This window comes from Wickerhamomyces ciferrii, contig 00006 (assembly GCF_000313485.1).
Source record: "Wickerhamomyces ciferrii WGS project CAIF00000000 data, strain NRRL Y-1031 F-60-10, contig 00006, whole genome shotgun sequence".
Taxonomy (NCBI): Eukaryota; Fungi; Ascomycota; class Saccharomycetes; order Phaffomycetales; family Wickerhamomycetaceae; genus Hansenula; species Hansenula ciferrii.
The window spans coordinates 1-125,784 of record NW_011887734.1 but is presented as its reverse complement, the minus strand read 5'-3'; the positions used below and the strand labels follow the sequence as shown (position 1 = coordinate 125,784).

At 28.2% G+C, this 125,784-nt stretch overlaps 38 protein-coding genes across 38 annotated transcripts; 19 read left to right on the top strand and 19 right to left on the bottom strand.

Annotated features, from left to right (window-relative positions):
- Positions 1-30,915: 30,915 nt before the first annotated feature.
- BN7_344 (uncharacterized protein) lies at positions 30,916-31,152 on the bottom strand (the record flags this gene model as incomplete). Its single annotated transcript, XM_011279068.1, has 1 exon — positions 30,916-31,152. The coding sequence occupies one exon, from the start codon at positions 31,150-31,152 to the stop codon at positions 30,916-30,918; it is 237 nt and encodes a 78-aa protein (XP_011277370.1).
- Positions 31,153-33,973: 2,821 nt separating this feature from the next.
- Positions 33,974-34,177, top strand: BN7_343 (uncharacterized protein; the record flags this gene model as incomplete). The annotated part of the gene is made up of 1 exon (XM_011279067.1): positions 33,974-34,177. One exon carries the CDS (start codon positions 33,974-33,976, stop codon positions 34,175-34,177), a length of 204 nt encoding a protein of 67 aa, XP_011277369.1.
- A 6,119-nt stretch (positions 34,178-40,296) lies between these two features.
- Positions 40,297-40,545, top strand: BN7_342 (uncharacterized protein; the record flags this gene model as incomplete). Its single annotated transcript, XM_011279066.1, has 1 exon — positions 40,297-40,545. The coding sequence occupies one exon, from the start codon at positions 40,297-40,299 to the stop codon at positions 40,543-40,545; it is 249 nt and encodes an 82-aa protein (XP_011277368.1).
- Positions 40,546-43,713: 3,168 nt separating this feature from the next.
- BN7_341 (pepsin-like aspartic protease) lies at positions 43,714-45,498 on the bottom strand (the record flags this gene model as incomplete). The annotated part of the gene is made up of 1 exon (XM_011279065.1): positions 43,714-45,498. One exon carries the CDS (start codon positions 45,496-45,498, stop codon positions 43,714-43,716), a length of 1,785 nt encoding a protein of 594 aa, XP_011277367.1.
- Positions 45,499-46,508: 1,010 nt separating this feature from the next.
- BN7_340 (pepsin-like aspartic protease) lies at positions 46,509-48,239 on the bottom strand (the record flags this gene model as incomplete). Its single annotated transcript, XM_011279064.1, has 1 exon — positions 46,509-48,239. One exon carries the CDS (start codon positions 48,237-48,239, stop codon positions 46,509-46,511), a length of 1,731 nt encoding a protein of 576 aa, XP_011277366.1.
- Positions 48,240-49,474: 1,235 nt separating this feature from the next.
- On the top strand, positions 49,475-50,086 carry ERV1 (flavin-linked sulfhydryl oxidase; the record flags this gene model as incomplete). Its single annotated transcript, XM_011279063.1, has 2 exons — positions 49,475-49,493; positions 49,578-50,086. The coding sequence occupies 2 exons, from the start codon at positions 49,475-49,477 to the stop codon at positions 50,084-50,086; spliced, it is 528 nt and encodes a 175-aa protein (XP_011277365.1).
- Positions 50,087-50,240: 154 nt separating this feature from the next.
- BN7_338 (WH2 domain-containing protein) lies at positions 50,241-52,358 on the bottom strand (the record flags this gene model as incomplete). Its single annotated transcript, XM_011279062.1, has 1 exon — positions 50,241-52,358. The coding sequence occupies one exon, from the start codon at positions 52,356-52,358 to the stop codon at positions 50,241-50,243; it is 2,118 nt and encodes a 705-aa protein (XP_011277364.1).
- A 2,740-nt stretch (positions 52,359-55,098) lies between these two features.
- Positions 55,099-56,808, top strand: BN7_337 (uncharacterized protein; the record flags this gene model as incomplete). Its single annotated transcript, XM_011279061.1, has 1 exon — positions 55,099-56,808. One exon carries the CDS (start codon positions 55,099-55,101, stop codon positions 56,806-56,808), a length of 1,710 nt encoding a protein of 569 aa, XP_011277363.1.
- A 327-nt stretch (positions 56,809-57,135) lies between these two features.
- PSO2 (DNA cross-link repair protein PSO2) lies at positions 57,136-58,851 on the bottom strand (the record flags this gene model as incomplete). Its single annotated transcript, XM_011279060.1, has 1 exon — positions 57,136-58,851. The coding sequence occupies one exon, from the start codon at positions 58,849-58,851 to the stop codon at positions 57,136-57,138; it is 1,716 nt and encodes a 571-aa protein (XP_011277362.1).
- Positions 58,852-59,270: 419 nt separating this feature from the next.
- ARF5 (ADP-ribosylation factor) lies at positions 59,271-59,669 on the top strand (the record flags this gene model as incomplete). Its single annotated transcript, XM_011279059.1, has 1 exon — positions 59,271-59,669. One exon carries the CDS (start codon positions 59,271-59,273, stop codon positions 59,667-59,669), a length of 399 nt encoding a protein of 132 aa, XP_011277361.1.
- Positions 59,670-60,046: 377 nt separating this feature from the next.
- On the top strand, positions 60,047-61,072 carry MDH2 (malate dehydrogenase; the record flags this gene model as incomplete). The annotated part of the gene is made up of 1 exon (XM_011279058.1): positions 60,047-61,072. The coding sequence occupies one exon, from the start codon at positions 60,047-60,049 to the stop codon at positions 61,070-61,072; it is 1,026 nt and encodes a 341-aa protein (XP_011277360.1).
- Positions 61,073-61,144: 72 nt separating this feature from the next.
- On the bottom strand, positions 61,145-62,437 carry BN7_333 (uncharacterized protein; the record flags this gene model as incomplete). The annotated part of the gene is made up of 1 exon (XM_011279057.1): positions 61,145-62,437. One exon carries the CDS (start codon positions 62,435-62,437, stop codon positions 61,145-61,147), a length of 1,293 nt encoding a protein of 430 aa, XP_011277359.1.
- Positions 62,438-63,591: 1,154 nt separating this feature from the next.
- On the top strand, positions 63,592-64,524 carry RIM11 (serine/threonine protein kinase RIM11; the record flags this gene model as incomplete). The annotated part of the gene is made up of 1 exon (XM_011279056.1): positions 63,592-64,524. One exon carries the CDS (start codon positions 63,592-63,594, stop codon positions 64,522-64,524), a length of 933 nt encoding a protein of 310 aa, XP_011277358.1.
- A 388-nt stretch (positions 64,525-64,912) lies between these two features.
- Positions 64,913-66,739, top strand: TOM70 (protein channel TOM70; the record flags this gene model as incomplete). Its single annotated transcript, XM_011279055.1, has 1 exon — positions 64,913-66,739. One exon carries the CDS (start codon positions 64,913-64,915, stop codon positions 66,737-66,739), a length of 1,827 nt encoding a protein of 608 aa, XP_011277357.1.
- A 619-nt stretch (positions 66,740-67,358) lies between these two features.
- Positions 67,359-68,153, bottom strand: BN7_330 (uncharacterized protein; the record flags this gene model as incomplete). Its single annotated transcript, XM_011279054.1, has 1 exon — positions 67,359-68,153. One exon carries the CDS (start codon positions 68,151-68,153, stop codon positions 67,359-67,361), a length of 795 nt encoding a protein of 264 aa, XP_011277356.1.
- A 2,000-nt stretch (positions 68,154-70,153) lies between these two features.
- On the top strand, positions 70,154-71,350 carry STR3 (cystathionine beta-lyase STR3; the record flags this gene model as incomplete). The annotated part of the gene is made up of 1 exon (XM_011279053.1): positions 70,154-71,350. One exon carries the CDS (start codon positions 70,154-70,156, stop codon positions 71,348-71,350), a length of 1,197 nt encoding a protein of 398 aa, XP_011277355.1.
- A 1,119-nt stretch (positions 71,351-72,469) lies between these two features.
- Positions 72,470-73,789, bottom strand: BN7_328 (Casein kinase I; the record flags this gene model as incomplete). The annotated part of the gene is made up of 1 exon (XM_011279052.1): positions 72,470-73,789. One exon carries the CDS (start codon positions 73,787-73,789, stop codon positions 72,470-72,472), a length of 1,320 nt encoding a protein of 439 aa, XP_011277354.1.
- A 957-nt stretch (positions 73,790-74,746) lies between these two features.
- On the top strand, positions 74,747-75,718 carry EAF3 (Eaf3p; the record flags this gene model as incomplete). Its single annotated transcript, XM_011279051.1, has 1 exon — positions 74,747-75,718. The coding sequence occupies one exon, from the start codon at positions 74,747-74,749 to the stop codon at positions 75,716-75,718; it is 972 nt and encodes a 323-aa protein (XP_011277353.1).
- A 225-nt stretch (positions 75,719-75,943) lies between these two features.
- DSE1 (Dse1p) lies at positions 75,944-77,653 on the bottom strand (the record flags this gene model as incomplete). The annotated part of the gene is made up of 1 exon (XM_011279050.1): positions 75,944-77,653. One exon carries the CDS (start codon positions 77,651-77,653, stop codon positions 75,944-75,946), a length of 1,710 nt encoding a protein of 569 aa, XP_011277352.1.
- A 3,160-nt stretch (positions 77,654-80,813) lies between these two features.
- BN7_325 (F-box protein) lies at positions 80,814-82,943 on the bottom strand (the record flags this gene model as incomplete). The annotated part of the gene is made up of 1 exon (XM_011279049.1): positions 80,814-82,943. One exon carries the CDS (start codon positions 82,941-82,943, stop codon positions 80,814-80,816), a length of 2,130 nt encoding a protein of 709 aa, XP_011277351.1.
- A 459-nt stretch (positions 82,944-83,402) lies between these two features.
- BN7_324 (uncharacterized protein) lies at positions 83,403-85,259 on the bottom strand (the record flags this gene model as incomplete). The annotated part of the gene is made up of 1 exon (XM_011279048.1): positions 83,403-85,259. One exon carries the CDS (start codon positions 85,257-85,259, stop codon positions 83,403-83,405), a length of 1,857 nt encoding a protein of 618 aa, XP_011277350.1.
- Positions 85,260-86,658: 1,399 nt separating this feature from the next.
- BN7_323 (F-box protein) lies at positions 86,659-88,692 on the bottom strand (the record flags this gene model as incomplete). The annotated part of the gene is made up of 1 exon (XM_011279047.1): positions 86,659-88,692. One exon carries the CDS (start codon positions 88,690-88,692, stop codon positions 86,659-86,661), a length of 2,034 nt encoding a protein of 677 aa, XP_011277349.1.
- A 403-nt stretch (positions 88,693-89,095) lies between these two features.
- BN7_322 (Internalin-I) lies at positions 89,096-91,168 on the bottom strand (the record flags this gene model as incomplete). The annotated part of the gene is made up of 1 exon (XM_011279046.1): positions 89,096-91,168. One exon carries the CDS (start codon positions 91,166-91,168, stop codon positions 89,096-89,098), a length of 2,073 nt encoding a protein of 690 aa, XP_011277348.1.
- A 251-nt stretch (positions 91,169-91,419) lies between these two features.
- BN7_321 (uncharacterized protein) lies at positions 91,420-93,450 on the bottom strand (the record flags this gene model as incomplete). Its single annotated transcript, XM_011279045.1, has 1 exon — positions 91,420-93,450. One exon carries the CDS (start codon positions 93,448-93,450, stop codon positions 91,420-91,422), a length of 2,031 nt encoding a protein of 676 aa, XP_011277347.1.
- Positions 93,451-93,945: 495 nt separating this feature from the next.
- On the top strand, positions 93,946-95,271 carry BN7_320 (uncharacterized protein; the record flags this gene model as incomplete). Its single annotated transcript, XM_011279044.1, has 1 exon — positions 93,946-95,271. The coding sequence occupies one exon, from the start codon at positions 93,946-93,948 to the stop codon at positions 95,269-95,271; it is 1,326 nt and encodes a 441-aa protein (XP_011277346.1).
- Positions 95,272-95,633: 362 nt separating this feature from the next.
- BN7_319 (uncharacterized protein) lies at positions 95,634-96,709 on the top strand (the record flags this gene model as incomplete). The annotated part of the gene is made up of 2 exons (XM_011279043.1): positions 95,634-95,888; positions 95,957-96,709. The coding sequence occupies 2 exons, from the start codon at positions 95,634-95,636 to the stop codon at positions 96,707-96,709; spliced, it is 1,008 nt and encodes a 335-aa protein (XP_011277345.1).
- A 445-nt stretch (positions 96,710-97,154) lies between these two features.
- On the top strand, positions 97,155-98,699 carry BN7_318 (uncharacterized protein; the record flags this gene model as incomplete). The annotated part of the gene is made up of 1 exon (XM_011279042.1): positions 97,155-98,699. One exon carries the CDS (start codon positions 97,155-97,157, stop codon positions 98,697-98,699), a length of 1,545 nt encoding a protein of 514 aa, XP_011277344.1.
- Positions 98,700-98,830: 131 nt separating this feature from the next.
- Positions 98,831-100,315, bottom strand: CYS4 (cystathionine beta-synthase CYS4; the record flags this gene model as incomplete). The annotated part of the gene is made up of 1 exon (XM_011279041.1): positions 98,831-100,315. One exon carries the CDS (start codon positions 100,313-100,315, stop codon positions 98,831-98,833), a length of 1,485 nt encoding a protein of 494 aa, XP_011277343.1.
- A 614-nt stretch (positions 100,316-100,929) lies between these two features.
- On the top strand, positions 100,930-101,691 carry BN7_316 (uncharacterized protein; the record flags this gene model as incomplete). Its single annotated transcript, XM_011279040.1, has 1 exon — positions 100,930-101,691. The coding sequence occupies one exon, from the start codon at positions 100,930-100,932 to the stop codon at positions 101,689-101,691; it is 762 nt and encodes a 253-aa protein (XP_011277342.1).
- Positions 101,692-104,084: 2,393 nt separating this feature from the next.
- On the bottom strand, positions 104,085-107,015 carry BN7_315 (uncharacterized protein; the record flags this gene model as incomplete). Its single annotated transcript, XM_011279039.1, has 5 exons — positions 104,085-104,716; positions 104,945-105,445; positions 105,737-105,936; positions 106,120-106,667; positions 106,869-107,015. 5 exons carry the CDS (start codon positions 107,013-107,015, stop codon positions 104,085-104,087), a joined length of 2,028 nt encoding a protein of 675 aa, XP_011277341.1.
- Positions 107,016-107,845: 830 nt separating this feature from the next.
- DST1 (transcription elongation factor DST1) lies at positions 107,846-108,568 on the bottom strand (the record flags this gene model as incomplete). The annotated part of the gene is made up of 1 exon (XM_011279038.1): positions 107,846-108,568. One exon carries the CDS (start codon positions 108,566-108,568, stop codon positions 107,846-107,848), a length of 723 nt encoding a protein of 240 aa, XP_011277340.1.
- A 775-nt stretch (positions 108,569-109,343) lies between these two features.
- On the top strand, positions 109,344-110,030 carry RNA15 (Rna15p; the record flags this gene model as incomplete). Its single annotated transcript, XM_011279037.1, has 1 exon — positions 109,344-110,030. One exon carries the CDS (start codon positions 109,344-109,346, stop codon positions 110,028-110,030), a length of 687 nt encoding a protein of 228 aa, XP_011277339.1.
- Positions 110,031-110,235: 205 nt separating this feature from the next.
- On the top strand, positions 110,236-111,393 carry PTI1 (cleavage polyadenylation factor subunit PTI1; the record flags this gene model as incomplete). Its single annotated transcript, XM_011279036.1, has 1 exon — positions 110,236-111,393. One exon carries the CDS (start codon positions 110,236-110,238, stop codon positions 111,391-111,393), a length of 1,158 nt encoding a protein of 385 aa, XP_011277338.1.
- A 377-nt stretch (positions 111,394-111,770) lies between these two features.
- Positions 111,771-112,757, top strand: BN7_311 (DNA repair protein; the record flags this gene model as incomplete). Its single annotated transcript, XM_011279035.1, has 1 exon — positions 111,771-112,757. The coding sequence occupies one exon, from the start codon at positions 111,771-111,773 to the stop codon at positions 112,755-112,757; it is 987 nt and encodes a 328-aa protein (XP_011277337.1).
- A 228-nt stretch (positions 112,758-112,985) lies between these two features.
- Positions 112,986-114,293, top strand: BN7_310 (uncharacterized protein; the record flags this gene model as incomplete). Its single annotated transcript, XM_011279034.1, has 1 exon — positions 112,986-114,293. The coding sequence occupies one exon, from the start codon at positions 112,986-112,988 to the stop codon at positions 114,291-114,293; it is 1,308 nt and encodes a 435-aa protein (XP_011277336.1).
- A 448-nt stretch (positions 114,294-114,741) lies between these two features.
- On the bottom strand, positions 114,742-117,032 carry BN7_309 (Pumilio-family RNA binding repeat-containing protein; the record flags this gene model as incomplete). The annotated part of the gene is made up of 2 exons (XM_011279033.1): positions 114,742-116,896; positions 116,998-117,032. 2 exons carry the CDS (start codon positions 117,030-117,032, stop codon positions 114,742-114,744), a joined length of 2,190 nt encoding a protein of 729 aa, XP_011277335.1.
- Positions 117,033-118,732: 1,700 nt separating this feature from the next.
- On the bottom strand, positions 118,733-119,441 carry ERP1 (Erp1p; the record flags this gene model as incomplete). Its single annotated transcript, XM_011279032.1, has 2 exons — positions 118,733-119,164; positions 119,232-119,441. 2 exons carry the CDS (start codon positions 119,439-119,441, stop codon positions 118,733-118,735), a joined length of 642 nt encoding a protein of 213 aa, XP_011277334.1.
- Positions 119,442-119,727: 286 nt separating this feature from the next.
- On the top strand, positions 119,728-120,930 carry SWD1 (COMPASS subunit protein SWD1; the record flags this gene model as incomplete). Its single annotated transcript, XM_011279031.1, has 1 exon — positions 119,728-120,930. The coding sequence occupies one exon, from the start codon at positions 119,728-119,730 to the stop codon at positions 120,928-120,930; it is 1,203 nt and encodes a 400-aa protein (XP_011277333.1).
- Positions 120,931-125,784: the final 4,854 nt, after the last annotated feature.

Genomic DNA, 125,784 nt, shown 5'->3' with positions numbered 1-125,784 from the left:
AAAAAAAAAAAGAACGAAAATTTTTGTTAGAGAAAATTTAAAGAGGTGGGAGGATCAGAACTTGAACATCACAAAACAACAACTTAGAGAATATATTTTGAAAAACTAAGTATACCATTAGAATCCTGGAGTCTCAAGCTACTTATATATACGATATCAAGTCGAAGATATGAAATTTGAGAATCTATATCAAGTCCCTAGTGTTTTTTTTGGTATACACAACATTTTTGTGTGGTACAAATCAATTTACCGGAGATTTTTTTGAAAACTAACCTTCTCGTCTTTTGTGATAAAAAGTTCAAAAATGGATCGCACATGATCACACGGTTCTGCAATAAAAAAGGCTACTTCAAACAATCAAGAAACATTTTGATACACCTGAGCTAACATAATGGATTTAATTATTGAAATAAAAAGTAAAGTTTATACAACTAGTTTTATTAAAATGATAAAATTGTTTTTGTTATCAAAATTTTGATCGCTTTGATGAGGTCATGTATTATGTAAACAAAAATTGTCAAACCGCGCGACAAGTCTCAACGTCAATTTAATACTTCCAACTTCCAACTTGTATTTCTTTCACGAAGTACATATTTGATATAATTTTTACCTTTTTTTTCGCTATTCTAAATCAAGAAGTTTATCACCATCTGTATCCACCTGAATGTCTAGTATAGTGTCGTCTCATAAAGTTGAATGTTATTTTATAGAATACATTTTGTCTTAATGTTGATCAAAATAAATGACTTGATTTTTTCAGCTCATGAATGATGAAGCTATCTTATCAGCTTCAAATTACAAATATATTATATGATGAAATGGTATTCTGAATTATTCAAACCAAGGATAAGGTGTGATACTTTTTATTGTGTTTATTAATATACACATCATTTAAGAGACATTAATTTCATACTCACTGGTCTTTTTGTTAAGATAGGTGGTGGTTTTTGTTATCTTGGAAGTTTAGTTTTGAGAAATGACTTATATTTGTAGGTACTATAATGCCTTAAAATGTATTTACAAAAAGCTACAATTGAACAAGCATTTGTAGAATATAATAGCTTATCAAACAAAAAGTTGATCAAAATAACGAATATATAACAGCGCGGCTAATCAATATTTAATGTATCACCGATCTAATATATATAACAATTGTTTCCAAGTATATTTGCATTATTTCTGTAATTATATTGGATATTGATTAATTTGACTATCCTTCGACATTGTACGTTTTTGTACCGCCCTACTTTAATCACCTATAAATAACAACTACAAATTCGTATGATTAAACAATTATCAATAACAAAATCAAAAAATATGATCATAATCATTCAACAGATTCAATATAGTTCTTTGTATTGTCATATGTGTATAATAACTAATAGTGATACTATATAAACTTCAATCAAATCTTAATTAATTAAAAGTTTATTGTAACATTCAGGGCCGATTTCAAACATTAAGAATGACAAAACATATAAAGTATTTTCTATGATGGTAGTAACAGTTAGAAACCCCACAAGTGTCCTGGTTTTGATAAATACTGGGCCAGCCTACTAGCTATGGGTATAATATCAATAATCAATTCAATCAGCACAATACAAAGTATAGCTGTGGATATTCAATTTTTAAATTTTTGCATTTAAAATAAAGCAAAAGGAAAAGAAGCCGGTACTGTTTTTGTGGACTTCAATTGATTTATATATTTGAAAATTAGCCGCTGATCGTACTACAATAAGATTAAACACAATCAAATATGACATCATCTATTTAATTAACAAATAATATCAGAAAGATCAGAATAGTTCTAAAACTATTAATCATTCATGAAATATAAGTATGAAATAGTATGAAAATTAGTAGTTGTATATAAGCTAGAATAATCAGCTATTAAAAAGTCCATAATGACAATACGAAAATATCTCAATAGATCATATCAAAAAAAAGCATTCAAATAAGATATAAGTAAACAAAGTGATCAATACCTGGTATAATAAAATACACTTCCCATATGGTGAGGATGATAGAAGATTCTTTCATGAGTGGTTAATGGAATCCATAGCCTCTGATGGATACAATTGAATTTGAACTCAAATAATCACGGATTCACGGTTGAGTAACAAGTAATTCCAAATTTCAGTACTGTAACCTGTTCCATGAATATTAAGAAGAATAAAATTTTAAATTGAAATCGCGTCAACGCGTCAGCTATATCTGATTATATAATCATTATTAATTAACATGATCAAAGCTGTTCAAAGTTTATATAGATCTAAAAGTCAGTGATTGTTCAAATATAGCTACAATTGTAATTCAATATATTTTATAACAAAAAAATATATGTATTTCAAGAAAACTATAGTTATTAGATGATCAGAATAGTCTTTTGACATGAATCATACATAATATATAGTCTTAAATCATTGTAAAATTCTTTCAACTAATCATCATCACTAATGATCTTATTAGTATATGGAATTATGGAGATCACCAAGGTTATTGCAACTAGACATTCAAACAAGATGGAACAGCACTTTTTTATTCATAAATAGATGCCTCCACTAAGAAAAACCATGTGAAGCAATAAACACAATTTAAATTATATAAAAGTGTAATTAGTTTAGTCTTTTCAGTCTTCACTTATAAAAATTTCAAAAGGAACTGATTACAAGTTTGTTACGTAATCAGTTAAAAAAAAGTCGCGCCGGTATGTGTCGATCTAATTAATAAAAATAAGTAACTGCTTTTCAGTTTGAAATAATTTAAATATATTAAATTATCATTCTCTCAGATGTTCTCAGAACTTTTTTTCGTTTTTTTAGTTCTACTTTTATGAGCGTCTTTTAATTTCGTATCTCAAATTATATTGATAGCTTTGAATAACATGTCAAATTATTTAAATTTATTATTCAAATATTCATGACTGCATCGGTTCAAATTATAAGCTTATTCATGATCATGGGATTTAAATCATATGGGGAATATTAAAGTCCGATCAAATATTGACATCAGATATACCTCCAAAAATTTAAGAGATATATATCATTAATTAGTTTGTCAAGCTTGTGTCAAACTTGTGTCAAACTTGTGTCAAACTTGTTTTGTTATCATTAAATTAATAATATACACATCATTCAAGAAAGATTAATTTCATACTCACTGGTCTTATAGATAGGTGGTGGTTAATTGTTATCTTGAATGTTAAGATTTTTGAATTAATAAAATTGTTTACTTGTAGCTACTACAATATTGTATAGTCTTAGTTGTTAGAAATTTATATACTGCAATAAGTATAAATATAACAACAACTACAATATAGCTGGGCAATCAATGAACAAATCAATAACGAAATCAAAGAATATCATAATAATTGAACAATTTCATTATAATCCTTTGTATTGTTATGTTTACTTATAATTATACTTCTATAAGCTTCAATTAAATCTAAATTATATAAAAACTATAATTAAAAGTTCATTCATGTATATAATTAATCCGATTTGGAAAATTACAACGACATCAAACAAAATAATCATCTTAATCACAATAAAAAGAAGCCGTATAATAAGAGGCCAATATTTGTAACATTAATTTAAACTGCACAATATGTATATAGCAGATTATGAAGGTCATCAAAGAATTAAATCTGATCAGTTTAAATCCAGTGAAACTAATATACTGAAGGAATTAAAGAAGATTTTGTGGATTTCAATTGATTTATATATTTGAAAATTAGCCGCTGAGTACTACAATTGAATTAATCAAAATATGACATCATCTATTAAAACAAATACCAGTTGATCAAAATAACCATTAATCAGATCAGTGTTATTAATCAAACATGAAATATAAGTGAAATAGAAGTTTTGGAAATTTATCAATAATATTGAATATTAATATATGGATAATGAAGTGAACTATTTTAAATAGAATCCTGTCAAACCTTCCAATATAAACAAGACAAAAGAAAAAGAAAACTTGTCAAATTATTAGTTTTGCAAAACAATATCCATGATCAATTTAATATGAACATTTTTCTGCACAGTTAAAAAGGTTTCACAAAGACAGATATGCCAAATCATTAGAGTAATATATGAGCAATGGCAAAAATAGGAAGATAATCAAATAGAACCATTTATACTTAATCAATTATATCAATGACTTATATAAATTCATTAAAATTCATGAATGAATGACTTAAAGGGATAGAAAATTGATTATGAAAAACAAAATTAGTATATATCTGATTATATAATCATTATTAATATTGAGGTACGTGGAACATACATAAAGGTTTTCATAATGATTAAAATTCATTAATGTGTATGATATATCGATAGAAATCAGTTGTTCGTGAAATAAAAGTTACTACAATGGTAAAAGACATAGTTATAATTGGAAAAAAAATACATGTATTTCAAGAAAACAATATTCATTAGATGATCAAAATGGTCAGATCCTTGACATGAATCATACATAATGTATTGCCTTGATTTCTGATAGTACAATGTCTTTATCATCATTATATTGTTTTAATTTGATATTTCCAACTAGAATATGTACATCTTTATTAAAATCAATAATTAATATAATTGAAAACTTGTTAAATATATCATGGTTGAAACCAATTAAATCTAAGCAGTTCAAAGCCGAAATAATTAACTATGATGATTTAATAGAAGCTGCAATCACATAATCTTAAACTTTAGAAGCTCCACAGATATATAAAAGATAAATATGGAGCAAACATCAGATTCACAAATGACCAAAGATCCATTAAAGTATAATTAGAGTAAATGTTTCAAATTTAATATCGAAATACATTTTTATCGCGGTCGACTCTTACGTCAACGTCGTCGACTTTAAATATTTTTTACCCTACTTTAATTGCCTATAAGCAACAGCTACAATTATAAGATATTATAAAAAAATCAATATAACAAAATCAAAGAATATCATAATCATATGTATATAGATCATTAAAGTTCTTTGTATTGTTATTTATATTAATAATAACGTATAAACTTCAATCAAATCATGATAAATTTTGATTATCAAAAGTTCATTGTATCCATATTGTGGAGTATAAAATCATGGAAACAAAAACATTTGTCACCCTATGGCAATAACAATCATCAGATTTAAGCTTACCGGCTTATATTAACGTTATATATTCCACAACAAATATCAATTATAACATTTCATCATGGTTCATATTATTAATCTTATATCATAGTTTGATGAATCTAGTGAAAACGTTCGATACAAAATTAAAAATTTAAAGGAAAAGACGTCTTTGTGGATTTTTATATTTGATCAAATTAGCCGCTGAACTACAATCAAGTGAATTCACAATCAAAATATGACATCATTTATTAAAACAAATATCAGAAGATCGAAATAACCAATACTAGTTATTAATCAAACATGAAATATAAGTATAAATAGAATGATTCAATTGAAAAATTAGTAACGAATTCAATTTTGTATAATGCCACAATTCAATGAATGAATCCAATATTGTTCTATGAACCAAATACAAAAATTAATAAACGTCCAATAATTCTTTAATGTAACCAATTGGTATTGAGACCCGCAATTGGTAACAACTGGTAAGAGTCCATGATAAACAAAAGCATACCTTTTATCACGAACCCTCAAATAATGTTGAAATGTTAAGCAGACCAAAAAAGTTTGTTTAAAAAGAATGTTGGTAAAATCTAACAAAAACTATCAGAAGAATAATTTGTCTATATTTTGTTATTAAATGAGTTGAAAAAATCGTCGTCAATTAAAAAATATAAGACAAATTCGCGAATTGATTATAAGTGTGTTATGTAATCAGTTAAAAAAAAGTTATATATTGTTGAATATTTTCTATTATCTTATTTTTACATCATAATAAATATTGATAAGTTATCTTCTGCTGTCATGTTGGTGCTAATTGATTTTTTTTCATCTCAATCCCTGTACAGTTTTAACACTTGTCAATTGTATATCAATTATATCAATTAAATTTATAAATATAATTGAAATACAGCTTTAGTTTAACACTGGCTTTAACGTCTTGCAATTATATCACTGAAGAAACCTTAAACTTTGGACCAATTGGAAAGATAGATCATCAATGTCAAGCATTCTGAGGTATTTGTCAAAGGCCCCTATGAATTATTTATTAATGAAATTTCAAGTATCATTTTGTTTGTTAATATCATTAGTATAATATATATACATCATTCAAGAAATATTAATCAATACTCACTGGTCTTTTTTTATTGATAGGTGGTGCTTAATAATATCTTGAAAGTTTATTTTTTTGAAAGCTAGATGTTTATATTCGTAGTGATTACAGTTAATCTCATGTGTAATGAAAATATGTATTCAAAGAGAGTTATGTCAAATACTTAGAATGGTCTTAGTTATAATATAGACATCAAATTTATCGAATGATAGGGGTTTTTATACTAATTTGATATCCGACGACGTCGCAGTTACTGAGTAATTGGTTTGTAAGAAATTGTAACTACGTACCATTTTGTTTGTAGAATATAACAGTCTATCAAACAAATATATCAGTTGATCAAAATAGTTATTCACTATTAATCAAACATTAATATATGAATGAATAACATTTTTTTAATAATTGTAAACTAAATATTGGATTGATCAGGGAGCTTGGCCAATGACTATCATTAATATAATTAAAGCAATTTCAATAATTCAAAGTCTAAAAATTATAGCAGAAAAATACAATAGAACATCTAGGTATGCTGCAACACTTAATTAATATATTCATCAAAGACGACCTATAACTCAAAATTACAACAGTTTTTTAATTGCAAATATAGGTCCAGAGCTATATATTAATAGAAGAATTAAAATCAAGGAGCTATTTAAATTTTTAATTGTCGTTCTTAATCACCGTTCTTGGAAAATGCTTGAAAAATATCCAAATTAGGAAATTGAACAGATTTGTAATTTGTATATAACTTAACTTGTAGATTTGATACAAAAGTTAAGTTTTTATAGTACATTCGTGGTTAAGTATACTACAAGCTTTAGCATAATTTGTTTTTGATTAAAATATTCATTTCAAGTAAACTATATATTCTATTAGATGATCAGAATGGTCTTTCGACATGAATCATACATAACAAATTATAATTCTTGATTATTTAGATCATCATCAATTCATTGTTTTATTAGATCCTCAATTCTATGAATCTGTTTATAAAAGCTTCAATTATTGATGAAATTTAATTGTTGAACAGCAGTATATTCATGAGTTTTAAAACTATATTAACATTCACTACTTAGGTGTTCTTCATACAATATTAAGTTCAAAAAACGAACGACATTAAAGACGTTGACGATATTTAAACTTCTAGTGTAAGATTGGTTAGATTGAAATCTTGATCTTCCACAGATATTTTTGTGATGCTTCGTTAACAGGGATTGGTGCAATAATAATTCAAGAACATGGGTTAATCAAAATATTCGCAAAGAGTTTATTAAGTTTTTAATATATAATATAATAATATATTTTAATATTTTTAAGATTACATAATTATTAATTTTTCAGCCATTTTACCCTACCTTATTAGCGTGCACCATGCAAATTCTGGTAATAGTATATTGTCAATTATTAAAATAACGACGTAATTTAACTCAATAAATTTTTTCAACTTTTTTCAATTTATAGCACTGGGGTTGAATTAGTTGTTCATTTTTGTTTTCATAATATCAGGTAGTATTTCTTTACAAATTGATATATACAATATTACTTAGGGAAATGATTAAATTTAAGATCTTTAGTTAGACACGTTATACACATTTTTCATTTTTATAGGCATGATATAATTGTTCTTGACGTAACAGCTTCATTTTGCTCTTATAGCTTGAAAATATAATTGAAATGACAATTAATATTAATTAAATATCATTTTGAGATTTGTTACTGTCATTTTAGTATAATATACATCATTCAAGAGACATTAATCCCAATACTCACTGGTCTTTTTTCATATGGATAGGTGGTTGTTAATGTTAATCTTGGATGTTTATTTTTGAAACAGTTTACTTATTCGTAGTTATATAACTATACAATTTACCTTCTATGTAGTTGAAAACATGTATTTGATTAAGAATTAGTAATATAATATCAGATGATCAGGAAATGCTCAAGAAGTATACATACGTACCAATCCATGATTAATTGAAAAGTTAGTTTACCGCTAAAAGATTTGTAAAGGCGCTACAATCAATTAAATACTTGTAGAATATAATAGCTTAAATCAAACGAATATCAGTTGATCTAAATCAATCAAACATGCAATAATCATTAATCAAAGCTTCATTTATTATTGTAATAATCTATTTGAATTATTGATCAATAATAACAATCAATATATAACAAATACATATAATTTTTCTGCTAAGTTAAGCAATTAGAATATATCAACTATGTTTAATACTGTGATAAAATAACAAACATTAATGGAAAGCTAGTATATTATCAAATAATAACCATTCCAATGCTCTACCCTTTCCTGATCCAATTTTAGAAAATGTTAATAGATCATTAACATAGATTTATTATAAGTATTAAAAGTAAAAACAAGGAAATTCGGATCTTTATATAATTATAGTACAGCGGCTAATTTAATTTTTAAAATCCAATTTAATTCACAGCGCAATTATATTTAATTTGTGTACGTTAGTATATATAATGACTTGTCATCGATCTCAAATAGTAATATGTTTTATAAAGCGTATGTTCTACTAGTATAGATCAATATATAATATAAACTTGTAAACAAATCAATAACAAAATCAAAGAATATCATAATCATTCAACACTAGATTTAAATATAATCCTTTGTATTGTTATGTATATTTATAATACTTATATAAACTTCAATTAAATCATGATAAATTGATTATTAAAAGTTCATTGTATCCATATATATATATATTGAGTATAAAATCATGCACACAAACGCATATATGTCACCTTATAGCAATTTCCATCACTAGATTTATGCTTACTATATTTAACACAACAAATTATACCAATTTATAATTTCATCATTAATATTAATCTGAATCTAGTGAAAACGTTCGATACAAAATTATTAAAATTTCAAAGGAAATTTGACGTCTTTGTGGATTTTTATATTTGAGATCAAATTAGCCGCTGAACTACAAATCAATTAATTCATGAATCAAAATATGACATCATCTATTAAATTAACAAATATCAGAAGATCAAAATAACCAATACTCAGTGTAAGGCCTACGTTCGAGGTTTACCGGTTCAAAATTTCTCAAATCTCAAAGTACCTGGTGCTGGTGCGGTCTCTTGTCATTTTCTAGCACATGGTACATCGGTACGGTACATGGTACAGTCATGTGACTCGAATTAACTACTATAAAACTAAATTTCAATGATTTAATACGTATATTAGCTCTAATGTTTTTTTTTCGAAGGTACATTTTGACCTTTAGGTGGTACATCGATAGTATTTCAAGCTTCATTTGGTGCGCACCGGAGGTACAATTTTTGGTGGATCGTTCGCGGAAATCCCCAAAATTTTCCGTCGAACGTAGGCCAAATCAGTTATTGATCAAACATGGAATATAAGTATAAATAGAATGATAATTATGGATTCAATTATATTGAAGTATCATATTCATATAAATGATCTCAAATCTCAAATATGATTACAACCGATTTATAATGGTGTTAGACCAAGTATCTTCACAACACAATCATTTCGACAATATAGTAGTCAGCCAACAAATTACTAGTATCAAACGAAAGCAGTATAGCCATAATACAAAAAAAGATCAAAAGATCAATTAATTAATGAAAAGTTTTTGATTATAAAATGAATTTTTCCCATATAACAATAATTTATCGCGATCTATTATGTCTGATTATGTAATGCTTGTGTAATCAGATGTATATAGAAAATGTAAACAAACAAACAAAAAAATGTGGGAATCCAGTTTATCCATATCAATAATCAAAGAGTCCATCTTTGTGTCATTGTATATGTCTTTGTGTCAAGAGTCAATACCATCTTTGTACAAAAAATTTTTAAATTAATTACATGCATAAAGTGCGCATACATTATATGATAATTGTGTCATTGTGGGTTTGTGGTTAATGTTCACCAAAAATATAAATTTCCTTGAATTTCCTTCTTTTTTTTTTGTTTATTTTTCAGGTACTATTCATTGGTTTCGTTATGATTGTTGAATAAAGAGTATTGTTATTATGTTTCCCAATTGATTTTGTTTGTTATTTCATTGATATCTCAAATTTCCACCATTCATGAACCCTTTGGTGTCACAGCTCTTTTTTATTTATATGGATTGTTTGTTTTTGTGATTTATCTTTGTCATTTGTTTCATACGGGGTGTTGTTTATCCTTTTATTATCCATATTCTATACGGGGTTGTGTTTGCTTTTACAGATCAGTCATCATTTATATTTCTAGGTTGATGTCTCAGTTTTTTTTTTCAATATGATCTATGGCTATGTGGTATTTGAGAAAGACTTATTCAAATTAGTTACAAGTGAGTATGAAGTGGTCATCTAAATGTCGGCATACATTTAGATTTGATGATTTTTATTTTAAAACTTGGATACTAACTAGTACTACTAACAATCATCTAGGAAGTTACAAAGGATCTCAAATGTTGAATTAAAGGTATGTTACATTTTATCAATCATTATTGGGTGATTTATATTATTACAATGGGGTGGCGCCCAGATAATTAACCTCCTGATTGAACTTCAACCAAATTTATGAACCATTGATACTACTAACATAAATCTAGGAACTTTTCAATATTATATAAAGCAGGACAAAATATTTGAAATCTTTTTTTTAATTTTTTTGGTGGACATGATCCATTCAAAGATGTTTCTGATGCACATGATCCATTCAAAGATGTTTCTGATGCACATCATATTTTGAGAAATCAGGAGCTTCAAATTCAATTATCCATAGAGATATTCCTGCTAATCTTTTGATCCATTCTCTGAGATTTTATATTAAAAAAACAAGAGATGACTTATCAAGTGGTGAAATATTAGTTTGATTTGAAGAGTGAATCAAGTAAAGATTAGAGAAAAAGAAACTATTTCCACTATTGTGTTTTCAATGTTTGATGATATACTCCTTTCATGTTTTCCTAGCTATAGGTAATTGGCCTACAAGTTTTATTCATACTTCAAGTGATACATTTTTGAAAAACTTAAAGCACAAGAAGGTTATTCAATGTGAAGGGAATGTTATTCAACAACTTTCAAACCAAGAGCTCTAGAAGAAGAACGTGATTTATATCAAAATCCAAACTACCATTTCACTTCATCATCCACCTTCAAAAGATGATAATTGCTCTTGAAAGTCAATAGTGAGAAGTATGTTATACTCTTTAGTTTTACAAATGGTTGTTCAACCATAATTTTGACACACTGATACTACTAACATACGTTTAGAGCTTCACATATTTCAAAGGAAGCAAAATAATATGTTTCAATTATTGGTCCCCATGTCATATTTGATCTATCAAATTGTGAAACTCAAGAACTTAGATGGAGAACGGCACTTCTTCCAGATGAAAAATCTTGTTTTGGATCAATTTGATCAACAATGGGTCATATGGAAATTGAAAATAAAGATAAATTCAGTCATACCATACCAAAAAAACCAAAAATTTGGGGTTTCCAGTTTGAAATGATCCATCAAAATCCAGTATCATAGGTTGATACCATATATGGTATTCTTCATGAAAATTATATCCTTATAGGTTTACCAAAAGCTGAAGAAATGCTAAACATTTTGGATATTGTGTCATACAATCACAACTTTATCACAAGAAGTTCAAATATCAAAAAATCACCATCATCCATTTCATATCAAATCATTAGATAATGAAATGAAGTTCAATCTTGATAAAACAATTTTGAACTTTAAGTATGAATGGTATGGGGATACTAGATTATCCCAAAATCACAGGGTGTCTAGAATTGGGTGAGCTGGAAAATATGGTTGGAAACCATTCACCAATTTCACACCATTCCATCTTAATAATGGATCTAAGGTTAGATTTATGATGAATCAGTCATAACTTAGGATCTGATATTCAAAGTTTCTAAAATTGAGCTTTGGGGTTGAGATTGTTCATAACACTGTTTTCATGTGTTCATGGAACCTGGATTCATATATTCTTATTCTAAAGTTCATGGATCATGAAGCGAAAAATTATCGAATAACTAGACTTTATGTTCCACTTAGTGTAAATATGGTCTGATTTGGATCTGTACAATCTTATTGATCTACGTGTTGTCTTTGTGTATATATTATATCTTCAATAATACCTATAAGAGCTTGCATCCTGTACACCATGAATAAAGATTTTGTGGTTTCGATTAGATCTAGCGGTTAAACTACAAATATAGATTTGAAAATCAATAAACAAAATCAAAGAATATCATAATCATATAGCTGATTCATTATAATTCTTTGTACTGTTATGTATATTTGTAATACTTATATAAATTTCAATTAAATCATGATAAATTGATTATTGAAAATTCATTGTATCCATATATTGTGGAGTATAAAATTATGGAAACGAAAACATTTGTCACCCTATGGCAATAACAGTCATCAGATTTAAGCATACTATATTTGACACAACAAAATATTATATCGATATAATTTCATCATTCATATCAGTCTATGGCTTTCACTTGATGAAAACGTTTGATGCAAAATTAAAAATTTAAAGGAAATTTGACGTCTTTGTGGATTTATATATTTGATCAAATTAGCCGCTGAAGTTTGAACTACAAATGAATTAATTCACGAATCAAAATATGACATCATCTATTATTCAAAACAAATATCAGAAGATCAAAATAGAAGGACTATTAATCAAACATGAAATATAAGTATAAATAGAATAATTCTCTTTATTCAAAAGATTATTTTAATTATATAGAATCCAGTCTCATCTTCATAATTAACAAACATATTTCTGAATATTGTTAACCCACGTCAACATTCAAATTAGCTGATGGAACAATTATCAACAATCGATTATAAAGGAACATAACAATATTTGACAAGACGGTTGAAGTACTGTATTCACCCAGACCAAATAACAATACAAACCTGAAGCATACACGAAAGTTAAATCATATTACAATCACATGTCAAAAATTCAAATAGTAAGTGGAAGAAAGTGTAATACGAATTAATTGAAAAAATATTTTCATAATTAGTCATGTGTTATGTAATTGGAAAGAAATACTATGTACTTGAAATTTCAATTTGTAACTTTGCAACATAAGCTCTTTATAAAACTTTACCCAGTAAACACTGGACTTGATCTATTTGGTTTGTATTTATTCAATATTTTGAAGAATGCTACAACGGCTTAATGTTTTGATAGTGATTTTCGCATCTTATAATTTTCTTCAAATTGGTATAGAATAATGGATCATAATTTTGTTGGTGTCTTCATTTTTAAAGTGAACATATGATTCATTTGTTGTACTTTGATACTGAGTTTTGATATATTATAAAAATATGGTATACTGTGGTATTCAAACAAAGATATAACTTTTGATACTTATTATTATATTTAATATACATATCATTCAAGATACTCTAATTTCATACTCACTGGTCTTGTTTCATAGATAGGTGGTTGTTATTGTCAATCTTAAATGTTTATTTCTAAGAGAATTGTTGTTCGTAGATACTTTAATGCATTAAAATGTGTGTATAAGAATATGTATAATTCAAGAAAGTTATATTAATGATATCTAATGGTTTAAAATTTGTAAAGACTACAATCAATTAAATACTTGTAAAATATAATAGCTTGTCAAACAAATATCAGTTGATCAAAACAACAAATCAGTTATCAATCAAACATGAAGTATCTGAATAAATAGCTTCATTTATTATTGTAAATTGAATATTGATATTATTGATCAGGGCGGTAATCATATATATAGTCTAATATCAATATAAAACGACCACATACACCCAATCACAGACAAAGAACAATTGCATAATGAAATACAAAGCTGGAGGTACTTGCAACATGGCACTGTAATAGAAAAACTGAAGAGAAAGCAAAGTAAACTAAATAATGTTTTAAAAGGTCGGTGCTGATTTAACATATAGAAAGTGAAAGGAAAAATTAATTGGAAATTCAAGTCTTTATAAACTTTTCAAATCACAGCGGCTATATTTAATAAATTATAATATTATAATCAACTGCAATTTGTTTTCTCTTATAGTATACGTGATACAATTTTTTAATAGTATGATTCTAGTTATTTATATAGTCGTAGAATCACTAAGAGTTACAAGTTCTGATATATAAATAGTTGAAAATATGTATTTCAAGAAAACTATATTCATTAGATGATCAGAATGGTCAAACTTGACATGAATCATACATAATAAATAGTCTTGATTGTTTTTTTAATATCTGTAATACAAAATGATCAATTCAAAGTATTCTTTTTTAAGATCTCTTTAATTGCACATTAAGTATATAAAGATAAATATCAACTGATCCAAATCAAAATCAATGATACTTCATTTAAAATTTTAGGAAACATAAACAGTGGTAACGGATCAGCTAATACATGGAAAATACTAGAAGAAATGTCAATTTATCAAAACAATCAAAGAGTCTCATTAGACCACTATATCATGGCGTTTAACATCAGATTTTCATAATTCATAGTCAGTTTATCAAATATCATAGATGATTATAATTCTGAGAATGCTAAAGATTAATCTTAAAGAGTACCAACAATAACAATGCTAAAGATTAAAAGATTAATCTTAAAGAGTACCAACAATAACAATGCTAAAAATTAATTTTAAAGAGTACCAACAATATAACAACAGTACGTCCGTTGATATTGTTGATCAAAATTCTACAATATCGCGAAATTACTTGATTGCAAATTTTTTTTCTAGGGGATATTAATGAAAGCTTTGATCAAATAATTTTATGAAATGTTTGCAGTTAATTTTGTTTTCGAACTACTCTATTAATACTAATATTCCATTCAATATTATGACCATTGTTGTGAGTTGTTCAGCTTTGGTAAACTATTCATTTTTGAAATTATATAACTAGTGGAAAAGCGCTTTGTCTTTTTTTAGTCTATCTTAACTGTTGGTTTCCGAAGTAAATTTTGGGAACTCTGAATCAATATTTTCTTGAAGATTACAATTTATCATGAGTGATCGAAACAATTCAATTATTTAGTTTGTTAGTTTATAACTGAAATTTGTTATGATTAGATAACTAATACACATCATTCAAAAGACATTAATCAATCTTCACTGGTCTTTTTATTAAGATAGGTGGTGATTATTGTTATCTTGGATGCTTAAGTTTTAGGTTTTGTTAAATTCGTAGTTTACTACAATATCTAAATCATGTGTAAAAGCTGAAAATATGTATTCAATCAAGACAATATAATATCAGAAGATCAGAATGGTCTTAAGACATGAATCATACATGATTATTATATTCTTGATGTTTATTCTTAGTGTATAATATCTTTAACTCAGAATTCATATAATTATAAATGTCTTTTAACCAACATTATATTTCAATATGATATTAAAATGAATAAAATATATAGTAGATCTAAATCCACTACGTCAAGGAAGAGACACATGACGACCCACTAATAATCAGGGGATATTATAACACAAACACGGAGGTGTACTTCTGCGTCTATCATAAAATCACTAACTTTTGGAAAACGTAGCTCACTAAAAACGTCAGAACTCATTGAATACTTTTGTTTATGATAAATGGACAAAGTTATATATTGATATTTTTGACTACCGCGCGCGTGTCGAGCAGCAGCTGCAGCTTCAATTTTTATTACCCTCCTTTTACCACTAACACAATATAAACAAAAGTCTATAATTAATTATTGATTCGATGACTACTAATAAAGTATATGAGTTGCAAAAAGATATGTATTCTATCATCTATTAAATCAAATATCAGAATTAGATCAAAATAACTATAGTTATTAGTCATTCATGAAATATAAGTAAATAGCATGATTTATTTAATGGATAACTTATTCAACTTTGTATAGTGTCAACAATTGAAGTTTCAAAGATTAAAGTATGATCTTAATAATTTATTTTAGAACCTCTAGGTTACTTCATGATCAGCAGAAAAGTGTTTGAGATCAAAACCCTCTAGTACTCATATATGTAGACAAAATACAAGTTATAAGTCCAAAAATTCTTTAATGTATCCATATGATCATTGGGAAATTTAGTATATAATGGAAATACTGCTTTTTCTCATATTTGAAGCTTGAGAATAAACTTTTTCATTTCATGAATGTCAAAGGAGATCAATTTCCCGCACAACGCCCAACTCCAAGACATTAATTATTAAATCGTGTAAAGTTACATAGTGTACACATTTTAAAATTTTCAAAATAATCAACGTCAATTCCGCGATCAATCTTTGAAACTATAAACATCATACACAAAAGTAAACAACTCTTCGTGGAAACAATCTGCACCAATTACATTAGCCTATGAATATGGCAGCGGTATCTACAGAAGTAATATACAAAGGATGGTTATAAAAGATATGCTCAGTTCTTGAGGTGCCTTTTGTTGGAGATCTGCTTTAGTTTTTTCTTGCCTTATTTTCATCTGATTATCATAAAGGACTTACTTTTGAGTCATTCCTGGTATACAATGTGGGAATTTTGAATTGTCATTGTACTTCAGTTTTGTGTCACAATATCACATTGAAATAATTTTATTAAATTCCATGCATATTGCATAACGAATGTGTTGAGTTTAATCAAATTACACAAAAATAGAAATTTTTGTGCATATCGGGTTTGTGTTTGTGTGTGATTTAGGTTTTGTGTTTTGGAAATTGAAAAAGTATAAGGAGTTCATGATTCCTTTTTTATTTCCACTTTTCTATTTATCCTTTTTTTTCTACTTTTTGATCTTCATTCAATCACTTATTCTTCATTCAATCATTTTGTTCAGGGGTTGAATCTCCGCTAGATCATAGTTGATTTATAGCTCCAGAGATTACCTGCTTATTGTCACATTATATTGGGTTTATCAACTGATTCTGATTGTTTATATTCAAACTTAACATTGATCAATTAGGTGGTGGCGCTTCTTTTTGTGACGTGTGTTTGGTGATGACTCTTCAAATCAGGATGGATCTGGTTGGGAAGGTCATGTGGGATACCAGTTTAACGTTTCATTCAAAGTGAGTTATGTGTTTTGTGAATTTTCCATTGAAATTCAAACTCAGGGTATAATTGATCCGACACCTGTTATACTACTGATATTTATTCATTGTCATATGGATACTACTATTCTACTAACATTTATTTAGGATCACAAATTTAAGGTAAAGCATAAGGACTTGTCAAACTTCAACGTTCAAATTGTGAGTATGAAAATTCAATAATCAAACTTCTGTTGTCATTTTTTTCATAAAGAACTCAGAAAAAAGTACCGGCATCTTTTGGACGGGAAATCTTTATTTGAATGAATTTCAACTATAGTGGGTATAAGATATTTCTAATCCTTGGTACATTTAGGTTTTTTTACAAAAATAATTTCTTTTGAGTTTTTTATAGGGTTTTGTGACCATACATTATATGCTTCTCTGATTCTCATAGAGATACACCACAGATCATAGAAAAATTGCACTACAATGGATATTCTCCTTGAACCAAGTTTTTGATCAAAATAATCACAAGAAATACATTTCCATCATGTTTTCAAATCTAAATGGACAAAGACAGGTTCAATCATGATGAATTTGAAATCCTTTTGGAAAGGTGTATGATACAGATTTATTATACAGAAATACTAGATTATCTAAAAATCAAAGAATATCTAGAATTTATGGGATTTCTGGTTGAATCATATTCACCGATCTCACCCATTCAAGTTTCCATATTTAAAATGGGTCTAAAATCAGAGTTCTGGTAAATCTACAATATCCAGAACCATATGATCCAAAATAACCCTAATGGAAATGTGTCTTCTATAGGAAACTTGGATTCATGATTGAACAATTTCTATTTGAGAAGACACGAACCATACTTGTGTCAATGAAGATCTTCTCCATCATCCATTCATATCAAATCATTAGATAATGAAATGAAGTTCAATCATGATGAAATGATCTTGAACCTTAATATGAATGGTACGGGGAGTCATTATTATGTCTATTGGACAAAAAATACTAGATAATCCCAAAACTCAAATGGGTAACCAGATATGGCTGAAAACATTATGGCTAGAAACTATTCACCAATCACCAATCACACCCATTCCATATTGAAAATGGATTTAATGTTTGATTTATATAAATCAGCTAGAACTCAGGATCTGATACCCAGAGTTTTAAAGCTTAAAAACTTTGAGGTATATAAGCTGTTAAATCAACAGCTTACAATGTGGTAATGTGGTCATGGGAACCTGGATTCATGTATTTTTATGTTAAAGTACATTAATCATGGAGGGATAATTTCTCAAATAACTAAACTCTAGCGTCTACTTGTGTAACTACAATCTGGATCTGTAGAATTCTAATATATAATAGTTGTCTTTGTGTATATTATATCTTTAACAATGTCTATAAAAGCTGGTATTCTGTAGTACACCATGAATAAAGATTTTGTGGCTTCAATTATCTAGCGGTTAAACTAGGGGTTGAACTTCACTTTAATGATCTATAAAACAACACTACAAGTATGAATTTGAAAATCAATAAACAAATCAAAAGAATATCATAATCATATGTATAGATCATCGATATAATTCTTTGTATTGTTATGTATATTTATAACACTGTATACTTCAATCAAATCACAATTAAATAAAATTGTACTCTATGACGTTGTATCCAGGTATTAATTTAGGTAAAGCATCAAAAACATATTATCAATATTATTAGCTGATAGTGATTTCAGTTATTGGCACATTTTTAATTCAGCGCCCTATTTCACAGATATATAATTGATAAAAAAGTGCTTTCGACTTTCGGTACTATAGTTAAATAACGTCGACAAAAATAAATAAGTGGATTTCAAATGATTTAAATAGAATTTGAAAATTAGCCGCTGAACTACAAATGGATATCAAAATAAAAATATGACATCATCTATTAAAACAAATATCAGAACGATCAAAATAACCAATACTAGTTATTAATCAAACATGAAATATAAGTATAAATAGAATGATTCATTTTATTCAAAAGATTATTGTAATCATATAGAATCCAGTCTCATCTTCATAATTAACAAACATACTTCTGAATTTTGTTGACCCACGAAATACAAAATAGCTTATGCAACGCTTATCAAAAAAGAGCTTAAAGGACCATACCAATTCCTGAAGATATAGTTGAAGTGTTATACTCTGATCTAGTCTTTTAATTCTGACCTCTATTTTAAAGAGATTAGAAATAAAGAGAATCTATAAGGGTGATATCTGATTTTGTTGAAAACCTGAAAATTAAGGAAGATTAATGTCACAACTAATATCCATAAAATATAAAGACCAAATCATAAAGTACAAACCAGAAGGATACACTAAAATTCAAACAAGATCATCACATGTCAAAAAATTAAATAGTAAAATGATGAAAGTCATCGAGTGTAATACATTTGAAAAAATCTTTTAATATTTTTGATAATTAGTCATGTGTTATGTAATTAGAAAGAAACTCAGTATATTAATTTAATCTGTTTTAATTAGACATTTGTTTAGTAGTTGGTTCAGGTACGTAACAGTATAGGCTAGGTCTTTATAACACAATATAACTTCTATTAATTCGACTTCATCTGCTTACTCTTCTATAAACCTATATATTGAGTGATATAAAAAGTTTTACTACTTTTTATCATCGACATCAACCAACTGTTAACCGGCAAGGACAACATTAGGGCTTTTGTCTTTTACTGATTTCAACATTCCCCCATAAGTTAGATTCTCTTTCTAACTTACTTATGTAAAAGCTAAAGTCCTTGTAATAACTGGTTTCTGGTGGTTGTTGTATCTAGAACCTAGATCTTTGTCTATAATTTATCAGCCTCAATTTGGTTCCAAGATTGACCTAAACTTTTCTTTAATATGTCTAACCAATTAGTAGGATATATACCAACAATCAGTTTATTAACCTAATGTGTTAGGATATCAATTCTCAACTCTGGTAATACCATTCGTCGTAACTCTCTGACTTGTGAGTTAACGTATAGTTCTTATCCCCTATTGCTCTTAACTCTGGCAATCATTGGTTATAGTTCTTTAAGTAAAGATTATATCTTGTATAATAAAATGTAATGAATAATGTGAATATTTTTCATTGTATTCCTGGAATCAACTTAGCTTTCACGAATCTCAATCATAATGATCGTATTCTTCTTAGTGTATTTCATATCCCAAGGTACAACAAGTACGCTCTGTTAAGTGTTTGAATTTAAAGTACTTATGGTTCAGAAGTATTTGTGGTTTCTGCCAAAGTATTTAACTTTATGTGACATTCTCCCCTCTAAAGTTCAATATCATTCAAAGTGTTTGACTTATTGGACATTGTGATTTCTGCCACAGTATTTAACTTTATGTGACATTCTCCCCTCTAAAGTTCAATATCATTCTCCCCTCTAAACCTCATTTTAGTTTTATCCTAAGATATGAACTGTAATTCTTTTCAATCACCTGTTCTATGAATGACATACTATATTTTACTTAACTTTTATACTCTACCTTCTTTAACGTTCAGATAACAGAATTGATGTGTACTTGATATTAGCGAACGTGGAAAATTCCTGTTCATGCTTTGTGTGTGGGTGCTTCCTGTATACCACTTAATTTGAATGTGATTATTTGATGTAGTTGTGTGATAATATAATAATAGGTGGGCTATATTGCACAAATTGTACATTGTACACTATAATGTATGTAATAATTTATTTGGTTTTGAACAATTTTGTGGGTGTTCAGGTTGTTCTTTAGCTTTTGGTTTATAAACTTCAAAGAAAAACGATAAAGTGATATCGCATGTCTTGCAATATTTTATTGTAGCACGTATCTTGTAATTGTGATAACAATGCTGGTTCAAAGCCTCAATTGATTTTGAGTACTAGTTGAAACGAAACCTAGTTGTATGGATTGTAGATATCTTCAGAATTTTCACTGGTGATCTAGTATACCCATATCAATTTGTTCACTCCATACTTAAAACCATAACAACATATTAGCAGACATTCAATTTCTTCATCCAAGTTATGATATTTCTCGGGCTTTAACAATTACCCCCTATTTCACATAACCAGATCATTTGAATGATTAGATCATAACATAAGGTTATTTGAGAATAAGCGCCTAAATTAGGCTTCAAAGAGTAATATCAACCAAAGCAACCTTTAACCAATGTGTAATAAATTTTCAGCCATACCAACCACTAACCAGTGATTGTTAATAAGTTCAACCAGTTCAGCACATGAACAATACATGGTTTGAACAATACATGGTTCAACAATCAATTATCTCAGCCTATAAATGAAGTTTCAATTGGCTTCAATTAATAACTATAGACTGAACACAACTTAGGATGTCTCATCCTAACATCAGCATACATACATATATGAGCTGGAATTGGTCTTCTCTAGTGACCATTTGGAAGCAATTACTTGAGTTTAAAGATTTTTCACCTATCACTGTGTGATTAGCAACGAGTCAATGAAACAATATTATTGATAATAGCTCTTGTGTCAAATACAAACATTTTGTAATTAACCTTTTTGTAACAACAGCGGTTTGTAACATTAACATTCCCCCTTTTAAATAGAAAATGTGCTTTTGGTAACAAGATTCAATATTCCTTCTATCATGCATAGTGATAGCAACTATTTATGTAATAGTTGTTTATATTAATTCCAATTGAATATTCTTTAAAAAAAAAATTATATTTAAATAATTCAAGTAAAGCAAACCCACGATAAATTTTTGAAGTTAGCTTTTAACTAAAACTAGTACGAATTCTTTTAATAATTCATTAATATCAACATGTTTGAAGCAAATAACATGTAATATGATTTATGTGATATAAATTGCTTTTGACATCCATTTAGACAGTATATTAACTCTATCAGAATTGTATGCAATGGATTTATGATAAATGTTTGTTGAAACCAGCTCTGTGTTTGAATTCAATCTTCAATGTGACAATATGTTTTACAACTTATAGTCAACCTTCCACAGGAAAACATACTGAATGTGAAAATATGTTTCATAACCAGCTCTTTTAATCAACCTTCCATAGGATGACATATTTTACAACCAGCTCTTATAGTCAACCCTCCATGGGAAAATATATTTTACAACCAGCTCTTATAGTCAACCTTCCATAGGATAATATATTTTACGACCTTGTAGTCAACCTTCCATAGGAAAATATATTTTACGACAAGCCTCTTTAGTTAACCTTCAATAGGATAATATATTTTACGACAAGCCTCTTTAGTTAACCTTCCATAGGATAATATGTTTTACGACAAGCTTTTTCAGGTAACCTTCAATAGTATAATATTTCACACTTCACAACTTGATTTGAACTGTCAACTTTCCACCATGCATACTTGATAAAAGAGGACACTTTAAGATTCTAAGATACATGATTATTAATAGCAAATGTATCATCTTATTCTGATGAAGTATAACTCTTCACCAGTTAGCATTCCTTCTTCTGATATATCTGATACTGTTAATCATGATAATAAATTGCACAGTTAGCAATTTTCAAAAGAACCAATCTATTTAAAAATCTGATATATTTTGATTGATATAACATTCTTTAGTTATAAAGCAACTTTCATAAAGTAATCTGGACCTGAAGCCACCAATATAAGCATCGAAATTTTGGCGCTTCTTTAATAACAATAGACTAGCTAATCAAAGCATCTATAAGTACCAGAATTGAATTGATAAGAAATCACTATCAGCGACAGCAACTTAGTGATTTGGATTGTGGGTATAATGGGATATAAATGACTAAATCAATAGCACTTTAAAATTCTGTGTATGGTAAATTAACATGACCATCTAGCAGTAATTGCAATAGTATATTAAAACCTCTTCTTTATTTTGATAATAACTGAAGAAACACATATAGAATTTTCCCACCTTTACCTAACTGTAGACCTTCTCTAGTTTGGACATTCTTTAACCAACATTGTACTGATAACCACCGATTCTTCTTCTCTATGGTTGCCAACGTGTAATCATCTAAAACCAAGTATCATACTCAGTAACACGCGCTTGCAGCATGGATACAAATGACTCTCCAGCTGAGCATGAATGGCCTTTTACATCAGTGCCCCTCCCTTTCATGATCATCTCATGAGCATTTATACGGGATCTTTTTATGTTGATGAGGTTGACTTTCGTCCAATCTAGATTTTTAAAACCTAAGACATAAAAGATTGGAAATCTGTTTTAATTAGACATTTGTTTAGTAGTTGGTTCAGGTACGTAACAGTATAGGCTAGGTCTTTATAACACAATATAACTTCTATTAATTCGACTTCATCTGCTTACTCTTCTATAAACCTATATATTGAGTGATATAAAAAGTTTTACTACTTTTTATCATCGACATCAACCAACTGTTAACCGGCAAGGACAACATTAGGGCTTTTGTCTTTTACTGATTTCAACATAATCAATATAATTTCGATTTAATTTTAACGACTTTGACTTGAAATACTTAATTTCCTTTCCTCTTATTTACAACATTTTAGTAATAACACAACTGTTCCATTTGTTAATGACTCTCTCATTTTGATTGTTCTGTTTAGAATCATAGGTTAATATCGATATAGTTTAACTGAGTTTTGATATATTATATTGAAATGGTATCATGTTATCTAAACAAAGGATAACGTCTTGTGATACTTATAATTAATTATATATCTAATATGCACATCATTCAAGAGACATTAATTCCATACTCACTGGTCTTTTTTGTTGAGATAGGTGGTTGTTATTGTCCATCTTGAATGTTTATTTTTTGATAAAGTTGTTATTCGTAGGTACTATAATGTCTAAATACATGTATGTATAAGAATATGTATTTGAAGAAAGTTATAATATATCTGAAATTATCTATAGAATATTAAATTTCAGGTACTTTCCAGGAAGTATATACAAGCTATTCATGTAGTTTACCGCTATAAAGATTTGTAAAGACTACAAATGAATAAACTTATTTGTAGAATATAATAGCTTATCAAACAAATATCAGTTGATCTAAATCAAACATGAAGATTTGTAAAGACTACAAATGAATAAACTTATTTGTAGAATATAATAGCTTATCAAACAAATATCAGTTGATCTAAATCAAACATGAATATAAGTAATCAAAGCTTCATTTATTATTGTAAATTAAATATTGATATTATTGGTCAGGGCGGTAATTAACTATCAATATAAAACAATTCCGTAGTTCTTGTGCTTTTACACAATCCTATATTCACCATGAAACATCAACTAGCCTGAAGAATCCACTCATTGCAAGTCGGTTATCAAGTAATGGAAATAACTTATCAGTATTCGCTGATTCAAAATACAGAAAGTGAAAGGAAAAAAACAAGGAGATTCAAATCTTTATAAATAAATTTTGATCACAGCGGCTAATTAATTGTAACTAATTTGATATTTTACAATTGTTTTTAGATCTTATAATAATATACGTCATCCAATTCTCCAATAGTATGATTCTAATTGTTTATATATAGTATCATAGTACCGTACAAGTTTACTAAAAGTTACAAGTTCTGATGTATTAATATAGTTGAAAAAATGTATATTCAATCAGTATAATATCAGATGATCAGAATGGTCTAAAGACATGAATCATACATGATAAATTACATTCTTGATTGTAATTTGTAACTTTAGTATATTTCAAAATTCATAATCATCAAATATCTTATGATTATTAGATCTAATAAAGATATAGTACCAACAATACATAAGTATTTCAATGTGTCTAGATGAAATATCCAGTAGGTTATTTGTAGTTATCAATATTCCACGCTCATTTAGTGAAAAAATCAACTTAAACTATATTAATGACCGACAGCTCTAATGAAGTTCTGCACCCAAGCATTCAAAATAAGAACAAAAGATTTTATCAAAATTCTAAATAAATATGGTACTGTTGGCATTAAAACATTTATAAAATTACAAGTGAAATATAAATTTATTACAAAAAATATTATTCACTACGGACCCACCGCGCCTCGAATTTTCATTACCCTCTTTCATTAACATTATTATAACACAATAGTTAATCAGAAATCTATGATTAAATTATTGATCCGATAACTACATATAAAGTATATGACATTCAAAAAGATATGTATTATATCATCTATTAGAAACAAATATCAGAAGATCAAAATAACTATAGTTATTAATCATTCATGAAATATAAGTAAATAGCATGATTTATTTAATGGATAAATTATTCAATAATTATGTATATAGTATCACAATCAAATGAATTCAATACCCAATGTTCTTGCACGTAAAAAAAGTACAAGCTCAAACATCAATGAATTTCTGAAGAAACCGCATGCATCAACATATTGATTATAGATGATAAATGATCACATTGAGATGTCCATAAGCTTCAATATTTTATCATTGAGAAGCACATTAAGAGAATACCTCGGATTGAAATGCAAGAATATATCAAAATTTTCAAATCAATTCTTTTGTTTTTTTTTAACGATCATTCTCTTATCTTAAATACTGAAAAATTGTGTAAAGAATAAATAAATTTTTGATCAAATTTTTTTTAAAAGTAAACAACAATTTCGCGAAATATGCTTTTAAGTGTATTATGTAATCAGATGAAGTTTTCATAATTCAAATCAGGAACTTTTTGAAAACGTACTGTTGAGTTTAAAGTATGTGATTTTGAACTAGTTGAGTTGTAAAGGTTTATTAATTCTTTTTAGTAGGTTGCATGCTTTTATACCCTTTTGCATTCCTCGAGTTGAAATATTCGTATAAGTGATCAAGTGGAAGTCTATAAGTATAAATATTGATCAGACTAAATTTCAATGTGTTAGATCAGATAAATTCAAAATCTAAATTATAATTATTGAACTAGATTTTGTATACAGTTTGAATCATTGATTTCTATTTTGAATTAAGGTGGTTATATTGAACTTCAAGTCAATTTAGATGTGAGCATGGAGTCTCATTAATTAAAATAATAATCTATATCACCAAGGCTTTAATCAATTAGTTTGTTGGACTTTTGTTGTTATTATTAGATTAATACACATCATTCAAGAGATATTAATTTCATACTCACTGGTCTTAAAGATATGTGGTGATTTTTGTCATCTTGAATGTTTCTTTTTTGAAAACAGTTTACTTATAATTCGTAGTTACTACAACGTATATATAGTCTTGATAGTTAAAAATATGTATTCCAAGAAAGAAATAACATCAGATGATCAGAATGGTCCTATGACATGAATCATACATGATTATTATATTCTTGGACTATTGTAAAATTTGATTGAAATCATTAATTATTCAAATTATTATAACTTGGAAAATGTTCATTTGAATGTAATTAATTAAAAGAGAAAGTTCACCAAACAAATTTTTGAATTCATGATCAATCACTAAAAACAGACAGTCCATTGTTCATTTGCACCGATAATATTTCCATTCAAAAGTAACACTTCATTTCAAGACATTATTTGTACAACAGATAATTGATCCGTTACATGGTCTTCCAAGGGTGATAAAAACTGATATGGCTTCAATTTTCCAATGTTGATCAAGATACAGTTGAAAAAAACAAAAAATATTTTTGCTTCTCATCACTGATGCGGTCAATCCATGTTTGAACATATAACATTGGATCAATTGTGCATTTTTCATGGAAAAGCTCGTTCAATTTGGCATAAATTGGACTTGATGAGGAAAGAATAATTATTGATCGATGATGATCATCATCATGATTTGAATGATTTTTACCCTACTTTTTTAAGATCTTAACAACTACAAGTCAAACGAATAATCAAAAGATAGTAGTATAACAAATCCAAAGAATCCAATCATTGTAAATAATTGAGGTATTCTTTTCCATTGTTATCTGTATATTAACACTTCTTAATATCTGATATGTAAATAACAACTTGTATATGATAAAATCTTGTAAATTTTTTGTTCAACATTAACTATACCAGATCAGTACATGTTCTAGCAAACAATCTTATGATCAGAGATGAGAATACAAATTTCATTCAAGCAACGTCTCATTTAAAATAGATTTGAAAAGATGTATTGTACAAAACATAAATTACATTTTGTTTGTTGTAATATGGTTGTAAGTATCAAGGAGTTACGTTTATAAGAATTTTAAATTTCGGGAAATTTTCAGGGGTTTTTATGTGCATGAATTTGTCAAACTTTATCACTAATTTCTTTGAAAACTAGTTGTTTATTCGAAGTTACTATAATGTATAGTCTTATAATAGTTGAAGGTATTCATCAATTCATGGAAACTATAGTCATTAGATGATCATGGAATGGTCTTGAAAGACATGAATCACAATATTCACGTATAGTCTTGTATATAACATATATAATGAACAGCTTGAAGACTACTACAATCAATTTATAAAATATAATAGCTTATCAAACAAATATCAGTTGATCTAAATCAATCAAACGTGAAATATATGAATAAATAGCTTCATTTATTATCATAAATTAAATATTGAATCATATTCTTGATCAGGGCGGTAATCATATAACTAATATCAATATAAAACATAAGCTTCTAGCTAATTTTTGATGAGAATATTAACATAACATGAGGTTCCAAAACTATACTGAAAACACAGCATTAAGCTGAACAGCTAGGTTACAATATGATCAAATTCAAAATTCAACCATGGATATTCTTTAAAATATTAAAAAATGAAAATAAAAATGAAAATTTAAGGAAATTTAAATCTTTATATATGATCGGATTTTGTGCAGGATTTGTGGAGAGGACCGGATCAGATCGAAACAAGATTTGTGTATATGGTTCTAATTTGTAAATGTAAACGAACAAATTCAAAGGTGTTGAACGCTATATTATCAAACAAACAATTGCAAATCAGATCAAACAATGATTAGATCCATTATCCAAAGTAATCAAATGGTATCCAGATATTTCTGAGAAAAAGATGGTTATAAACTATTCACCAATCACACTAATTCCATATTAAGAATGGATCTAAGGTTAGATTTTTGGTAAATCAGCCATATAATTAGGGAAATCTGTTTGCAACATTATGGTGATGTGGATATGTGTTATGAAAACCTGGGAAGTAAACTTTATCTTCTACTTAGTATGTAATTATGATCTGAATTATGATCTGAATTTGGATCTGTACAATTCAATTGATCTACGTGTTGTCTTTGTGTATATTATGTCGCCAATTATTTATATAAAATATGGTATCTTGTATTTTGTAGTACATCAAGAATAAAGAATATGTATTGGATGTTGACTATGTGGCTTCAATTATCTAGTGGTTAAACTACGGGTTAAACTACACTTCAATTAGCCATAAACAACGTACTACAAATATGAATTTAAAAATCAATAAACAAATCAAAAGAATATCATAACCATATAGATTAGATATAATCCTTTGTATTGTTATGTATATTTATGATATTGTATAAACGCTTCAATCAAGTCATAAATTAATACAAAATCATTTGATCTTAGCGATCATGATATATTAAAACAATGATTTTAAACACCTTCTTCAACAGCTAATCCTTTATTAATTATCTTCAACAACAAATCCGTCATCTTAACTAACAATATTAAAATGACCTTATTTTTCCAAATTAATTACAATTATAACAGGTCATGGCTGACATATATATATAACAAGCGCTTAACAAAAGTAAATATTTCAGGATTTCAATTGATTTATATATTTGAAAATTAGCCGCTGAACTACAATTGAATTAATTGAATCAAAATATGACATCATCTATTAAAACAAATATCAGAAAGATCAAAATAGAAGGACTATTAATCATTCATGGAATATAAGTATAAATAGACTGGTTTTGTTTCACCTTTAGTAATCTATCTTCTATCTTTGCAGATGTAAATTAACTCAAGAAAGTTGTTGATTACCAGAGTATTATACAATAACATTGACCATCCAAGGAAGAACAATTCACAATGTATGCCAAAAAAGCATTTGAGATGTCAGTATCATCAAAGAATTAGCAAAATTTAAATCTTTTCATAAACTCTTGTGTATTAATTATCATGAAGAAGATATAAATAATCTCGATTAATATTTGAAAATTTTTATAAAGTGATGATGTGATGTATTATTAAGTAATCAAAAAAATCATATAAAATAAAGTAATTTTCAGTACAATAACTCCCAACTCTTAACTATTTGCCACTAATCATAAAAGAGTTGTTTTTTCTAATTTTTTCACCTGTGAGCTTATATAGCTAGAAGTTTTCTTGAAGACAGCAGCCCGTGTTCATTTTTCATATTTAATGTAACAAAGTATAAGAAAGTAAGTATAGTTTGGTTCAAATGTTTACATGTTCCTATATGATAAATTGGTATTATATTATTCAAACAAAAAGTAAGGTATGATACATGTTCTTATTATATTAAATATACACATCATTCAAGAGATATTAATTTCATAATCACTGGTCTTCTTTTGGATAGGTGGTTGTTAGAATTTTCTTGAATGTTCATTTCTGAAAGAGTTGTTTATTCGTAGTTACTAGTACAATGTCTAATTATATAGCTGGAAATATGTATATTCAATAAGTATAATATCAGATGATCAGAATGGTCTTAAGACATGAATCATACATGATACATTAAATTCAATTGAATTAGATTTATAAGTTATATTGTAAATTGATTGATATTATCATCAAGTATTCACATTATGACTTCAAAAATATGTTTAACAATCATTGCTATTTATTAAACAAAAATCCAATATCTAGATTTCACAACAAATCAGTATCTGATGATCTGATGAAACCGTTTGTCGTGTAGCGTAGCTCTCACATTATGTTAATCAGTGGTCGTGAAAGATCCCAACTTTCAAAAATAGTGATATCATTGGCTTATATCTCAATACAATACAATGTTAACCAAAAGACAAGCTCCAAAGTATTTCGAGTTTTTGATCAATATGCGCGCGCGGCCATGATGATCATCATCATGATTTTAATAATTTTTACCCTACTTTACTTCTACTTATTAAGATCTAAATCTACAAATCAAACATCTAATCAAAAGGTAGTATAACAATTCAAAAGAATCCAATCATTGTTAATAATTGAGATATTCTTTTTCATTGTTATTTGTATATTAACACTTCCTAAACTGATATGTAAAAGATCACAACAACTTAATGATAAAATCTAATTGTAAATATATTGTTATTAACTATATCAGATCAGTGTTGTAATCCCAGTAAACAGAATATAATCTAAACTTTAAACAGCTAATATTGTTTCACGATAATATTAAGAATTACAATGTTCTATATCACATCATCTAATAGCACATAAAATAAGTTTCACTTTGATTGTAGTCGATATGGTTGTAAATAAGGAGTTTATAAGAAATTTAAATTTCGTGAATTTTTCAGGGGCGCTAAACTAATTTTGTAGAAGTTTTAAAACATTTTTATATGGGATTAAAAAGTGAATTTATAGTACAAACAGTACTTATAGGTTCTGAAATGGTTTCCAGTTTACTTCGTGTGCTTTCCAGATTTTGTACAACTGTTCGTCGTATTCAGAAAGTACAAGTAACAAGTGTTCGCTGGAATCTTGATCATTGCCCAATTCAGCACTAATAGCAGGTTTAGCAGCAGATTTTCTCAATGATGTATAACGCTTGGTTAACTTGTCTAACATGGATTGTCTTGAAGCTCTATTGTTTTTACGTGAATGATGAAACATAATTTATAAGATGTTGTAGTTGATGATTTCTGTATTGATAAAAGATGATATCAAATTAACTTGATAATCTTAAACCATTTCAACTTCTGGTAAAACACCAGAAAGAAGCATATATTTATAATAAATCTAAACTAAATCCAATTTCAAATATATCAAGTCTTTATTACTTCATAGCAGCAATTATGGCTATGATTATGATATAATAAAACATCACAATACATATATGTTCCATTACGAAACTATCACAGCCTAAATCATATGATTATATCATTCAAACAACACAATGATATCACAGATATATCATAATACATAATATGATGCGAACAACAAGTATCATATTGTTTAACATAGAAGATCAATTTTATAAGATCTGATAATTTAAACAAAAATTAATGAAGACTAATACTTGGTTAAAAAAACATAATTATTGATATCAATAGTGTTTTTAGAAGCAACCATAAAAGCTTTTCTTGGTTTTGGAATTCTTTTAGTTGGAATAAATTTTTATATATACACCATTCAAGAGACGTTAGTCAATACTCACTGGTCTTTTTAGATAGGTGGTTGCTAATGTTATCTTGAATGTTCATCTTTGAAATATTAGTTGTTTATACTTGTAGTTACTTAAATCTAGTCTATCTTTTGTGTAATTGAAGAATATGTACTTCAAAGAGATTTGTAAAGACTACAATAAATTAATCACTTGTAAAGTATAATAGCTTATCAAACAAATATCAGTTGATCAAAATCAATCAAACATGAAAATATCTGAATGAATAGCTTCATTTATTATTGTAAATTGAATATTGAATCATCTTGATCAGGGCGGTAATCATATATCAATATAAAACACAAGATCTCAAGTTATTGTAAGTATATTAATCAAAGTATGTTACATTTTTTGAATTATAGAAGTTTGACTAGAGTTCTAAATGAACCGGCACCTTTCAAATAATTTACCTTTAAATTGAATTTAGAGAGTGAAAATGAAATCAAAATGAAATCAAAATTTAAGAAAATTTATATGTTTATATATGGTCGGAGTTTGTTAAATATTTAATATTTATTTTGAGAAGGAGACCGAATATATGTCTTTGTGTCTTTGTGTCTTTAGTATTTACGTGCCTTTGTGTCAATAAATTATCACATTTTGAACTAAATTAAATACTTGTTTGATTCTAAATTTAGCTGTTCTTGTTTATGTTACTTTTGTGTCATTATGGGTTTGTGGTTGTTTACAAAAAATATAAAATTCTTTGAATTTCCTTGTTTTTGTTTTTTTTTTGTTTACTTTTTCTTTTCTTTCATATATCTTTATTTACATCATTATATGGATTGTTCACCATGGTCATTGGTTATATGGTTTTGTTTTTGTTTGTTATTCAATTGATTTCTCAAATTTCCACCATTTATGAACCCTTTGGTGTCACAGCTCTTTTATATTTATATGGATTGTTCATTTTTGTCGTTTATGTTTGTCATTTGTTTTATACAAGGTGTTGTTTATGTTCCAATCATCCATATTTCATCATTCTATTCAGGGTTGGCTGTTGGTGTTTGAACAGATCAGTCATATCAATTTTAGATCATCGTATGCTACGTTTATGGAAAATTTCGTTTTTACCATCTGGTTTATGGTTACGTGGGATTAGAAGAAGAAATTAGTTACAAGTGAGTATGAAGTGGTTATCTAAATGTCGGCATACATTTAGAATTGATGTTTTTTATTTTAAGACTTGGATACTAACTAGTACTACTAACAATCATCTAGGAAGTTACAAAGGATCCCAATTGTTGAATTGAAGGTATGTTAAATTTTTTCAATCATTAATGGGTGATTTATATTAATAAAATGGGGTGGCGCCCATCGTACCTTTAGATTGAATTTCAACCTAATTTATGAACCATTGATACTACTAACATGAATCTAGGAACTTTGCAATATTATATAAATCAGGACAAAAGATTTGAATTCTGTTGTTGTTTTATTTTCCAGGTGGGCATGATCCATTTAGTGTTTCTGAAGCACATCATATTTTGAGAAATCAGGAGCTTCAAATTCAATTATTCATAGAGATATTCCTGTTAATCTTTTGATCCATTCACTGAGATTTCATATTGAGAACGAAGAGATGATTTTATCAAGAAGTGAAATATTGGTTTGATTTGGAGAATGAATCAAGTAAAGATTAGAGATAAAGAGGCTATTTCCACTATTGTGTTTTCAATGTTCAATAATATACTCAGTTCCTAGGTATAGGTAATTGGCCTACAAGTTTTATTCATGCTTAAAGGGATGAAGTTTTGGAAAACGTAAAGCACCAGAAGGATATTCAGTGTGAAGGGAATGCTATCCAACAAATTTCAAAGTAAGAGCTCTAGAAGAAGAAAGTGATTTATATCAAAATCCAAACTACTATTTCACTTCATCACCCATCTTTAAAAGATGGTCATTGCTCTTGAAAGTCAATAGTGAAAAGTTTATTATACTTTTTAGTTTTATAAATGGTTCTTAACCAAAATTTTGGCACACTGATACTACTATCATACATTTAGAGCTTCACCTATTTCAAATGAAGCAATTATTGGTCCCCATATCAAAGTTGATCTATCAAATTGTGAAATTCAAGAACTCAGATGGGGAACGGCACTTCTTCCGGATGAGAAATCTTGTTTTAAAATCAATTTGATCAACAATGGGTCATGAAAATTGAAAATAAAGATATTATTCACTTATACCATACCAAGAAAACCAACATTTGGGGTTTTCAGTTTGAAATGATCCATGAAAATCCATCATAGGTTGATATTACGACCATGCATGGTATGCTCTATGAAGATTATAGATCCACCACAAATTGAAGAAATGCTAAACATTGAATATTGTGCTAAGAACCAGAACTATACAAGTTTTGGTCAAAATAGTCACAATAAATCTAGATATCAAGAATCTTCCATCATCCATTCATATCTAAATGAGCAAACCCCATTAGATTATGAGATAAAGTTCAGTCATGATGAATGATTTTGAACTGGGAGTTATTATTATGTCTATTAGACAAAAATCTTAAAATATGCAAAAAATAAAGGGTACCTAGATATGGGAATGGGAATGTTGAAAAACAATCACTAAAATCACCCATTCCCAAGTTCCCAAATTCCCATATTCAAAAATAAGGAATTTAGATTAGAGTTATGGTAAATAAACCAGAGGTCTGGTAAATTAAAAAAAGAAATAAACCATAACTCAAAATCACAAATTTAATTTCGAAAAATATGATTTCGAAATTCAAAATATCTTGATTCAAACATGATGATTGAAGTCAATGTTTCCATTTGAGACCTGGCTTCATAAATCGATCAATTTCATCAGCCTTGAAAGTAATAAGTTATATCATATAACTAAACTTTAGATGCTACTAGGTGTAATGATGATCCGAATGGATCTTTACAATTTTGATCTAGTTAAATTTGGCCTCAATATGATCAAAATCTGGGTAAAAGATGCCAGAACTCAAGGACACATGCAGGATAAGAAATTAAGCTCAGACCTTAAAGTAATTACGTTGAATATGTAGAATTTATAGGTATAATATAAGATCCGTAGTTTCATTATATTCTTTTATGTATTATACCAAGTTTGTTTTCAAAAGTAATCAAAGCTATATAATATCTAGATTATCAATAAGTGGTTATTGGTGTACTTTATACTACGAATGTATGATAAATGATAAAATAATAATAATATCATCCATAAAACAAATATCAGAAGATCAAAATAGAAGAACTATTAATCATTCATGAAATATAGGTAACATAGCATGATTTTTTTTATTCAACATGTGATTAATGTAGTTATATAAGATATACTTTCATATAATTAACAATATCAACTTATGAAGAACTTTTAAATTCAGTCTTCAAAGTGTAGAATATAAGTACTTTTCAAAAATGATTTCAAAAGAATTGAAAATATTGAAACGTATACAAAATCAATAATGAAGGAATTCTTTTAACAAAGAGTTTAATGAGCAACTAGTGGCATGTATAACAGTTTCACAGGATATCAATTTAACGTGATTTGGATTGCTAGTTATATTAACTATTCAATGCCATGTTGTATCTTTTGTTTATTTGAATTTTGAATGAACAACGCCGACGCGGTACAAATTAAAGTGATGATATAATGTGTTATGTAATCAGGAAGGAATTTCGAAATACGTACAAAATTTGAAATTCTTATACACAAAGCACAATTCATAATGTTACAACTCTAGTGTCTTTGTCAGTAATAACAAATCATCAATGTAAACAGCAATTAATCCGTTTTTTTTCAATTAAATTTCTATTTAATGGGTTGTAAGATATCAGCTGGTTCAAATATACACTATTTTATGATCATTTTTTAATATATCAAGAAAATGTCAAAAATTGTTGTTGGATCTCTATGATACTTGTTATTTAAACATATATCTACTAATATATACACCATTCAAGAGACATTAATTTCATACTCACTGGTCTTGTTCTATAGATAGGTGGTGATTATTGTCTATCTTGGATGTTTATTTTTGAAAGAGTTTACTTATTCGTAGATACTATAATGTCTGAATACATATGTATAAGATTAATATGCATTTCAAGAAAGTTGTAACATCTGATATTGATCTATAGAATTTTAGATTTCTGATATACGCTATTCATGATTTGAGCTTAGTTTACCGCTATAAAGATTTGTAAAGACTACAATCGATTAAACATTTGTAAAATATAATAGCTTATCAAACAAATATCAGTTGATCAAGATATTTCATCACTATCAATCAAGCATGAATATAAGTAATCAAAGCATCATTTATTATAATACATTGTACATTAGATATTGATTTTTCGTGATCATCAGGGCGGTAATGAAATCTCCCTTTTAAAAAACAATCAATATATAAAATTAATGGTATTGCAAGAGCTATGTGAAACATTTGAAAAGAATATAACTTCACCAATATGCCTATGAAAGCTAGTATTATGTAGTACACCATAAATTAAGATTTTATACTATATGTTGTCTATGTTTCAATTATCCATAAACAACAACTACAAATATGAAATTGAAAAGCTGCAATAACAAAGCCAAAGAATATCATAATCATAAGTGTAGATGATCAGTATAATAATCCTTTGTATTGCCATATGTGTATATGTGTAACATATATAAACTTCTTGAGTAAACCATGTGAGCTGGTTGATCATAAAATTGTTCATAAAGTTTAAAATCAAAAAACATGGTACCATAGAGATAGATATCTATAATTTGTAATTACATTGATATAATAGCTGTCTTAATAATTTAACAATTTGTAATACAAGGTTGGATAATAAAAGAACTGGTGAGATAAAATTAGTAAATGTGAAAGAAAAACAATTTTCAGGATTTCAATTGATTTATATTATATTTGAAAATTAGCCGCTGAACTACAAATCAATCAATTGAATCAAAATATGACATCATCTATTAAAACAAATATCAGAACGATCAAAATAACCAATTAGTTATTAATCATTCATGGAATATAAGTAAAATAGTACGATTCAATTGAATAATTAGTAACGGACTCAATTTTGTATAATGTCACAATTCAATGAATCAAATTCTCAATATTCTTATATGAACAGAATACAAAAATTGATATACGTCCAATAATTCTTTAATGTTCCCAATTGATATTGAAAACTTATTCACCACAGGTAAAAACTTGCAAAAGGATATTAAAAGCATAAAAGAATTCAGAAGAGCACATATGGCTATATGGCTATAGTATATTACCACAAAAACAGAAGACCTTTGTATGAATCCGAATAGAAGTCAAAAGTAAATATTGTTTTTATTATAAAAGTATATTGTTTCTTGTTTATAAAATGAAATTGAAATTGATTTAAGCATTCGCGAATAATTACAAGTGTGTTATGTAATCAGTTGAAAAAAAAAGCGTACGTCGATTTATTTAAGATACTTCACTTTTTAGATTATAATAATTTACTCGTCGATTCGAATAGTATATTTGTTGTTCTAATAACCTTATGTCGTTTGTTAATTCCACTTTTATTAAAGATTTCATTTTTTTTCTGATTAATAGGAAATAACAAGCAACAAGCAGCTTTCTTGACTTATATTTTCCTCCTCTGTTTGAAAACTATAATTGGGATAAGTTTTTTGAAGTATTGAGTATTGAGTCTTGATCTCAGATTTATCCTAAATATATTAATGAGATTTTAACCATTTGGTTTGTCAAGATTGTTTCAAACTTGTGCTGTTATCATTAGATTAATATACACCATTCAAGAGACATTAATCGATACTCACTGGTCTTTTTAGATAGGTGGTTGTTATTGTCCAATCTTGAATGTTTACTTTTTGAAAGAAAGAGTTGTTTATACTTGTAGCTACTATAATCTATCTTCTATATAATTAAAAATATGTACTTTAAAGAGAGTTGTAATATCAGATGATCAAGATGAGTATATACTATTTATGATTTGAATTTAGTTTACAAAAAGATTTGTATTAAGCTGACTACAATCGAATTAATACATGTAGAATATAATAGCTTATCAAACAAATATCAGTTGATCAAAACAACAAATCAGTTATCAATCAAACATGAATATAAGTAATCAAAGCTTTATCTATTATTGTAAATTAAATATTGAATTATTTTGAATGCAGTAAAGTGCTAATCATATAACTAATATCAATATAAATTAACATAGTTCATTTCAAATTTTAAATCAAAACATGAATAAGGTATGAAATAAAAAGCTATTGTAAAGCAGCTATACCGCTAATGGAAAATTACCAAACGACTTCAAAAACATTTATAAAAAAGCATTTGAAAAATATTTAGAAAAATGGAAATGAAAATGAAAATTTAAGGAAATTTAAATCTTTAAATATGGGTCGGAATTTGTGGGGGTGATCGGATCTGAGAAATGTAAACAAACATAATTAAAGAGGTTGAATACTACTTTATACACACAATTATCAAATAAACCATCTTTCTTTAGATCAAACAATAATTAGATTAATTATCCAATGTACTATGTACACAAACTCAATTCCAAACAGAAAATGTGGGAATCCTGTTTATCCATACAAATATATCCATCTTTGTGTCAATAGTAAATACGTCAATACATAATACATCTTTGTGTTAATAAACATTTTAAATTAAATTACATACATCTGATGCTAAATTTAGCATTTTCCTTAGTGAATTTCACGTATCACTTTTGTGTCATTGTGGGTTTGTGGCTGTTCACAAAAAATATAAATTTCCTTAAATTTCCTTGTTTTTGTTTTTTTTTTAATTTGTTTACTTTTTCTGTTCTTCTCATATCTACATTTACATCATTATGAATTGTTGAGTTCTGAGATTTTGTTATTATGCTTACAAGATTTTGTTTGTTCCATTTATATCTCAAATTTCCACCATTTATGAACCCTTTGGTGTCACAGCTCTTTTATCTTTTTTATATGGATTGTTCATTTTTGTCGTTTATGCTTATCATTTGTTTTATACGGGGTGTTGTTTATGTTCCAATCATTTATTAAGAGATTTTTTATGTCATCATTCTATCCAGGGTTGTTGTTGGTGCTTGTACAGATCAGATCATTTATCATTTGTTTTATACGGGGGTTTTGTTTATGTTCCAATCACCCATATTTCATCATTCTATTCAGGGTTGTTGTTGGTGTTTGAACAGATCAGATCATTTATACTACATTGATATCACACAATTTGTAATATGATCTATGGATATGTGGGATTAGAAGAAAAATTTAGTTACAAGTGAGTATACTACATCACATTGAAGGTTTCACAAAATGTCGGCACACATTTAAAAAATCTTTTCAAGGTTATAATTATGATACTACTAACATTTTCTAGATATTTCCCTTTAAATGAAACTGATTGATTAAAATGAATGATTTTGATAAAATAGATATTGAGCTTGAGAACTTAAATTATAAAGGTATGTGAAATTTTTTTACCGGCACACCTAATTTTGAATTGTTTTCTTTTTTTCATTTTAAAACTTGGATACTAACTAGTACTACTAACAATCATCTAGGAAGTTACAAAGGATTTCAATTGTTGAATTAAAGGTATGTTACATTTTCTCAATCATTAATGGGTGATTTATATTATTACAATGGGGTGGCGCCCAGATAATAATAAACATTCAGATTGAATTTCAACCAAATTATGAACCATTGATACTACTAACATAAATCTAGGAACTTTGCAATATTATATAAAGCAGGACAAAAGATTTGAATTATGTTGTTGTTTTATTTTTTTGGTGGGCAATCAGGACAAAAGATTTGAAATCTTTCTTTTTATTTTTTTGGTGGACATGATATTTTGGGAAATCAGAAGGTTCAATTTCATTATCCATAGAAATATTCCTGTTTTCTTTTGATCCATTCACTAAAATTTTATATTAAAAAACAAGAGATGAAATTATCAAGAAGTGAAGTATCAATTTGATTTGGAGAAGGAATCAAGTGAAGATTAGAGAAAAAGAGGCCATTTCCACTATTGTGCTTTCAATGTTCTATCATATACAGCTGTCGTACAAGTTTTATTCATGATGGAGTTTGGAAAACTTAAAGCACCAAAAGGATATTCAGTGTGAAGGGAATGTTATCCAACAAATTTCAAACTAAGAAGTGATTTAGATCAAAATTCAAACTACTATTTCACTTTTCATCTCCCATATTCAAGAGATGATAATTGCTCTTAAACGTCAATAAAGAAAAGTATGTTATATTCTTTAGTTTAATAAATGGTTGTTTAACCAAAATTTTGGCACATTGATACTACTAACATACGTTTAGAGATTCACATTTTTCAAATGAAGCAGAATAATTAAAGTTTCAATTATTGGTCCCCATATCAAAGTTGATCTATCAAATTGTGAAATTCAAGAACTCAGATGGAGAACGGCACTTCTTTCAGATGAGAAATTTTGTTTTGAATCAATTTGATCAACAATGGGTTATGAAAATTGAAAACTAAGATATAATTCACTTATACAATTCCAAAAAAACCAACATTTGGGGTTTTCAGCTTGAAATAATCCATGAAAATCCATCATAGGCTAATGTACAAGGTTGATATACCATACAAGGTATGCTCTATGAAAATTATAGATCCACCACAAATTGAAGAAATGCTAAAGATTGAATATTGTGCTAAGAACCAGAACTATACAAGTTTTGGTCAAAATAGTCACAATAAATCTAGATATCAAAAATCTTCCATCTTACATTCATATCTAAATGGTCAACCACCATCAGATTATGAAATAAAGTTCAATCATGATGAATGATCTTGAACTGAGAGTTATTATTATGTCTATTAGGCAAGAATCCTTGAATATCCAAAAAACAAAGGGTATCTAAATATGGGAATGGGAATGACATTCACTTAAATCACCCATTCCCAAATTCTCAAATTCCTATATTCAAAAATATGGAATTAAGATTAGAGTTATGGTAAATAAACCAGAGGTCTGGTAAATTTTAAATAAAGAAATAAACCATAACTCAAAATCACAAATTTAATTTCGAAAAATATGATTTCGAAATTCAAAATATCTTGATTCAAAATTGATGATTGAAGTCAATGTGTCCATTTGAGACCTGGCATCATAAAGTGATCAATTTTATCAACCTTGAAAGTAATAAGTTATATCATATAACTAAACTTCAGATGCCAAGAGGTCAGGACTCAAGGATACTTACAGGATAAGAAATTTCACTAAGAGTAACCTTATATCTCACAGTAGTGCGTTAAGTCTGTAGAGTTTATAGATGTATAATATAGAATCTGTAGTTTCATTATATTCTTTTTGAGTATTACACCAAGTTTGTTTTTGAAAGTAAATAAAGATATACAGTGTTTATATCATAAACTTGGTCATTGGTGTAGCTTATACTAGTATCAACATTTAATTCACTACAAATGTACGATAAATCATAAAATAATAATAATAACGTCATCATCTATTAAATTAACAAATATCAGAAGATCCAAATAGAAAAACTATTAATCATTCATAAAATATAAGTCAAATAGCATGATTTTGTTTATTCGGTATACGATTATTGTAAGTATACAGAGTTCAACTGATTCATAATTAACAATAACTTATGAATAATATTTGTTTGATTTAATAATTGTCAAATCTGGCCAATTTATGGGCTTATTTGGATTGAGGGAGCTCCAGACCTCCAGAGCATTATGATCTATCAAAATATGGATGTCTGAGTGTAGAAACAAACCTTTCAAAGAAGCCAATGCATGCTGATAGGCATCAACAATGATCAATACATAAAGCATTTGAATTTCGAAATGAACTACGTCAAAGTCGTTTGTTATGTAATCAGAAAAATATCGAGATCAGATACTACAAATTTAAAATTTAAAATTTTCATATACAAAGTAGTAAGTACAATTCCTACTAGCTGTACTACAATTCTATTTTGTTTAAGTACATCTTGTTAAACATCAGGTGTTGCATATTTTGGTGGCAGCTATACTGTTAAACTCGAAAAGTATAAATTATTGTTTTGAAGTCTTTTTGATCATATATATTTAATTACCAATTTGATCCATATACAATATTTTATGATTTTTTAGTATACATTAAGTAAAGAAAATATCAAAAATTGTTGTTGGATCTCTATGATACCTGTTATTCATACATATATCTAATATACACAATCATTCGAGAGACATTAATCGATACTCACTGGTCTTTTTAGATAGGTGGTTGTTAATGTCCATCTTGAATGTTCATTTTTGAAAGAGTTGTTTATTCGTAGTTACTACAATATCGAAACTTGTATGAAAAACATGTATTCCAAGAAATTGTAATATCAGATGATCAGAATGGTCCTAGGACATGAATCATACATGATAAATACTCTTGAATAATATGATTAAATTATATATATAATTGACCATGTTTTTGAGTTCTCATTTGTCATTTATAATAAAATTAATTGGCCGGTGGGCAAAAGAAACTATCTCAAGCATATAAGGAAAAGATCATAAAAAATGTGTTTATTGCAGCGATCAAAATAAAATACCCATGGGAGATCAAACGCCCAAGTAAAAAGCAACTAATCAAAGAATTAATTAATGATTCTCATGTCAATTGTTTTCAAATTGAATTAACTGAGTTGTGTCCAATTTTCAAATTTTTGAGTTTGTTGTATGTTATGTAATCAAAGGAAGACGTTGAAACTCTCTTAAATATAGTTAACTTAAATTTATAATATACATTAATATAACCTTTAAAAAAAATATTATTAAATTAAATATGGTTAAGAACTTGACATTAATCAAGAGAAATCAGTATATAAAATATGAATGGAAATTCAATGTTGTTGTTAAAAACAGAGATATATTTTTCATCGTTAAATGTATATATTTTATCGCTATAAGTTGATCCTTATATTAGATATCGTAATAGTACTAAAGACTACAATAAAATCACTTGAAAAATATAATAGCTTATTAAACAAATATCAGTTGATCAAAATAACCATCTCAGTTATTAATCAAACATGAAATATAAGTAATTAGCATAATTTATTATTAATGTGAATTTATATAATGATCTATAGTCAATATCAGGGGTAATAATTAATCTCCCCTTTTTAATAAACTATCAACAACAATAAAGACAATATTCATGAATTATAATTTGAGAAACATAGGAAAACACTGCTAACGAATTTTTAATTATATAGCAAAACACAAATCAAAACTAACAAAAAGGCTTTATCTGATATATAATATATCTTGATATATTCAAATTAATATTAGAAAGAAAGTTTAAAATCAAGGAAAAAATTCAAATCTTTAAATATGCAGAAAAATGTCGAAAATGATTATATAATCAGATACTGATATTTTAAATTAAATGTTTAAAATATCAATCAATTGAGTGTTATATCTTTTAAAAAGACCATATATAGTGAGATTGGATATCAAATACTATATCTATACTTTAAAATCACTTAAACCTGCTGTTTAAATTTCCATGAAATTAAAAGATTTCAAATAATATACATCTAATAAATCTTAAATTAACTTCAAAAAACCATTCATCAAATATTTTCAAAATTTCAAACTCAAAAATATAAAGAAATTATTACTCATATGCATAATATAAGCCCAAAAGTGCATACTAACTTGATTTAATCACCCTTTTGTCTACTAAAAAATTGATGTTTTGGTTGTTTTGAAGTTATTTGAGCTCTTTGAATTAAAACCGACTAAGTCCGTGTAGGACGTGTATTCTTAGTAAGCAGTATAAGCAAAAAGTGCTGATAATCAGATCCAAGTTCTACTTTAAGGGTATTTTACAAGATGAATAATTATAAAGCACAAAGAAAAGCATGTATTTTTTATTTTGAATTCATATCTAATGAACTATATATATATATTTGTGTATATTCAACATCTTATCAAAACTTTTAATTATTCATAGACAAATTAAACCAAATGTTAAAACCATGGAAACTGAAACAAAACTCCATAATGAATTCATCAAGATTGAAGCATCACTTGATTTATCAGAATTTGAGCTTGATGATGATCCACTTGAACTTGAACCACTTGAAGAAGTTGAAGTAGATCTTGAATTTGATCCACTAGATCTTGAACTTCTTGGTGAACCACCTGAACTACCAGAAGATGCAATTTGTGAATCATCAGAATTTGTGAAAATATCACCACCAGTACTTAAACTTGCTTGTGATGACCATGATGAACTATATGCAGCAGCTCTTGAAGCACTTGGAACTGAATCAGATACAACTTCAATATCTGAATCATCAGTATATTCAGCTTGTGCTAATGAAATTTCTAAATCATCTAAATTATAAACAACATATGCTGATCTTAAAAATGAATCACCTAATATTATGGAATCATCACCTGAATCAAATAACCCTAGGACACATTGTGAACTTGATGATGAAGTTTGTAAAACAATATCTTGTAATGGAACACGAATTAATTTACCTTGGAAATCATAAACTATATAACCATCATTTGATCCATAACATTTTGTAATATAATAACCCGAGGTTCTTGAATAATCTGCATTTAATTTACTTGCAATTTGACTAATAACAGATGAAGGCATATAAGTTAATGTTGTACCTGAATCTAATAATGCAGGGATTTGAGTTGTTGTAATAGTTTCTTGATTATCATCATTTTCTAAACCAATACCTGAAAGGGTAATTTCTAATTTTAAAATTTCACTAAAACCTCTAGATTCTAATGTATTAATTAATGGAACTGTAATAAGAGTACCTGAATATTTTGAATGATCAACACCACCAAATAATATAGTACCCGAGTCAGCATCACTTGAATCTAAAAATAATGAATAAACTCTCTTGTTAATTAAACCATCTTGAACTAATTTTGAAGGGAAATTTGGATATGTATAAGAATTGCCACTCGAAGCTGAGGAACCTGATGAAGTAGTTTCTAAACCTTCTAAACCAATCCCCAAAACACCCACAGTAGAATTTGTTTCATTAGCAACTGCAAATGATAAGCTTGAAACTTTTGTACCACCAACAGTAACATCATCATGACCCCAAGTACCATAAGCAAATGAACCATCACCATAAACAATATAAAATTCTGTATTATTTGATTTAAAAGTTGAAGAAGATTCAACATCAAATGTACCATATTCTGAACAATCTATTGTTGCTTGTGAAGAATCTACTTGAGTTTGAGAAGCTAAATTTGATGCAGAAGCTGATTGAGTTTGGAATGGTGATCCACCACCTCCATTACCACCTTCACCAATATCTTTTTGAGCTATTGGACGACGATGACCTAAAGTTACATTAACATTTTCATTAAGGAAATCTAAACTTCTAAATTTATTTGAATTTGATGAACCTGATGAACTTGAAGAACTTCCACCACTTGAACAATATGGATTATTTGAACCTGTAACCCAAAGATCTGAAGAACCAGTATCAATAAGTACAGTAACATTTTCAGTATGATCACCAATTAATAAACTAACTGAATAAAATGATTTTTCATTTTCTAATGTAGTCTGTATAGTACCATCTGGAGAATCTCTTTTAACAAATCTTGTTCTCTTATCTTTATGACTTGATAAATAATCATCACCTCTACTTATATCAAAATTGAAACCTTGAACACCTGCAATGTTTTTAGCAATGACATTTGATGCAAGGAAACCTAGTGAAAGTAAAGATAGTAATTTCATTGTTATAATACTCTTTATTCTCTATTCAATCAATAGTCTATAAGCTTTTAAAACCAAGTAAAACTAGTAAAACCAAGTAAAAACCAAGTAAAACCAAAATTAATTATAATATTAGCAAACGCGCAGTAAAAGAGGCGGTGAATACGTGAATAATTAATATCTGAAAACCCACAATTACCAACTAGAAACCACTCAAATCTTTTCCAAAACCGAGTATCTTCTCAATAATCCAATAACCAACAACAACCAAAAAGATGAGAATACCAGATCCTCTATTTCTTTTCTTTGTAATTCACGTTGAGAATGTTTCCAAATGTTTCATTTTTGACCCATTGACAATCAAAATTGAAATTCCATACGCTAAAAATAAAATTAAAAAAAAAAAAAAAATCTTGAAAAAACCGTTTTTTGCGGTGATTATGTAAGTTTTGTACGGGTGATTATATAAGGATTTAATAGGATTTACGTCAATATCTCCATTAAATTTATGAATTTTTACATTTAATTGGTGGAATTGGTAAGGGATTAGTTGTAAATCTGAGAGATATTGTACTGTGCTATATAGAGTATTGTAGATTGTTGTTGTTGGTGAATTGCCGTTTTTATGATTGGTAAAGTAAGGGTCTCGGTCGATCTTATATAGGAAATCAGTATAAACTTCTCAGAAAATGAGAGCTATCAAGATTAGATCTTTAAAGATTTACTTATTTAAGAGATTTCCATGAGTTATTTATGAGATCATTTTATGAGAAGTTTTCACAAAATTTGTCTCATTTGTCCAAAATGTAAAGATCTGTAATATATATGTTAATATGATGATATCTTATCGGATATGTTAAATTGTTTAAATCTTAACGACGTATATCATGATTTATGCAGAATTGAATATATCGTATTAAATATTAAAGTTTAGTTAATGACGACATGATGACATATATTGTTAATTTACTACACGTAGTTCACAAACTCATAAGCATTAAGCATTATACATATCATAAGCAAGAATTAGATTAAATACTAATAACACCAATTGTTAACCCAAAAATCATTAAAATCATTAACCAAGATGAATTTTGTAAATTTGAAGCTGAACTATCTCTATTATTACCAGTATTTGAATTTGAACTTGATCCAATCCCAGAACTACTAGTTGATGATGCTCTAGAACTTGTACTTGATGAACCACTTCTATTATCATTCCCACCACCAGCACTTGTTGAAACTGCTTGACTTTCATCAGAATTTGTGAAAATATTACCATTTGAATCATCAGTTCTTCTACTATCATTTTCTTCCCATGTAGAACTATAATCTGAAGCCCTGGAAGCACTTGGTACAGAATCTGAAATAACTTCAAATTGTGAATCCCCTGAATCATAATTAGCTTGTGCAAGGGAAATTTCTAAATCATCTAAATCATAAACAACATAAGCTGATCTTAAAAATGAATCTCCCAAGATTAATGAATCATCACCAGATTCAAATAACCCAAGGACACATTGAGAATTTGATGTTGAAGTTCTCAAGACAATATCTTGTAATGGGACATGAATCAATTTACCTTGGAAATTATAAACTATATATCCATCATTGGCACCATAACATCTTGTTATATAATAACCTGTACTTCTTGAATAATCTGCATTCAATACACTAGCAATTTGTCTAACCAACTGAGAAGGCATATAAGTTAAAGTAGTCCCCGAATCCAATAATGCAGGATAACGTTGTGTAGTCACTGTTCTTTCAGTACGATCATTTTGTAATCCAACCCCAGAAAGTGTAATTTCTAATCTTATAACATTTTGGAATCCACGAGATTGTAATGTATTAATCATTGGTACTGTTATTAACGTACCTGAATATTTTGAATGATCAACACCACCAAATAATATAGTACCCGAATCTGCATCACTTGAATCCAAGAATAATGAATAAACTCTCTTATTAATTAATTGATCTTGAACTAATTGAGATGGTAAATTTCTATACCTATATGGAGACCCTCTATTTGAAGTTCCAGAATATGTGGTTTCTAACTCCTCAAGGCCAATACCTAACACACCAACAGTGGAATTTGTTTGATTTGCTACAGCAAATGATAAACTTGATACATTTGTTCCACCAACATTAACATTATCATAACCCCATGTTCCACGAGCAAAAGTTCTATCAGCATAAACGATATAAAAATCTGTATTATTGGATTGAAATGATGATGAACCACTTATATCAAATGTTCCATGTTCTGAACAATCTATTGTAGCTTGTGATGAACTTGGTCTTGTTTGAGAACCTTGTGTCCCACCATTATTAGTTGAATCTGGTTTTTTATGAATATTATCTAGATTGGGTATATTCAAATCACTAATTAATCTTCCCTTTGATTGACCTTCACCACCTAGTTCTCTTCTTGAATTTGAACCTGTTGAACAATATGGATTATTTGAACCTGTAACCCAAAGATCTGAAGACCCAGTATCAACAAGCACAGTAACTTCATCTTCATGATCCCCAATTCTTAAATTCACAGAATAAAAAGATATTTCATTTATTAATTCAGTTTCAATAGTTCCCTCGGGGCCATCTCTCTTGATTAAATATGGTTTTTTAGAATTATGTGAAGTGGCGAATGAATCACCTTTTGATATTTGGAAATTTAAACCTTGGATACCTGCAATGTTCTTAGCAATTGCGAATGAAAGCAATCCAGTGATTGATAGTAGTGAAGATAGTTTCATGATGGTTCTTTATAGCCTATAGTCACTAAAATATCACCATTGTTGTTGTTGTTTATTGGAATTTCTGGTGTTGATATATAATAGAATTTACCGGGAATGCATCAAAGCACCAAGACAATTCAAATCGTGGGCTATAAACCAATGATCAAAAACAATTTTCACAGGAAATCAAATAACTTGTGATGATTGTAATAATAAGGACTATTCAAAGCCTTGATAATGAGCTATAAGGTATGTTCAACGGGTAAATAAACCTATACTTCATTCAAATAACCACGGTTTTATCGTATTTGAAATGGTTTTTGATGATCCTCCAAGACTTCACAATTTACACAATATAGGCGCAATTTTAATTACTTACATATACAATATTACTGTTAAATAAGATCAAGTATTACGTAAAGTGATTAGTGGCAGAGTTTTAAAGTAATAGCTGTTTTAAGGGATTTAAGAGTTTTAACAGGGCAGAGTTTTGATGATCATCTTCTAGAAGGGTGCTAATCAAGGGTCTTTTTGATCTCTGAGCTGTGTAGAAGTATAGAAGGGTCTGATTGGAAGGGAGATCTTAATATTAGCAAGGGGAATACTTGGCCTTCTGAAGTATCGATCCTTTGAACCCATCTATTTATACTTATCTGTGAAGTATTCCATCATCAACTACGTCAATAAAAACTTTTTCTATCTCGTATTCTTCTCGTTAATCAAATTTAGATCAGCGAATCCCACTTTTTTTTGCGGGAAAACACGGTATGGGACACACAAATATACAGAGTGTGTCAAACAGCAAAATTAAGAAATCATCAAAGCGCGGTTTTAGCTCAGTCGGGAGAGCGTTAGACTGAAGATCTAAAGGTCCTGTGTTCAATCCACAGAAATCGCAATCTTTGTTTTTTTGCATATATTGAATTTTAAAGAATTTCAATAGATGTGTTAATATTTTTTTAATATCGTTGTTTTGATAAAAATATATAGAGCAGTATGGTGTTTTCTATAAGCCTATAACTTCTTCTGTTCTTTTGTTATAATGAAATAAACCATAAAACTTTTAAAGATTTAATATCCACCCGCGAATTTTCTTTTTTTCCATATACAAGATCTTTACCGAGTATTAAATCTTATCAATTTTATCACCATTTCATTCATAATCAAACTTCCACTCGTTTCCAAGATTTAAATCATGTCAACTGAAAAAGAATCAAAACCAGAATTTGGTCCCTCGGGGAGAAAAATCATTTATGATGAAAATGGGAAACCGTAAGTATATGAATTTAATAATACTCATTGTGTCAATTACTAATTATTAATTAATTAGTTGTCGTTCATGTAATACTTTATTAGATTTTAAATCTGCTAATTTAGGTGTCACTGGTGGATTTGGTAAAATAACACCTCCAAAGACATCAACATCATCATCAAATTCATCCACTGCCACTACAACTGCGGGTACAACAGCTGCTGTTATTGGTGCCACTACAACATCAAAAGAATCAACATATCCAAAAGATTGTCCACCAGATGTTAATGAATTAGGTCGTTCAACATGGACTTTCTTACATTCATTAGCTGCAACATATCCTCCAAAACCTAATGAAACACAACAAAATGATATGTTACAATTTTTAAATATTTTTTCCAAGATTTATCCATGTTGGTGGTGTGCTGAAGGTTTTCAAAGTTTTATGGAAAAACCTGAAACAAAACCAAAAGTCACAACACAAGAAGAATTTGGGAAATGGTTATGTGATGCTCATAATGAAGTTAATGAAAGAGTTGGAAAACCAAAATTTGATTGTAATCTTTGGAAACAAAGATGGAAAGATGGTTGGGAAGATGGTTCTTGTGATTAGAAACACAATACCGTTAGGTATTGTTTAGACTTACCTTCTAAACTAGATATCTACATCTGTATAAATTTTAATCGTTAATATGATTCATGTATATAGTCATTATAAATAAAACAAAATCATGTACAAAAAATAAACACATAGTCCCTCTTTTCCCTCAATTAAATAAACTTAAATTTAATGGAACTGAACTACCTCTCCCAGAAGGATATAATTTTTGTTTCCCTTCAAATACTCTTGGTTTAGGTAAATCATTCTGATTTATAAATTTAAATCTTGAATCATCAATTTTTATCCTTTCATTATTTGATCCTCCATTTATTGTATATAATGAACTATCAATCTTGGTATTTGATGAAATTTCTTGTTGTTGAGATGAAGAAGGTGGTGAAGCTGCTGATTTCCCAAATAATCGTTGTTTAAATGATCCTCCTGGTATATGATGATGATGTTGCTGCTGTTGATTTTGAGACTCATGTTGTTGTGGAGCTTGTGATGGAGGTGGAGGAGGAGCAGATTTACCAAATGATGAAGTTGTAGATACTCTCGATGGTGAAGCTGGTGGTGGAGGTGCTTGTGATGGAGGAGCAGGTTGAGGTGGTGGAGGTGGAGCAGATGTTTTTGGTAATGATGGAGCAGATGGAACAGGAGCAGGTGGCGGAGGTGGAGCAGAAGCTCTAGGTAATGATGGAGCAGATGATTGTGGAGGAGGAGGAGGTGGACCTGATGGGTTTGGTGTGGAATTTCCTGAAGATGTTTCATCAACAACAAATCTATCATCTCTTTTATTTTGAATTTCTGCTAAAAATGGTAAACCACCTCCTAAATTAGTTGGAGGAGCTGATGGAGCCGGTGATGTATTTGATGTTGATGGTATAGATGGTGGTGGTGGAGCCATTGGAGGTGGAGGAGGAGCAGAAGGTAATGAAGGAGCAGATGTAACAGGGGCAGGTGGTGGAGGAGTAGGTGGTGCATTTGATGGAGTTGATGGTTTTGATATGGATGGAATTGGTGGTGCAATTGGAGTTGGAGCTTGTGATTTATTTTTATTTCCAACTTTTGCTGCTATAATTTCTGCAAGATTTCCTCCTCCTGTATTTGATGATTGTGGTTTTGGTGGACTTGGAACTGGTGGACTTGGAGCGCTTGAAGCACTTGGTGTTTGTTCTGAAGCTGAGAATCCTGATGGTATGGAATCAACAACATACGAATCATCTCTTTTTTTATTAATTTCAGCCAAGAATGGTAAACCACCTCCTATATTTGGTGTTGGAGCTGGTGTTGATGATTTCTTTGAAGATGGAGCTGGGATAGATGGTGGTGGTGGTGGGCCAGGAGCTGGAGGAGCTGGAGGAGCATTTGTTGATGGTAATGGAGGAGGTGGTGGAGGTCCACTAGATGGTAATGAAGGAGCAGGTGGTGCCATTGGTGGTGGTGGAGGAGCTGCAGGGGCTGAAGGAGCTGTTGGTATAGATGTTGATGAACGATTTGGTCTTGATGAAGGAATACTTGGAGCTGAAGATCCTGGTAGTGGAGGTGGACCTGGTGGTGGAGGTGGTGCAGCATTTGATGGAGCTTGTTTTGTTGGTCTTGATGTTGGGATTGATGGTGCTGAACCTGAAGGTAATGGAGGTGGACCACCATTATTTGAATTTGAACTTGATATTGAATTTATTGAACTTGTAGATTTTTGACGAACATGATCACTTTTTTTAGGTATTCTTGGTGGAACTTTTAAATTATTCTGACCTGGGATTGGCGGTGCTCCTACATTTGGAACTGGAGGTGGTGGTGGAGCTGATGATGGAGTTGAATTTGTATCTTTGGAAGGTCTTGATTTGGGTAGACTTGGAATTGATGGAGCACTTGGTGTATTGGAACTATGATCATTTGTAACAACATGTTTCTTTAGTTTAGGGATACCATTAGCAAATAATCCACCAATTTGTGGAACAGCAGGAGCAGATGGAGCACCAGCACTTGAATCTGAATTATTACCTGGTCTTGATGATGGAATTGATGGTGGGATCCCCATTGGAGTTGGTGCACTTGATGAGGAAGAATCAGTTGGACCCCCACCAACTTTAGGAGCACTTCTATCATTAGTTTGAGCTTTTTTCAATTTTGTACCACTTCTAATATCACCTAATAAAGCATCTCTTCCAGCCATTGGATTTGATGGAGGTTTTGAACTTTTCCCACCCATTGAAGGAGGAGGACCTGGAGGAGGAGGACCACCCATTGGAGGAGGCGGTGGAGGAGGTGGAGGAGGCATCTTTGCAAACACTGAGCTATCAATTGACCGGTTTGTTTGGATCCTTTTGACTTGATCTTTTGATCCAATTGTTGTCGTTTGATTTGATTTAACAAGTTTCAATTGATCTTGTTTTGCCCTAATCGAATTGTCAAAATTTACCCGGATTATTCTTTGGTTTCGCGGTAAAATTTCGATGGTGAAGATTTGAAAAATTCGACAATTTTGACAACTTTTACAAATATTTTGACAACAAAGAAAGGTATGAGATTGGAATTGTGATGAATGGATGGGTGATTTGGAGTATAATATGGTGTTGGTGCTAGTGAGAAGGTGAGGATAGCCCTTTTTTGTGTGTGTTTATGATGATTTTTACTCATTGTAAGGTGATAATGATGGTTTATTTATTTCAACAATGGATATTTTTGATGACAACCATGATAAGGTTATACAATTGTTCATCTTTTATATCCTAATTGTGATCATTTCATCTGTGGTTTCTCCTTTCTTTTGATTTATATTTTGAATTTTCCCTTAATTTCTTCCATATCATTTATTCAATATCCAAACTTCTCAATATCCTTGACCTCTTCGAAGCTCCTTATACCTTTACACCGTGGTATAATGAGTCAAAGCGAGGCCTAGATCAATGTTATTTTTCCCACTACTTTGTTCTGTTTAGAGATATTTTTTACCAAAAAACAGTGTTGATATTCAATCAGATTTACTTGATTGTTTATTCATAAGTATGGTACATTCATTATTATATAACTATAATACACATGTCTTTTGACATTGAATCATATAGAATATTCATTTTTATAGAATTGTACTTATTTGAACACTCTTTTAATCAATTTTTTTTACAATCATGCCATAAATTTCATAAAATCCTTCAAGAAAACGACACTGGGTATAAAACAAATGGTACTCTTCCCCATAAACCATAACCCACCATATCAATCGAGAATAACCTACCATGCTATTCTTCTCTAATTCAAATACCTGCACTCCATTGGATCTCAGATCTCGAATAAATTAGTGCACTTTCGTGCTTCCCAATCGGGCAGATCTACCTACTTTTTGAGACTCTTTAAAGGCCTTTTTTTTCATGAGAAAATAATAACGAGGTAATTTGAACAATGCTGAATGAACTCAACAAGTCAAGGTGATGAATAAGGTTTATGTCTGGTGGTTCATGGATGCTTAGTTAACGAAGGAAGTTATTATTTCATTTCGAAGTTTTGTTGGTGGTTTGTTTGCTTAGGTTTTCAATGTTTTATACTCGTTTTCCACTTTGGTAAAGATGCTTTAATTATGCACAGCTAGAAGAAGAGAGATAAGGTAGGCAAAGTGCAGACTTGATAGAGTACATTAAGTCTCAGACAAATCTCTCAATGTAATTGATTGTTTCGTTGTTGATCAAATTTCACGGTTAAAAGAGGAATCCATTCTTTATGGTAAAATATTCTCAAAACTTGCATTAATCTACACAGAGAATCTGGACATAATTTTATATTGTATTTGATAAGATCAAGATTAACTATAAAGAATAATTAATCCCATATCAAGAGTGCCCCATGATCAAGAGAATATAGCTGAGGGCCATAATTTTCGAAATTGATATGCAGCAAGTTTAATCGAAACTTGTCAAACAAGTTTAAGTATGAGGCTTAAATAACATTTAAAGTTATTCTTCTTTCTTTGGTTAAAAAGATTGCTCTTTGTTCTCAAAATCATCATCAAATGCAACAAGTGCTTTAATCACTGAAGGTTGATCTTTTTTTTTTTCAACATCTAACATTTATTTACATTGGCATTTTACTGAAGGTTACATATCATGGTATGAATTATTGGACATGTCAAGATGTGTAAATTTCTGTTGATCATGATTACTTCTGGAAATGAAATTTCTCCAATTTAGTCGAATCTGGACTTTTGTTTTTTTACAATCCAATATGGAAATTATACATGATAATATAGTTGATCTTAATATGTTTATCATAATATTCAAAAGATCAGATATTATTTATAAATATTGTTCTCATATGATAAAGTTAAGCAAGATTGAGTTAATTGTATCTAATCAAGATTCTAGATATTTAATTCAAGATATATCATCATCTTGTTTCATTTGAAATTTGGTTCTTCTTATATGTTTTGAGTTTTTGTCTCTTTTTCAACTCATTCCGGGACATTTATTACCTTATTCGGTAAAATCTTTTGATCTAGTTTGGAAAGTTTAATTATAAAGTTGGAAAGGTTATAAAAAAGGACAAAAGGTATATTATTACATCAATTTATTATAGCTATAGTCTATTGAGTGATTATGATGACTTTTCAACAGAGCAGACCTGGTACAAGCTCACAAAGGTATGTATATAAATCAACTTCTTTTTTGGACTCTATTCGATATCGGATTTGGTTCAATATGTTTTGATGTGTTTCTATATGTTGATTGAATTAAAATTTTATGTATTTCAAAGCACATTTTATCATAATGCTGCACAGTTTTGAATTTTATTATTATTGAAAAGATTGGACAAATATTTTTAAGAAAAACTTATGATCTGGTTTTAACTTGATTAAACTTGATCAAAAATTTTTCCATAAACGTCTTGGTTTCTCTCTTAAAAAGAATTAAAATTTTTTATACACACAATTTTATATTTTACATGATAATATATGATTCATATCAATAATCATACTTTGATTTAAATTCAATCAAATATATATATATGGTACCTAAATGGAACTAACAATGTCACATTATAGACTTCCCTCATTTAATGAGTTAACGTCAAATTTTTCAAATAATTTACAAATTGAAAGTTCAAATCAAAGTAATAAAACTTCACCAGCTCCAAATAGTGGAATTCAAACACCAAATCAAGTTAGAAATCAACATGAATTAGTTTCAGTTTCAAATGCTGCTCAACAAGTTTCAAATTCAACATCATCAGCAGCAATAGCAGCAGCTACTCATGCTTCAAGTTCTGTTCCACCTCCATCATTTATTCCTCATCAACAACATCAACAACAAACAATTTATCAACAAGTTCCAATTTATCAACATTCACAACATCCAAGTCAATCTGTTCCACCACCTCCAATATCACATATACAACCACCACCACCACCACCACCACCACAACAACAACAACAACATCCACATCATCCACACCCTCAACATCCATTTCATCCTCCACCTCAACAATATCAACCTCCTCAGCAACAACAATTTGGTAGACCTTTAATGCCACAAAGATATCCAAGTGAATTAACAAGATATCAATTCCCTAAACAAGAACCAAATTATGTTACAGCAAATGTATCAAATGATACATTATCAGCACCAAATTCTTCAATCCCACCAAATCAACAACAATTCCCTTCATTATCAACCATGAATTTTAATCATGATAGAAGATTATCAATGCAATATCCTCCATATCCTTCAAAACATGTTAAAAAGGATTCATATGATTCACAAACTTCCCTTAGTACATTAGCTGATATTGCAAGTTCAAATGAAGTTGAAGATGAAGAGTATAAAATTTTTTTACATTCAATGGAAAATTTAATTGATAAATTTAAAAGAATTACAAATACTTTTAATGATGTTAATTATGATTTTTTAATTCATTTAGAAAAATCAATGAATGAATCTAAGGAAACTGATGAAAAAATTAAATTAAATTTTGAATATAAAACAAATGATGGGAAATTGATGAATGAAATTTCTCCAAAGTTTTTAAAAGAATTTGTATCAAATATTCCTATGGTCCCTTTAAAACATACAATTCAAGATATTGATTATGTTCAATCAGTTTTACAAAAATGGTTAAATTTAAAGAAAAAACAAGATGATGAAGATGAACAACAAGAATTACAACCAGAAGTTATGGAATCAATTCCATCAATCCCCAAGACTCCTAAAACCATAAGAAATCAAAGATTGAAAAATAACCATTCAAGAACAAATTCAAGAAATTTTAAAATTCATCAATCAATTTCTGGAGCATCTAGTGGAGGAGGTATAAAGAAGAAACAAGATCATGAACCTTTTTATAAAACAAGAAGATCAAATTCTTCAACAAAATTACCATCATTATCAACAACATCAACAACATCTTCCACGAATGGTTCTTCATCAAATTCTAAAAATGATTCAATTTCATTAGTTGTAAACCCACCAAAACCCGTTATTGATTTAAATGATCAAGAACCTCCAAAGGGTAATATTAACCAGGATTTATCAATAAAAGTAAATTTAAAATGTTTCCAATGTGGTTCTGATGAAACTCCTGAATGGAGAAGAGGTCCATATGGTTCAAGATCTTTATGTAATGCATGTGGTTTATTTTTTGGTAAATTAACAAAAAAATTTGATGAAGGTGAAGCTACAAGAATTATGATGAAGAGGAAAAATCAAGGTAATGGAGATGATAGAAGAATTCCTATTGATTAGGTACAACTATTACGAACAATTACTATTATAACGTTTATTTTCAATTCTTTGTATATCTTTTTTTTAATGTTTTTATAAATATTTCTATACCGCTATTTTACTTCTTTTATATAATTTTAAATTGTTTATATATATTTCAATTCTTTGTGTATTCACTGTAATATTATATGAGGCCACTAGGAATTAAGTTTGAAACAGAATATTCAAAGATGAAATTAAATCTTTTCCTAAAAATGTCTTGCATTTGAATGTCCCTACATTTTTAAGAAATCATGCATAATATAACAAAAGACAACAAGACAAATCTTGATCATTGATCACTGATCACTAGGTAGTTTTATAATAATCATTTATATAACCTTCATCAATTTTTTTATCCTTCCAAAGATTAAACCATTCTTGAAAAGTTGGATTAGTAGTATTAACAGTTGGTATTATTTCACCCCATTTTAAAAAACAACCCAAGATTGATAATTCTTTAAAACTTGAATGTTCAGAATATGGAACTGATAAAGAACTTGAATTTTGAAATTGTTTTAATAATTGGGTTTTATAATCTGTTGATGGTGTTGTTGGTGTTAGAACCTGATTTAAGATTTCCTGAGGGGTTTTGTTTTTTATTGATGCAGTTAAGGTCTTGAATGTATTGAATGACCAGCCTGTTGGTTTTATTTTGATGATTTTTTTGGATGAGAATTGGGATAGGAATTTATTATCTGATAATTTTTGTATTGAAATGATTTGAATTTTGGCACTGGGGTCCTTGGGGTCAGTTGTAAATATATCCAAGTTGAAATTTTCAATACATGATAGGAATTTATATCTTTCTTTTGTTATTAAGATTTTGGAATTAATGGTTTTTGCTAATTGAATATATAATTTTTCTTTACCAATTGAATAAGAACCAATTAAAATTAAATAATCTTGATTTTGGGTAAAATAATTTAATATTGAATTTTTGGTTATGGTATTGTTTATAATACTTTCCAAAAATTCACAAGTTTGTTTAATAACTAAAGATTGTAACATGAATGTATAAACAGGATTCATATAAGTTGTATCAAGATAAATTTCATCCAAAAACATATCTTTAAATAAATCTAAATGTTGTTTGGAAACTCTAAAATCTCCAGTATGTAAAATTCTTTTAATAATTTCACCTTTTGGATTATATTCTTCAAAAAGGAAAATAGCACCACCAGGACAATGATTTGCATCAAATAATGTAACTTTTATTTGTTCAGTTAAATCATGAGGTATACCAAATTCCAATCCAATTATTCTTTCACTGGGTATCTTCATTATGGATTGTAATAAATTCGAAGTTGTCTTTGAGGTATATATGATTCCCTGGGACCATTTTTTACTTAGACCAATATAATGATCTGAATGATAATGACTTAGGAAATATTTATCTATACTGGGGTGATCTTGGAATTGGAATCCATCAACGTTTAATTTATAATTGTTATTGAATGTTAGGATTTTGAAATCTGGTATTGGTTTTGATTGTCTGGGGACCCTTGGTTTACCTCCCTTTGGCTTTGACTTTGTTGTCTTTGTTGTCTTTGATGGTGATTTTGGTTTTGTCTTTATTACCTTTGGTGTTGATTTTGGTATTGAAATACATGCTTCAACATGAGATTCACGATTTGATATTGATAAATTTTCAATATTTAATGAACAAATTGGACAACTGAGATCTTGTTTCATAGTTTTTAAGATGTTATATTGTTGAGATATTAGATCTGGATCATTTAGATTGATATCAGTGGCGATATCAGTGGCAATTTCAATATCAGCATCACCAAGATCACCTAGATCATCAGCAACTTTATTTTGACCATCATCCTTGAGCTCTTCATCTTTAATACCATCATCATCACCTTGACCTTCTTTTTTAGTGTTTTTTATACCTTCTTCTTTTATACCTTCATCACCATCAATCTCATCACTAGTTAAATCAATAACTTCATTAATTTGAACCTCATTTTTTACATGATTCAACTTTCTTTTCTTGAATAGATCTAAAATATCAACCATTACTTAATACTCATTGTTAACTTGAATGATTGTGGTCTTGGTGATGTTGTTGTTGGTGAAGTTTTGATGGTTTTGATAGTTTTGATGGTTTTCTTGCTTTTCTATACACGAAAAAAATAATCCCATAGTAAAACAAATACTAACAAATACTAACAAAATACTAACAAAACTAATATCAATACACCAATACAACTATATAAACTATAGATCATATAACCAATAATACCATGGGACTACTAAGCATAATCAAGAAACAAAAATTAAAAGACAAAGAATCACGTATTCTAATGCTGTATGTAACCAACAATTGATCTCATTGAACCCAATACTAATAGTTATACAGAGGACTTGATAATGCTGGTAAATCTACAATAATATCATCATTATTAAACCAAGACACAACAAAAATAAAACCAACAATGGGATTTGAAATAAATACATTAGAATTTAATCAAAATCAATTAAATATTTGGGATATTGGAGGACAAAAAACTCTAAGATCATTTTGGTTTAATTATTTTGATAAATTAGATTCAATGATTTGGGTTATTGATTTATCAAATTGGTCTAGAATACAAGAGAATTTCAAGGAGTTTAATGATATTATATCGAATGAGAAATTGATGGGATTGAAAGTTTTGATTTATTTAAATAAATTAGATTTGATACCACAGAGTAATATTGATGAATTGAAAACCAGAGTTATTGATTTATTACAATTAAATCAATTGGATCAGGAGAGATGGAAAGTTCAAGAGTGTAGTGCTTATGATTTGAAGAGTTTACACAAAGGATTGGAGTGGTTGATATCATCATAGTTAATAGATACTTAATACTATAATACCTTTAATACTCATTAATACATAATTAATACCCATATTACTCATCTATAACCCCGGAGAATTAGAATTAGAAGTAGAACTAAACAAGATCAACAATTACATAACTAATAAACTAAACTAAACTAATAACAATTGAATTAACCATAAATAAATAAATAAATTGTAATTCGCTTGTTTATTCTTATTTAAATAATTCCATTTACCCTTTATTTCATTAATATTTCAAGTATCCGATTCTCGGAGGTTTTAGGAATTGAAAATTTTATAAAAGCAATTGAATTCCCCAGAAAATAATGAAAACTTTACCAATTGACAACTAGATCAACAATCTATTAATTACAAGAAATACCAATATGAAAGTCACAGTCTTAGGAGCAGCAGGAGGTATCGGTCAACCTTTATCCCTTTTATTAAAACTCTCTTCACAAATTGATGAATTATCATTATACGATATTCGTTTATCAAAAGGTGTTGCAACTGATCTAAGTCATATTAATACAAATGTTAAAGTTACAGGGTTTGAACCATCATCAAAAGAAGATCAATCAGCTATTAAGCAAGCATTGACTGGTACTGATGTTGTTATTATCCCAGCTGGTGTTCCAAGAAAACCGGGTATGACTAGAGATGATTTATTTAATATTAATGCAAGTATTATTCAATCTTTAGCCTCTGCTATTGCTGAAACTGCTCCTCAAGCTTATGTTCTTGTTATTTCAAATCCTGTTAATTCAACTGTTCCAATTGTGGTGGAAACTTTTAAGCAAAAAGGTGTTTTCAACCCTAAGAGAATATTTGGTGTTACTACATTAGATATTGTTCGTGCAAATTCATTTATTAAAGAATATGATACCCATGGGGAATTAGATGTCTCCAAGGTTAATATTAATGTTATTGGTGGTCATTCAGGTGAAACTATTGTCCCAATCTATTCTCAATCCAATGCATCAAAAATTTATAAAAAATTATCATCAAGTCAAAGAGATGCCTTGGTTAATCGTGTTCAATTTGGTGGTGATGAAGTTGTTAAAGCTAAAAATGGTGGTGGTAGTGCTACATTATCAATGGCTTATTCAGGTTATAAATTTGCAGAAAGTTTAATCCGTGCTTTAAAGGGTGAATCTGGTATAATTGAAGATTCATTTATTTATTTAGATGATGGTATCAAAGGTGCTAGGGAAGTTAAGAATAAGACTAAATTAAATTATGTTTCTTTACCAATTAGATTAGGCCCTCATGGGGTTGAAGAAGTTGAAGGTGGTATCTTGGGTGAATTAGATGATAATGAAACTAAATTGTTTGGTGTTGCTGTTAATACTTTAAGTAAAAATATTGTCAAAGGTGAATTATTTGTTAATAAAGTGAAGAGTAAATTATAAAATGACTGCGATAGCAGGTATTTTATGTATTTCATTAGGTATTTAAGTGTATATTGATTTAATTAGAATTTATTAGCTATTATGACAACCCTTATTCAACAATATCATAAACATATCATAATTAACCAACTCTTCACTTCCAAATATTACATCCTGAGTAAATTGATGACTTATTTCAGGTTTACAATCTCTTGGACCTGTAATTAATATGGAAGATCTAAAATCACTTGTCTTTACATAACTTGGATTACCAAAAATTTTAATTAAATTTTGTAAAAAATCATTAGTATCTTCTTTTGTTTTAAATTCTCGTTTTGTTATATCAACACATAATTGTGAATTAAATGTTATATTTTGACGAGTTTTTGGATTTGATCTATTATAAATTGGCCGTGTTGATTTCAATCTCATTAATTTTTCCCAATATCGAAAATGATTACAATGGTCTAAATGAGTTCTATTTTGGATATGAAATAATGATCTTCTTAATTCAGTAGGATAATTATTTATGGAAGTTAAATAAATAGTTAATAATTCTTTAAAATAGACATTTTGGGGAAAGATATTAAATATTTTAGATTTTTTGGGATCAGTATATGTCCTAGCTGAGAATTCTTTAAATTTCTCATATGATTCAAAAGAATCATTCCATCTATTTCTTTGGAAAGTATCATCAATAGGTATAACTTTAGTTCTATTATTAGCTGAACTTGAAGCACTAATAATATCTTTGTTTTGAGTTTTGGTAACTAATTCACGGATTAAATTAGAACCTTCTGTTTGAATACCAAAAAGTTCTTTAAATCCATCTAAAATACAGATATCAATAATAACTTCTTTTATAAAGCATCTCATTTTAGAATTTGGATTATGAATGATTGCTTCAATAATATGAATAATTTTAGAAAAACTTCGAACTTCTGTTGGGGTTTTAGTTCTTGGGTGTTCATGATCTAAATCATCATAAAGTTTATCATTAAGTATTTGATCTGGAATAATTTCAGTATCTAAAAATTCATAATCAAATTTTTTACTATTCTTATTTCTTTCATATATAGAATATGAATCACATGGTATATTCAATAAATCAGGACCATATTTTAAAAAATTTGTATCATTAAGTTTCATTTTGGTAAGTTTACTTAGAACTATTGTTAAATGTAAAGATTTATAAAGTTTTGATGAAAATGTTATGAAAAATGTCTTATTGATCATTAACATGGTTGAGGCTTTTAAATCACCATAGTTTACAATTAATTCCAAAATTTCCATGGGGAATATATTATTCACTGAAATGTTTAAAACTTGAATATTTTGAGATACTTTTATAACAGTTTTAGTATCAAATTTAAACCATATAACCATGATTTAAAATTATCAAACGTCACTAATGTTAAAAAATGTAATATAATTGATGAATAATACACAATTGGGAATATAAACAATCTTTTAAACATCCATATGCTCCTTGTAATAAACACATCATAATAATCAGTAACAAGATATGTCCTTGCTGCATACCATCCAAACCATAAAGTAATTAATTTGAATTTAATAGATGTAGTTTCTAGATTTAAAATAAGTATGGTTCTATATATTTTATCTTTAATAGATAAATTACCAAAATCATAATAAAATCCTGATGCATAAAACCCAAACCAAGTGGTTAGTAATTTTGTTTTTAAATCAATTTTTTCATTATATTAGAATGTTTATGGTTCTATAGAATTTATCTTTGATTGATAAATTGTTTTCCATTTTGATGTTTCCTTTTGAAATACTTTAAAGAATGTAAAAACTTTCAGAATTACAAGTTGAATTATTGACCATTGACCACCATATATATATATATAGTCGTAAACTGATTCTCACTTAAACAACTCATTTTTTGATATAGCTGTGATGAGCAGACCTCAAATGACTGAAAACAATCAGAAAGAAATTGGTGGGGAGCTACTGTTACTTCTGAACAACAGTAATTAGAGTAAATTGGCTATTATCTATCTATAATATCATCAATTAACTATTATCTCTTGAATATTACGTTAATGGCTATATAAATTACTAATCACTTACATAATCCAAGTCCCACACAGTCCTAGTCCCAATATACCCACGTCTAGTCTTCAATGCTCACCCTAGTCCCTCCATTTCTCCACTCCACAAAAATAAATATTACGTCACATGTCATGACTTGGTGGTACTTAAATTAAGAGACTAGTCTCATGATCAGTGTTTTTTTTGGTGGTTCAATTTTCAATTTCAATTAAAAAAAACAAAATTGACGATTTGAAAGAAAACAAAGAAAACAAAGAAAAGGAAGACAATTAAAGTCAATTACAATCAAAAGAGATAATAGATAATAAGATAATAGACAATTCATTTATTATTTTGATAATTGATAATTTGAGATATTGCAATAACCTTTCAATTCCAGTTTTTCTTAGTTCCTAATCATTCTTCGTTGTTATTTTGTTAAATCCCCTGGGGTATAAAGTCAATATTATAATAATATCAAAATGCCACTTTTACAAGTTCAAACTATTAAAGATGAAATAATTGAAATTAATTATGAAAATCCAATTGATATAGGTCATGGTTCATTTGGTTCAGTTTCAAAATGTTCATTAATATCTCCAAACATAGAAACAATTGCTATTAAGAGAGTATTACAAGACAAGAGATTCAAAAATAGAGAATTACAAATTATGAAATCTTTGGATAATGAAAATATTACCAAGCTACATTATTATAATTATGAAAATGAAGATAATGATCAGAATTCAAATAATTTATATTTAAATTTATTTATGGAATTTTTACCAACAACTTTATACAAGAGAAATCAATTTTTCACTATAAAGAAGCAAAATATGCCATTGCAAGAGGTTAAATCATACATGTTTAATATCCTTAAAGGTCTAGAATACTTACATTCATTCCAAATATGTCATCGTGATATTAAACCACAAAATATCCTTGTTGATCCCCATAGACAAATTGCTAAAATTTGTGATTTTGGTTCCGCCAAAATTCTTTCACCATCTGAACAAAATGTTAGTTATATATGTTCACGTTATTATAGAGCACCAGAATTAATCTTTGGAGCAACAAATTATACAACCAAAATAGATGTTTGGTCAACAGGTTGTGTATTTGCAGAATTATTAATTGGACAACCTTTATTCCCTGGTGAATCAGGTATAGATCAATTAGTTGAAATTATTAAAATCTTGGGGACTCCAACTCATGAAGATATTATATCAATGAATAATAATTATACTGATCATAAATTTCCTATAATTAAAAAGATTCCATTAGTTAAGATTTTTAAAAATTTAAATAATCCTAATGATTTAATTGTTTTGGGGTTTTTGGAACAGTTTTTATTGTTTAATCCAAATAAGAGGATTAGTGCTAGAAAAGCGGCGTTGAATGAGTGGTTTGACTAGACTGAAACGAGACGAAGTCGAGTACTAGATTGAAACGAAACGAAACTTGACTTTAATAGTATAATAATAATACTATAATTAAATTAGATTAATTAGCTTGAAATGAATGTATGATAATTGCATAAATGAATGAAAAGTAATTTAAATAAAACCAAAAGTAGTAATAAATTAAAATAAATTTGGTTATACTGATTACATAATCCACAGATCAAATTTTACCCGGCTTTGTTTTTTTTTTCTCGGATTTTCCAATTTTCAATGGCAAAAAAAAACAATTTGGAAATTGAATTGATACTCATTGAAATATTACTTGAAATATTACTTGAAATAACTTGTAATATACTTGATTTAAAGGTATTTTCAAAGGTAACAAAGTTCAATTCATACAATGTCTGAATCTGGATTATCTTCATTCATTCAAAAGAATAAAATAGCCATTTTGGCTACTTTAGGTGTTACTGCTTCTGCTTTATCTGCTTATTATATCTTACAATCTCAATCAAATACAACTAGTCCATCAACTGAAGAACCAAAAAAGACTAAAAAAAAATCTAAAAAGAAGAGTGGTAATGGTAATAAAGAAAACAAGGAACATAAGGAAACCACTGTTGCTAAAATTTATCCAATTGATTCAAATGGTGAACCAAAATTAACAAAAGAATTGATTGATTCTCTATCATCAGAAGATAAAGATAAATATTCATTAGCTTTAAAAGAAGATGGTAATGAATTTTTTAAAAATAAAGATTTCACCAAGGCTATAAAATTTTATTCAGCTGCTTTAGACTTGGTTAAAGATCCTGTTTTCTATTCAAATAGATCTGCTTGTTATGTTGGTTTAGAAGATTATGAAAAAGTTGTTGAAGATACAACAGCTGCCCTTGAGTTAAAACCTGATTATACTAAATGTTTATTGAGAAGATCAAATGCTTATGAACAATTGGAAAAATATGAAGATTCAATGTATGATTTAACTGCATTATCATTATTTGGTGGATTTAATAATAAATCTGTTGAATCTGTTTTGGATCGTGTTTTGAAGAAACATTCCTTAAAGATTGTTCAATCAAATATTTCAAAACATCAAAGTGAATTACCTTCTGCTTCTTCAATAAGTTCATTTTTTGGTGCTTTTGAAATTGAATCTAAAATTGATGGTATAAATGAAGATTTAGATTCTTTGAAGAAAGATTCTGGTGATTATTTCTTAATTAAAGGTCTTGGTTCATTAAACAATAAAACTAGAGAATCTTTTATTAATGCAGATTCTGAATTTTCTCAAGCTATTAATGCATATGAATTAGAATCTAAAATCAACACCTCCCCAGAATTCAAAAATAAATATTCAATCGCCCTTGAATATTCAGGTGCTTTTAAATTTTTAAAAAATGAACCATTAAATGCAATCTTAGATTTCCAAAAATCTTTAGAATTACATCCAAGATCAAGAACTTATATTTATAATGCATTAATTGCTGCTGATAAACAAGATTTCACCGCAGCTCATGATTCTTTCTCCAAGGCTATTGAATTATCTCCAGAATCTTCAGAAATTTATTATCACCAAGGACAAATGTATTATTTAACTGCTGAATTAACCAAGGCAAAAGAATGTTTTGAAAAAGCTAAACAATTTAATCCGGAAAATGTTTATTCTTATATTCAATTAGCTTGTATTGAATATAGGGATGGAAACCATTCAAAAGCTGATGAATTATTCACCCAGGCTAAAAAACATTTCCCAACAAATCCTGATATCCCAAATTATTATGGTGAAATCTTGGCTGATAAAGGTGATTTAACAAATGCTTTAAAACAATTTGAAATTTCATTTAAATTACAAGAAGCATTACCACAAATCACAATTGGTGTTTTACCATTAGTCAATAAAGCTGCTATTTTAGCCAAACAACCAACAGAAGAAAACTTAAAGGAATCAATTACATTATTAGAAAAAGCTGTTGATTTAGATCCAAAAAATGAATTATCCAAGATCACATTGGCACAATTAAAATTACAATCAAATAAAGTTGAAGAAGCTATTAAATTATTTGAAGAATCATCATATTTAGCAAGATCTTTTGATGAAAAATTACAAGCTACAAGTTTTGCAGAAGCTTCCAAAATTCAATTAAGATTAAAAAATGATCCTGTTTTGAGTAAAAAATTGAATGAAATTGTTGCTCAATATGGTGCTCAAGAATTGGCTCGTTAGGACTCCCGAGGGATTAAGCATTGAAGTTGGATGCTACAATGGATTAAGCGTATATACTTGAAGTATTTTATGTTTGTCTTTTGTGTTATGTTTGAGTTTTAAACTTGTATATAAAAGAAAATTTATGACATTTAAAAAAATTAAAGAAGGAATTCATTATTGTAGTATTTGATGGGCTTTGAAAGGGATTGAAAAGTATGGAAAAGATGTTAGGGATTTTGGAATTAAATACCTTTATGTTGGAACTATTACATTGAGAGGGATAATTTATGAAATTTATTGGTGAGAAACTGGAATAAGAGATTTGAATGGTGGAATCATTCAAAATTCTATATCACTAGTTTGATCTCCAGAATATTGATACATTCTAGAGATCACTTCAAACCAACTATAGATCAAAAGATTATAAATATTCTACACTTCAATATTTTAAGATGATCAAACCTTAACCTTTATTCCAACCTATTTATAAAAGAGTAATATAAAAAAAACATAAATTCCCAAATTCATAAGAAATAATTGAATAACTTCACATCAAGTGATAATTATTCGGGTATTGAAAACTTCATAAATAACTCAAAGAAACCCAAGAGTCATCATATCACATAAAGCATTAAACTTAGATTAATAAAGCACCAACTAAAACAGCAGCACCTAAAACACCTGTAGATTTTAATGAACCTGCAGCATTTTCAGCTTGTTGTTCTGGTACACTTGGAGTAGTACCATTTGATGAACCAGCAGCTGAAGATTGTTGAGCAGCTGGAGCTGATGAAGCTTCGACACCTGGAGCAGATGAAACACCTGAAGCTGGAGCAGCTGTTGTAGTTTGTTCACCTTCAGCTGGGGCAGATGAAGCACCAACGGCTGGAGCACTTGAAGCACCAGCTTCTGGAGCAGTTGGAGCAGATGAAGCACCAGCTTCTGGAGCAGCACTTGAAACACCTGGAGCACCACCACCTGGAGCACTTGAAGCACCAGCTTCTGGATTAGCTGGAGCAGCTGGAGCAGATGAAGCACCGGCAGCTGGGGCAGATGAAGCACCAGCTTCTGGGTTTGCTGGAGCACTTGAAGCACCTGGAGCTGGAGCAGCTGGAGCACTTGAAGCACCGGCTTCTGGAGCAGCTGATGAAACACCTGGAGCTGGAGCAGCTGGAGCTGATGAAGCACCAGATTCTGGAGCAGTTGGAGCACTTGAAGCAGCTTCAGCTGGAGCAGATGAAGCTGGAGCAGCTGGGTTAGCTGGAGCACTTGATGCTGGAGAATCACCACCGGCTGGAGCTGATGAAGCATCAGCAGCTGGAGCAGTGTTTGTAGCTTGGATTTGACCATCACCAATTTGTGAGATAACAGCAGCACTTTGAGCTAATGATAAAGCTGATAAACCTAAAACAACAACTGATTTTGAATACATTATGAATTATAATTTATTGAAATGAAAATTAATTGGATATCTAACGAGTGAACTTGAAAAAGAATTCTTTAATAAAAATCTTGTTGATTAAAAGAACATAATATTCATACTTGATTTAGTGGAAACTTTTGTATTTATATAATGTTTAAGATTTCAGAAGATTCAAATTGAAACACGAAATCTAGATGGTTAATCAACAAATTATACTGCCACTGTTTACATTTTAAACTTTTGTTTACGTAAATCAATTGAATAGTACCTGTATATGATGGTAAACTCTGAGCTCTTTTAGTAATTGTAAAGTTGTATAAACCAATTCTAATGATTCGAGACGTAATGCAAAAGATTTTCGATTTGTTCAAAGTGCATGAAATTTCAGGGGAAATAAATCTAGAATTCAGGAACAGAAATTTTAGGCTGAAAGGTACATTTAGACAGGAAATTGGAATGTACTGTGGTATCCGTCTAGCAGGGTATTCTAGGCAGGGATCAAGCGTTGGATCAAGTTATTATTTAGGCAAGAAACTGGGGGTTTATTGAACCAAGAAGAAACTAAATAATATTATATCGAGACAATTATACCCAAACAATTGTACCCATGAATTGTACCCATGAATTATAGGGTTTTTGTTTATTAACACCACAGTTTAGATTGAAGTAAATCATATACCAAAAGGAAAGACGATTCGTGTATATATTTGTTCGTGACTCTAGTAGTTTATTTGAGTCCTTGAGGCAGTTCAGTCCAGTGTTTTTACTTTTTTTAGTGGTGAAAAGTTTTGATGATATTCGTGATTTGAGATTTTTGTGTCTTTACCGTGTAACAAGAGCATATGGATACTTTTAATGGGTCCAGTTCTTGATGAATTAGGAAATGGTTACTTTATTTGATTAGTTCATGGTTGTAAACTTCTGGTTATAGTTGCTATTTAGTTTATGATTATTACTAGTTTAGGTGAACATGAGCAATTGAAATAACTTTATGTTTTAGGGGTTATATACTTTAGATACCTTTAACGTTTTAATCTTTTATACCAAGAAGTAATTTAACTAAATTGGAAATTTCAGTTGCTAAATCAGAAGAAATTTATGGTTATTGAAGTACCAAATTGATCTTGTTTAGAAAAGTTTAAACTCTATATCTATAGTTGACCAATGACCAGATATATGTCTAGATCACATCATTTATGATCTCGCTTAGGTTTAAACATCCATAATTCCCGATGTTGTTGATTATATTCTTTTAAGATGTATTACCAATTACCAAATATACAGTAAAAGATCCAATATCCAATATTTTAGCTTATTCGTAATCCTTCTATCCTTCTCTTCTATGATTCATTACTCATTACTCATAAGATCATTAAAGACCAACTGATTACCGAAAGGATCACATCTAGTTGACTCTTCAAATACAGTAATTGATTGATCACCAATGATAGTTAGTAATTCTTCAGTTCCACTTCTAATCCCATTACTATTCAACATTCTTTATTGATACCTTGACAACCACTTAAAAGTTATTGATCGTGTTTTTTGTAAATAAACAAATGATCTAATAAAAAGAATCAAATACTTCCAAATCGGGAATGTTTCCTAAGCAGGTAATTCTGAGTACAATCACATGACTTTTACGTAATCAATTACGTAATCAAAAAATCACCCACAGTCACGTGCGATTTCTAATCTTATCAGTTTGGCAGGAATTGCACATTTTTCATTTTTCTGTGCGGGATTTGACGGACCATCTCTGCCTAGAGTGAAGTAGACTCTGCCTATGTCTGCCTACTGTCTGCCTAATGTCTGCCTAGAATGCTGGTCCCCTGTTCAGGGCTTTCAGGGCCCCGGTTGTGGCTCTCACAATTATATTCTTTTTGACTCATCATAACTTTAAACTTCTCAATAAATTTAAATATTTTGATAAACTACTGAAATTATATTTTTATTAATCACAAGATCTATATTATCATAGTTATTATATTATTATATATCAAATCAACATGGTTAAAGAACTTTCTTTGGACACTTTAGTTGTCTCTTCAAATAATAATGATCAACATAATGCTTCAGTTGCTCCTTTATATCAAACTACAACTTTTAAACAAAAATCTGTTAGTGATTTAGGTGAATATGATTATACAAGATCTGGTAATCCAACAAGAACTCAATTAGAATCTCAATTATCTATAATAATGAAAGCTGAAAAAACTTTTGCTGTAACAAGTGGGATGGGTTGTTTAGATGTTATTACAAGATTATTAAAACCTGGTGATGAAGTTATAGCTGGTGATGATTTATATGGTGGTACTCATCGTTTATTAACTTTTTTAAATAAAACTGGTGCTATAAAATTAAAAATTATTGATACAACAAATCCTCAATTAGTTAAATCAACATTATCCCAAAATACTAAAATGATTTTTTTAGAATCACCAACAAATCCATTAATTAAAGTTATTGATTTACCAAAAATTTCTGAATTCTTGAAAACCAATTATCCAAATTGTATTAGTGTTTTCGATAATACAATGATGTCACCATTATTATTATCACCATTAAAATATGTTGATATTCAATATGAATCTGCAACAAAATATTTAAATGGTCATCATGATATTATGGCTGGTGTAATTGCAACAAATTCCAAAAAATTATCACAAGATTTATTCTTTATTATAAATGCCACGGGATGTGGTTTAGCACCATTTGATTCTTGGTTATTACTAAGAGGTTTGAAAACTTTATCAATAAGATTTGAAAGACAACAATCAAATGCTATAAAATTAACAAATTGGTTAGAATCCTTAGGTTTTAAAGTTAATTATCCAGGTTTAAAATCTCATCCACAATACCAAGTTCATAATTCTTATAACAAAGGTTTTGGTGCTGTATTTTCATTTGAAACAAAATCAATCAAAACTTCAGAACGTATTGTGGAAGGTACAAAATTATTCGGTGTTACAGTATCATTTGGTGCAGTTAATTCATTAATTTCAATGCCTTGTAGAATGTCACATGCTTCAATTGACCCTGAAACAAGAGCTGAAAGAGAATTCCCTGAAGATTTGATTAGAGTTTGTGTTGGGATTGAAGATTCTGATGATTTAATTGAAGATTTAAAACAAAGTTTATTGAATAGTGGTGCTATAAGGGAGATTAATGGGAAATTAATTAGATCTGATTTATCAAAGTTATAGAGTAACTTTGAAGACCTCGATTTAGAGGGTATAAGGGGTAAGAGTATAGGAAAAAAGTATAGAGCTAAGTGATTTTTTTGCATTGTTTCAACAACATTTATAATTAATATTCATGATCAAATATTAATGATTACAACATATAATTTCAACATTCTTTTTTGGATTGATTCCAACATCAATTTATTTATATAATTTAATTAAAAAATAAAAAATTATAGAGTAATTTAAAAACAAATGTAGTCACTACAATAAGATCTTTCAAATAAACCAATATATGATAATGATGGTTCTAATATACATTTATAATTATATATAAAAAAATCATTTTTTGTATAATGTACAAATATAAAAATTTAATTTCAAATGAAAAAAACAAATAATTATATATAAAAAGGAAAGTAATATATGAATGATTGATCCTATTTGTAAAGGTTTGATCTTTATTTTTAAATATGATTGATGATGATTATAAAATGATTGATGGGTTGATGGTTTAATGGTTTGATAATGATGATTGATGATGATAAATTGATGATGATGATTGATTGATGATAAAAAAATGAAATAAAATATATATATTAAAGAATTGAAAATGGTTGGTTTTTTTTTTTATCTTTTCAAATGAATTATAATTTGATAAATATTGAAAATAATTTGTATAAATAACAAAAGAAAAATCAATTTTATTTTGTCTTTTGATGTTCCTTAATAATAATTAGAAAGAAACACACACAATATAATTCAAAATAAATAATTCATATAATTATTATTATGATAATGATAGCAAAAAAAAAAGTAGTAGCAGTATATGAAAGAAATAATAACTTAACAACAACAACACAAATCATAGCAAACCCAATGAAAAAAAAGTTAAATGCAAATTCTAAAAAAAAAAATCAAAATATTTCAATACAACAAATCTTCATTTTTGAATTCAATGTATTAATGATAAGCTTAAAGAACATAAGTGAATGAAAACCAAAAGAAATAAGGTAAATTATTATAAATTAAAATTATTATTATGAATGAAACGATTGATATGATGAACCCTTTTTTTTATGTTTTCTTATTATTATTATTATTTATTATGATTATGATTAATTATAAATTAAATTCCATTCAATTACAACAACAAACTTTACTCCAAAATCCCTTTTCTGATGAATTCGATCTTAAATCTGTTTGATCATTAATTAAGTTTTGATTTGGATCTGTAGTTTTATTATTATTATTATTATTTTGATGATTTGAATTAACTGCATATTGAGATGAATTTAATAAATAATTATTTTGATTTAATTTTGGAGTTCTTGATCTTGAATTATTTAATGAATGAACTTTTTGTTTTAAATGAGCTTGTTGAATTTGTTGTTGTTGACCTCCTTGTAAAGCACCAGCTTGTTGTTGTTGATCTCTTTGTTGTTGTTGAGCATTTGATTGTTGTTGTTGTTGTTGTTGTTGTCTTGGATTTGGATTTCCATAACCATGTAAATTTGGTTTTTTATTAATTTCTGCATCCCAACCTTTACCACCATTTAATGACATCCAATCATAATAACCATCAGAAATTTCATCAATTGATTGCAGAGCATTATCCATTAAAGATCTTAAATAATCATAATCAGGATGTTGTTCAAAAGCTAAATTACGAACATAAGTTAAATAATCACCAAATTGACTTGGTAAACCATAAACTAAATCAGCCACGGGGGTTGATCTTTTTTTTTCACCAATTTTTTCATATTTTTGTTTATTTGTTGGAGCTTTAAGACCTTGCCATGGTAATGAACCTCTTAAAAAATAAAGGAAAACATGACCCAAACTTTCTAAATCATCTCTTCTTGATTGTTCACGACCTAAATGAGTATTTATAGACATATATCTTGCAGTACCACTAAGAGATTTTCTTTCTCTATAAGGAATATGTTGTTTTGATTTTGGATCTCTATAATATTTAGCCATACCAAAATCTACTATATGAATTGTATTTGCATTTGTTGAACCCGATTTCCCAATAAGGAAATTATCTGGTTTAATATCTCTAAAGATTAAATCTTTATCATGAATAGTTTGAACTCTTGAAATCATTTGTTTTGCAACTTGAGCAACAGTTTTTGGACTAAATCTACGTCCACACCATTCAAATAAATCTTCTAAAGAAGGACCTAATAAATCTATAACCAAGATATTATGTAAACCTTCTTGACCAAAATAATAAGCTCTTGGGATACCAGAAGAACCTGCAAGGATTCTATAAGCTCTATATTCATCTCTTAATTGAGGAGCTTCAGTTCTTCTTGGTTCAAATTTAATAGCAACTTGTTGATTATTTAATAGATTAACCCCTTCAAAAATGATACCAAAAGAACCTTCACCAATTTTCTTACCTACACGGTAATGAATACCAATGACATTAGCAGATTGACTTTGAGATGACATGATTTATGATGTGATATGGTGATTGTGGTTTTTTTATGAAGAAACAATATAACACACAGTCAATAGTGATAAATAGTAATTTCAAATAAAGGAGTGATTGAAATGTGATTGAAATGTGATTTGGATATTGAATATCTTTATAATAGATGAATATAACCTTTTGATATCAGAAGAATGTTGATATAACCAAAATCAATAAATCAACAAATCAACAAATCAACAAACAATGAGCAATATAGCACAGAACCGACCCTGTCTAATTCAATTCAAAAACTAATACCAACCAAAGCAAGACCAGAACTCAACGATAATAGTCCAAAATTAACCTCTTTTGATCACAATTGTTATTTGAAACCAAGAATGGGCAGCAACGATCCAAGGGAAATGAAATCTAGCAGTTTAAAATCAAAAGCACAGTGTTAAACTATATCAACAGCAGATCACAACCTATACCTATCTGTTCAAGAGCTTTCTTTGTTCTCTATTTTTGCGTTGACTTTGAAGTCTTTCAATTAAGCGCTTTGAAGTTTGTTGTCGTTGTGTTTCCAAAAATGGCGCCAGACTTTCAATTTCAATTTTAAAATTCCAATTTCTTTAAAATTAAAATTCCCACCTAAAAAATCGAAAAACAAACAAAAAAATCAAAAAATCACAAAAAAATGATTTTTCCGCGAAATTGGAAAAAAAACAGATTACGTAATTGATTATGTAATTGATTTTGATTATGTGATTATCACGTGATTATTACGTCATTAATTATGTAATCAAATTGAGTTTTTTGTTACCCTCCTTTTTGTTTTCAATGTTTTGTACTGGGTATAACGATCCCATTGGATTTGTTTTGAATTTGAATAAAACGCGTATAAACAATTATATAAACAATTGATTGACACAATTGATATTCTTTATATCATTGAACTCAGTTTAGTTGGTTTCGTCTGATTACACATACACACAATGGTTAAAGAAGAAGAACAACCATATCAATTAAATGGAAGATGTTTAGCATATCATGGTCCTTTATTATATGAAGCTAAAATATTAAAATCTCATCAAGCTGGTAGTAAAGATGTATTCTCCAAGGAGAAAAAAGAAGATCGTGTTGAAAAAGCATCAGAATGTGAAATCCCAAAAGAATTAGAAAATGAATTATCTTATTATATTCATTATAAAGGTTGGAAATCTTCATGGGATGAATGGGTTGGTTTACGTCGTCTTAGACCTTTTAATATTGAAAATTTAAAATTACAAAAAGAATTGAAAAATGCTGCTTTAAATTCAACTTCAACAGTTTCTGCCTCATCAGGTAGAAAAAATGATCCAACTAAAAATTCAAGTATTGCTTCAACAAGAGCTGGTAAAAGAAGAGGTGAATTAGATTTAGATAAAGAAGAAGATTATCTAAGGAGACCAGAAATTAATATTTTAATACCTGATCCATTAAAATCCCTTTTGGTTGATGATTGGGAAATTGTTACTAAAGAACATCAATTAGTTGAATTACCTGCTAAACCAAGTGTTAATGATTTATTAAAATTATATAGAACTTCAATTGGTAAAAAAGGTGGTATAACTGAAGGTGAAATTTTAGATGAATTTTTAGCAGGTTTAAAAGTTTATTTTAATAGATCTTTAGGTAATTTATTACTTTATAGATTTGAAAGACAACAATTTTTAAATTTAACAAAAGATCCAGAATTTAATGATCGAGAATTAAGTTCTATTTATGGTGCTGAACATCTTATGAGATTAATGGTTACTTTACCTGCTTTAATTGCTCAAACTACAATGGATCAACAAAGTGTTGCAACTTTAAAAGATCACGTTGAAGATTTCTTAAAATTTTTAGATAAAAATAAAAAGGAATTTTTCTTAAAACGTTATGAAAATGTTAGTCCTCATTATGAAGCTGAAGCTAAAAATGCTTAAAACACACACAGGTGTGCTTTCCTCTTATCAAATCCATTTATATCAATTATTTTAAAATTATCCCATTTTTAGAAAACATCACCTACTTTTTCTATGTTTATTTTATAGCTTAAATAAATTTTGTATATTAAAATTGTAATATTAATGAAGTATGTTATATGAATTACATTTGTATACTAGAAAAAAATAAGGTTTCATAAATTCATTAAATATTATACAAATTAATCAAACATAATGATAATATTGTTGTGAAGATGCATTTCTTTGTTTTTGATTTAATGGTAATACTTCATTATAAGTAAAATCAAATTGATCTTCTAAATCATCTTCATTTATAGTTGAACCTGAAACAATTCTTTTTGGTGATTCATTGAAAATTTCTTCATTAACTAATGTATCAATACTATTTTCACTATTATTTAATAAACTTGTTATACTTTTAGTTTTATTATGAATTGGTGAATTATTTGTTGTTGATGGAACTGAAGAATCTTGCATCAAAGTTTGTTCAAATATTGAATTTGATTCTGATTCTGATTCACCATCAGAATTTGTCATAATACTACCTGAATCAGAAACTGTTTCAGTTTGAGGAAATTCTTTCAACATATTATCAATAATCATATCTGATGTACCTTCTTCAACTTCAAATGAATCTAAACCTCTTTTTTTATGTAATCCCAAATAAGATGAACCATCAATTGATAAAATATAATTTGATGAACTTGTTAAATTTGTTATAGAATTTTTAGCAGCTGGAATTAAAGTACCACATTGTCTTTTACTTAAATGATGATAAATTTCAAATTCATCTGTTAAGAATTGATTATCATAATAATTTATTGAATCTAAACCTTCATTTAAACAACAATTGTTTAAATCTTCATTAAAATTTAAATCCCAATGAATTATATTCCCATCTCTTGCTCCAGTATATAAATCACTTGAACTTTCTTCTGACCATTCAATTGAAGTTATTAAATCATTATGACCTTGTAATGAACCAAATGATTCTTGAGCTCTAATATCCCATAATCTAACAATACCATCAATATGTGAAGCTGCAAGGATATTTGAATCATATGGAGCCCATTTAATATTATTTGCGAATCCATAGTTCTTAGTATCTTTAGAGATCTTTGGGGTAAACATTGAAACTTCATTAATTGGAGCTCTTAAATCATTTATAGCAATACCAAAATCTCCAGCAAGTCCAATAATACCATTTGATGAAGGTGATGAATCAAAATTTTTGATACCTAAATGTTGATTTTTTAAAATTGGTAAATCTGATCTATGATTTAAATCCCAAAGGAAAATATTTTCATTACATTGAGAAATTAATAAATTTGATGAATTTTTTGAATCCCAATTTGGCATGTTAATTGTTCTTATTGATGGATCTCTCAAAGTTTTAGAATTATTGAAATGTTTTTTATGATTAAATCTTTTCAAAATTTTGGCACTTTCATTTGAATTTGCTTCAGGAATTGAAACCATATGAATAACACCTTGTTTATGACCTGTGATTAAAGTACTTTCCTCCATGGCATAATCTAACCATTTCATATTTAAGATATTTGGTAAAGTAATGGTTTGTTGATGAGTTAAAGAAATAGATTCATTATTTAAATCATAAATAAATAAATTTGAATCAGAAGAACCACTTGATATAGCAATTTGTTCCTGGTTAGAATCATTTATAGCAATTGAAGTTAAATAATTTGAATCATCTGGGATTTTCCAATAATTTGATGCAATTTTAACTCTATTCATTGAACATGCTTTATCTAAGATACTGGTTGATGATTTTTGTTCTTTTAATAACCAACTTTCTGTTGATTTATTATTATTATGTGTATAAAATTCTGGATTTGATTTAGATTTTTTTATAGCATTTTGTCTGAAAAGCATAGTTGGTTTATAGAAATCCATGTTGTAAAGATAAAACTGAAATAATGTATGAATAATTGATTTAAAATAAACTTGATAATTGTAACTAATATGAATAAAGAATGAATTGTAGTTGGTTATATGATTGTATAAATGAGTGTATCAAAGTTAGAAGTTGAATGAGTGTTTAATATAGATTGTGTAAAAGGAAGAAAGAAAGAAGTTCAAATTCAAATTCAAAATTAAAGAAATTCAATGATTAATGTATAAACTAAGATCTAAGCTGGAAGTTGCTATAACCATTAAGATAAAAACTTTCAAAGGAGTAATGGTCATTGATCCCGATCCCATTACGAAGATCCACACCGAAGATTCACTTACTCCTTGGGATGATTCCACCATTTCACTTGCCTGGTTCCAATGATCATTGATGTTTTCAGTAATGCAACCTGCCATTCATCTTTGAGGAAATTTAAAAGTTTATCGGTGGATCTGTTAAAATTATGCAGGTTATATGCATATCGGATTTGGTGGTGAGCCAGCATTTTGAGAAAATATGATTTTAACAGGGAGAAAAACAGTGATTGCTGGGTTTTTTGTGAATTAGAAGATATTTCACTAGCTAATAGACTACTATTTATTCATATCCTGCTTTTTCCTGTGAATTTTACTTGCAGTTTGAACTATTTATCAACATTTAAACCATTTCCAACCGTTTCGGTGATACCAGCCAGCCACTAAAACACCACCGAAAATACCGTAAAAGGAACAACAACGAACTCACCAGCATCGACCAAGATTCAAACATTAGATCTATGGGATTCATGGTATACTTTCAAGCTACGTATTATATGCTGAGTTATTGACTAAAGAATACTTTAAATTGTGGTATTTAATCATCTTCGTAGTTTATGTATTGTGATTATGTAAGTGCTTATGTAAGATGATAAGTATAAAGTTAATTTATTGAATATTTTGACTTGAGTATTGAATATCTGAATAGTTTTATTATTATAGTGATCTCTGATCTTGGATATTCTATTATATGTACTTATATATCGAAAATTAGAGAAAAAAAAAATAAATTTGAAATTTATGTAATGCTAAAATTTAAAGCTAAAATAAAATTTATGACACTGACATGATTAATGAAATTTTAAATATTTAATATTTATATATATATAATTATCGAATATCGTCAATAATATTTATAATATACTATATATGAATAACATTAAAAAATATCAATCTATCAATATCCAATTAACATATAAATTACATTTAATTAATAAAATCAATTAATACTGTCATTACGTCATAATCATGAGTACCTCAAATGGCCAATGGGTATTATTTGCGCATTTTTGATCAACAATATAAAAAATTTAATCTTATAAAAAAAGATCAAAAGGTTCTTTTGAATTTGTTTTTGATCAAAGTTTTTCGATTATTTAGAAACTATACCAAAATGCCATCGTATACCGTGAGTTTCATAAATTACAGGCATTGAAGGGGAAGAGGAGACTGGTCTTTTCTCTGGCTTGTATATTCCTGAATGGTTTTTTGATTATTTTTTTGGAAAATGTTACTAACAAACTAAGGTCATTTTAAATGAAGATGCTCGTCCTGATGTGTGAGTATGATTGGAATTTGGGATCATGATTTGATTGTCAGATTGTATACGTGTCAGATGAAACAAAGACTGACTTTATACAGTGAAAAAAGAATAGCCATGGAACTTGATGGGAAAATTAAACAAGTATACACTCTGATGAAAGGGTTCACTATCTTTTTACCAGAAGACAATATTTCTGCTTTAGAATCCTATGAATATGTCAAACAAGTTGAAGTTGAAGAGCAAGCTGATACACTATAGAGATATGACACCCCAGAAAATTGAAAATTGAAATCAATTGATCGGCCAAATGATCCCAAAATATCTTTTTTAAGTTGTGAATAGATCTTAGCGCAAGTTTAAAAGTTATTTAGAAATTAATTAAGAGATATTTACAAGCCTTTATTTTCGTTTTTATATTGTAGTTCTGATTTAAACCAGGCACATTGTTTGGATTGACCCCGAAATATATATCACATATTAAATCTATCGTCATGAATTACACTGCAATATTATAAATTACAATTATAATCATTAAATTATCAATATTAATGAAATATTAATTAATTTACGCTGCCATTACGTCATATATTATAATCCTAGTGTACCTCAAAAAGTACAACGCGAATATGTATTTTGTTTGGCCAATGGCTATATTATTTGCGCAATGAAATCCAAACTTCAAATACTATAAGAAGATCTAGAGATCCATTTGAATTTGTTTTTCAATTCTTTGATCAAGTCATTCAGATTTATTAGAAACTGTACCAGAATGCAATCTTACACCGTGGGTATCGTATATTACAGGCATTAAAAGGGGAAGATAATCGAGATTAGTCTGTTCTCTGATCTCTGGCTTTTGTGCACATTTTTTCTGAGTTTTATAAACGGATCAGTGTGCATTACTGGGGCCCTGATATGAAAGGCTTTTGATGATCTTTGGAAAAGTGTAATAATTGGAGAATGTTACTAACAGACAAAGGTCATTTTAGATGAAAACTCTGCTCCAGTAGAGTGAGTATGATTGTGATTTCGATTATCAGTTTATTGTCTAGATCTTTGTCTAGATGATCTGATTGTCTATGTGTCATATGAAGCAAAGACTAACTTTATACAGTTTGATGGTGGTCAAGCAAGAAGTCTCTAATCTTGGTGGTATAGTCAAACATGAATTCACCATAGTCAAAGGATTACAGGTTGATTTACCGGAAGACCATGTATCTACATTAGAATCCCATGAATATGTCAAACATGTTGAACTTGATACGGATGTTCATGTACAATAGAGCTGTGACACCCCAGAAATAAAAATCTAAACCCAATTGAAATTCCAATGATCCCAAGAGATCTTTTTTAGGTTGTGAATAGATATTAGCTCAGGTGTTCAAGTTATTTACAAATTAATTAAGAGTTATTTACAAGCCTTTTCGTTTATTTTCGTTTTTTTTATTGTAGTTCTGATCAAACCAGACATGACATTATTTGGATTGACCCGAAATTTGTCCTTCAACATCAACAACCTTGTTAATATATTATATATTCATGAATTATTATACTAATATACTGCATTATTAAAGTAGCTTAGATTCAAATCTTGGCTCTTTTAAATTTACCATCGGAAACATAGTTTTCATATAGACATCCGTCTTCATCTTCATCGACCTCTTTCAATGGAATACTTCCACTAATTTTATCTAAATATGTTGTAGTATATAGATCGGGGAAATCTTCAATTTTTTCCAATTCAGGATTATAATCAGAACCAAATAATTCTCTTTTAGCTTGTGATGATAATCCAAATCCAAATCCAGAGTCAAGTTCTTGTATCTTAATCATAGTATTGGAAAGCTCAGATATTCTCAAGTTTGGGGCTCTTAATTTAAGTGAATCCATATTTGATTGAGTTATTTTCAATTTTAGCAATGATTTAAGATCACCAGACACCAGATTATTATCAATTTTGTGAATTGAAAGTACTTGTAAATTTGGGAAATCTGATACATCCAAGAATTTAATTCTTATATTATCCAAAGCATATGTTATCAATTTAGGAGCTGAAATATCAATATCAACTTCCATTTTATTACGATTTAGATTGTCACCAGTCACAGTGAAGGATTCTAAATTTTCAAAAGATCCAATGAGTTCCATTGGTTTTTTTGTGACATTAATTTGTAATCTTTTCAAGTTTGGATGATCAAATTTAATGATATCTGTAGATTTATCTGAACTTCCCAAGATTAACTCTTCTAAATTTGGATAATTAATTTTTAAATCATCTAAACTTTTCAATCTAGAATAACTAATTTTTAAACTTTTGAGTGAAGGAACATTCAACTTAGGAATTGATTCAAATCTCCAAATAAGCTTCAATTCCATAGACTTAACTTTTAAAGGACTCATATTTTTCAATTTTTCTGCTTGTACAGGTTTTAAAGAAATACCCAAATATTCAAAATTTGCATCTGAACCAAGTTTTTCCAAAATATTATATGCTGATAGATTGATCCATAAGCTTGGTGATTGGATGTAAAAATTATACCCATTTTTTGCAGGAGCTCTATAAGTATCAAGATAAAGATGCTTCAATTTTTCAGTAACGACATTTTGAAAAATTGGATTAAACTTTGAAGAACTGAGTTCAATATATTCAACTTTTGGTAACTTTGTGTTCAATAAACTTATTTTTCTATCTGAATGAATTTTCATTGTTAAAAGATTAAAAACTCTCAACCTATTAATCTCCACGTTATCTGATGACTGCAAAATCAAGTGTCTCAATTTAGGGAAGTTACAGTCTGAAATCTCGATAGTAAGCATTAAAAGACTATTAGATTGACCATCATTACTAATAGTCATATGTTCCAACTGCTTGAAAGAAATATTATGAAGACTTATATCCCCAGCATCTAAAAGTTTTAGTGTTTTCAAAAATTCAAAGTGAAATGATTTCGAGTGTATATATCCTGTATGTGAATTAATATCAAAACCATCTATCTTTAAATGTTCCAGCTCTTTACAATCAAACGTAACTAATTCATTTTCAATTGCACAATCCCAAAAAGTCAGCTTTTTAACATCTGGTATATGAAATGTTGCAGGATCAAATGTAATTTCCATTGCATCAAAGAAATCTATTTCACTAATGCATAACTGATCAAAGAGTCCAAGCTCTTTAACAACCCTGACATACGTTACTTGAATTCTATACCTTGCATCGTTATCACCATTTTGGGCAAGATAAATATCATAAGAATCAAAAACAATAACAACAACTTTAGAAACTTGACCTTTAACTTGTTTAATCTTTTCCAAGAAGACAGTTGTATCGGAAATTTCATACAATTGCAGCATACCAATGTTTGGAATAGCAACATTTCCACTGATTTGATAGTATAATTCTGATGGGACATTATGGAAATACCTTGTTTCTGGAGAATCCTTAACCAATCTAACAAATCGCTGAAGTTCCTGGGATATAATTTTGATGGAAAATAAGTTGTTGATATCAGCAGGACTCAATCTTTTTAGAATTTGGACCAATACTTCATCTGGAAGACACGAGAAAAGAGCCTGCCCATCAACAGTAGACTTATTGGTACTAGATGCCTTAGGTGTTCTTATAAACCTTCTATTTCCTCTTGAACTTCCGTTTCCACCTCTAGGATTGCTAGATGTTCCTCTTCCTCTTCCTCTTCCTTTCCCTTTTCTCACCATAGTGGATTAAGCTCTCTTTCTGTTTGGATGATGATAAGTTTTTCAGTTGCTCTTCAATTGCACAAGCCTTTTTTATCACTCAGAAGTCATGAGCCATAAGACATGGATTATCTGACCTAATTTCCATATACTTGAGCCATAGCATCCCAAAGAATCCTTTGATGAAATTATATAACTTGGATTTCTTGTTGATCAGAAGTTAAACTTAAATTGTTAGTATTTCTAGACTTCCTAATATAGTAACTTTAAAGAAACGATAAAACATTCTCCTTTTACAAGAGCGGGCGCGTTAATCCGATGATGCCATGTAGTTTAAATGACAATAGTTTGACAGCTACGTCAGCAGGATAAAATAAGAGAATAGTATCATAAGCTATACATATACTGAATTCATAAAAGAGGTTGTTACTTGGGTAATTACTGTCCCAGATCCAACTGACAATGACCATAAAAAACCAACTATGAGTTATTTTTGTATAAAAGTTTGACATCAACATTTTTCAAAATCCTAAAAGGAATAATTTCTAATCCTGCAGATATTTGACAATTTTTAATTTTGATTGATTTTAATTTTGAATAAATTCTATTTGTAAATGGTCCAATTGTTGAAATATTATAATTTTCAATAGATAATTCTTTCAACTTTGGCGCATTAACTTTTTTAAACTTGAGTTTCTTAATGGACTCACTGTTATTAACTAAATCCAATGTTTTCAATTTAGGAAATCCACAATTCGATAGCTTTATTGAACGTGCATACATTGAAAACTTTAAAGTTTCAAGATTCTTAAAAATCCCTGTATCAATCGTTAAAGGATCAGATCCAAAATAACTTAATCCACCACTTTTATAACATACAATCAATTCAACAAGTTCAGGGAAGTTTCCATCAATGTATTGATAAAAGTTGTTGAAATATAGTTGGCATCCAAGGTATAAGAACTTGAGATGTGGAGCGTTGAATCTTATGGGAGCAATAATTCCATCAATTTCATATTCGGCATAATCTGCGTCTATGTAAAGTCTTGTTAACGAGGGAAATTGTGCAATTTTATTCAGGTCCAAGTGATCTTTAGACAAATACTTGATTTTCAACAGTTCTAATTTTTCTAGATTAACCATTTCTAACCCTCTTAAAACATGTTGATACCTTGTAATCGTTCCACTCTTAGCCCTCCTTAGGAAAGACCAACTCTTGTTTTGGAAATTCACTTTTTCTTCATTAGTATTGAATTCTGGTAAATTTTTAACATCAATTTCAAAATCTAATTCTAGATTTGTGATTTCTTCAAAATTGTCAATGATACATGATCTTGCTGAGATTGTGAAGTTTTTAATATTCTGTGCCTTGAAGCCGTTAATAATTACATTAGTACTTGGTGAATAAATGGAAAAGATCTCTAATGAGTCTGCTGTGAAGTTTTGGAATATAATAACATCGGTTGGTTTACAGCTCAATTGTAACGTTTTCAATTTGGGGAAATTCAAATCAACCATTAAAATTGGTCTTGGATGCTCATATCTTGAATCTTCAAGAGATAAGTATTCTAAATTTTGAACCCATTGTGATTTAAAGAACCATGGTGATTCTAAATCCAAAGCGGTTGACCCATATAAAATAAGTCTTAGGCTCTTAGGAAAGACAAATGATTCAGGGAATGTGAATTTATCATGGATACCCATAAGAATTAGATTTTCCAATGATGTACAATACTCAATATTAAGACTGAATGTCTTGATGTGTTTTTTATACGCATGATACTCAATTTTCTTCAACTTTAAGAAATTTAGTTCAATTTTTGTATTTGGGAAGTGACCGAATGAAGGTAAAAATTCGACATCAGGAAAACTAATATGAGATATTTTATGTTTTAACTCAAAATGGAAAAAACGAATCATTATAATATTAGGAATTTCTGGCTGCGTGTCTTCAAAGGATCCATAAAATGTGTATCTGAATTTCGTTTGTTCATGAACCGTTTCAAAAATATCATACGAATAAGAATCAGGATCAAATTGTTGAAAATGCTCAGATTTAAGATATTCCATTAAGACAATACCCTTAAACCTTTGAGGTTCTCTCAAATCCTTGAGTAATTCCTGCATAGAGTCATATGATATCAAACAGCCTTCTGATAACTTATTATATTTGCTATGATTGATTTGATCACTAACCACTTTAAAATTAGCTTTGAAATGAGAATTCATTGAAGGGACAACTTGTAAATAATTCAATATATCATCTGTTTCGACCAAGTAATGTTCAAGAAATAAGACATTGATCTCAAAGGGGAAACTTTCCAGTATATTTGTCATCTTGGATTTTAAGTTAATATATCAACTCATTAAACCACCTTGGAGCAAAGCTCATTTCATCAAATAAAATAATAAACAATAGAATTCGTTTGGTATAAATTCATATAATTCGCGCACCTAAGCTTAGTAAGCTACAAATAAAATATAGATGGAGCAACCATATCTTTAGCCTTCCAACTTTCAATATTGTTCAATGAATAAATTGGTAAATTAAAACCAGGTTGAATGTCTGTTTTGCTTATGTTTATTGGCAAATTATTGTGCAGTACTGATATTCGCTCCGCTATCAATGATGAATTTGGTTGGGTACGTTCGAGTACCATCAGTGTTAATTCAGCATACATATTGATTCAATTCAAAGACTGTCAATTGATCTTTAATTGAATGAAATTTAATTTATATTGGATTGATTCGATCTACTTTGATGATTGGTGAATCTAACAATATATAACTAATCTCAATAGATGCTTAACAATCTTGTGATTTTTGAAATAAATCAAGAGTTTTTTAATTGTAGGTATGAGCAGCGCTATAAAATTGACTACAACTAACCAATATAAAAGAATGAATGATTTTGTATATAGATATTTAGAACTTTATAAATCTAATTATTCAATATCAAATCATTTTCTTGTTAATCATATAATCAGTTTGTATAAGTTTTCGTTCAAAACTATATTCAATTACTGATTTGAATTAATAAAGTAATTTGTTCAAATTCTTTCGTTGGTGAATTAGATTTTGATTCTTCGAATAACAATTACAGTGGATACGTGGATGCTTCTTTTAACATCTATAGTACAAAATATTGAGATTGATTAGCCATAAAAGAATTTATTAATTATTCAATTTTAATATTTTTCAATTTTTTGGTTTTGTGAAACTCATTTTTGATTATCAGCGGCTAATAACACAACTTTTATACAACAAAGATATTCATCTTCTACCTTTATACAATTTATTTGAAATAAGAAACTTTGAATATAACTTATAGTTCTCTTTCTTCATTAATTATGATGCTCTACTATAGTTTTTTTTGACTGAATATATTCATTATAATGACTTTATTGATTCATTGGTTATTTATATTTATATATACTTGAAATATATTAAATATTATGATTCATCAAGTCAATTATACACCTTAGATTCACAAAGTCATTTTAATACAATTAGTTTAGATCTATTGATTGTTTGAATATACATTGTGATCCTCTTGTCTTTAATAAAGATTGTAGTTAACAAATCATAAAGAGCTTCAATGATTTGATTCTATTAAACAACCACTTTACAGGTCAATGAAATAGAAAAGATCTTATATAAACTAAAACATAATTATGGGAATCATCATAACAGAAAGGAAAAAATACTATAAATAATTACAAAAGTACAACACAATTCACATCAAATTTTCATCATCAGAGTAACTTGGATTGGAAAAATCCCTTTTTTTAAATTTACCATTTGAAACATAAGTTTCAAAATGACTACCATCACCTTCATCCTCTTTCAATGGAATATTTTCACTGATTTTGTCCAAATATGTTTCAGTATATAAATTTGGGAATGTTTCAATTTTCTCCAATTCAGGATTATAATCAGAACCAAATCTTTCTCTTTTAGCTTGTGGTGATAAACCAAGTCCTGAATCAAGTTTCCGGGTCTTGATTCTAGTATTGAATAACTCAAGAACTTCCAAGTTTGGAGCTCTTAATTTCAATAAATTCATATTTGATCCTATCAAATCTAATCTTATCAAAGATTTAAGATCACCACCTATTAAATTATCAACTTTATCAATTGAAAGTAATTGTAAATTTGGGAAATTTAATACATTCAAAAATCTTAGTTTCACACGATCCATGACGTATGTGATCAATTTAGGGGCTGAGATATCAATTGAAACTCTTATCTCATCTGGATCCGATCTCAATGATTCCCAATCTCTTGTAACAGTGAAAGCCTCCAAGTTTTCAAGAGATCCAATGAATTGTAACGGTTGATTAGTGGCATCAATTTGTAATCTTTTCAAGTTTGGATGAATCCATCCAATGATATTTAAAGGAATACCTGAACATTTCAAACTCAATTCTTCTAAATTTGGATAATCAATCTTCATATTATCTAGAGTTTTCAACGCAGAACAATTGACTTTTAAACTTTTAAGTAAAGGTGCTTTCAATTTAGGAATTGATTCAAATTGATCCCCAATAAGCTTTAATTCAATACATTTAGCATTTAAAGGACTCATAGCGCCTAATTTTGCTTTATCTTCTTCTCTCAATACAGTACCAAAATATTCAAAACTAGCATTTGAACCAATATTTTGCAAGAATTCAATTGGATACTTATTAACCCATAAACTTGGTGATTGTTTAAAAAATCCATGATCAGCTGATGAGCTACCAGCGTCATTAATATCTAGATAAACATGCTTTAAACTTTGACTATCGACATTTTCAATAATTGGGAATTTCTTAGATGTAAGTTCAATATATTCAACTTTTGGTAACTTTGTATTTTTGAAAACTAATTGTTCATCAGAATTAATCTTCATTGTTAAAAGATTCAATGTAGCCAACTTATCAATCTCCAATTTATTTGATGCTTCAAACACTATATGTCTCATTTTAGGGAAAATACACCATGAGATCTTAACAACTGAATTTGAAGGACTAGAACTATAAGGACGAGGTCTATTCTTGATAGTAAAATGCTCCAAATGCTTGAAAAGTACTCTATGAAGGTTTATATCTCCAACATCTGAAAGTTCTAATGCCTTCAAGAATTCAAAATTAAGGGATTTTGAAAATGAATTGAAACCAGGTCCGCTTATATCTAAATGTTCCAATTCTTTGCAATCAAACATAACTGAATCATTTATATTTTCACAATCAGATAAGATGAGTTTTTTCACTTTTGGTATATGAAATGTTGCAGGATCAAACACAAGACCAATCTCTTCGAAAAATTCAAAAGCACTAAAACACAATTGGTCAAAAAGTTTAGGTCCTCTGCAAGCATACTCTCTAAGAACCCTGGCATACATTTTTTGAGCTCTATATTCTGAGTCATAATCACCATTACCAAAGATATCAATTGCAAAATCTTGATTTAAAAAAACAACAACTTTAGAAACTTCATTTTGAACATGTGTCATCTTATCCATGAAAAGACATATATCTGATATTTCAAACAGCTGAAGTAATCCAATACTTGGGATGGCAATATTCCCACTGATTTTATAGTCTAATTCTGATGGAACATTGTGGAAATACCTTGTTTGTGAAGAATCCTTAATCAGTCTGATAAATTGCTTAAGTCTTTGAGCTATTGAACCGATGGCGAATAAGTTGTTGATATCAGCAGGACTCAATCTTCTTAAGATGAGAACTAAAACTTCATTTGGAAGACAGGAGAAAGGCGAGCTCATTATTTGATGGACGTATGACTCTATTTTCAGTGAGTATCAATGGTTTAAACTTTGACTTTGTTGAAGAACGAAGAACTTCAAAATTCATTTTTCTTTGTAAGGTGCGAGAGCGCGTTAATCCGATGTTTATCCCATTTGGGGTTTTGTATATTGCAATAGTATATTTAATATAATTATCTGTGTAGATTAATAGCCAAATAACGGTCAAGTATTAACTTTCTGATCTGAGAATCATGTCAAGATACGTTATCTGAACTCATAGTTGAAATATAGAGGTCGTAACGGCCTGAGACCCTAAACTACAATCAATTATTGTTCAATGTGCACTGAACTAAAACATTCAATTTAATGATCTTTCAAGATTAAACGGAGGAATTAATAGAATTTATCATCAAGTAAGGAATTAATCATCAAGTAAGATAATAGGCCGAATAGATGTATTAGGGTGTTGTTTTCTTAATGTTCCGTTAAATGCATAAGTTTTGTACTCAGAATGATTATCAATATAATCTTCCATCAATAGAACACTTCCACAAATTTTGTCTAAATGTGTTTTCATATATGGATCAACATTGTCCTTAACTTTTGGTAAATTAGGATTATAAGCAAGTCCAAATCTTCCCCTTTTTGTCTCAAGTGGCAAATTCAATCCAGAATCAAGTTGATAAGATTTAAATGATGTATGCGATGCATTGATACACTCCAAATTTGGCGCCCTTAATTTGAGTAGTTGAACTTCAGAGTCTAATACATCTAGCTTTTGTAACGAATTAAGATCACCACCAATTATATTTGTTGCACTTTTGGCAGAAATCGTTCTTAATTTTGGAAAATTCATTAGATTTAATGAATCGATTTGGACTTCATTTAAAACATATGTCACTAATTCAGGAGCTGTGAGATTAATAGATATGTGCGGGTCAAAATCTTCCATTTCTTCAAGGTTTGGATGTCTCGTAACACAAAATGTTTCCAAATTTGGAAGGAATCCAATAAAATCCATTGGTTTATTGGTTAGATCAATTTGTAAGTTTTTCAAGTTTGGGTAAACCCAACCATTGATACGCACATGAGAATTGAAAAAATTCAAGCTAAGATCTTCTAGATTTGGGTAATCGAATCTCATATTATCCAAAGTTTTCAAAGTATTGATATTAACCTTCAAACTCTTTAAAAATGGGGCATTTAATTTTGGAATGAACTTGAAATGCCACCCAGGAAGAGTCAATTCTGCAGTTCGAAAATTTGAAGCTTTCATACCCACTAGACTTGAACGATCTTCATATTTTAATTTAGCTCCAAAATATTCAAAATTATCGAAAGTTCCAAGATTTGATAAGAAGTGAATTGGATGTCTGTCTACCCATAAACTTGGTGATTGTTTAAAAAATTCGTAATCTGTCGAAGTTTCACTGATCTCATCAACATTAATATATATATGTTTCAAGCTTTCAGCCTCAACGTTCTTGAATATAGGAAACCTGTTGGATGTGAGTTCAATATATTGGACTTTCTTCATCTTTGAGTCTCTGAAAAATAATCGATATGTCTTTATAATCATGGATGATAAATTTGAGGAGACCAATCTATTGATATCTATTTCCCCCTGAACATCAAAGTCAACATAACGTAACTTAGGAAACATACACCAGCTGATCTTAATAACTGGTTCTGGTTCATCTGACACATCGGGATCTGGATCTGGATCATAAATACTATTTATACGTAGACTCTCTAAATTGTTGAACGCTAATTTTGTCAAACTTATATCTCCGACTTCAACAAATTCTAAAGTTTTAATATTTTGGAAGTCTATTGACTCTGATATTGAACTATATTTTCCACTAATTAGTAAATTTTGCAGAAACTTGAAATCAAACTTCACTTTTGAATTTGCAGTGAAACAATTATCAATTTCAAGTTTTTGAATATTGGGCATATGAAATGATGAGGGATCCAGTACCAGTCGATGCAACATAAATGACTTGAGATGAATCACACACACTTGATTAAAGAATCTTGATCCTATCGACCTTTGATCTGACATTAAAGAAAATAAAGCGTAATAATCTGGGTGTCCAAGTTCGAAAGAATTGAAGTACTGATCTTGAACATAATCTTTCACTAACACGAGAATTTTGGTAGTTTTTTCGTTCATTTCACGAAAAGAAACATCCTCTCTGAATTTATTCAGGTTCGTTATTTCAAACAATTGAACTAAACCAATTCTTGGAATTTTGATATCTTCAAGCAAATCGGTTTTCTCCCCGATCTCATAGCATAATTCTGATGGAACATTATTGAAAAATTTTGTCATTTCTGTGTCTTTGAATAATACAATGAATTGATGTAGTTTTTTAGCTATTGGATCTATGGCCAGCAAGTTGTTGATATCCATGGGACTTAAATTTTTCAAGAGAATTGCCAGCACTTCATTTGGAAATATTGAAAAGGGGGATTGATCCATATTATCCATATTTATGTGTGTAGTTCCTTCATAAGAAACCTTTTTAGTATTTTCAATTTCACTGAAGTTTTCAATTGTTCTTTTGTTGGAATTAACTTGTAGTACAAAGCCGGTACAAAAGCTACACGAAAAATTTTACGCGTTTTTTTTTTCATATACTTGAATAAAGGGCGCCTTAATCCGGTGGATAAAAAATTAAAGCTACGATTTTATATGAAAACCCATCTTTTAAACTATTGTCTATATTCATTATAACATTCCTACCATACGATGTCACGCTCATCATTATTCAATGATTCTGATTGAAGATCAATTTGTCGAATTTTTCCTTCAAATTCAAATAATTCAGGTTGAATTTCACTATATTTTTCATAATATGGAAGATCTTCTATAATTTTTTCAAGATGAGAATCAATATACCAAGGAGCATAATCTATAATATCTTCAAGTTCTGGTTTATAATCTGAACCAAATTTTTCTCTTTTCAACTCTGATGATAAACCGAATCCAGTATCCATTTCTAATGTATGAACCATTGTATTGAAAGGATCAAAAGTTTCAAGATTTGGGGCTCTTAATTTTAATAATTCCATATCTGAACCAATTATTTCAAGATCAATTAATGAGATTAAATTTGGTGCAATTAAATTTTTCATTGATGAAACTGTTAATTTTTGAAGTTTGGGGAAATCTAATAAAGTTAAAGTATCAATTTCAAGATAATCAAAAACTAATGAAAGTAAATTTGGAGCTTTAAGATTAATTGTAACTGGTTCCTCAATGTGTTGTAAGTTTTTGGCCTTATTATCTCTATGAATGAATATTGTCTCTAAATTATCAAAACTTCCATTAAAATCTAATGGTTGAGTTGTTATATCCAATTTCAAACTTTTCAAATTTGGATGATTAAAATTTTCAGATCCAAGTTTTGTATCATTACATATAAGAGTAAGATCTTCTATATTTGGATAATCAATTTCCAAATTGTCCAATTTTTCCAAAGCAAATGTAGTAACTTTTAAAAATTTAAGTTTTGGGGTATTCAGTTTAGGAATTTTGTTGAGTTCTTCACCCATAAGTATTAATTCTGCTGTCTTGACATTCAATTCATCCATTTCAGGAATCAAAGGTATATCTTTCTCATATACTCTAGCACCAAAATATCTGATATGATTTGTATCACCTAAAAATTTTAAAAATTTCAAAAAATGGTTATTTACCCATATACTAGACACTGATTGGAAGAACTCTTTATTTTGAGGAGCTTCAAAATTCTCAACATCCAAGTATAAATGTTTTAATTTAGGAAAATTTTGCACATTTTGCACTAAAAAGGTTTTAGATTCTAATTCAATATATTGTAACTCTGGTAGTTCAAATTCTAGCAATATTATTTCAAGAAGAGTTTTAAATCTTATTGTATGTAAACCTGGGAATTCTGATCTATCGATTACGATGACACCAGATGTATCAACTTCAAAAAATTTCAATTCTGGGAATTTGCAATTTTTAATATATGCCGAATGATGTATTGATCTTGAATTTTTATTTAAAACGGTTAAACTTGTTAAATTTGGGAATGTAATATTTGCAAAATGAACTTTGTCATCAATATTTGATAGGAAAATTTCAGTTAAACTATTAAAATTTAAAGATTTTGAAAATGATTTATAACCAATCCCATTATAATCAAGTGTAACTAATTTTGGGAAATAAAATTTTCTTGATTCATCTGCACTTGTACATGAGTCAAATAAAGCATGATGTAAATTAGGGAAATATAAAGATGATGGATCAAGTTCAAGATTAACTTCATCTAATCTCAAAACAGTGGTGAAGAATAATTGTTTAAATAATCTTGGATTTTGTTTTGAATGATTTTCAACCAGTTTTTCAAAAGCATGATTTGATATAGCATCATCGTTTTGATCAAAATCAGCAGCAAGTATTCTAAGATATGGATCATCATGAACAACAAGCATTTTGGGAACATCATCATCAATTTTTTTAGAAATTTTCTTAATAAATGGATGGAAATCCACAACTTCAAATAACCTTAAAAGACCACCTGTTGGTAATTCATCATCTTTTTTAGGATCAAATCTTAGCTGTGATTCCACTGGGATATTACTAAAGATTATTGGATCAGCTTGAGTGACCAACCTCACAAATTTCTTGAACCTTTGTGCCATTTCTGGGATATCAAAGACACGATTTATGTCCCATGGGCTTAACTGACACAGAACCTGCACGATCAACTCATCCGGGAGATCAAACAAGGGGAAACCCATTTTGATATAAGAAGAACTAAGGAGGGAAGTGCTTTAGCAGATACAATTGACCTTAGGAAGGTTCTCAATTGATGATGGTTATGAAGAGGTGAACATTCCAGCTTTGGCCGATTTTGTACGTATCAATTAGTCGCGAATTTTATTTAGCATACATAACATAATTGCACTATAATTTTATCTTTAACTAACTTGCAATTCAACAACAAAATGGAATGATAATAAACTATGGGGTCGTATGCATTGTGATTATGTATGGATTATTTAGGTGGTATTTTCTGTTTTTCAGAGAAGTTCCCGGGTGAAGTCGTGTTTTTCTCTCAAATTAATGCTCAATATTTTCACTCAATATATTAACTCAAGTGAAAAGAGAGCGTTTAAGTGAGACTTTAAATGGCTCTTTGGTTTTGAATATAAATATCTCCCATAATGCTTTTATTCTTTCAGTTTTAGTTTCATCAAATCCAGAAAAAAAAGTATATAATATTTACCAAAAAAATGAGTACAATTGATAATAATGATAAATTAATTAGATTTAGATTGGATGTGAAAGTTCCAGTCTTATCTCATACAGTGGATACTAGTAATCCAGTATCAGATATTGTCAAGTGTCAAATTCATAAGAAATTTAATTCAAATTTAATTGATAAAAGTCAAGATAATATTCAAAATTTCCATATAGATTCAATTTTCCAAAATTTTTTCATTACAACTAAATTAATCGATGATGAATCATTTGCTCAAATTAATCTCTTGCTTAGTGGATTTGCTAAATATAAATACTTAAAGAAAATTATTCCAAAAAGATTCATGTGGAATTTTGCAAATTCTCATCCAGAACTTATGATACCAGGTAATAAAGCTTATAATTTTTATAATTTTGAAATGTATAAGTTCTTCATCAAGATGCCTATAATTAATAGGAAACATCATAAACATATAAAGAGAATTAAATTTGATAGAAATAATATTTATCTTTCATTAGAAGATAGACTTAAAAGTTTCACAGTTGTTTATAATTCAGAAGCTTTAGATATTTATGACATAGATCAATTATATGAGAATTTTGAAAATAAAATTGGTATTAAATTAAGAGCTGAACATGATAACTATCCATTAACTCATGTTAATAAATTTCATTTTTATAAAAAGTTATTCAATTTATTAAATACAACAAATGGGATTGAACAAGGTGATGATATTTATATTAAATCTCAATTATTTGCCAGAGCTACAATTATACCAATTCAAGAAATTTTATTAAGATTGGCTGATCAAAAAACTGAATTATCTTTTAATAAAGTTATAACAGATGATTATTATGTTGATGGCTATTCAATTTATAAAACTAGACCACATATTGTTTTTGGATTACCTGATAAACCAAAAATTATTATTAAAATTGTCGAAACTGGAACTTTAGATAAATTTGAACATTCATTAAAATGGAAAATTCCAAATGAAAAAGTTGATAAAACTATTAAAACTTTATTTTGTGAATGTTTAAGTCTTAATTTAACAAATGGGATTATAACAAATGGTAAAGAATCATTATTTATTCAATTTCCAGATTATTCTAATTCTTCTCAACAAGATATACCTTTAAGTTCTCAATTACAACATCAAATTGAATTCCCAGGTGTTGTTAAGTATAAATTCTTTAAAGGAGGTGAATTAAATAGTAGTCATAGTATTCAAATGGTTATATTTGGATTACTTTTCGAAGATGAATGTGATTATGATTTAAAACCTTGGAGAATTGGATTAATTAAGGCTAAAAAATATGAAGAATTGCAAAGAAAACAGTTGAAACATAAGTTATGAATAAAGACAGTCTTTTAGTTGTATAATCAATAAACCATTGTTTCTTTGTCCTTTGGTTGTAAATTGAGTAGTTTATTACTTATATAGTATGTAATGGTATTTTGTAGTAATACATGGCGGTTAATCTAGCTACAAATCCACGTAGTATGAGAGGCTCATCAGAAACATTGTAGCATACATAGTTTATACGACAATGTACACAGATCAATATAATGTGATTTTGTTTGTTGGCGGAAGTTTAAAGTTGTGTTTGTGGCAATTCAATAAAAAATTTAAATAACCATATCAGCAAAAAAAATTACAAAATTACATATGATCTCAGTCCAGTATGAATGATTCAATGAGATAATACAAAGCTCAAGATGGTTCTATCATCAAGGTACAAACTGTTAGTTGATAAATCACCTATTTTGAAATCATTATTATCATTAGATTCAGATGATGAATCAATAGTTACAACAAAATCTAAAAATACATCAGCAATAACAAAATTATCAATTAATCAAGGTCCAACTTATTTATCAACTTTTGAAATAGATCCAATGATTATTTGTTCATTTTTAAATATCTCATCTGATAAAGATACTTTTAGTTATGAAAATGTTGAATATTTAATTGTAAATTGATACCATGATTATAACATATGAAATTAATTGGATTATAACTAACTTTTGAAATTTATAAGGAATTTTCACGTCAAGTTGCAATATCAATATGTTATATATTTGGCTCAGCTATACTTGGCTCAACAGAAAATGAAGGTTTTAGTAAATTGATACTGGAAAGTGGTGATGCCATTGAAAAAGCATCTCAATTGATTGTTTCTAATAATAAACTGATTTTCCAATTATTAGATAATGATTATAAAACTTTCAGACATCCAAATACAGAATTTGTTTTACTTTATCTTTTAAACAGAAATATGCTATCTATAAGAAAAAATGTTCATGAATTAAAACTAAAAGATCCTAGTTATGAATCTGGTAATATTACTATGAAGGAACTTATTGAGACTGATGAAAGACTTTCAAAGGTACATGATTTAATGGCTATAGAACATACAAAAATTGGTTTCCCTTTCATTGATTCAAATCCAAACATAAATCAAAATGAATATATATTTGATCATGAATGTCAATTAACTGCAAAACAAAAGGCAAGGAAGTTAGATTATTTAGTTATTGAACAATCATTAGGTCCAAGAAATGATTTATTTAATATTGATTTACATTCAAGAACTATGAAGATTGGTAAACTTCATAAATTAGTTAAAGAATGTTTCCCAAAAGCATCAAAATTAAGAAATATTCCAGAAAGATACAATGGGGATTCATTAATTGATTATAAGAAATCACATCAGTCCATAAAATTAAAAGATTGTTATCTTTTAGAAGATATTGAAGTTATTGCTAAGAGAAATTTAACTTCTGGTGTTTGAAATTGATAAATTGAGATCTTTATTGAAAAATAATGGTACCTACCTCATCAAATTTGGATTGATTAATATACGGTTATTTAAAAAGACAAATTAATTAAACTATGATTAAGTAGAAATAACTTGTGTCAATTAATTAAATAATTATATTTGTACGTATCTTTTTGACCCTTTCTATGATAATTGACTGATAAGCAGCTCGCGCGCTTTCCTAAAACAGTAAGCGCAATGAACAACCAATATGTCTCGTATCTTTTCTTGATCTGTTATCTCCAATATTACAATCAACAACCAAGGAAACACGGAGACGTTGTTAACTTTTGGTTTTACAAACGTCTTGGTGTTTTTTGAGATATGAGATATCATATGAGTATATAAAGACTGATTGATCCATTAGATCTACGTCTATGTCTTTATCTGATATACTAGTTTATACCAGTATCACAAAATGTCCGAGAAGAAAGCTGAAACAATCAATTCAAAAGAACAAGATTATAGTGAAGGTGAAATAATTACAAGTTATAAATCACCAACTGCAAATTTAGAGCTAAAAGATGCAGATGAAGCAATGGGAATTGCCCTTGAATCTAAAGATCTTGGTATAGAACTAGATTCTAAAACTACTAAAAAATTAATTAGAAAAATTGATCTTTATATCTTACCATTGATTGGATTTTTATATGCTTGTCAATTCATGGATAAAACTACAAATTCTTATGCTGCAGTTATGGGTTTAAAAACTGATTTAGGAATGAAAGGTGATCAATATTCTTGGACTGGTACTGCATTTTATATGGGTTATCTTGTTTTTGAATTTCCTGCAAATGTATTATTACAAAGATTCCCATTAGCTAAAACAACTGCAACTTTCATATTTATATGGGGGGTTATCTTGTGTTTACATGCTGTACCAAATTATGCTGGGTTTATAAGTTTAAGATTTCTTTTAGGTGTTTTTGAAAGTTCAATTTCTCCTGCAATGATTATATTAACAAGTCAATGGTACCCTAAAGAAATACAATTTCAAAGAACTTGTTTTTGGTTTTCATGTAATGGTATTGGTATAATTATGGGTGGTGCTATTGCATATGGATGTTCAATCCATGCAGATTCATTCTCATTTGAAGCTTGGAAATTGTTATTTATTGTTACTGGTTTGATGACTATAGTTTTATCAATTGCTTTTATTTTACATATACCTGATACTCCATCAAAAGCATGGTTTTTAAAACAAGATGAAAAATTAATGCTTGTTGAAATTATTAGAAGTAATCAACAAGGTTTTGGTAATAAACATTTTAAAAAACATCAATTCATTGAAACTTTAAAAGATCCTTTAACTTGGTTATATTTTTGGTATGCATTATCAAGTAATATACCAAATGGTTCATTATCAAATTTTGGTAGTATTTTATTATCAGAAGATTTTGGTTATAATGCCTTTGATAGTCTTTTAATGAATATGCCATGTGGTGGTGTTGAATTTGTTGGATGTATTGGACTTTCCATGTTGGCTTATAAATTACCAAGAACTATAGTCTCCATTATGGCAGGAATCATATCATTATTTTCATCATGTCTTTTAGCATTTGTGGAAAATAATAATAATGCAAGATTAGCTGGTTATTATTTACAATATGTTTATCCATTATCAATGATGTGTGCATTATCATGTTTTGCATCAAATACAGCAGGTCATACTAAGAAAATTTCAACAACTGCTATATATTTCATTGGATATTGTATTGGTAATTTAATTGGTCCACAAACTTTTACTACACCTCCTTATACTGCTGGTAAGATTGTTATTGTTGTTTGTAATCTTTTGTCATTATTAATTATAGTTGCAACTTTTTTCTATTATAAGTATTTAAATAAAAAGAAGGATGAAAATTTGATGAGTATGAGTGAAGAAGATTTGAAATTATTTGAAAATTCTGAATTTGCAGATTTAACTGATAGAGAAAATCCAAAATTTAAATATAGTTTATAAAGAAAATATAAAATAGATATTTTGATAATCTACATTGTAGTAAACAGCTTTTTTTTAGCATTAATTTCATATCTGATTCATTAAAATATAGTATACAATTTGATAATTAGTTTGTTAGTTGATTGAATTGATCAATTTCCAATGAAATAATCTAATAAATCAACTTTTGTAACAACATGGATTGGTTTATAATCTTTATCAGTAACAACAGCACTTGCATTTTTTTCAAAAAATTTCTTTAATTCATTTAAATTTGTTTCTTCAGTAATTTTAATAAATTTTTTCTTTTTAGATTTATTTTCATTAAAAATATTAACATCATCAAAATTATTTAATTTTCTAAAATCTAAGAAAATATCTTCAATTGAATCATTAATTGTTATGGAGTTCGATGATAATGATGATAATAATTTACTCAGTGTAATTAAACCAATTAATTTTTCAGTTTTTGGTGATAAAATTGGTAATTGATCAAAACCATATTCTTTTAAAATTTTAACAACTTCTTGAACTTTTGTATTTGATTTAACTGCAACAACAGGTTTTAAATTTAATGATTTAATTGTAGCATTATTAAATTCATCATTTTTAGCAATATCATTTTGATTAGTTTCAATTTGGAAATCATTTGATTTCATCCATTCATCATCAATAAATTTAGTTAAATAAGATCTAACACTATCTGGGAAAACAACAACAATAGTATCTTTTTCAGTTAATTCAGGATGATCTTTACAATATCTAATAGCAGCAGCTAATGCACTACCAGAAGAACCACCAATTAATAAACCTTCTTCTCTAATTAATCTTCTTGCTAAGGTGAAAGATTCTTGATCATCAGTTTTATACCATTCATCAATTAAATCTCTATTTAAAGCTTCTGGAATGAAATCATAACCAATACCTTCAACTTTATATTGACTAACATCAGTTTCATTTAAAGTTTCTGGAACAGCTAAGATTGAACCTTTAGGATCAGCACCAACAATTTTAATATTGGAATCTTGTTCTTTTAAATATTTAGCAATACCTGAAATAGTACCACCAGTACCAGCACCTGCAACTAATGCAGTGATATCACCTTTAGTTTGTTCATAAATTTCCACCCCTGTAGTATAATAATGAGCATCTGGATTATTAATATTACCATATTGATCCAAAATAACAGAATTTTTAATTTCTTTATTTAATTTTTTAGCAACACCAATATGAGATTCAGGAGAATCAAAAGCAGCTTCATTTGGAGTTCTAATAATTTCAGCACCAAGAGCTTTTAAAACTGAAACTTTTTCATTTGACATTTTTTCAGGTAAAGTTATAATTGTTTTATAACCTTTAACAGCACCAAGTAAAGCTAAACCAATACCAGTATTCCCCGAGGTTGGTTCGATTAAAGTATAGCCTGGTTTGATTCTACCTTCTTTTTCAGCTTGTTCCACCATTCTCAAAGCGATTCTATCTTTAACACTACCACCAGCATTGAAAAATTCCACTTTAGCTAAAATTTTTGGTTTTATACCTAAAGATTGTGGGATTTTATTTAATTTAACTAAAGGAGTATTACCAATTAGTTCTAAAACTGAGTTTTTCAACTCTGGGATGTTTGAATCAGACATAATGAGCTTAATATGATATGAATAAAAGATAAATAAGAAGATAAAGATAAAGATCTGGATTTCTTCTTCTTTTAAAATGTTTTTAAATTTTATCAAAATAACGTGCAGTTACACGGCAAAGTTTAAATTGGTTAATATGCGCGATGGAAATAACACAGTTGAAATCTGGTTTTAATGGGTTTAAATGGTGGTTTAAAGGGTTAGGATGTGATTTATCAGTTAAAACAAGTATTTTATTGATCTCTACGTGTCAAATTATACCTATAACCTAGTTTTCCCCCTTAATTTAGCCCAATTTCTACTTAAAATCATCATTTTTGTGTCAATTTAATAGCTTTTGTACCCATGCAAATGACATATTTGCACGTGACTTTGGAAAGAAATTTACTGAATAACGTGAGATTTAATGGGTTTTCAAAGGTTTAAATTGGATAAATTGTATGTATATCATTGTTCATCACTATTTATTATGGTATTACTTGGTTTTCCTCGAGTTTTAATGATGTTTTGATGGTTTTTAGGAGGTAAAATCGTTATCTCGAGTGAAAATTTGTTCCTAAAAAAATTAATACCGGATGGGTATAAAACATTTTTAGCAAAATAACCAAAATTTAATGAATAATACTAGTAAAATTACCAAAAGATTACAATTGATTATTCAGAATTATAAAGAATCACAAGACTCGATATCAATCAGTGACATTTCAGAATTTTTAGGAATAATTGATGATGTTTTCCATGTAAATTGGAATCATCAACATATACACGAAACTTTATCATTATTTACAAAACAATATTCAAATATTTTAATAAATAAATCAATCTTATTAGAATTCTTGAATGATTTATTTGATATAGATTTAATTAATATGATTGGAAAAACTGAAAATTCATCAAATAATCATGATTGGTTAACTTCACCTTCTTCATTATCACCACAATTTCAAAATCAAAACATTGATACAATATCTTTACAACAAGAACATTTAAATGAATTTAATAATCAATTTAATGATAAAATATCAAAATTAAATGATGGATTGGTTAATAATGAGGAAAACCACAGTTCAATACCCAAAATTTCAAATAAATATGGATTTTCAACAAAAATTTACCAATTTTTAATAAATTTCCTATTATCAACAAATGATTTCATATTATTATTAAATTTATTATTGATTTTAATAATCATTGTGATTATAATTAATCAATTCATTGATTTATCACCTTTTTTAATCAATTTTGGTAAAAAAATATTAATTTATGATAATTCATTTGATCTTTATTGGTGGCAATTACCAATTTTAGAAGAAAAAATTTGGAAATTTATTGATTTTATTCAAAAAAAAGAAGAAGAATTGAAATTAATGAAATAGGGTATTTATAATAAGGACAATTTTAATGATTAATGAATTTACAAATTTGTATAATAAAATAAATAATATGCTTATATGACTATGTACTAAAAATTATAATGAAGATTCAACTCATTTTTCTTGTTTATCAAGTCCTAAAACTTTCATTAATGATTCAATCCTTTAAAAAAAGTTAGTATATTATCTTGATCTAAATTGTTTCATATAAAACTTACTGTGTTGGATCAATTCTAATTTCTGCCTTTTCCATTTCTTGACTAACTATTTGTAACAAATGTTAATATTTACCCTTCTATCACATAAAGTTATCATACATACATTTTTGAAATGATTTTTTAATCTCTTCATCTCTAAAAATTTTAACATATTCCATTGGACTTAAATTACCTGCTCTAATATCAATTCCTTTATCAGTCATGATCTTTTGAACTTCTCTTAATGCATCCATAACCTGGGATTCAGAATTAGTATTAATCTCACCTATATATGACTTTCAATTAACATACACCTGGACTTTGTTCAATTTTTTGAGTTAATCTAGCTAAAATTTCACCACCTTCTTGATTTGTTGCATAATTTCTTCTTAAACTAGTTATTTGATTGAATTTTGAAATTGGGGTTTTAGGAATGTTTAATGATAAACTTCTTGCAATGTTTAATTTTGTAGTTGATCTAATTGAATATCTGAACATGTTTGAATATGATTGTATCTATATTTATAAAGAATTATAAGATCTGATTTTTGTTGAGTATAATTGATTACTATAGTTTTCTTTTTGACTCAAAGAAAATAGAGTGTGCCCCGTAAACCAAAAAAAATAAAAGTTACGTAAGCTGGATAAGTAATATATAGATATAGTTTATCGAAAATATATTAATACAAATATTATAATATATTTTAGAAAATCAGCTCTGTAAGTACGTAGAATTATCCCATCGCCAGCCTGGGAATATCGAAAATTATACGTATATATTTATATTATATTAATTATAAAATTAATTAATTCTTTAATATATTTAAATATTATATATTTATATTTATAATATATTATTAAATAATATATAATTTAAATTGATCCAATAATTTTTCAAAATATATTATATTTATAAATTGCATTTTAATTGTACTAGATTATTCGAATTATTCATGATCTACCAGTCATGCATGGCTTTGAATAATGCTATGATTCTATATAAGATTGTTAGTAACATTCTCTAATATCAATTTCTTTATATCAAGCTTACGCTGATGGACTAAGATCAATACCTGCTTTTTCCATTTCTTCTTCAACTAGTAATAAAATTAATGTTAATATATATCAATTCACCCCCTGATGAGTTAAAATAACATAAATACATACATTTGTCAAATGGTTTGATAACATCGTGATCTTGCATAGCTTCTATAAATTCCATTGGGCTTATGGGACCACCATCACCATTGTCAACTCTTTTATCTTTTATCATTTTTACAACTTGATCAAATGCATCCATAATCTTATATCAAAAACATTAGTATATTAACACCATATGAAGAATTAGTTTTAAAAATTAACATACACCTGGATTTTGATCAAGTTTTTGTTTAAATTTACCTATAATTTCACCACCTTCTTGATTTGTTGCATAATTTCTTCTTAAACTGGTTACTTGATTATATTTCAAATTATCAATTTGGAGTTTTGTAGAAGTCAATGATAAACGTCTTCTTGAAAGGGTTAATTTTGTGACTGATCTAATTGAGTATCTAAGCATGACTTATAAGTTAAAATATTAAGATCTGGGGTTATAATTGATTATGCTCCTTAAGTTCTTTACAAAGATAGGAATCTTTATTGTTACTGTGTTACGCCCACGTAAGATCTACTTAATTCCCATATAGAGTATTATACTCAATTAGGAATTACTAGAATTCTTAAATATATATGGGATTTGTTGAATAAGATTGATTAGTTCGATTTAATCTTATTAAATATAAAACTTATTTATGGCCTTATAATTCATTTATATATAAGAATATAAACCAAAAACTATTAAAGATAACATAGAAAAGTAAATAATTTTACCTATAGGTATCACCCTTTTTGATAATATTGATGTTTTCCTAATTGGCATTTTTTCAATTTTAAAATCATTTTCATCAATTTCTAACGTAATTAAATCAATATTTGATTCATTAATATCTAGATCTTGTAATTCTTTTGATTTTGATGCTGAAAATTGTGAAAATTTGAAAGAAAATTCTTTTAATGGAGGTTTTGTTCCAAATCCAAGTAAATAAAGTGCTGAATTTAAATTACTTTAATTTAAGTGTTAGTATTCATATAACTTTGAAAAACACAAAATATTTATATACGTACTTTGGTAAAAAGTTACCTGAATTTATATCACTGTTAACTTCTCTCATACCTAATAAAATGAAACATTAGTATAATTGGAATTTTAGTACAAGATAATTTATACTCACAATCATCAAATTTTTTCTTTAAAGTCGAATTGCTATTTATCTTTCCAACATCACCATAACTTAATCTACTTTTTTTAAGATTAAATTTACCTTCTTTTTGCAATGCTTTTCTTAAATCATCAATTTCTTCACGAACATTAGGTTTTTGAAGAATATTATGTAAATTTGTTAACATTGCAGCTTTCAAAAGTTCATCATCTTCAATATCTTTTAATCCATTCTGTAATTTATTAGAATCCAATTTATTTAAAAGTTCTTTTACTTCATCATCAGCTGCACTTGATTTTGTATAAATAAACTTCCCTTTAATTAGTGGAAAATTTCTAGTAATTAAATTAAAACCTGAAATTTTTTGTAAAAATTTTGGTAATTCATGTCTTATTAAAATATTCCATAATCCATGTTTTAAAATTGGCAATTTTTTAACTGTCATTGATCCATTTGGTCTCCTTTTCAATGTTATAACTTTAATTTTGCGTAATAAATCTGATGATTTATCTGTATTTTCAAAATCTTCTTTTGTTATTGAATTCAAATGATATTCAAATGTAAACTTTGCTGGTGTTGGTACATCTGTTCCATATATACCAAAAAGATAAAAAATTGAGTTATGGTCACTTTTATATTGTTAGTACAACATTCAATTAATCTTTAAGTTAAAGGAGAAGAATAACATACGTTGGCATAAGTCCAAAACCTGATCCTTCATGGAATTCTTGAGCAACTAAATCTTATATTAGTAAAATTAAAATTGAAATAATTTAATTAAAACAATAAATGACTTACTTGTTTCATATTGTTCCATTAATTTGGAATCACTTGCTATTTTATTGATCTCATCATCACTTAATTCACCTCTAGTAATATCATAACCTTCTTTTCTTAACATTTCTTTGAATATTTTCACTTCAGATTGAACCTTTATAATTATTAGTATTATAAGCCTAGAGAAACAGAATATTTGAATTCTATAACATACATTTTTTTTTTGAATTCTTTTGATTAAATTATCCCACATCAAAGTATTTAAAATGTCTTTATCATTTGTCTCTGCAAGCCCATTAACCAAATCAGGATAGTTATATATCCAAGTTCTTTTACTTGAAACTGATCTTGAAAGTTGGGTATTAATTGATAAAGAATTTGAATAATTTGAAAAATTAAGAGTTTTCAAAGGGGATATAACCCTTCTTAAAGAAGTCCTTGAAGACAATCGCAATGAATTTCTTAGAAGCATTGTTTGATCCTTTCTTAACCTAATCTTGTAGGGTTCTTGAAAGATGGTTTCTTCACTTTTAAATTGTTAATCATCAATACCCAAAGAATTTCATACATGTTGCCCCAAAACTGAAACTATTATATAACAAAATGTGACAAAACTACAATGCAGAACTATAATATGTAAACTTCAAAACAAAAACGTAACTAGTTACTTAATCTTCCATTGATATGGTCATCATATCATATACTAATGATATAGTATAGTATATTTTATCACCAATCATGACTTCTTTGAATATTTATCAATTTTGGACTGATAATCATATTTTCTTTCGAATTTTAGTAAATCAACTTTACCTGGTAATTCATTAAAATTATCGTCTGCAGACTCATTATTATATTTAATTTCTAATATGAATAAATCAAATTTATCTGGTAATTTATGAATAAAATTATTCGGAATATCTTCTAAATTTGCAGATTTTGAAATTTGTGTTAATTTAAATGAAAATTCTTTAAAAGGTGGTTTTAAAATCCCAAGTAAATAAAGTAAAGTACTTAAATTACTTCATTAATAACTGTTAGCATATATATGAGCTTTATCAAAGCTGAAGCAATACATACTCTGGAAAAAGTCTAACTGAAGATGGCACTGCATTAACTTCTTCAATACCTATTAAAATAAAACATTAGTATTTGAGTTCAATATTTAAATAATCTCAAAGATTATATGTCAGTACTCACAATCATCAATTTTCTTCATTAAATATGGAATTTTAGTTATCTTATCAACATCTTCTTCACTTATTTTTCTTTTTCTAGGTAATAATATATTTTCATATCTCAAATATAGTCTTAAATTACCAATTTTTTCACGAACATCAGGTTCTTCAAGATTTTCCTGTAAATTTTCTAATATTGCACATCTTAAAGAAGACCGCTTATACCCAGAAATACCTTCCAATCCATCACTTGATTTATTAAATTTCGCTTTATTCAAAAGTTCTTTTAATTCATCATTAGCAGATCTATTTGAGTAATTGTTATGAACAAAATTTAAATCAATATCTGGAACAAATCTTTTATATTTGGGATCATAAAGTCCTGAGCATTTATTTGAAGAATTTGTTAATCTATTTCTTTCCCATGATGTTTTTGTAACTTTAACTGATCCATTTTTTTCTCTTTCCATTATTATAACTTCAGGTTTCTGTAATCCTTTAGTAGAAGCTATACTATTTTCAAAATCTTTTTTTGTTATTGAATTGACTTCATATTTAAACTCCAACTCTTTTGGTGTTGGTGCTTTTGGTCCATATATACCAAAAAGATAAAAAAATGAATTTTGGCATCTAATTTATAATAAACTGTTAATAGATGAAAGTATGATCTCTTTTTGATAAAATATTACGTACTTTAGATAAAGTTTAGAGCTTATGTTGTTTCCATAATTGAATTCTAGACAAACTTAATTCTTATATTAGTATACTTGAGATTGAAACAATAATTCATGAAACAACATGAATAACTTACTTTTTCTCATTTGTTCCTCTAATTTTGAATTCTTTGATAATTCATGAGTTTTATCTTCATCCGAATGATCTTTATTAATATCGTAATTTTCTTTTTTTAACATACTTTTAAGAGCTTCAACTTCAGTTTGAACCTTTGATTATTAGTACTATAAGTGTAACAAAACAATATGATACAAGTACATACATTATTTATTTTAATTTTTTCATATAAATGATTCCACATCATAGTTTTCAAAACTTCTTCATCATTTATCTCTGCAAGTCCGTTAACTACATCACGTTTATGGTTTTCTATAAAGGAAATAACTGATGAACTTGAAGATTCGGTATTAGTTGAATAATTATTCAAAAAATTTGAAGGTTTGGAAGGTGATATAATCCTTATTAAAGAAGCCTTTGAAGATAGTTGAAATGCAGCTTTCATAGTCATAGTTTGATTTCAATAACCAGATAGTTCAGATCTTATAATGGTATTTATTAGAATCAAAATGTTTTAGAGACATCATTATTTCATGATGAGAACATTATCAACAAATACACTCAATCGAGTAATTTTTTATATTACAGAATATAAATTTAAGATCTACATAGTATGAGAATATTATTGTAAGTACTCAATCATTCAATATTAGTTCTTCAATAACTGCTGCTAAAAGGTTGTTTTACCGAAGGTATTAAATGTCATCTACCTCTTTACGAACCTGTATGATATATATATTTTTTATATAATTAATTACGTTGCCCCAAAAATTCATACCTACCACAAAATGTCCTACAAATTGTATGTAATTTCCAATTTCAATATATATAAGCAAATTCATTAAATTTAAAATCATTTAATAGTTATACAGCATTCAAAGCAAAACTCCTAGTGTTGTTAATATACAAAATAACAGATATCATAGTAGTAAATAAACCAAAGGAAATAAAATCATGAAAATTTCCATCTATTACCACAATTTTCACAAGTACAAAAAGTTGTTAAAGGTTCATCAGCAGATCTTGTTTGCAGTTGATAATAACTAACTTTCTTTTCTTTACATTTACCACAAGTAAATCTATCAGTAACAGCTCTTTCTTGAGTTGCACCTTGAGCATTAAATAAATTTTTCTTTTTAATTTCTTCTAATTCCTTTTTCAATGATTCAGGTGCCATTTCTCTTGGACTCATATTTATGAAAACTTTTGGTAATAAATCACCATTATTAATTTTATTTCTTAATTCAGGATTATTTTTTTGTCTTAAATTTGAAGTTAAACTTCTTAATCTTTGAGCATACTTGGTATTTGAACTTGTATCAAATTTTTCAGCATGGAAAACTTCAGCTTCAATTTCTTTTGCTAATTTTAATAAAACATTTGGAGGATGTTCAGAATCAATACATAAACCATTATAAAGAGCCTGTATTACCCCATTTCTTGTTCTATTTTCATATAAATCAGTTTTAACACCATCATTTTTAGCATTTCTTGGACCATTAGCAACAAATTTTTTTTGTTGACCAACAACATTTGTGGTATTTGTTGGAGTTGATGAGTTGTTGTTGTTATTTGATGAACCATTACCATTACTAGCAGATGTAGAAGAAGCAGCAGCAGGACTTGATTTCTTTTGACGTTGAACTTCTTCTTTCCATTGTCTAATTGTTTTCATGACGATATCAGAGATTTCTTTATTATCAGATGATTTATATTTATTGACCACAATACCAACTTTTGTTTCCTATAAATGTTAGTAAATCAATATCAACACACTATCAACACAATACTCACTCTTAGTAGTTTTTCAGTAGGTTTGATATCATTCTTGAGGATCTTGAGGATATCCAAGATGGTTTTATCATCTTTGGCCTTCTCAAGATTTGTGATATGAGTTTTAATTTCTTTGGTATCCATAATGTAAACAAATAGTTTATTGAAAAAAAAATTGACGTAGATCTCCCCTAGGAATTAACGATAATCTACAAAGCACAGTGCAAGCGGTGGAATTGATAACACAAGGATTGCTTGATAAAGTGAGTTACAATGCTTTAGTAGTTTTATTTGAATTTGGTGAACTTTTTAAACTCCTTTTAATTTCCAATGAAAACAATGAAAATTTAAATCTTTATATTTGTTTTTTTTTTCAGAGTACAAAGTGGCGTTTTCACACTTGTGCAATGAAACTGAAAACAAAAACATCAAGTGAATACTGAACAGAGACTAGACAAAGACTAAATCAACTAAACTGAACTAAAAAGTGTTTGTTTGTTATCAACCATGTCAGAAAGAGTTCCAGGGAAAGTGATATATATAGGGTCAATTCCTTACGATCAGACTGAAGAGCAAGTGCTCGGTATGTTATTATTCCTAATGAATTCAAGAGATATTATACTAACCATGTTTACCCAGATATAGCCAAATCAATTGGTCCTGTAATCAATTTGAAAATGATGTTTGATAAAGAAACAGGGAAATCAAAAGGTTTTGCATTTGTTGAATATCCAGATGTTGAAACTGCTTCTTCAGCTGTTAGAAATTTAAATAATTATTCAATTGGTAATAGATCATTAAAATGTGATTTTTCAAATGAAAATTCATTATCGTCAAATGGCTCAAGTAATAATAACAATAATAATAATAATAATAATCAAAAATCTAATGATACTTTACCCCCATTGCCCCCAGGTATACAATTACCACAAGGTCTTAGTTATGCAGATTCAATATCGAAAACGTTACAATCTTTAGATGATACAAGAAAATTAACCCTTATAGAAGATGCTAAAGAGATGGCTAAAAGAAATCCATCATTAATGAATGAATTATTAACCCAATGTCCTCAATTATCTTATGCCTTGGTGGAAACGCTACTTATAACAGGTACTTCTACTCCAGAAGATATAACAAAATGTTTAATAAGTAATGATGATTCAACGGTAAAGCAAGAAGAACAAACTCCAGAACAATCACAACAACAAGAGGAAGAAGAATTAGATGAAGAAAAATTAGCTTTAATTAAACAAGTTTTAGCCATATCAGATGAAGAATTAGCAGAAATTCCAGAAGATCAAAGAGCTTCTATTGTACAAATCAAAGAAAATGCAAAGAATGGTGTGTATGGTAATATAATATAGACTTGTAATACTAATTATTAAAAGAGAGATGTAGAACAATAATATTAATTGAGCTAGTATATAGTAGTTGTTCATTACATAAGCAGTGATGCTTGATGTTTAATTTTTTGTTTCGAGATCCCTTGAAAAACAAATTTGAAAATATGGTGGAAACACCAAATCAACAAATCAACAATCTAAATCAATCTAAATCACCAACTTTAATATGTCATACTCTATACGAAGATCAAGAGATCAAGGTCGTGAACAACAAAGAAGGCCACCTAGCTATGCTTCTACAAATTCATCTTCATCATTACCATCAGGTAACTCAGCTACTGCAGATTCTTTAGCGAATGCTTCATCAGTCATTTATTTAGGTAATATACCAAATGATTGGGATGAACAAATTTTATCAAGTGTTGTTGCTGGTAGTGGTAAAATCGTAGATATTAGATCAAGAATTGATCCTCAAGGTAGAAATAGAAATTTTTGCTTTGTTGAATATTTAAATCCACAAGAAGCTTCAAAAGCTTTAAATTTATTAACAGAAATTAAATTAGGTCCAAAAAAAAAATTAAGAGTTGAATTATCAAAAGAAGGTTTAAGAGGTGCTGGTCATAGAGATAGACCAATCTTGGAATTAAATAGAAATTTTATTCCTTATTATGTTCAAATACCTGCTGCTATGCGTGAAAATGATTTTAATAATTCTCAATCTTCAACTCCTATACCTGGAAATTTACAAGGGAATAATATTGTACCTCCTTTCCAACAACATCAACAAATACCCCCATTACAATCTGCAACTCCTCCTGTTTCAACACCAATTCAAATGCCAGATGTATTAGCTAAAGCTCAACAATATTTACCACCTTTCAATTCAAATGCATTTACTTCAAATGATAAAATTTCACAAAATTTACAAAATATACCACCAATTCAATTAATTGAATTATTATCAACTTTAAAACAATTATTATCAACAGATTTATCTTCGGCTCAACAAGTTTTCAATATGTCACCAGATATACCAATAACTGTGGTACAAGCAATGGTATTATTAGGTTTAATTGATATAAATTCTATAACTACAGCTGTTCAACAACAAATTTCTTCATCAACTCCACAATTACAATCAAATAATACTCCTCCACCTCCTCCAACTCAATCTATACCACAACCACCTATACAACAACAACAACCACCAATAAATCCAAAATGGGCACAATTTTCAATTTCAACAAGAGATAAATTATCAAAATTAGATCCAAATGAAGCTGAAGTTATTGTTCAAGTTCTTTCATTATCACCAAATGATATTATTGGATTTCCTCAAGAACAAAGACAAATGGTTGAATCAATTAGATCTCAATATCTGTAAAATAATAATTAATTAATTGCTAATATATTTTTGCTATAATATACTTCCTTATGAATTATGTAGTTTACTTCATTATTTCTTAAATTTTCACTTGTATGATTAGTCTCTTTTGTCTTTTGTCTGATATTCCTTGTCTAATTTATGTTAAGTACAAATGTCTCAGATGTCCCAAATGTCCTTAAATGTCCCAAGTGTAAAAATAAAAGTCTCAAAAAGAAATCCGGTCGGATTTTTGTGCTTTGGACAAATATTTCTTGAGAATAAAGTCTAGAAATTACAAATGCGAACAATTAATTGGAAATACAAATCAATATTATTATTATTACTCAATTTTAATCAATTAAATTGAATTAAACAACAATTTTAATCCATACATAATGTCCTCTTCAAGCAGTGAGAATGAAGATGGTACTCAACCAAATAGAAACAACACTGGCAATAATAACAATAATAACCATAACAATTGGAATAATCCATTAGAAGCATTAAATAGAATATTAAGTGATGGTACAGCTTCTCTTCAAGAAACAAATTTAAATAATGATAATGATGATAATGATACAGATGTTCTGTTTAGTGGTACTATTGCTCAAGGGATTCCAGGATTTTCTGTAACAATTGGAAGAACAAATATATCAAATAATAATATAAATGGACCAACAACTGAAGATCCAGTTTTCAATATTAATAATATACCAAATAATTTAAGAGAAATTGTGGAAACTTTTTTAAGAGATAGATCAAATGGTAGTGGAAGAAATAAAAAAGCTACAAAAGATGCTATAAAACATTTAAAAATTGTGGAACCGTTATCTTTAAAAGAATCTGATAGAATTTGTTCAATTTGTTATGAAGATTATGATAATGTTGAAATTAAAAATAATGAAGATGAAGGTGATGAATTAAATGATGAAAATAATTTAAAAAAATTAGAATCAATTTATAAAAAAACTCGTCAAATTATGAATGATGATCCTGAAATTTTAATACCTCATGATTCTTTAGCTCAAAATTATAGTAAATATCAAAGATTTGTAAAAGAACCAGATCATAATGAAGAATCAGATCAACATATCCCTGTTCAAATGCCATGTGGTCATATTTTTGGTCGTTCTTGTTTAATTGAATGGTTAAAAGAACATGTTTCATGTCCATTTTGTCGTCGTGAAGTTGAAGCTCAATCAACAAAAGATTCGAAATCAAAAATAAATTCAGCTTATAGAAATCCAAGACTTGCTCCTGCAAATTGGGCTGGTGATGAATTAAATTTATTTGATGATCCTCAATTACCTTTCCCTCATGGTACAAGAACAACTTCAAATAGAGGTAATTTTTCATTTTTTGGAAATTCAATCTTCAATTAAGAAAAAAAGAAGAAGATATATGGGAAATAGCTACAAAATATTTATTATACTTTTTAATTAAAGTAATTATAATGATGAATTGATATGATTTTATACAAAATTGTTTGTAACTTGAATTTTGTAATAATAATTAATACCCGCGAAATTGTAGATTATAAAATTTATTTTTATGAGAATTGATAATTTAAAAGTTAACTAGTAACAACTTCAAAAAGAAATGATTATAATATGGAAATTCCAGGATTTTATTATGATGAAACTAAAAGGAAGTATTTTAAGATAACATCAAATACTACAGTATCTCATAAATATAATTCAAATGTGATTAAACAAGAAAAAAGGGAAAATGAACGAGCAATTAAAAGAGCTAAATTAGAAGATAGACAATCAATTTCTTCCAATCCTAGATTTAAATTAAAATTATATTCAAATCTTGATTTAAAATTAAATGGGTTTGATTTAAACAGAAGGAAGTTTGAAATAGAGAAATATTGTTTACAAAATATTGAAAAAAGAAATTGTACAACTACAAGAGTTGGTGGTTATCATTCAGATAAAATTGAAAAAATTATTTATGATGATTTAAATAAATGGTTTTCATTTAGTAGTAATAAATCTATTTATGAAGTTAAATTAAATGAGATGGTTAATAAAGATGGTGATGAATTTTTAAATTATAAACCAATTATACCAATTTTAAAAACCACTAGAAATGATAAAAAAGATTCAATTTTAAGAGACTTTAATAATTTTAAACAAAGTGATAATACTTCAACATTGATTAAAACATGGCAAGGAGTTGGAAATGAACCTAGTGAAGTTGAAATTTCCACCAAAATTAATCAAACAACATTTAAATCATATTCAATTAAAAAATCAAATCGTGAATCTTTTAATACTTCATTTTATAATAATTTAAATAATAATTTAATAATTTGTGGAAGTAAACATTGTTTTAAACAATCAATGTGTGATTTAAGTAAACAAGATGAAGTTATTTTCAAAGGATTAGATGTTTTAACTGCTGATTATAAAACTAGTAATGTTTATTTATTAGGTACAAGAAGTGGTCAAGCTTTAGTTATTGATGATCGTATGAATAATAAAAATATACATAAAATTAAAAAACAGCAGCAAAATTCTGGAAATGGGTCAGTTATTAATATTAAAAAAATAAATGGTGATAGAGTCTTATGTTCATTTTTAGGATCTAAATTAAAACTTTTTGATATAAGATTAGGTTTCAAGAATTCTATTGTTGATTATAATTCTACCAAGACAGTTGAAGATGTATTTGGTGAAACACTAGGAATGATAAATGATACAAATTTTATTGTTCAAACTAAATCTTCATTTGAAATTTTCGATATAATGAATCCATATCCAATTAAATCTTTAAATATATCAAGAAGAGAAGATACAGATACAAGAATGAATAACAATGTTATTGATAGTTGTGTATTTACAGATCATCATTCAAAGATTAATAATGGGATTATAATGACTAATGGAGAAGACTTTGATATATATAGTTAATATTTAATTAATTTAATGATTTTATGAATTATTTGTAGCTATTAATTAATTTTAGATCTCGGTCATTTCGGAGCATTTACAAATTCGGAGATAAATCCGAGCTTATTTTTTTTTGTTTTGATTTCGAAATTTTTTTTTTAAATTTTTTTTTTTATGTGTGCTTGTCACAAAAAATTATTAAAATCAAGTAATTTTCTAAATTTGGTAAATTTTAATTGTACAAAATCTAATCATTTATTATAAACACAACACATCATTGATATACATACAAAATTTATAATATAAAATACATAAAGTGAGCAAAATTGGGGTATAATATATATGTAACAATTTTTTTGAAAAACTTATAATTGTTTTGAAGGAAACAATTCATGAGAAAATATATAAAAAAGTATAACAATGAGCTTTTGTTTCCTTATCTTTATGATATAATTAATCTATTTAATTTCTAAATTTGATTATGACCTGTGGTATAATTATTCATAACTGGTACACTTTGATTTTCTGATCCTGGATTATATGTAGTATAAGGATTTTGAATTCCATATTGATGACCTGCACCATCATTCAAAAATTGATTATTATTAAAATTATTACCATTATGATTAATATTATAATCATTAGTAATGTATGGATTTTTATAATTTCTTGGATCAGATTCTAAACCAGTATATTGATTATTTAAATCATTACTATTAATATGATGATGTGGATTAATAGTTGTTGTAACTTTAAAATTATTATTTAAATTATTTTGATCATGAAATGAATTTAATGAAGAATTTGTTGATGACATATTATTCATACTATAATTTGTTTCTAATTGTTGAATTTTTAATTGAATTTTTCTTGCATATGGAGCAGATTTAATTGCAGGTAAATAACTTTTAATATTAACAATTAATTTATTCATTTCAGAACTTAATTCACTAACATCATAAAATTGATCAATTAAAGTTTGAATAACATAATTACCAAATTTATCTTTAATTAATAATTCAAAATTATAATCAACTAATTTAATAATTTCAGTTAAATATAAATAATTTTGTTTAAATTTTAAAATTTTAATAAATTTTTCCACAACATTTGAAGAAAATTTTAAACATGATAATTGAATTAAATTATTATAAATTTTATTAAAAAATTCATCAATTAAAAATGAAATATTTTTAGAAGTTTTCAAAAAATTTAATTCAAATAAAAATTGAATTATATAATTACCAAATTGATCATTAATTAAATCATCCAAATAAATTAATAACATCTTGGCAATATTTAAAATTTGATTAAAATTTGCATTATTTAATAATTTTTGTAAAACACAACAACCATGTTTATGAGTTGAAATTCTAACAATATTATTATTAATACAAATTGAATCAATAATAAATTGAAATTTTTCTGGAGGAAATTTAAAAATACATTTTTGAATAACATGATTCCCATTTAAATCTTTAATTAATTTAACAATATTATTATCATCAATTCCATTCGTAACATCATTAATTTGTAAACCTTTAATAATTAAATCAATTTGATAAGTATTTGAAACTTTATCAATAATTTTTTGTAAAGATCTTGTACCATATTGATTAATTGAAATTAAAAATAAATAAGTATGAATTTTTTCAATTAATAAATCTTTTTGATAATTTGATAAATAATCAATTAATTTTTGAATTAAATAATTACCAAATGGATTAATAATTAAATCAATTAAATTATTAAAAATTTTATTAAAAATTACATCTTTAATTGAAACATCAAGATCTAATTTTTTTTGTAAAAAACGACATCCATATTGATCAACAGATAATTTTAATATATCAAGACTTTCAATTGGAATTAAATTTAATTCATCATAATTTTTATAATTTGGAATTTCAACTTTTGGAGTTTGAGGTTGAGAATTAAAATGTACTGCAGGTAAAGAAGAATGATGTTGATGTTGATTTTGTAATAAAATAGGTTGAGATTTTTGTCTTTGAGGGATAGGAGGTTGTTGTTGATTACCATTTGAATGACCATTTGTATGACCAATTGGTGGTGGAGATGTACGATTCAACCCATTATTATAATTGTTTAAATTCATATTATTCATATTCATATTCATACCAGCATTGGTCATATTAACATTGGACAAATTTAAACCCGAAGCATTTTGATGATATTGTTGAAGAGAAATTTGTGGGATAGAACCATTTGATCCCCTATTTAATGGATTCATGAAGTAATCATTCTTTGTGAAATTATTATTGGAGTTGTTTAAAGTTGGTGTAACGTTATTTGATTGTAAAGGTGTTTGAACTTGATTTGACTGTGATGGTTGTGAAAGATTTTGCAAATTACTAATGTTGATTTGACTAAATTTTTGATCCAATTCATTCACTAAAGGTAATGATTTGAATCTTGATCTATAAGTGTTACCGCCTATATTGTTGTTTAAATTTGATAGTGGTGTTGAAGAAGCAGTTGAAGGACCATTTGAAGTTGAAGTGAAGACGGAAGAATTAAAAGTTTGATCTCCTAAATCTGGAGGAGTCAAAGGTTCAACAACAGAATTCACCGAGTTGATGGACAAATTAGGTTGATGATTAGCCCTATCATAAGACTAGATTCCATGTTAGTGATCTTTGTAACTAAGTGTTGATACTAGAATCAACCCTAATGAAAATTGGGTTGAATTAAAGTGAGAATGTACCTGTGTCCATTCACACCAAGTTGGAAACTTACCATTTTTAAAATAGATCTTTATAAATTATTATTAGAGAATGAAAGCCAGTGGGTCGTTTTCACAATATATTCTTGAAGACTCTTTGCAATCACTTTAAAGTTGTTTAAAAAGTTTTTACAAAATTAATTTTACTAGTCAGTATAAGGAGAGGAATTCGAATCGTTTAAATATTTTATTTATCGCCTTTCCATGTAAATACCCTTTCGAACTAGATTTGTCCATGGTTTCAAGATGGACCTGTATCACTATGGAAATATCAACAAAAGCACTTAAAAATGTTGTGTTCTTAACAAATGAGCAAGACCTTTGAATCGTACATACCAATTCTTTATCAAAGACAATTGTTATTTGGACTATCACTATTAATGACAAGATACAGGATATAATGGATCTATAATTGTTTAATTGAACTTTATGATCTTAGTTAATTGAACTTATATAGTTGTTGAAGTTTCCTATCAATTCCTATTACTATAACTGGTTTATTTTAGACTTGTAGACTTGTCAATGTCCCACTGCACGTTGAAATCAGGAAACCCCGGATTAAAATTCTTTTAGGCAAAGCTTTTAGGCTGGGAAAACCCAGTCTTGAAGAGAACACATCCGGCCTAGTGAGAGATTCCCCAGGCTGGGGACCTGATAAGCACACGGGCTCATTTGTCTTCACAATTCACAATTTCCTTGAATTCCAATCCAATCGTACAATTTTTGTCTTGAATATTTTAAACTTTTCCAAATTAAACCTCAAATTTAAATAGGCCATGAATTAATCATTCTAAAGCGATCAAAGACATACACATTTACAAAAAAAAATTGTATATCTTGTAAATACTATGGTTAATCTTTAAACAACTGATCTTTACCTTCGATTACTTGACTAAATCATGTAGTATTTGATCCTATTTGTAAAGACATTTGTATATTTGTCTTCTACTTGATAGAAAGTTGTGGGTTGTAATGAATTTGAGTCGGTCTCGCAGAACTAGGCATGGTGTACATAAAAATTCAAAGTGTATGTCGAGCCCAATGTTTTAAATTCAACTGTGCAATCATGTTTGAAGGGTATAAGGTTACTGAAATACTTATTAATATGAATTCTCCCCTTTCAATACCCTAACAACCAATATAGTCTAGCCTAGATAGCCACTGTTTTTCTTTTAACCTTACAAGCTGATTGTTGCACAAGATGTACACTGTTACCTGTACGTATAGTTATGATCAAATTTTACTAGACTTAATTTTTATTTTTCTATAACCTATACAAGACAATTCTTATCAAATCATATTGACAATTCCGAGCTTGCTTTTCGGTCAACACAAGCCTAGGTCTGGATCAATTTATATATTACTATCTTACACACCTTATGTATGTAAAATCTAGAATATTGAATCATCAAATTTACCAATTAAAGTAAAATTAGTTGTAATATATCATAACCCTAACAAAGAAAAATCTCAAGATTCATCTCATGTTTCATATGTATAGAGTTTTAAATTAAAATTCCTTTGTTCTTTACAAACTCAATTCATTATATAATTAAGGTATAACGGACCCTTGAATGTTTTTCAATTCAAGTATATAAATTATTACACTAAACATAAAATAGAACACTAAATCAGTAGGAATTGTAAAAATTCATCTTTTTAAATACATATTATACAATCATGACCCATTTATTACCGCTTAATAAATCATAACTTTTTAAACAATCTTTTGTTTAACGAAAAATGATCTTAAATGATTAATTTGCCAAACACATGTAGCACCTAAAACAAGTAATTGAATAATAGTCCAATTAACAGCTTTTGAATTAACAGATTCACTTTCATCTCTAAATTTAGCTTCTCTTTCTCTAGTTAATTCTTGTTCTCTTCTAATATTTAAAATTTTTTTATTTAAAACTTTAACTTTCCCTGTTAAACTTTGAACATGTTCATTTTTTTTACTATCTAAAGTTTCTATATCACCAATTTCAAATTCAACTCCAATTTTAGTTCTAACTTTTGCTAACCAACCTTGTGATTGTGGTTGGAAACAAATTCTATGTTCACCTGTATCAATTGCTGTAAATGTAAATTCACCACTTGGTGAACCTTTTTGATGTACCACTCTATGATGATTATCAAAGACTTCCTATAGGAAAAGAAATTGTTAGTATCAACAACAACAACTATAATAAAAATGATAATTGATCACTTACTTCAATATCTAAAACTAATCCAAGTTGAGAAGAATCAGCTGCAATGAAACGATTTGTTTGTGTATCAAAAACTTCAACATTATATTTACCTAAAAGTAAAGTACCTTGTGAAAGTTCTTTATAAAAACATTTACGTTCACCTCCAATAACATGGAAATAGAATGCATTAGCCACCGAAAGTAAACCTAATAAACAAAAAAATAATTTCATCTTTAATTAATAAAAATAAAGATCAAAGAACTTTCAATGTTTAGTATAATTATACGTTCAATGTTTTTTTTTGCTACGTTTCTTCTAAAGAAACTCGAGACTTTGGAAAAATACAAGAAAAGACGCGATCCAAATACGGTAAGTACACGTCTTTTATTTTTCACGTGACATAATTTTCAAGTTTTGTTTTGTTTTTGAAAAGTACAATACATAAGCGTTGAACAGATAGATGTCTAATATCTATCATAAAAATTAGCTTTGAAAAGTCATTAACCAATACAAATCTATGAATTTAGCATTATTGGATCCTTTTGCTGTGCTAAAAGAGTTCCCAGAAACCCTAACACATACCTTAAACTTTGGACATTCAGTTTACATAAAATACAATAATAGTGGAGATTATCTTGCATCAGGTTTATCAAGTGGAACTATTTTAATAATTGATAATGATACTAAAAACGTCATAAGGAAACTTCAAGGTCATATAAGAGCTATTCAATCACTGAAATGGTCATCTTGTGGTCGTTATTTACTTTCTTCTTCAAGAGATTGGAAATGCTTATTATGGGATTTGAAATTTAATAAAATTATTAAAAAATTTAATTTTAATGGACCAATATGGAATGCAGAATTTAGTTCTAAAAACATATCAGATATAGTTGTTGCTCTTTATGATAATACACCTAAAATAATTGATGAAACACATGGAATAAGAGATTTAGATGATGATAAATCACTTGTTACAACTTTCCATCCAGATGGTGAACATATATTTATTGGTACAAATAAAGGTATAATTAAAATAATTTCAAGAGAAACTTTAGAAGTGTTATTTACTCAAAAAATTTCAAATTCAAGTATAAAAAATATTGTTATATCAAGTAATGGTAGAAAAATGGCAATTAATTCATCAGATAGAATAATAAGACAAATAACTTTACCAGAATTTTCTACTGATTCATCATTATGGGAATTAGAAACAGATCATAAATATCAAGATGTTGTTAATAGACTTCAATGGAATTCAATTTTATTCAATAGTAACTCTGAATATTTAATTGCTTCGGCATTTGGATCTGCTCATGTTATTTATATGTGGGAAACTTCAATGGGTTCATTAGTTAAAATTTTGGAAGGACCTAAAGAGGAACTGGTTGATATTGAATGGAATTTTAGAAAATGTATAATTGGTGCAACCGGTATAGATAGTGGTACTATTTATTTATGGACTTTAGTTATACCTCAAAAATGGAGTGCATTAGCACCAGATTTTGTTGAAATTGAAGAAAATATTGATTATGAAGAAAAAGAAGATGAATTTGATATTGTTCCAGAAGATGAAATAAATCAAAAACAATTGAATGAAGAAGATGAGCTCATAGATATTATAACAAAAGATAAAACGGATGCTAGAGGTTATCAATTGGATAAACCATTCGTTGTTGACATATGTTATGATCAAATCGAGTTGAGCGAAGGTGAAGAATAAATAACCCCCTAAATATAGTGAGATTATTTCTTTGATATAATCTGTATAAATAATAAAACCTGATATGAGCTATTTGATACTTAATATCTATTGTTTTTTTTGCAAAATTTAAATATTCTTAAACCTAAAATCAAATATGATCTCATATGCACTTAAACGCTAGCCAGGCACAGAATCTAATCGTTTCTTATTTTAGAATATCTAGATCAAGTGTATCACTAGATTGTTATTTATTAATATTATTTAATTATTTTTTTTTAACAGCTATATTAATAAAATTATATATATATTTATATTATAATTTATAGACTACAAGTTAACTTATATTAGCTACCGCTGCAAATATAATCTTGATCATATATATATCTAGACTCATACCTGAATACCCAAAAATTCAATTCGGGGGCCGTTATATATAATCCTTAATTGATGAGTACGTCTTATATTGTACACAAAAGCATTTTCAAATCAAATATCTGGGGACTTCAATCAGCATTAATACTTGATAGTCTACTTAATTCCATACTTAAAAGTCATTTGGGAAAGATTCTTAGGAGCGTATGCACAAGTCTTACAAATTAGATCAAAATAATAAGACTAATCATGCAATATTGTAAGAAGTTGTTATATGAGAAGGATCTTAAATCTGGGGTAAAAAATGTATAAAATATTTGATCGTGCGTTTCTTATATCATTTTTATTGATCCTGTAAAATAATAGTCTTATGTAGGCAATATATTGAAGAAAAAAGAACTTCAGATTTTCAATCAGTCCCATATGCAAATACCAATTCTAGGTGGACTTTCAAACATCAGGACGTTAATGAACAGTGGGATCAGTGGATGCTATCAGTTACGGTTCGCGCTTTTGATATATGCATACGCGATCATGTACACAAAAAGATTTTCTGAATTATTACCATAAATATCGTGGTTGTGTCAAGTTAACTGAATTACATGAATTAGTGATTGTTTTGTGCTAACTGGTGTGACTTGAGATCTCTACTTTGTGGCTGACTCCCCAAATTTATTATAAAATGTCCCAATTTTCCAAAAGATTTATTTTCCTTCACATCATTCCCCCTTTTAATTATCTTATCAACCACCATTATCAAGCTGTCAAGAAAGGTTTCAATCATTTTATACGCCAATATGAAGGCTAGATTATCTACTTGGAACACAAGAAGGACTTTCTTTGTTCTTATTTCTCATGTTTAATATGTTCTTTCGTTACAGTGTGTTTTATAAGATATACTGGGTTGACTTTCTATTATTATTGAAATTGCTGCTTAATTGGCTAATTAATTATGGATGTTTTTTCTCTGTTGGTTTTCCGCTATAACAGTATCCAAATATTGTTCTTTTGAGAGGATTTATCAGTAAATTGGAAGATCTTAACAGATGGGTTATGATACAACTTTTGGATTTGAACTTTGAAGTGATTTCGGTACCACATGGAAATGTGATTTCATCCAGACTCTTCATTTAATAACTCAATTTATTGGTATTCTTGCATCATCATGATCTTCCTCGTTTCCAAGATTGATGTATTTAACAACATACAAATAGAAAGAAATCGTTACTATCAATGATCAAGTATTACATGTTATTAAGCCAAGCTGAGATAATTGACCAATCTTCAGCTAATTCATAGGGTCACGAGGATCATTGGGCGTGGCTACTGGTCACCAAAAAGTCTTGGGATCTGTGAAATATGCTACTTCTAAAGAATAATCTTTAGCTACAGAAGAAAAGTTGAATAGCATAATGGTGCTCTGGAATGGGGTAGAAGGTCGAACTATGTTAGAGTTTCACGTAATTTTGTTAGATAAACAGGACATTCACTGATTGTTAGGTCCTGGTTGAACTGGGAAAAGAAGGAGTGTTATATCTTGAATTATTACATACTATTTTGATGTATAGTTTATGGAAAAAGGGAAAATGAGGTTATCAATTACTTACAAATCGTGGTGTTACTTGTAAATATAATATTAGATATTTTCCATAGAGAACATGATATTATTCATGAAATTTTTGGATTAATGGAAAGAAAATCAAATATATTTTGCTATTCGTATATTTTGGTATCACTGGAGTTTGAAATATATTACAAATTATGGATTACTCACTCAAAGGACGGGCCACCACCATATTATTACACCAGGGATTCAATCTGGAGAATGTCAACTTTCAACTCATGTTGATATTTATGTTGATACCTCAAGCAGAATATCCTCAACTTGATCTAAGTATATTGAAACCCAAATTTATTGCTCGAATAATATAGTATATATGTATTAGAATGAAGAATCTATTATATAAATATAAAAAGGTGGGAAAAAAAAGCAGACCATTTTTGTAAAGTTAATCATAAAGTCAATTGTATTCAAGACAACTCGATTGAAGTCTAATCATTTACAAAATTCTTATCAAAGAATCATACCACGATGTTAAAACCTCTTATGGAACAACTTTACAGTTTTTATCGTAAGGAATTTCAGACAATTTGATTTTGACCTAAGAATTATACATAAGTTCAGCAAAATTGTTAATAAAGAACATAAACTTCAACTAAATCATATTGTCGCTTCCAATAATGTTACATCCAAAACAACGACTACATCTATCATTATCAGCATCAGAGTCCAATCTTATAATAAAGAATAGAGAAACGGCTTTTTGAAAAATCTGTCTTTCCAGATTGTGATTCATATTTTGAAACTTAAAATTCACAGAGTTCATTGCAAGATCAATGTGGAGCGGAAATTACGATAAGCCGATTGATTATCCTTGTTGTGTGATATTTATTAATTAAGTGCTGATAATGTGATCATTTATAGATATACTACTCATAAAGGGTAAACAATTAAGAATAACTATATTATAATATATACTTTGATAACTCTTATGAACGTAAAATTATTTCTTTCTCGTATATTTATTGCCAAACAGAATTCCGCTTTGTGTTATTCTTAGATACTTCATTTTTTAAGTTTTCTAAATGAACGGTGGGTATCTGAATATTGCTTATCTTAACTTGGATTGTTTAACAAAATTGACTCATTATAATCACTGTCAAAATTCTTTACGTCAATTGACATTAAACCTAGAGTTATAAGCTGAAATGTGTCATCGGCCTCTTTGCTGGATCTATCCTATAAGTTTGTCATCTGTGTTATTTATCTCTTTTTCACTAAGTCTTTTGAGAAAATGTTATTTCAGAAATAAGCTCTTATGCTTTACTAACTGCAATTATTCACATGGTAGCCCTTTTCGAAGAACGGCTTAGTTCAGTAATTAGACTTACGCACACTGACTCTTTTCAAAAGCAAAAGAAGACTACCGGTTCAAAGTTAGAAGACTAATGGATGCTACCTTGAGGGTCATGATGTTTGGAAACTAGAGAGGGTGAATAAATTATGAGAATTTAATAAGAGTTATAAGCAACAGCTTTCCCAATATTTGAACTGTCTGAGCAAAATAAAAGCGAATAAAACCGTAATACAAAGGTGCAAACAGAACATATTTAGCGAGTAAATTCGTTGAAGTTGGCGTCACGGGCTCCCGCAGTTTGCACGCTTCATTCTCTTCTTCCCTTTAGATTTACTTTTCAAGCACCTTATAGATGTTTGCCAATACTAAGTATAGTTGCTCTTAGTTGAACATACTATAGCCATATATATATGCTTCACTCAAACCAAATGTCTGTCCCTGATGAAATGTGCTCATAAGCAGTTAGTTCTGCAGTTCATGCAACTATGGTAGGTTCAGTTTCATATCTACATAAGCCTTAAACATCTAACTTATTTGCTACAGGTGTAATCATCGCTAGGGGTTCATATCGATTAGGCTCAAAGTGTCACAAGAGGCTGCCAGTATGCATCTTATCGACTCACTAGGTTGAATGAGAGAGTTTATAGTCAATTAATGCCTTTTATTTTCGGTCTATTGGAGGCTAGAGATACTGGACACACACAACACCTGTAGCCATTCCTCTTAATTTCACGATCCTCATATATTTTATACAAAACTAATAGCTGGATGTTACTTTTTAAATAGATTCCTTCTTGCTTGATCCATATATTGTAGGTAAAGGATGGTAGAACGTATTGTACAAATATTTTACTCCTAAATACTACATTTAACTTATGTAGAAAATTTGATCTATGTATATTCATTTTTTCTGGGGCTGATTTTTTTATTTCATTTAATTACTTAATTCTTAATAACTTCTAATTAATATGCCATTTATTTCTTCTCAGCTACATCAATATCCCACAAGTTTAGATATTACATTTGATATTCCTTTAGATCATGCATATTTACATTCTTTTATTTAGCTAACACCCCACGACAAATATTTTAGTTAATATCGGGAAATAACATCCAACACCATTAGTCAATATTGCTGTACTGTGAACCCACATTCTTGGTTTATACAAAATGTTCGTCCAGAGTAGTCCAACTTCATGTTAGATACTTAGCACTGTATCTCGAGTACACACAGATCTCTGTGGATAATGAAGAAGCAACAAAATTAATATAGAGAATACTCAATGTATAGAATTCAAAGATGCACTATATCATGAAGAAATGATAGCAAAGGATGATTTATGATGCAGAAATATGACTTGTAAGGACTAGTTCAAGCATCGGACTAACACGTATCACACCTAGGAAATAAAGAAGGAGGATATGGTTCAGGTGTTGAATGTTATGATCCAATATCAAAAGAAATGTGATTATAAATGATTAGAAATGGTATGATTATAAATGGTGCAGATTAAAAGAAATGTTAAAAAGAAATAAATGAATTTAGTATATTGTCGTGTGATGTTAGTTATAGAAAAAGCAA